The 106,919-nt window shown below is 41.4% G+C and overlaps 2 protein-coding genes and 2 long non-coding RNA genes across 6 annotated transcripts; 1 reads left to right on the forward strand and 3 right to left on the reverse strand.

The window, feature by feature from the left end:
* Positions 1 to 28,987: 28,987 nt before the first annotated feature.
* Positions 28,988 to 65,754, forward strand: Sppl3 (signal peptide peptidase like 3). The gene is made up of 10 exons (XM_015505196.2): positions 28,988 to 29,092; positions 44,850 to 44,938; positions 52,443 to 52,562; positions 53,251 to 53,329; positions 54,622 to 54,734; positions 60,078 to 60,184; positions 60,618 to 60,781; positions 61,735 to 61,934; positions 62,829 to 62,938; positions 64,035 to 65,754. Exons 2-10 carry the CDS (start codon positions 44,860 to 44,862, stop codon positions 64,104 to 64,106), a joined length of 1,044 nt encoding a protein of 347 aa, XP_015360682.1. The 5' UTR covers positions 28,988 to 29,092; positions 44,850 to 44,859; the 3' UTR covers positions 64,107 to 65,754.
* LOC125611279 lies at positions 61,652 to 63,179 on the reverse strand. The gene is made up of 2 exons (XR_007341422.1): positions 63,072 to 63,179; positions 61,652 to 62,441 (listed from the first exon to the last, which is right to left on the reverse strand). It is a non-coding gene; the product is annotated as an uncharacterized LOC125611279 (long non-coding RNA).
* Positions 65,558 to 69,718, reverse strand: LOC107158702. The gene is made up of 3 exons (XR_001505645.2): positions 66,181 to 69,718; positions 65,876 to 66,043; positions 65,558 to 65,695 (listed from the first exon to the last, which is right to left on the reverse strand). It is a non-coding gene; the product is annotated as an uncharacterized LOC107158702 (long non-coding RNA).
* A 21,864-nt stretch (positions 69,719 to 91,582) lies between these two features.
* Positions 91,583 to 104,465, reverse strand: Acads (acyl-CoA dehydrogenase short chain). Of its 3 annotated transcripts, none has more exons than XR_007341423.1 (10): positions 104,312 to 104,465; positions 103,020 to 103,183; positions 94,171 to 94,320; positions 93,850 to 94,045; positions 93,450 to 93,601; positions 93,074 to 93,244; positions 92,854 to 92,991; positions 92,613 to 92,708; positions 92,357 to 92,473; positions 91,583 to 92,275 (listed from the first exon to the last, which is right to left on the reverse strand). XR_007341423.1 is itself a non-coding variant. In XM_015505189.2 (10 exons), the coding sequence occupies exons 1-10, from the start codon at positions 104,355 to 104,357 to the stop codon at positions 92,123 to 92,125; spliced, it is 1,239 nt and encodes a 412-aa protein (XP_015360675.1). In that variant the 5' UTR covers positions 104,358 to 104,464; the 3' UTR covers positions 91,583 to 92,122. The 3 variants fall into 3 exon arrangements, 2 of the variants coding, with proteins under 2 accessions (XP_015360675.1, XP_048641640.1); XM_015505189.2 differs by having other exon boundaries at positions 92,357 to 92,413; positions 93,850 to 93,961; positions 104,312 to 104,464; XM_048785683.1 differs by having other exon boundaries at positions 92,357 to 92,413; positions 104,312 to 104,464.
* Positions 104,466 to 106,919: the final 2,454 nt, after the last annotated feature.

Consider the following 106,919-nt stretch of genomic DNA (forward strand, 5'->3'; position numbering starts at 1 on the left):
CTTTCTGTTTCAAATACTGTTCCATTAAACCAATGAGTACATACACTCGTATAGTATCTCAATTCTTATCTCATATATTACTTGAAAAGTGACTGATTACCTGGGCATAATGATACATGACTGTATTTTGGGTACGTGGGAGGCTGAGGCAGGAAGATTACAAATTGGAAGTCAGCCCTGCACTGCAAGACCATATTTAAAAATATATATATTTTAAAAGGGCTGGGGATGTAGCTCTAGTAATAAAGTATCCCTGGGGGCTGGGGATGTGGCTCAAGTGGTAGCGCGCTCGTCTGGCATGCGTGCGGCCCGGGTTCGATCCTCAGCACCACATACAAACAAAGATGTTGTGTCTGCCAAAAACTGAAAAATAAATATTGAAATTCATTCCCCCCTCCTCTCTTAAAAAAGTAAAATAAAATAAAAAATAAAGTATCCCTGGGTTCAATCCCCAGTTCTAGGAAGGAAAGAAAAGAAACAATTTATGTGGATTTGGCAATCTTTACCTTGTTTAGGAATGTTAACACTTCTTTCTTTTTAAAAAAAATTTTTTTTAGTTGTATATGAATACAATACCTTTACTTCTTTTTCTTTTTTTTGTTGTTGTAGATGAACACAATTTCTTTATTTTATTTATTTATTTATTTTTATGTGGTACTAAGGATCAAACCCAGTGCCTCACATATGCCTCACACTGAGCCACAACCCCAGCCCCTTAACACTTATTTCTATATTTCACTTACAGCACACTATAAATTATCTTTGTATATAAAATCTCTCCACAGAAAACTTTTTTACTGTGCCTCCAACAACATGATGAGACAATAAAAAATGAAAACTGCTTATTAAAAAGACCCCAAGTAGAGTAAAAGAAACACTAACAGGTTAGATAAAGACACAGATTCTTCAAAAGTTAAGCAAATTACCACTTGACCCTGTAGTTTCCCTCCTGATTTGGTTCCCTGTAACTTCTTGGTTTACATTTGTGTCGCCTTCTTCCATTATGTGCTGGCAAAGACTAAAAATGAAAAAATGAGAGTTTTTCCATTCATTACAAGTAATTTGGGTTTTTTTGTTTTGTTTTGCCTAGATACTAGAACTTTTTGCTTTTCTCTTTACCCCCTTTAAAAAAAAAAAAAAAAAAAAACTTCTAGCACTTTTACTAGAATTTTTCAGAATTGATCATTAGATTGATTGAATATGTAACTTCAGTTTATTTACTTTTTTCACTTTAAATATGGTTTATATTATGCTTTTTAGTATTTATGTCCCATTGCTTTGATGTTCTTCTTTAGTGACTCCTATTATACACAGGTTGGCTCTTCCTTTCCTGTCTTTATAGATTGCAACGCTTTTTATCCTTTTTTAAAAAAAGATCTTTTTATTTATTTCTTTTTGATGTTAAGTTTTTAAGTCTTCTTAAGACATTGTGTTACATGTTACATTCTTTTTTTTTTTTTAGTTTTTATTTCCAAATTAGTTTTTATTTCTAATTGTTTCCTGAGTTCTGTCACCCCTTTTGAGTTTTTCTAATTCATGTTCTGATTATGCTGCCCCTTCATATTATGTCATATTCTTAAAATTTTTAGCTAATTTTGAGATAATATTTCGTTATAGTTTTCTTCTAATTTTAAGGTTTGACTTTCATTAGGGATTCTGTATTCCTCTTAATCTTTCTCTTTAAAAACTTTTAGTGACTTTGTGATATAACGACAGTGTTTTCCTGTTAATTATTTTAAGTGGAATTAATTTTCCTGAACTATTAGAAGAGTGAGGTGAATCAGGAAAAGCTTTTCTAGCTTCCTGTTTCTAGAGCTCCTTTTGAATTCTGGTGGGAATGGTGGGCACCCTTGGACTTTCAGACGTCTTCTGATCATTTCTTCTCTCCATCCTTGATCTGGGCCTTCTCCATTTCATCTGTCTGTTCTATATCATTTAGATTCTGTTCTCAATAGTTTCTCCTCAGTTGTATGACTTTGTCCTGGAAAGGAGCTTCAGGTGGTTAGCTTTGAATGTACAGGGTCAGATTACTCCCTCCCTTTGGATAGCTACAGTCCATAAATTGGAATATGCAAAACTTCTTTCAGTCTCAGCTGGGGAGGCTGAGGCAGGAGGATTACAAGTTCAAAGCCAGCCTAAGCAATTTAGCAAGGCCCTAAACAATTCAGTGAGATTCTGACTCAAAATAAAAAATAATTAAAGGGCCGAGGATGTGGCTCCGTGGTTAAGTGCCCCTGAGTTCATTCCCCAGTACCAAAAAAAAAAAAAAAAAAAAAAAAAGGCAGAAACATGGTAAAAATTGAGCATGATAGTGTTTTTATTTTTATTTTATTTCAAATGTGCACACAATATAATGGAAAAGTTCTTGTGTAATATACTCTTTCAGTCCATTAGGAGTAGTAGACAGGTTTGAATTATTTTTACTTTAGTAACATGATTTAGTCTGTGTATATAATTTAAAAAAGTTCATAATGTAAAGGAGGTAAATAGACAAGAAATTAGGGGGAAAATGTGTGTGGGTATCTAAACCTTAATGACAATTTTTTTAATGAGTTCTTGGATGACAGTACAGATGGTCAGTTTACTATAAACCGTACTTATTTATCTTAGTAGTCTGGCTTACTATGTGTTAATAAATGATTTTTACCTAAGTCCTTATGACCCCTTATTAGGTTATATTTGTTCCACAAGTACTTCCTTTGGGATTGTCATCAATATCTGATCTGTAAATGCCTAGGTTTATTTCACTTCCATTCCAAGGAAAATTTATTACTTCGTCCACTTCTGTTTCGCTTACTATTTCACCTTCAGCTGCAGGTAATAAAAAACTCCTGACTTAAACAATAAGAACTTGTTTAATTTGTGAAATTTGTTTGTTGTTTGTTGTTGTATTCCCAGTCAGTGCTTAGGAACTATTTGAATAAAAATATCTGCTGGGTGCATGGCTGCACGCCTGTAATGTCAGCAACTTGGGAGGCTGAGGCAGGAGGATCTCTTTCAAAGCCAGCCTCAGCAGATTGTGGAGGCACTTAGCATCTCAGTGAGACCCTGCCTCTAAATAAAATACCAAAAAAGGGTGGGGATGTGGCTCAGTGGTAAAGCATCCCTGTGTTCCATCACTGGTTAAAAAAAAAAAAAAAGGCTGAATAATCAAAACTATCTAAATACCAACCTTCCTGCAAGGGAGGCTGAGGCAGGAGGATCCTTAAGTTTGAGAATAACCTGGGCAATTAAGACCCATCTTTAAAAAAAAATCTGATGAAAATAAAAGACATTGAGGGCATCCCGGGTCCTGTTCTTTCCATTCTCCTTCTCTGCTTTCTGTAGCATACTGGCTCCATCTGTAGAGTCCCTGTCCTGCTATTTGCAGGATGGCTGCAACACATCCTAGACATCATATCCTAAAGATCACATCCAAAAGCAGAGAAATGAACCTTTTCTTCCTTGCTGGTGTCTTTTTTTTCAAATCATAGGAAACCATTTCCTCCTATCTCATTGGCCAGAATTATTGCATCATAAGCTTGTACAAATCACTACCGAGCAGACTAGAATCTCCAGGATTGGTTTAGATCTGTGCTGTCCAGTAAGGTAACCTCAGCCACATGAGGCTACTTAAATTTAAATTCATTAAAATTAAATACAACTACAGATTCATTTCCTTAGCCACACTCAACCACATTTCAAGTGCTCAATAGCCACAGAAAGTTCTCTTGGATAGTGTTGGCTTACATTAATCATGGTTCATCCCTGGGCCTTCTCAGAATTACAGTCTCACTTTAGGGCTGGATTCTTGCAGGCGCCATGGCACATGCCTATAATCCTTGCAACTCAGGAGGCTGAAGCAGGAGGATCACGAGTTCAGAGCCAGCCCCAGCAACTTAGTGAGGCACTTAGCAACTCAGTGAAACCTTGTCTCTAAATAGAATATAAAAAGGGGGGCGGCTGGGGATGTGGCCCAGTGGTTAAGCGCCCCTGGTTATCAGTTATCCCTGATTCCCCCCCCCCCCAAAGTGGATTCTTTTGGTTAATTTATAGTTTCCGGAGACATCCACATGGTGAACAGGCACAGTATCTGACAATGAGATTGCTTTTGTATGGCTTTTGGGCTTTGAATCACACTGCCATTCCTTTGCATGAGCTACATATTTCGCTACCCAAAAAGAATACCTAAAGCAAAGCATTTGTGAAGCAAGACCAGTAGATTCATTTAGAAATTAAACTTTAAAGTCATAATGCTAAATAACAGGGGCTGTGATTTACTTGACAAAAATTGTTTTGTATACATTTGTCAGTATCTAAATGGGTCGTTGAAAAGTGTCAGTAAGTATGTTATTTCTGTTTATTGTTGTGCTATCTGGAAGCCCCTATACTGGGTGGTCTACTTCATAAATTATTAGTGCTATGAATATGGATATGGGTAGAACTGTTCTAGGGCTTTCCATGAACTAATTATTGTTTTTTCCTTTTCTGTTGTTCTTCATGTGGCAGGAAAAAAAAGGGTAATAATCATCTATAGTTCTATTTATTTCTTTCGTTATACTTGCACTCTGGGGTCTTATGAACCTAGAAGTAATAGTGGCTGGAAGGGTAATGATTTCCTCTCATCTTTCCTTTATAGTAGCAGCAAGTTCAGGCAAGTTCTGCATTCTTCTTTCTGCCCTCTCCCTTCCCATCCCCTTGCAGAGTTATCACCAAGTAACTTGCATATATTGCAAATACTGGCTTGCCATAAGCTCTAGTAAATATCCTGAATATCATAAATATAAGAATGTTCTTACTATTGAACCTTTTCTCTCAATTGATTGTACTAAAAACAAAACGCCCTGCTTTTCAAACACATGATAATGGCTATTATTTGAAAGAAATAACAGGAAGTCCAGCTCTTTATTATTAACCTTTTTGCAAAGTTCTGTAATGTAATGATGCCTTGACGTGGTGGCATTGAGACTGACTAAATTTTAGATGGATTCAACAGCTATTATGAGACCTTCAGGAAATATTTTTAGTACATTTAGAATTTTCTTTGCCTTTATAAAACATACAGAATGAAATTAAAAATTTGTTTGTTAGAGCTTTGATAGCACTTCAGACTCCTGTCCACCAGTTACTGGTTGACTGCTGGAGATGTTGGCTTTGAAAAGGGAAGTGACCACAGCACATAGTTCCGGATTTAAAAAGAAAACAAAAGGTGATGTTTGCTTCTCCATTTTATATCAGCAAGACTAGATTAACTTACATCTAACTGTTAGAGTATACAATTTGTCAACATCACCAAAATTTCCTAGTTTCTTCAGCATCCTAAAACAGTTTACAAACCATTTTACAGAGCATGTTTCCAAATTTTACACCCTCCCACTGAATATTTAGAATTTTTCAGGCACTTCATGGTGAACCCTGGACTTTTCTGAGTTTTTGTTTTCTCTGCCCACCTATCTCACAGTGGCATATTACCACATTTAATCCTCACAGAGCAGTAAATGAGGGGTAAGTTGATAAGTTGCACAAACCATGAGTAGTTCATTTCTATTCTGAGTGAAGGACTTTTGCTGTGTTTTCTTTGGGGTTTTCCCCCTTGTTTATTGTTTTGATTTCACTTTTCTTTTTGTATTTTGTTTTGCTATTTCAGGTATAAGGTCTTCTCACCAGCTTTCATAATACATTGAGTAGTTTTTCTGAATTGCTATGAAAATGTAAATTTTATGGTCCTGGGAGATATCTTCATTGCCTGGGAACTTTTTAGAAATGCTCTGCCCCCAGATAGCTGAGCCAGAAACTCTGGGGTGGAGCCAGCAATTTGTTTTAATGAAACCTGCAGGTGATTCTGATGTCTTTGAGAACCACTGATCTAGAAGACCCATGAATTTCCATCATTTTGGACAAACTCTGAAACTTTTTTATTTTAAACTCTGAAATTTTTTACATACTTTGGTTTGCATCATATTTTCCTTGCTAACCTTAACCTTAAAATGAAGAGTTTCTTCCTTTTGAAAGTTAGTGGAATTTATATATATATATATATATATATATAATATTTGGTGTCAGAGGTTTGTCATTAAAATGAATAAATTTGACTTTTTGTTTTTAGTTGTAGATACCTTTATTTTGTTTTTTAATTTTTAATTTTTATTTTTTGTTTTTTATTTTTGTTTATTTTTATGTGGTGCTGAAGATTGAACCCAGTGCCTCACACATGTGAGGCAAGCACTTGACCCCTGAGCCACAACCCCAGCCCAGTGAATGTGACTTTTAAAAAGTAAATGCACTCCCTTTGTGCAGATAAAAATGTCAATGTGTTTTATTTGTCCAGCATACAAATTCTCTGCTTACAGATGTAATATGGTCCTAGACTTAATAAATGAAACACTATGGACAGACATTTTCCTTCATCTCTTTGCCTTCCTCAGGAGAAAATAGTGGATGACTAAACAAGTGGTGGTAAAGAATATATTGTCACTAGAAAATATAAAATAGGCAGGCAGTAACAAACTGGGATTTCTCTATATGAAATTCATTTGTCTTAGCTTTTTGTTTAGATGCACAGCTATGCACTTTGCATTCAAAGAGCACACTTTTATTAGAATTGGAGTGTATAGGTCATAATGAAAACAGTAAGCCCATAGGTTCAAGTAACTGGCTGGGTGCACTAGCAAACTCACTTGGGCACAGGGGATATCATATAAGTGGGCCAGAAAAAATCAGAAGACCCATAGAGGAAGTAGGCAGGAAATCAAAGTTAGTAGATTTGACAATGGCAGTTGAAGTGATGTTTCAATGTGCACGTGAGCCATGGCCCTCTAGAAGTTGAAAAAGACAAGGAGATGGGTTCTTCCTTCAGAATCTCTTGGTAGAACCAGCTCTGTAAGACTCTTACAGACTCATGACCTCCAGGACTGGAAGAGAATAAACTGGTGTTGTTTTAGGTCTCTGTGTGTATGTGTGCACATGCGTGTGCTTATAGCAACAATAAGAAAGTAATATAGGGTGTTCTTCAAATTGAAATAGGAAAGTTTCCTTGAGAAACTATTAATCTGTTGTCAAGACCCAACATTGTTTTTTGTAGTGTGAAGTCTGGGTTAGCAGCATTTGGATTTTTAGACTTCCCTGCAGTGAGGCATAAACTTCTGTGGTGTGGACATGTTGAACTTTCCTTTGGCTTTAACTCTCAGATGGCTCTAGAGACTTTGAGATAGTAATTAGATTAGAAAGGGGCATTGAAAAGGACTCATAAACCTTTGGAACATCTAAGATGAGTGTCTGGGGGCTTAATTTTTGGGAAGAGTTCCTGGAACTGAATCCCCATGGTAGAGCTGTCCTTCACTGATTATCCATCATATTTCCAAATGTGGCTTTGCCAGGCAAGTTGTTTTAAAAGTTTCTTGAAACCTAATGTGCTTTATATTTTCACACCAGAGGGCAGTAGTTAAAACCCCTCTGAGGTGCAAACTTGGGGTTCTCTGTGGCCTGGTGATTCTGTGGAGGAAAGCATCAGACCCACGTCTACAGGTATTTATCTGTGTATTCTCTGAGGCATCCTTGTCATGGGCCTTCCAGTCCTAGATTTTCAACTAAAAATATTTCACAGTTAAATACAGATTTATAAAGCTGCACCTGTCCTCAAGAAGTACGGTCATGTAAACTTTAGAATAGTTACATTAAGAACAAGAACCTATAACCCAGAGTGATTTTCTGGAATCTCAGCTAAATAGGATTTTCCTAATCCCCAAAGTAGAGATGACGTGTATCATTCACTAGTCAAGCTAGTTCGCTTGTATGAGCTAACTGGTATGCCTCATGCAAGCTAGACATTTTCTTGGATATGATTCTCCGGTGCCTTATGCAAAAATCACAAGATCAGGTTGATCTTGGGGTTTTGTTGTTTTTATTGAGCTATTTGGATTTTAAGTAAAATTCATGATTTTACCTGTTTTTGCTTTTATTGGTTACCTAACTCTCCAGGATTTTTTCATCTGTTTCTAGTGTAGACAGATCATTCTATTTCACCTGCCTTTGTGAGGGCTCCTTAGTTCATTAATAACTACTTAATAGTTTAGCAAACTGTCCTACCAATTTGCTACAACTTTGTATATACCAGTTTGCAATACCAATTAAATTATTTTTTACCTTTAGAAAGCTTTAATGTACAGTTATGTTTTTTAGAGTTAATGATCCAATCTCTGGTAACTGTTAGAGGGAAAGAATCTATATGTGTGTTTAGTTTTAGTACTACCAGAACAGTTACACATTAATCAAGTTCCTTTTATGTCCCAGACCCTGAAAGGTAGTTAGAAACAACAGTTGAATGTCACACAAATCACCTGTCTCCCTCATTGATCATTGTTATTACTCATAGTAGTGATAAAGAGTAGTTTATTCACACATTTTTTCAAAAATATTTTTCTTTATTGTTCACATACTTTCCTTATACTTCTGATACTTTTCCTGTAATAGGTCCTGACTGCTTAGCTTATCAGGAGTAGTAGTTTAGGTCAGGATCTGTTCTCATTTGTGTATGTACACCATTTTTTCATCTCAAAACTAGTTGTTTAAATTTTGCTTAATGCCATACTTCTCTTTTTTTCTGTCACTATTTAACTGCTTGCAAAAATCACTTCCTACCTAAGCCAGTGATCATCCTTTTTATCTCAGTAGTGAAGATGAACACAGCTCATATTCACTGCAGCATTTTAAAAGTAAGGGGACATCCCTAAGGTAGTTATGGTACCCAGGTCCAAGAGAACAGAAAGACAGTGCTCTATTGGGGAATATTAATTATGAATGTCAGCACTGTTTCTTATTAAATTAAAAGTCAGTTCAATGATTACCTTAAAAACCAACCTAATTCATATTTCCAGGCTCCCCAGAGAGACCTATTCTTTTCCCTCTTTCCCTACCTCCCTCTCTAGTTAGTGTTGAAGTCAATGTTACATCTTCCTTTCCGTTTATTTTGTTTGAATCTGCTTATGTTTGGTTCTGTATATGATGAAGCTTGAGACTATTAGTGCAGAAATTTAGTAACATAAAACTTCACTTATTTGTGTTTATTGAGTCAGAGTGCTAGTTTTCTTCTTCTTGAGCCTTAGAGGAAATCTTAAAAGTCTGTGGAGGTTTAAGTTATAATAAACACACTATTTAATTACAGCACAAGCTTAACCACAGAGTTTCTGTCACAAAATCATACCCAAGTTGAGGGCCTGAAAGAAGCCTCCACCCCCACCTCCACAAACTCCCTGTCTGGCAAACAGAAACACGAATCTGTTCCAAGAGCTTCTGTGAAACTAGTTTAGAAATTTTGTGAATGTCTACAAAAAATGCTCCAAACTCTACTGTTTCCATTCCATTTTGCCACTTTCTCCAAGCTACTTATTTAAAAAAGGAAAAAGAAAAACTGGTTGTTTTCTTGAGTACTTTGTTACTATATAAGAAATTTTATCTAATTTGTTGTAAGTTTTAAAAACTCCAACTTTAAGACTTCTCTTTCCAGCTTTAAGTAACCTACACTAAAAAAAAGAAAAACAACAACATCCCTATCTCTTGATTTTACTCTCCATAGCCACTATGGAACAAAACATGTTCAGGCTTTAGAATCTGAAGACAACTATTTTAAATTGAAATAGCTATCAGCTGTGTAAGCAAATATTACTCCATTGTTTTTTTTCCTTGGCAGGCATTCATTAAAATAATTAAAGATGTATTTGAAGATTCAGCATATGTCTTTGATAAAATTAAGTATACACTAAACAAATGTGCCATCCTGTGCATGTATTTGAAATAAATTTATAAAATTAGAAATTTATTTTATTTATCTCCTTACAGTGTCTCTACATTTCTTTATCAGTCATTTAAAATATTTACTGGACTCTTGTTATGTGTCAGACACTGTTCTAGCTGCCGAGGATATGGCAGTGAACAAGGCTTCAGACCACCTACTCCTGTGGAGTTTACCTGTTGATGTTGTAGGGAAAAGTAGAAAATAATCAGGGCTGGGGTTGTGGCTCAATGGTAGAGTGCTCGCCTAGCACATGTGAGGCCCTGGGCTAGATCCTTAGCACCACATAAAAATAAACAAATAAAATAAATGTATTGTGTCCAACTACAACTAAAAAATAAACAATAATAATAATAATAATGAATTCTAAGGAGAGAATTCAAATAGGTGATACAGTGGAGTGGCTCTGAGATTGGCTAGGCAGGAAACATCTTAGGTGACATTTATGCTGATATCTGTGTAACAAGAAATCTTGAGTCATCCATACAAAGAGGAAAATCAGGAGTTGCATTTGTCCATTTTTAAAATATATTTTTAAATTGTAGGTGGACACAATACCTTTATTTGATTTTTTTTTTAATGTAGTGCCGAGGATTGAACCCAGTGCCCTCACACATGCTAAGCGAATACTCTACCACCCCACCCAGCCACAACCCCAGCCCTGTATTTGTCCATTTTAAGTTTAAGATAACCGTTATTAGAAAACTGATTAGAGAAGTCAGAGTAGCAATTGAACATGTAATTCTGGAGTTCCAGAGAGAGGTTAGGGCTATAGATAGATTTTAAGGTTAAGCAGCAGAGGGGCCAAGGATGTGGCTCAGTGCTAGATTGTTTGCCTAGTGTGCATGAGGCTATGGGTTCAACCCCCACCACTGCAAATAAATAAGCCAAGTTTCTCTGGTTAAAAGAAGAAGAAGAAGCCAGACGCTGTGTTGAACACCTATAATTCCAGCAGCTGGGGTGAATGGAACGTAGACAGGGAGTGTTTTTCGTGTATCTGCCTTCCTGGGAGTGTGGTAAGAGACTCACTCTACTACTTTGAGGCTATAATTTAATCTATTTCAAGCTAGAAATGATGTAAAATGTGTAAGTTTGTGAGAAAGAGATGGAGATGGTGTAGCTTCCAAGTAATAGATCAGCAGGTTTTTCTGCATTTAAAAAATTGTCTTCTTGGTATTTTCCCTATCAGCTGTAGTGTTTAAGGGTTCTTTCTAATACTCTGTGCTATGACCTGAATATTTGTGGTCTACCTCCTCTTCCCAGATTCATATGTTGGAATCTAATCCCCTGTGTGGTGGTATTAAGATGAAGGGCCTTGCTCAGATTTGTGGTACACTGTAATCCCAGCGGCTTGGGAAGCTGAGGCAGGAAGGATTCAAAGTTTAGCAACTTAGTGAGGCCCTAAGCAACTTAGCAAGACCCTGTCTCAAAATGAAATATAAAAAAGGCTGGGGGGTGTGGTTCAGTGGCTAAGTGCCCCTGGATTCAAACCCTGGTGCAAATAAATAAGTAAAAGAAGTAGGACCTTTGGGGAGGTGATTAAATAAGGAAGGCAGAGTCCTGATGAATGGGTTTAGTGCCTTTATGAGAGAGTCCCCAAAGAGCCAGTGAGCTGCTTCTACCAGGTGAGGAAGACAGACTAAGAAGGTACTGCCTCCAGAACTACAAGAAGTAAATTTCTATTGTTCATGAATTATCCAGTTCTAAGTTGTTTTTTCAGTCTAAACAGTCTAAGACACTGTTTTCCCTTTTCACTATTTTGAAAATAATTCCTTCAGAACATTATTTTATAGTAACTTAAGCTTTCAGTATACCTTTATTCCTCTTACCTGTAGCTTCTTGGTATATAGTATAATATTCTACCATTATCTTAGATTGATGATCAAAGTTTCTAGCATTTGTGGGTTTCTTTCACTTCATAATGCCTATTGACCTTAGTACTTTCATTAATCAAGTAGAGTATCAAGGGACTTTTATAACTGTTTTTCTCTCTTCATACTCTACCTTAACAGTATCAGTTTCTTGTATGCTTCTGGACCATAGATGCAAAAATCAAACCCCTTTTTTATTCTTGCCATCATGATTTTTAACTGTGCTTTATTTTCTCTGAACTGCTGTATGAAGACCATCTATGTTGGTGATCAAAATTAGTTCAGCCTGCTGATCCTCAGATATACTAGTTCCAGATAATAAGAATGAACTGTGGTATGATAGAAGCTTTGAACATAAGTTGTTAAATACTACTTTCCTAAATGCAATGGTGCACATTTAAGTGTACGAGCCATTAATTCTGTGATTCAGGCTGTTGATCAGAAAAAACAGAAAACCACGTTATAGTGATACTTAATTTTACTTTATAGGAGAACATTAGCTAACTAGTCAGATACTGAGCTTCTGTAACCAGAAGAAAATTCAGTTATCACTTTGTGTCTGACCTTTTCACTTCCCAAACTCAGAAACTGAATAGATTTGGATAACAAGGGATACTTGTTTTTATAACATTGGGCTGATTGTGTAAAGCACAGACTGAGTCTTGCCCAATTAATACATTTTGTTTCATACTCCAGAGTTTCTAACTTACACAGTCAAGCAATTTAACCTAGTTTACATGAAGGAACAAACTAGAGTTGTTTCTCTTTTCACTCTTTTAGGGAAAATGTGTAACTTGGCCTTGAATGTCTCATCCCCCTACAAAATAAGGGTTTTAAGAATCCATAATAAAAATTGAGTAGAGATGGGAACAACCCAAATATTTTGCATATGAACTATTCCTTCCACTTAAAAGTACACTAACAAAACCAGTGAATAAACTGGGGCAGGTGGTATAGATAGGTCTGTGCTCCCAGGGACTAGGGGAGGCTGAGGCAGGAAGATTACAAATTCAAGGCTAGCCCCAGCAATTTAGCAAGGCCCTGTCTCAAAATTTAAAAAGGGCTGGGGAATGTAGCTTAGCGGGAAAGCACCCCTGAGTTCAAAACCCAGTAGTCTACCCCCCACTCCCCCAAAAAGTGAATAATGAAGATTTGAATAGTTTAAAACTTTGATTATTGTTTCTTCTTATAACAACAGCTTTCCACATGCCCTAAGATTCTCTTTTATCGTATACAATTTCTTTGCTTTTAGTTGTACGACCATCATCGTTATCTGATTAATCCCTGTAAATGCTAATAGTCATTTTGCATTCCCCCATCCTTCCACCCCTGTCCTAAGCAACAGCTAATCTACTTTCTTTCTCTTCATTTGCCTATTCTGGACATTTCATATAAATGAATAATATGCAGCCTTTTGTATCTGACTTCTTTCACTTAGCATAATGTTTTCAGAGTATATTCTTGTTGTATTACACGTCAGTACTTCATTCCTTTTAATGGTCCAGAATATTCTTATCAAATGAATATACCATAATGTGTTTATCCATTCTTCATTGGTAGACATTTGGGTTGTTCTCACCTTTGGGTTATTATGAATATTGCTGTTTTACAAATATGTGTATGTGTGTGTGTGTGAGAGCATAGGTTTTCAGGTTTTTTTTTTTCCTTTTCCTTTTTTAACTATACATAGGAGTAGAATTGCTGGGGTCATATGTAACTCTGTTTATTTTTTAAAAAATATTTTTAGTTGTAGATGGACATGATACCATTGTTTTCCTTATTTATATGTGGTGCTGAGAATTGAACCCAGTGCCTTACAGGTGCCAGGCAAGTACTCTTCCTCTGAGCCACAACCCTAGTCCTGTGTTTTCATGTTTTAAGGAACTGCCAGACTGTTTTCCAAAACAGCTATCATTGTACAGTCCATCTTACTGTTTCTTGAGTAATATAATTGTTGACTAGTTCACCAAACAGGACATATCACATACTGAAAAAATCACTTAGCCACATAACTAGAGATTTTAATGTTCTTTTCCCACCTTTGGTTATTTAAAGAGACTCTTAAGCCCGGCATGGTAGCACATACCTGTAATTCTAGCAGCTCAGGAGGGTAAAGCAGGAGGATCACACCAGCAGGAGTTCAAAGTCAGTCTCAGCAATTGAGTGAGTCCCCAAGCAACTTAGACTCTGTCTTAAAATAAAAAATAAAAAGGGCTGGGGATGTGACTCAAGGGTTAAGTGCCCCTGTGTTCAATCCCTGGTACCACAAAAACAAACAAACTTTGATTTCATATGAGTTAAGAAAACTTACTAGGTTCCCAACCCTAGCACTGGGTATTGAACCTGGGGATGCCTTCTCACTGAGCCATACCCTAGCCCTATCTTTTTTATGTATTTTATCTTTTCTATTCTGTTTTTTGAGACTAAATCTCACTAAGTTGACCAAGCTGACCTTGGTTAGGCGAGACTGATCTTCACTTATAGGACAGGGTTCCTTGATGTCTTAAATAGAAACCCCCAAATCAAATATTACTGGACCTGATTGATCTGCCATAGGATGTGTGCTTATCTTTGTCAAGGTCTGAGATAAGCTAGTGCTGCTGAGAACAGATGCAATCCAAGTTAGGGTACTGCTAGCAGAAGAAGGAGAAGTGTATGCTGGAGAGAGAAATCCAACAACAGTCTACTCCAGAGTCACCCCTCTCCTTCTGTAGAGCTGATAAAGGAAAATAATACTCACTGTACTTAAGTCTGAATCTGATAACCTAGTGATTTCCTCTAGATATCAACCCTTTCTTTTTCTAACTTTTCCTCAGGATCCTTTATATGTCTGTGCCTTTTTATACTGAAGTTCTTGTTTTGGCAAAGTATTTTATAACTTGGTTAAAAATGTTTCCTTTGTTTCAAGTGATAAGGATAGGCTGTGTTTATAATCACTAATACTAAAAAGAAGACTGTCACAGTTAAGAATGTTTTATTTTTGCTCAGTGATAGTCCCTTGCTCGATGAATAAAAGGGTTGGGTTTTTAGTACAACCTGGATTTTGTCTGAAGCGGCATCTGTATGTGACTCTTCTAATTCATTCTAACAAGTAACAGGGCAAAGGAGTAAACAAAAGGGGGTTTAAATATTCTTTGGGCATTAATAAGAAGAATGTAGATAAGCATTAAGTGAATTTCTACATATCATATGCACTGTCTGAATTGTCCACTCTAGTGACTTTTTCTGTATATCTGTTTGCTAAAATGCATTCTAATTTAAGTTATTTCTTGTTTTTTTTTTTTTGTTTCATGCTGCACAAGAGACAATCTCAAAATCTCAGTGAATCACAAGCCAACAATTTCATATGAGCCTGCAGGTTGGTGCAGTTCTATTGAGCTAGGCCAGGCAAGACTTTAAACTTTTGGACTAGGTCAACTCTATTTCATAATTTTTTACTGGAGCTTAGGTTGAAAGGCTGTGGCTACCTGGGCATGTGGACACATGGTCTTCTCATATAGGATCACAGGATTATAAGAAGAATGAGTGGAAACATACAGTGTCTCTTATGACTTTAGCTTGCAACTTGCACACTGAATTTCCTCCCAGTTTTATTAGTGAAAGTCAGTAATATCACCAAGTCACATAACCAGGGAATACATTGCTCCCACAGTGGGAGGCATTGCAAAATCACACAACAGTGAACATTTGTGCATATTTCTAATAAGGCAGGTAGTAAAGAATTAGGAATATTACTTAGCTATGTGTATTGTTGTAAGAATAAAGGTACATAAGACTGTGTGACAAAACAGTTTTCTCCTTAGACTGAATAAATTAAGATTATGGAAGAGTATAATTGGTCACACTTTAATAACCTGATTAAGAGGCTGGGGATGTGACTCAAGTGGTAGCGCGCTGGCCTAGCATGTGCAAGGCACTGGGTTCGATCCTCAGCACCACATAAAAATAAATAAAGATATTGTGTCCACCTAAAACAAAAAAATAAATATTAAAAAAAACCTGATTAAAACCATTAATGTTCACTGGGCACGTTGGCACATGCCTGTAATCCCAGCTGCTCCAGAGGATGAGGCCAGAAGATGGTGAGTTCAAAGCCAGCCTCAGCAACATATCAAGGCCATAAGCGACTCAGTGAGACCCTGTCTTTAAATAAAATATGAAAAAGGGCTGGGGATAGTTGAATCATATGAGTGATGGCACATGTGTCTGCTTGGATCAGTTGTAAATGTTACCTTCAGTTTTTAAATCTGTAGTAGTTTGAATTCCATACAAAACACAAAGGATGGCACATTTCTGTAGTCTCAGCATTGGGAAAGCTGAGGAGGGGAAGATTCTTGAGTCCAGGAGTTCAAGACCCAGTTTCAAAAAAAAAAGAGGGGACCAAGTCGAACAGTGGCTCAGTGGTTAAGCACCTCCTAGTACAAAAATAAAGTTCAGGGGCTGGGGATGTGGCTCAAGTGGTAGCGCGCTCGCCTGGCGTGCGTGCGGCCCGGGTTCGATCCTCAGCACCACATACAAACAAAGATGTTGTGTCCGCCTAAAACTAAAATAAATAAATAAGTAAATATTTTTTAAAAAAATAAATAAAGTTCAGATAAAATTAATAAATGATATTTATTGCTACCACTGAGTAATACTGTGTTCAGCTCCTCTTAGTATCTGAAGACATTTGCTGAATTGCATGGTAATTCTTAATACTAGCCTTTTGTGTAAAGTTATCTTACTCTGATCACCTAAAACTTAACAAACTAATTAGTTTACATATCCACTTTTACAAGGATTTTATAATATCTAGAAAGCAGAATTAGTGAAAACGTTGGGCATTTAACATTTTATTTAGAAACATTTAGGTAACCTAAAAAATATTTTCAGCAGTGTGCTAGAAAGATTTTTTTTTTTTGTCTTGCATTTCCAAAGGTTGTAGGATATTGATTTTGTAGACTTTAAGGAATCTAGGTTTAAATGTGTTAGTGGTTTTTTTCCCACTGATTTAATGATGGAAGTCTTTTCCCCAAGAAAAGGGACATTTGAAAAAATAAGATTCCATGGTATACATTTTAGTCACTGTTGTAGGCCCTATATGTTAGTAACCTGGAATAGGTTTAATTTTATATAATGAGGAAAATCCAGGACAACGGCCACTTAAAGTAGTTCATTTGTCTTATATAAAATGTGGCTAGAAGTAGGCAACATGGTATGGTGCCTCATTACCATTAATGCCATTAGTGACCCAGGATCCTATCCTGCTAATCCACTATCCTTACTGTATTCCCTCATCCTCAAGGGGCCAAGTTCAGTGCATTGTTTGTATATTCTGTGCAGAAGGAAAGGAAAAAGAAGGGCATGCTTTCTTTTGAGGAGACTTCCTATTAAGTCTCATACAGTACAGTTTCTACTGGACTGTCTTCATATTGTCAAAACTTCGTCACCTTGTGACATATAGCTGCAAGAAAAGTTGGGAGATACATTAAAAAAAAATCAGTGGAGCTGGGATATAGCTGTATGGTTGAGTGCTTGCCTAGCATGCACAAGATCTTAGAATCAATACCCAACATGCACATGGGTGCACACAAACACTCACAAATCAAGAGTTTGTTACCAAGTATAATATATTTTGGAAGGAAGTTTGCAATCTCCTTCATATTATAGTTTTTATTCTTCCTTTGTAAAACAAGGATATTATATCGTTATGTACTAGGTATTTGGCAAATGATAAATAGGCAGGTTGTTTAATAGATCGTGATAATTTGAGTTTTCTGTTGACTTGCAGGAATCTCATTCCCTCTTGGCAGTAAATGGAAAATTACTGTATAAATTAAAGCGTGAGTGCAAATATGAGCTGATTCTCACTTTTAGTGTTATATAGCAAAGAATTCCCCCTCAAAATTAAAAATCTTTCTTTTTTAATGTTTATTTATTTTAGTTGTACACAATGCCTTTATTTTTATGTGGTGCTGAGAATCGAACCCAGGGCCTTGCACGCACCAGGCAAGCGCTCTACCGCTGAGCCACAACCCCAGCCCCAAAAAATCTTTCTTGAAATGCAGCTAAATACATATTTGGACTAAAAAAGAACTGAGATTTTAATATGTATTTCTACTAATTGATTTCAATTTGAATGAACAATAATTTTTGAGCCACTAAATAAAGATGCTGCCAGTTGTAAAATGCATTCTAATTTCAGAGTTGTTACAATGTGGGGGAAGGCATGTCTTTCATAGTAGGTGACAAAAGCCAACCCATTCCATGATTGGCTTTTGTCTCCTGCTTCTCCAACCAGTTGAAGGAATAACTACTGGAAAATGGAGAATTGATACTGATCAATATCAGTTATCTATTGTGTATAACAGACTGTTTCAAAACCTAGTAATTTTTATTATATTTAATTTAAATTTTTAAATAATTGTAGTTTACACACCCTTTGCTTAGTTCCCCCCACTGGTGAGTAACATTTTGCAAAACTATATTATCACTACCAGGATGTTGGCGTTGATACAAACTACTGATTTTATTAAGATTTCCCCAGTTACTTGCCACTTGTGTGTGCACATGTGCTAAGGTATATATATTTTTATTGCCTATGTGTGTGTATATCCAGTACCACAGTGGAGATATAAACAGAACTAGCATTGAAAGTATCCTTTGAGTTGCCCTTTTGTAAGCCCACCCACCTCCCTCCTGGTACTGACCTCCATCCATTCTCACTCTGGTCTCTAACCCCTGGCAAATGCAAATCTTTCTGCCATTTCTAATGTTTTCTTCTTTCAGAAATGTAACATATATACATGCACACACAATGTTATTTTTTCTTTTCCCCGTGAGTTTGTGGATCTGCAGTTGGGGCAGGCCTCAGTTGGGATGGTTTATCTTTGTTCTGCATGATATCTGCTGGTCTCTCCTGGGATTGGAGGATCCAAGATAGTCTTGTTGACATGACTGAGCCTTTGTACTTGCTTTTGGCTTGGGCATCTTAAATGTCTCTCGTGGCTCCTCTCATGTAAAGGGCTTCTCTCTTTCGTGTTGCCACTTCAGACAAGATAGTTGAATATGTGAGTGATGGCATATGTGTCTTGCTTGGATCTGTTATAAATGTTACCTTCAGTTTTTAAATCTGTAGTAGTTTGAATTCCATACAAAACACAAAGTATGGCACATTTCTGTAGTCCCAGCATGGGAAGGCCGAGGAGGGGAAGATTTCTTGAGTCTAAGAGTTCAAGACTAACCTGGGCAACATAGCAAGACCCAGTTTCAAAAAAAAAAAAGAGGAGACCAAGTTGAACATGATAAAGTGATATCTTTTTCCTCACTAATGCCAGTTTCAAATATAGCAGTTCTGCTGCAAGGCAAGTTGCCAGAGTTCAAGTTATCAGCCAAATCTAAGGATTCCCCAGGGGCCTGTGGTATTTACAGAACAAATGGTTGCTTGAAGTGGCTGTTAAGATGTTAGGAATGGTTCACCTCCTTTTCTTTTTCCCAGACTGGCCGTTTCTTGTGCTCTTAAAAGAGCAGGGGCCTTGTATACATAGTTCAAGATTTCTATAATACTAACTTTAAGTGACCACACAGATTTGCCTCTTGACATTCAGTGTTTTAGGTAAGGCATAAGGATATTGTTTTTCATGGTATTTTCAACTTCACAGAAGAGACTGTTTAAGAGAGAAAAGAAGAAAAGAAAGACTCTTTTCAGCTGAGGAATTGAAACTCAGAAAGCATTTTCTCTTACGATTTTTCTGCCTGTGAGCCCATTGTGATGGCACATGCTTGTAATCCCAGGGACTCCAGAAGCTGAGGCAGAAAAGCAAATTCAAGGCCAGCCTCAGCAATTTAGTAAGGCCCTGTCTCAAAAGTTTAAAAAATAAATAACAATGGCTAGGATGTGACTCAGTGGTTAAGTGCCCCTGGATTCAATCTACAATACCAAAAAGTGTGTGTGTGTGTGTGTGTGTGTGTGTGTGTGTGAGAGAGAGAGAGAGAGAGAGAGAGGGATTGATTTCTGCCTATGAAATGTTAAGCTTCATTTTATTGTGAGAGTGGCAGTAGAGTGAGTCAAAAGTTAGGTCCCAGATTTTTGGGGCAGAATTCTTGATAATCTATTACATTGTAACAAATAAGTTTGTACAGATTTCTGGAATGAGAAATAATTAAAAAGTTATTGTTCAGTGAGGAGCACATGCTTAGGGTATTTAATAAGTCAAGAGATGAGTGTTAAGTGTAGTTTCATATACAGAAATGAAAATTTCATCTGAGTTTAGAACAATATGTTATTTGGTTCTGCCTTCCTTTTTGATAACCAATTTCACGAACATTTTACAGTAGTGTCTCCTTATTGGAGCTTTTGATTTTGATTTTGGTAGTTTTACTTTCCCACAGTCAAATGGGTACCTACAATAAGATATTTTAAGAGATAACATCTGTATATCTTTTATTATAGTAATTGTTATATTTTATTATTAACTTGTTAATCTGCTGTGTCTAATTTAAAAATTGAACTTTATCATAGTCATGTATGTATTGAAAAATCATAGTACACTGTATAGGGTTTGATGCTATCTGTAACTTCCTTTTTCCAGAATGTCACACAAATGGGATATTTGTAATCTTTTGAATCTGCCTTCTTTTACTTAGATATATGCATTTGAGAGTCAGCTATTGTATTGTATCTTGGTAACCTGTTTTTTTTTTTTTTTTTTCCTAATGATACCACAATTTGTTTATTCATTCACTAGCTGATAGGCATTTGGATTGTTTTCAGTTCTAAAGCAGGTTTTGATAATGATAACGAAGATGTTTTTAAAAACTGTATTACATATATATCTAAATACATATCTATATATATCACACACACTTATACCCCTCATCCCCATACATAGTCCTTTGGCCATAAACTAGTTTATCCCAGCTCGTAGCTATCTGTCTACTTTGAGGAAAACAATTGACTAATATTTCCCTGTGCCTTGTAGATATGTCTCTTAATAGGGCTGTGTCTGGCTTCTGGTGTTTTAACACAGGAATTGCAGTTAACATTGCTGGATGAACATTCAAATCACAATAAAATGCACATGCTTTTGAAAAAATCTTGAGAGATGTGAATGTCATTCATGGGAAGGAGTTAAAGCATGTTGCCATGGAAACCTTTAAATATGGGGTCTTCTGTTTTTCCACCCTTTAAATTCACCCTGTCTTTCATAGGCAATAAAAAATGTGTGTATGTGTATATATGTAAATATAAAGTAATTATAGATCATCTTTACTGCCTTGGAGGCTAATACTGTTCTTTTATATGAATTTGCTCAGTCATCAGTATCACTGATAGAAATAATCATTTTTCACTATACTAGTCTTGGTAAAATGTAGCTATTAACATGTGGAGCATTTCATATTTGTTCTTTTCATAAAACATTATACTAATGAAGGAAAAATAAAATATTTGGATCTAATGAAGGGATATTAATATTTTGATGTTTGAAAAATTCACCCATCTTTATGGTGTGGCTCTTAAGATGCTGAAGACTATTGATAGCTTAAACGCACCACACACACACATACACACACCTTTGTGCACAGTAGGAAATGGGGTCCTCTGGCCAGGTGGACTCACAATTCATAAATGCCATCTTTATGAATGGAAAGTTACTCCTCCCTTCAGTTGACTATACCTATCTTCTAAGACATGACTCTGATCACCAAACATAGGCACACTGATAAATATGCATCCTCTGGGAGGAAGGAGGTGGACTGTACTTTAACACTCACTGGCCCTCTTAGCCAGGTACCGTACCGTTGTGCAGTAAGCAATAGTATATATGGAAATGGAGACCATCGTGCTAAGTGAAATAAGCCAGAACCAGAAAGTCAAAGATTAAATGTTTTCTCTCATATGCAAAAGCTAGAGCAAAATAGAGGGGAGAGATGGGAGAATCCCATGAAAAGAGAAGGGAGATCAATGGAGTGGAAGGAGGAAGGACTAGAAAAGGGAGTAATTGTGGAATGAAGTAGACAAAAATATTCTACTTATGCATATGAATATACCACAGTGAATTTCACCTTTATATCTATAAAGTACCAATTAAAAATAAGTAAACAGAAAAAAAGACCAGTTAGAATACAGGAAGGGGGGGGGGAATAGTGGATGGGGGAAGGAAAGAGGAAGTACTGGGAGACTAAAATGGAGCAAATTATATTCCATGCATGAATGATTATGTCAAAGTGAACCCCACTATCATGTATAACTATAATGTACTAATAAAACATTTTTTAGGCTGGGCACAGTTGTGCATATCTGTAATCCCAGCAGCTCAGGAGGCTGAGGTAGGAGGATTGTGAGTTCAGTGCCAACCTCAGCAAAAGCGAGGAGCTAAGCAATTCAATGAGACCATCTCTAAATAAAATACAAATTAGGGCTGGGGATGTGGCTCAGTGATTGAATGCCCCATGTTCAATCCCCAGTACCAAAAAAAAAAAACAAAAAACAAAAAAAACAAAATAAACAAACAAACAAAAAAACAATAGTATATAACAGGGTTGGCAAACTTCCTGTAGAGGTTCAGATAGTAGATATTTTGGCCTTTGAGAGCCATAGTTCTCTGTCACAAATACTTAAATGTTCATGTTCTAGAGCAGCCATAGATAATACCTAAAGAACTGAGTTTGGCTGTGTTTATTGGAATAGCAGTAGGCCATTGTTTGCTGGTTCCTGGTTTGTAGCAGTTCATGGTATTTCCCAGAGCACGTTATTTCCCTGGTAAAAACTTTATTCTGCCACCTTATATGTTGTGTCCTTCTTATAGAATTGTGACTTTTTTTGGTATCTTGCACATAAACAATTGAATTTAATTTCTTAAATTTTCATTTGATAAGGTACCTATTGTATTAAGATTAGAATATAGTCATGGTTGCTTAACAATAAGAGATGTGTTCCAAGAAATATGTTGTTAGGTAATTTTGGTATTTTGTGAACATTATAGATACTTACATAAACTGACTACAGTATCACTAGACTATATAATCTTATGGGACCACCCATATTTAGGCCATCATTGTTGACCAAAATATCTTTATGTGACACATCATGAGTCATATTTTATTTTTCTCCTTAAAATATGGAAAGATGTGGAAGAGAATTATTGTGCACATTCTGTTATACAAACTTTTTTAGTTAAAAATACAAATTGAATCCTGTTTCAGCATATTCCCATAGTGGGAAAACTAGCATTTCTTTAGGCCTGAAATACAAATTATTTTCTGCACTTAACATTTGAATCCAAAAATCTTGGATAGCAGAATAATTACAACTGCTTTTTGGTATTTTGTGATGTGTTTGTGTAAAGATTACATAGGAGAACATGCTAGAAGTTTTCCAGGGTTTATAGGTAAAGGTGTAAGGCAGCAATTCTCAAAGTGTGGCCTGTAGATCCCTGGGCATTCCTGGGATCCTTTTAGTGGGTACATGAGATCAAACTATTTTCATAATATTAATAAAGTTATTGTCTTTCTCATGTTGACTTCCATTTTGGTGCTAGGGACCAAACCCTGGGCCTTGTGAATGCTAAATAAGCACCCTACCACTGACCCACATCCCCAAACACCTCATCTTGGCATTTTTTTGCTCATGGTAAAAAGGCATTGGTTGTATAAACACTGATGTGTTATCAGTGAGTCATGGCAGTGTATCACTCTGTACTAGTGATCATGGTATTCATCATCAAGTACAGTTTTTTGTTTGTTTTAAGGCCAGTTTCAAGCCAGGTATGATGACACCTGTAATTCTAGCAACCTGGGAGGCTGAGGCAGGAGGATCATGAGTTTGAGGCCAGCCTTAGCAACTTAGGAAGGCCCTAAGCAACTTTGTGAAACCTTGTCTCAAAAAAACAAAAAGGGTTGGGATGTGGCTCAGTGGTAAAGCTCCTCTGGTTTCAGTCTCCAGTACAAATAAATAAATAGGCCGTCCAGTTTCACTGAGAATGTTCTTGATGAAGCAGTAAGTTTGTTTTATTAAAATTCTCAACTCTAAAGCACACATTTTTATGATAAAATGAAAAGTTTCCACAAAGATTTCTGTGTATGCCAAAGTACCTTTGGGTTACCTTGAGAACCTTGAGAAAAATACTTGTGTAGTCACTCGATGCTGACTGAGCTAGAAACAGTTGCGTCTATATATATAGGAGGCAGGGGTTGGAAACCATTTTCTCTGAAATGACGGGGGACAAGCTAGAGTTAGTCATACTGGGGTATTATGAGTAAAGTATGCCTATCACTTCAAGGGGGAAAAATTATTTTTTGCCAGTGGTAAAATTTGAGCTCAAATGAAAATTAAAATTTTGGAAAATTTAAATCTGCTCCCATGAACCAATGGAACGAGATTAACAAATGTGATTTTCCAGATATTGTATAGTGAAAAGTGACAACACCTAGAAGAGCTGAATGATTCAGTGAACCATTTGCTTCCAGATTACCAATGTACAATGATATGGAATCATTCCTGGGTGAAAGTATCATCTAAAGTACAGAATAGTCCAGTGGATTTTAATGTAATATGATTTTTAAAAATCCAATGATATGGTTTCAGATTCCACAGATTCCACCTTTAAGAAATTATCCCTTTTTGGATTTTAGTGTAGTATCAAAGAATATCCTTATTAGTTAGTTGAAAGGGTTATTAAAATACTCTGTTTTCCACTGTCCATATGTGTAAGGCCATATTTTACCTCATAAAGTTCCACCTGAGCAACATATGACAACAGGTTGAATATAGAATCAGACATTAAAGAAGTTTGCAGACCTGGGGGTGTAGCTCAGTGGTAGAACACTTGTGTAGCATGTATGAGGCACTAGGTTTGATTCTCAGCACAATAAATAAATAAATAAATGTATGTCCATGGATGACAAAAAAAATTTTTAAATAGTAAAAGTATTGTGTCTATACAACTAAAAATTTTAAAAAGTTTGCAGAGCTGTAAAAGAATTCTATGCTTATTTAATTTTTTAAGTGTGATTATTTTTCCTTTAGAAGTATTATGTTAACAGTAGTTTTATTGTAAATAAATAAGTCAACAAATATCTTTAAATTTTTTTAGTTTGAATTTTTTAAATGGTAAATATCACTGACTATAACTCACATGAACAAAAGCTCTTAGCGGGTCTCAGTTTTTCCACAGCCAAAAAGTTTGAGGAGTGCTGGTCAAGGGCAATATCTGTGCAGGGTTGGAATAGTAGTAGCTTGGTTTGTTGAGTGGACAATAATGCCTTCATTGTATAGCTGGAAGACTGACACATAGAACATGTTCTAAAACAGTACTTTGTTTGTCTCAGTTTGGCATGATTTTTAGCAGGATATGTTTTATAAGCACTTGCTAGTAAAACAGCTAGAAATAGATGTTTGACTGTAGAATTACTAAAATCCAGCCTGGTTCTAAAAATCGTAGGGTGTATAGTATAGTTTTGGATATGAGAGGACTTTCTGGTAGCTTTTTGAATTTGTCTATTAAGGTAAAGCTTGGGGGAATATAGTAAAAAAAATTGGTGGTTTTCATAATGACCACATAAAACACTTCAACATTCAACCTATACCGATACATCATTTGACAAAGTCTTCAAGTCGGTTTAAAGTACATTTGGCTAACTGGTTTTGGTATGTCTGTAATGCATGTATTTAGTTTCTTTTTACGTTTCAGTAAGGATTTTTTTTTTTTTTTCAGAAAATAGCATTTGTTCCTGTTTTTAATATGCATTCAGAGTTTCTGAGAATAGACAACCTCAGTAAGAGCATCTGAAGAATAGCACATTTCTGTTGATGCTCTGGTAGAGTCTAAAGTGTAGAATAAAGAAGGTGTGAAATACAATTATTAGGCTTTTCTTGAATCCTAGACTTGGACAGATTGCTCATCCTTTTCCTTAGACTACCTTCCTTTTCCTCCCCACCTACCCCATCTATCTTAGTCTTACCCCAGAGCTCAGACTCCAGACCCCAGATTTTGATTCCTGTAGTAAAAGTCCTAAAACCTGTGAGTACTTCTAAAGTGCTGATGACTCTTACTTCAATTATTTGTATGGATGAAAAGAATAGAGACAGGTAACAGAAGGAGTCCTTTTACTCCCCATTCTTACCAGCAAGAAAACCCTTAGACAGACAGAGGCTGGGGCTGGGGCTCAGCCGTAGAGTGCGCACCTAGCACGTGCAAGGTCCTGGGTTCAATCCTCAGCATCACGTAAAAATAAAGAAATAAAATAAAGCATTGTGTCCAACTACAACTAAAAATTAAATATTAAAAACAAAACCCTTATGGGGCTGGAGTTGTGGCTCAGCAGTAGAGCGCTCGCCTAGCACGGGCGAGGCCCTGGGTTCGATCCCCAACATTACATTAAAAAATAAATAAATAAAAATATTGTATCCAACTACAACTAAAAAATAAAAAATTGAAAAGAAAAACCCTTAGACATTTGAAACAGCTATTCTTTTTATGAGCCTGTAGAGTTAAAAAAAAAAAAAAAGAAAAAGCCTACTCCAGGAGACCCAAGGTTATATACAAATATCAAAGCAAACTATTTGGTACAGGGTGAGAAGCTTGTAGGTTAGACTATATAGCTGGCAAACAAACAAACAAACAAAAAACTCTCTTTTTAAAGGTGACCAAAGAGAAGAATTTCCCATGAGTTGACTAAACCAACCAAATACTTCATATTTTTCCCCCATATTCATCTCTCTCTGCTGGTATAATGTAGAATTTATATAAGCCGTTTTACATCTGTAAATATTGGATGGTTTTTAAAATGCCAATTTTTAATAGCATGGAAACAGTGTCATCTTTATTGGAGCTGATTTAATGAGTGACCAGAAAAATGAAAGAGAAGGTAAACCTGGTAACATTTTTGGGTTTTGGAAGAAAATCACAATGTAAAAACTTGGACCCTTGAAAATAAAAATTAATTGGGCCTTCGTTTCATTGGGGCCAGAAGATAATTTAGACCACGAGTTATGGTATAATTAAAGATAGAAACTCACACATTTTCTGACTCCAAATTTGATGGAAGTCAGTTTGGGAGACTCTGGAGTTAGGCTGCCTACATTCAGAACTGCATCCTGCTCCAGGTCTTCAGAAAACAGAAGGGTAATTCTCTAAACCCATAACTATGAAAACTCAAAAAGAGTTTTTTTGTAATTCATTTTCAACAAAACCTGACCTAAATTAATAAGGCTATTTATGATCTTTATTAATTATTATTTATTAATAATGTTATTACAGATTACTGCTCCAGCCACAACCTCAGCCCTTTTTCTTTATAAAATCAAAAAAATTATTATTTTAGTTCTTATACACATCAGTTCTCAAGGTTCTTTGTTTAGGTAAGGGATTGTAGCAGTGTAGTACTTCCCTTGTAGAATGGTGTAAGAATTAAATGCTCAGTAAAATGTTAAGTATTGGGGCTGGGGATGTGCCTCAAGTGGTAGTGCGCTCGCCTACCATGCGTGAGGCACTGGGTTCGATTCTCAGCACCATATAAAAATAAAATAAAGATATTGTGTCCACCTAAAACTAAAAATAAAAAAAAAAGATTTCCTTAAAAGAAAAATAATTTAAAAAAATGTTAAGTATTTTTGGTGTTACCACCAGTAAAGCTCCAGAACCTCAGTTTTGAAATATAACATGTCTGTCTTCCTGTGTATGTCAGTGCTGTCCACTAGAAATTTTTGCAGTGATGGAAATGTTCTTTCCCTGGCTGTCCAGTATAGTAGCCACTAGCTTTTGAACAGCTGAAATTTATCTATTGCAACTGCCAGACTGAATTTTTCATTTTATTTAATTTAAATAGCTATGTAGGCTGGTGACTACAGTGTTGGACAATATAGCTCTGTGTAATTCACTTGAGTTCATATTCCACTCAGAATCCAGTTTTGCTATTTTTGTAATTATCTCCCCTACTATAAAAATGACTGAAAAAATTACTACTAGCTAAGAAAGTTAATGTGAAGGGAACAACTTGTGTTTCTAAGTACCTCCTAACTATTAGCTTAGCATCAGCTAATAGGTTCTTTGTCTCCAGAACTTTTAAAAGACCCAATAGGAAAGTATATATATTTCTACTTGAACTTATGAGCAACCTCTAAAGAAATCAGCTTGGGTGATTCAGAAAATGTAATGCATCGATGCCAAGAAGCCCCTAAACTTAGAGAATTTAAGTGTTTAACAGTTCCCTGGTAAATAGGGGGAAAGAAACATAAAAAGTTGTTGCAGGATAGCAGAATGTTTTTGCTAACGTATTCACATTTGCCAAGCAGATGTTATTTTCTAGGAATGATTTCTGTGCACACTTAAAATGTAAAATATCAATGTTTTTATGATTCCTTTAGGCTAGATAGAAGTTATTAAAGTGTATCTCCCAAAATTGCAAAATGCATTTCTTCCTAATGCTGTTTTCAGAGAAGACTTGAACATTCAATGGCATGGCATGTGTGATATTTACCTGTGAGATCCCATGGTTTACCTGTGATAAAAGATTGTTTCAAATGTTCCTTTTTTCATTAAATCTTTAATCAACCAAAAAGAGAAGCAAGAGTAAAGGCATCCATTTATTTCTATTTCACTCCGAATTCAAAAAGTTCAAGTCAAATAAGATGAACAAGTATGAATCATTGGGAAATACTGCTGTAGTTAGTAACTCAGAAAATGAGAATATCAAGAATGAGGTTGAAAGTTGTGTTCATTAAAATTGGAAGTTTTAATTAAAACAAAGAAAGGAGTACTCTCTGTATCATGAAGTTTTCTGGGTCTGAATTTTGCAGCAAAGGGGCAGTAAGGCAAAGCACAAGGCAGCAGGAAAAATGCACGCCTGTAAGTGACTCAGGAGGCCAACTTACTGAGACCCTGGCACAAAATTTAAAAAGTGGGCCTAGGGGGCTAGGGCTAGGGCTAGGGTTCGGCAGAGCACTCTTGCCTGGCACATGTGAGGCACTGGGTCTGATTCTCAGCACTTCGCATAAATAAATAAAAGTCTATCAGCAATTTAAAAGAAAGAAAGAAAAAAAGGCTATGGTTTTAGCTACTAGTGATTCCAGTGTAAATGGAGTTTTCTGACGGCATATATTTGGTAGATATTTGGATACCTTTAAAATTGAGAATGGATGTTACAAATACATTATATATCATAAAGAGGTGGAATTTTTACTTAGATGTCTATCACTTAATATCCTGTGAATATTAACTATAATAACTATGAACTTACTGTTTATTCCTCATGTGGAACTAGCAAATCACACTTTAATTTTAATGTTATTTTGCTAGTTTTAATTTGCATATATTTGTCATCTTAAAGACCACAGATTGTAAGCTCCATGAGGATTTGCTGCATATAACATAATTTTTTTCCCTCTTTATTTCTCTAGGGCCTATTCCCTGGTGGATTCCAGTCAAGTGTCTACGTTTCTGATATCCATTCTTCTTATAGTCTATGGTAGTTTCAGGTAAGATGTTCTCAAAATGGGGCTGATTTCAATTGGATGTGGAAGGAGCATTGTTCTAGAAGTGTTGACACCAAAACTTAATTGTTTTATGAAGAGAAACAAGACTTCAGCAGAATTCGAGTTAGAACAGGGTGATGTTAATATTCTTTAGTTGGCCGATTTTAAACACTTGGTTTTGCTTATGACTTTAGCTTACTAATGCAAACAGGCAAAAACTAGTTGCTTAAAATTACGAAAACAACTGACTTAAGAGTACTCACTGTTGGGAAAGTTATGAAAAGAGTTCTTGAGTTCTAGAGTCTCGAAGGGGAAAAAAATACATAGAAAGACACTCCAGCGTACAAAAAAAATTACTAGATATTCCTGTAATAAAATATATGATAAAGAAAATTTCATGTTTTTCCCCCCTAACCTAAAAAGCATAGCCACAAAGCTTTAGAAGACTTAGAAGGGCCAGGGAAACCAAAATAAAACCGTATCTAAGAAGCTCATGAAATTTTTTATTTCACCATGAAATGCCTTTAAGCAAGTAAATTATATCCTTAGGAAATTTTCCTTATTTTTTTTTTTAATACAAAGATATTGACATAGGTTGAACCCTGTGAAATTGCTGATGAACTTTTTTGACCTGCAAACAATTTCATAGGGTCCAACCTACTTTTATTAGAGTTGTGCTCACTTCGTAAATACTAAGACTGGATCCTGGTGAAATTCTCATTTATCAGGCGGCCATAGGAATAAGAAGAAAAACCAAGAAACTAGACACACTCTTCGCACCACTATTCTTAATTGAGAGAAGCTTTAGTGGTTGTACAATTCAAATAGTAGTTTTGTGATTGACACACTTAAAAATAAAGGTTGAGAAATATTGAGAACCTCAAGGGGAATGAGGATGATCAATTAAATAGGCTTAAGGATTTTGACCTCTCTAATATTATATCTGGAATATCTACCCTTGGTATTTTGCATATTATTTTCCACACTGGGTAGGTGGGAATACATATGTATAATAATATGTATCAACATTTCAGAATAATACAGTTTAGATTCACAACCCTAATAGGACTTTCATTCATGCAAATTGCCTGTTTGACATATACTGATATAATGTGTACATATACTGATATAATGTGTAAATTAATTATATTCTGGTTCTTTCACCTAAGAAATATTTTCTGTAGTTATTTTCATATTAGCTTTTGTTAATTTTGAGGTTTCTTTGTATTAGTATCTCCCCTCCCACAAAAAAAAAAAATTTCCTCTTTATTGAAACATAAAAACACATTTACAGCATGCCTATTTACTTAAAAATTATATGGTAACTTCCCAAACCAGTATCTTTGCATGTTTTTCAAGTGCTGAAAATAAACCAACATATTCCACAGGTAGACTAAGACTCTCTTCTGTCAACTCATGTCAAATTCAGAGTCACAATACAAATTGAGAAAGAGTTATGCACAGTAGTCAGTTTTCTTAAGCAAATAATTTAATTGATCATTATGAATAAATATTACCAATAATTTCAAAGAATTTCTCTTCTGAGCCATTACTTAATACCATTCAGAATAATGTGGGTTGACATACCCAGTCCAAAAAAACATAAAGAGGACTGCAAGTTGAAATATGTCAATATTCTAAATGTTCAGACATTTCCATTTGTAAGAGTAAATGCTATGTTTAATGACTTACCATAGCAAAAAAGAATAATTCACTGAAAACAATTTTTTATGAAATTCCTGATATACTTTATGAAAGTTTGAAAATATAAATAGAAAAGATGTGTATGATATTTCGTTCTTGCTGGACATATGGGTTGTTAAAGTGACCATCTTCATACCTGTTTTTTTTTCACTTTGATTGGATGATATGCTTGAGATAAATATCCAAAAGTGGACATGATTCACCAGCGTATGGATGGACTCTTAGTATATATTGCTGTATTGTTTGCCAGATGATTATACCAATTTAGGATTTGTCAAATAAAATTTTGTGTAATAGTATAACATATAGATTAAAAAAAAAGATTTTTTTGATGTACGTTCCTGTTTACAAATGAGAAGACTGAAGCCCAAGAAGATGATGTAACTTGACAGAGAAGACACAACTAGTTGGTAACAAAGTCTGAATTGGAACAGTTCTCAAGGTCCTAGTACCTTATGTCTTCTATACTTAAATATAATGCATTTTCTGAAAATAATGATGCCTTTAAGTGCACATGTAAATTGAACTCATAGAATAAGTTGGTGTTTTCTCCTCTTCTGTTTTTCCAGAACAAATTATGTGAAATTGTTATTCTTTAAAGTTTTGATAGAATTTACTGGCAAAGCCATATAAAGCTAGGCTTTCTTTGTGAGACATATGTATGTGAGATATAGACATATATGTATATACACACTGAAATTTTATTTTCATATTCATGTATATATGTCTATAGTATGTGTGTGTATGTATATAAAATTTCAGTGTTGGAAATTGAATCTAGGTATGTTCTACCACTGAGCTACATCCCTAGCCATTTGTTATTTATTTATTATTTATTTATTTTTTAGTTGTAATTGGACACAGTACCTTTATTTATTTTTATGTGGTGCTGAGGATTGAACTCAGGGCCTCACACATGCTAGGCGAGCACTGTACCACTGAGTCACCACCCTAGCCCTGTTTGTTTATTTTTGAGAGAAGGTCCTGCTAAGTTGCTGAGATTGGACTCAAACTTTTCGATTCTCCTTTTTAAGCCTCCCAGGTTGCTGTCATTACAGGCATGTAACACTGTCCCTAGCTTTGTTTTTGCTTTTATAATTGTGGTAAACAAAATGTGATACATAAAATGTACCATTTAAACTTTTTAAATGTACAGTTCAGTGGCAGGTGAGGACTTTCTTTAGTGCCTGCTGTTGAACATCTTTTTATTGTAGCCATTCTAGTAGGGTGTGAAGTGGTATTTTTATAATGTTTTCACTGCATTTTCCTGAGGTAGTGATGTTAAAAAGAGTTTGAGAATCTTTTCCTTACTGACCATTTGTTTTCTTCTTTAGCGAAATGTTCATTCAAAAACTCTCCCAGGCCTATGATTTGCAAATATTTTCCTGTTCTCTGGCTTGCCTTTTCGTTTTCTTAATGGTGTTTCTTAAGGTCAAACGTTTTTAATTTTGGTCAAGTCCAACTTTTCCAATTTCTTGTTTTGTGGATCATGCTTTTGGTATTGATTGTACCAAAGAGCTCTTTGCCTAATCTCCATGAAAAGAGAGCTGACAAATAAAGGCCATCCCTCTGTAGACAGAGGAGAGAGGCCCTGAGATGTTTCGGGGTTCAGCTTTTGTGGGGTAGGGGTTTGGAGTTGTACTTGTAGCGCTATGGGATAGGCTCAAGGTGCTTGCATCAGAGCTAGGCTGATGGGAATAGCATGGGATTGGCTTGGCCGATGACACCATGGGGTAGGTGACTAATGGGAGTGGGGGAGTTCCAGTAAGAGGAAGTATAGGAAAGCAAAACTTAACTCATAAGATGGTGGTTAACATTTAAGATGGCTGCTCCAATGTTAAATCAATACCCTATACTCCAGGCACAAAGATTTTCTACTAAGAAATTTTCTCATTTTTCTCATTATTATATTTAAGACTATGATTCATTTTGAATTAATATTTATGTATATTGTTACCTACAAATCTAAATTCAGTTTCATGAATATAGCTATCTAGTTGTTGCAGCACCATTTGTTAAAAATGACTATCCTTTGCTCCCATTGAATTGATTTGCCACAGTTGTCAAAAATCATTAATTGTAAAAGTAAGGGTTAGTCACCAGACTTCCCATTCCTGTTGTTAGTCTGTATATCTCTTCTTATGCTAGTACCATAGTGTCTTGATTACTATAGCTTTTATGGTAAGTGTTGAAATTGAGTAGTTTAAGACTGACTACTGTGAATCTTTTTTTTTTTTTTTTTTAACACGAATTGTAGGTTTATCTGGTCAGTTTCTACCAGAACAAACAAACCCTGCTGGGATTTTACTAGGAGCAGTGGGTCTGTAGACCAGTAATTAGGGCAAAATTGTTTTCTTAATAATACTCTTTAGAATCCACGGGCTTGAATTTATTAAGATCTTTAATTTCTCTTTGTAGTTTTGTAATGTTCATTGTATAAGGCTTGTACCTCTTTTGTTAAATTTATTCCCAAGTATTTTATTCTTTTTTGTTTGGGTTTTTATGTGGTACTGGTGATAGAACCAGGGCCTTGTGAATGTTAGGCTACCATTAAGCTATATCCTGCCACTGAGCTACATCCCTAGCCCCTTGATCTTATTTTTGATGGAATTTTTTCCTAGATTTAATTTTTGGGTTGTTTATTGCTGAGAATATAGAAATGCAATTGGTTTTTGTATATTAATGTTGTATACTGTTGCTTTGAAGAACTTATTGGTGCTGGTAAGTTTTTTGTTTGTATGTTGGATTCCTTAGGAGTTTTTACATGCAGGATTATGTGGTCTGCAAATAAAGACAGCTCCGCTTTTTCCTTTCAATCTGAAAGCGTTTAATTCTTCCCACCACACCCTTATTGTACAGGCTAGCTTTTCCAGTTGTGTTGACTAGAAGTGACAAGAACACATATCTTCACTTGCCTTGTTCGTAATGTTAGGGGAAAGCATTTATCATTAAGTGTGATGTTAGCAGATTGTTTTTCATAAATGTTCTTTACCAAGTTGAGGAAGTTTCCTCGTTAGGTTTTGGAGAATTGTTTTCATAAATGTGTGTTGGATTTTGTTACATGTTTTTTATTCATCTTTTGAGATGATCATATGGGTTATGTCCTTACTCAATTAGTATGGCACATTAACAGATTATTGGATGGTAAGTCCACCTTGCCTTCCTGCAATAAATGCTATTTGGTCAAGGTAAGTAATCTTTACTTTTACATGGTGCTGCATTTGGTTTTCTGGCATTTTGTTAAAGATTTTGTGTGTCTGTAGTGATGAGGAATATTAATATACAGCTTTATTGTTAGGTCTTAAAGTTTTAGTATCATGGAATAAGTTAGGAAATAGAGTAAATCTATTTTCTGGAAAATATTGTAGAGAATTGCATTGTTGTTTTTTGTTGTTGTTGTTTGTTTGTTTCTTTAACTAATTGATAGAATTCACTAGTGAAACTGTGTAATGCTAGCCTTTTCTTTGTGGGACATTTTTTGGTTTGGCTTGATTTTCCTTCTTGGCTCACTGTTTTGTTCCTTTTTTAATGATTTTATTGAGATATGCAATACATATCATAAAGTTCACCTGTTTAAACTAATACAGTTCAGTTTTTAGTATATTTACAAAGTTGTGCAGACGTAGTGCATAATCCAATTTTAGACATTAGCATCATCCCATTAGCCGCAATTCCTCATTCCTTTTACCCCAGCAGCCACTAGTCTACTTTGTCTCTGTAGACTTGCCTATCTTGGACATTTCATAAGTGGAATATTACATATTGTAACTTTTTTGTGACTGGTGCTTTGACTTGACATAATGCTTACTTGACATTATGTCAAGAATATGTCATTTATGGTTATTTCATTTCTTTTTATTGCTGAGTAATACGCTCTTTGTTTGGGTTATTCCTACTTTGGGGCTATTTTTAATAATTCTGTGAATTTATGAATATATATTATATGTAATTTATCTACATAAATTCTGTGAGTTTATGTACAATTTTTCATTTCTTTTTGGAAAATTGCTAGGTCATATGGTAACTCCCATGTTTAACATTTTAAGAAGTTCTACTGTTTGCCAAAGTAGCTACATCATTTCACATCCCCAGCAGTGATGTATGAAGATTCCAGTTTCTCCAAATCCACACCAACACTTGATATTATGTCTTTTTGACTGTAACTATTCTGTTATAGTGGGTATGAAGTAGTATCTCATTATGGCTTTGATTTGCATTTCCCCTAATGACTAACAGTGTCAAAGCACCTTTACAAGTGTTTATTTACTATCTGTGTACTTTGTTTGGTTAAGTGTCTATTCAGATATTTTGCCCATTTGTAAATTTGGTTCTCTTCTTTATTGTTGAATTTTAAAGAGTTCTTTATACTTTGAAGACAAGTTCTTTACCAGATAAATGCTTGCAAAACATTTCTTTCAATCTTTAGGTTTGTTTTTTCACTTTCTTTATATTTATAATTGTTATACGTTTACTGATGGACTGGCCTTTAAAAATATTTCTGTTTACCTCTAGTAAAAATATCTGTCTTACTATCTGATGTTACTATGATCATTCCAAGTCTCTTTTTTTTTTTTGAGAGAGAGAGAGAATTTTTTAATATTTTCAGTTTTCCATGGACACAACATCTTTATTTTATTTTATGTGGTGCTGAGGATCGAACCCAGCGTCCCGTGCATGCCAAGCAAGCACGTTACTGCTTGAGCCATATCCCCAGCCTCCATTCCAAGTCTCTTATGGTTGCATATGGGAAGATTTTTAACTACTAATTCCGTTTCTTCTTGAAAGGCTAGATTTCCAATTTGCTAATTTGTGTCTTTATCAAATTTGTTCAATTCCCCTGAAGTGTCTTAAATTGTTGGCATTGTGTGTTCTTTATAATTTCCCCCTCAAATACTGGGTCTTGAACCCAGAAGCACTATCACTGAGCTATATCCCCAGCCCTTCTTATTTTGAAACCTTGATACAGGGTTTCACTAAGTGGCCCAGGATCTTCGTCAAACTTGTGATCCTACTGTTTCAGCTTCCCAAGCAGCTAGTACAATAGGTGTGCACCATCATGTCCAGCTATAATTCGTTTAATTTCTAATGTAGGGTAGGTAGCGATGTTTCTTCTTTCATTTTTTTTTTTAATTTTAGTCATTTATGTCTTTGGTGTAAAAAGGTTTATCAGTTTTGTTGATCACTTCTAAAAAGCAGCTTTTGTTTTCACTGATTTTTTTTTTCTGTTTTGTTTTCATTGATTAATCTTTTTATTCCCTTCTGCTTGTTTTGGATTTTATTTCTACTTGTTTTTCTAATTCCTTAAGGTAGAAATTCAAGTTATTGATTTTTGAAACCTTTTCCTTTTTATGTATGCATTTAAAACTAGTATAAATTTCCCTCTGTTAACTTAGCTGTATCAGATTTTGATACATTTGCCATCCCTTGGCTGAGCTTTGCAAGGCTTCCTGTATTACTTGAAGCTCACTTCTGCCTCTTAATCTTTCCAGTTGATGGGGTGGATATATATGTGGAATAATTTATCATAATCAGCATGTTCTTGAAGAGTATGACAAATCTACAGGAGACTGTTAACAGAAAGAAAAACAAAAAACTAACCAAACAGAAAAATAAAAGTAATAGAATAGGACGAACTGTTACAATCAGGTTGGCCAAAGAATTACAAGGTGAATCTGGTTTGGAATTTCTTACCTTGTAACTGCCAAGACACTTGACATTCTGTTCCATTTAGAGTCTCAGACAAAGAAACGACAAAGCTTGAAATAAATCCAAAAGAAAATTAAAAGAAAAATATACTTCATGCAGATATGAAGGTGGTTTGGTGTTTCTTAGCTTGTAACTAACTTAAGACTTGATATTCTGTCCCAGCAGGAGTCTCTGACAAGAAATAACAGGTTTGAAATAAATCCAAAAGAAAGGTGTACTTCATGCTTCCTCCCTTTCTTTTCCCTCTCCCTCATACCTTGTCTCCCTTAAAACCCTCTGTGTTTTTATTTTTAAGCTGCTGTGTTACAGAATGATAAGACTTTTATAACTTCAGTATAAATACACTTTTTTTTAAAGGAAAGTATCTTCTACCTTTACATTCTTTAATGGTGAGGAAATTTTATTTGCTTATACTCAAAAACTCTGTGGGATATGGTGTCATCAGATTAATAAGACTTCAGAGATAATTAAAGCTGTACTTTATCTGCTTTTACTTCCCTCCATACTAAATGCATGTAATCATAGTAGGCTAGGTTATTCAAAGGAAGTCACTGTTGTTCATTAATGTCATGATGTTCTAATGGTGTGCAATGTGTTTACTGTCTTTGGAGCTGCTCTTTGTCATTTCATAATCTGTCATGCATAAAAAAATATCATTTAATTTGTTAGATGATGTAGGGAATGATTATATTCATTATGATGTATATGAACAAGTTCTTTATATACTTAACAATATATTTTCAATTTATTTTCAAAATGTTTAAAAACCTACTGTAAGTCTTCTGGGAACACATATTTAACTTAAAACTAAGTTCAGCCTTGTAATGTTTACTTTGGCCAGTGAATTCTCCCCTTCATGATGTTCACTTTCAGTATTGTACTCAGTTATCAGAATTAAAATGGATGAACAAGTATAACTTGGAACAAATTAATGTGTTTTCACCTCCATTTTGCTTCCTGCAATTGTTCATTTTTTTTCTACCCTGTTAAAAAGGATTTCAGACCTTTTACCAAGTTTTATTAAGTGAGAGGATAAGCTAAATTAACGTGGAGCTAAAGAAAAGTATAGGTAGAGACAAAATAGAGCCAAAAATGACCCAAAAATCACATGCCCACACTATTAATACTGGTGTTTCACAAATACCATGGTAAACTTTAGCAGCCAACTTTAAGAAAGAAATTTAAAACTTTCAGTGTCCTTCAGTAAATAGAACCTGAACCCAGTTGTGCAGGTGAACCATAACTAATAATCTAATCTTAACTCGGTTTTAAGATTAGATAAACATTTATCTCAAACACCCACATGAAGAGGCCACATATAGTAGGCATTCAAGTAAATGTCTGTTGAATGAATTGTAATATCCTTTAATATAAGCTGGTAGTATTGAACAAAAATGTATCTCAGCAAAATCAGTTTCACCAAAATTGGAGGTGTACAGCAGGTAGCAGGAAGTTGTAGTCCAGATGGTCAGCTCACTGCTAAGTATGTCCTGAGGTTATATTTTACAATATCTGGAGAAGTGAATGAGTTGTTAATTCTTCAACTGGCTATTCTTGAATGTTGACCTCTTGATAAATATGAATGGCAAGCACTCTGGACATGGACTCTGTGCTCATAGCACAATATTTAAAGCGTATGTTTCAGGGTTAACCAGCTTCATAAAAGGACAGCTACATCCACAGATTTCAACTACTTGATTACTTTTTACCCATTCTCCTTTATTTTCTTTTCTGAATAATCTTTTTCAGATGTGATTCAAGGCAGAATTGATCCTTCTGTTTTTGTTTTGTCCACTGGTCTTCAGACCTCATGGTCAGGCCCAGTACTCTCTCAAATGTGAAACACCCTGTCATTATGAAGGTTCTCAAGAAGTCTTCTTAATGCCTTATTTTACATCTTCATTCTTATATATTTTTTGTATTATCTTGCATGAACCCCAGTTGAATCCTGCAACATTAAAATACTATTTTTGAATAGTATGCAGCCACTGGCCTAATGCTACAACAGGAAGCCTACTCACCATTTTTTGACCAGTAGCTAATTCTCATTGGAGGTTTTATATACATGTATCAATAATTGGAAATTTGTTTATGTTCTGTAACTTGACCCACAACTACTTCCATTCAGTCATAGTAAATGACAGGAAAAACAAGTACGCTGTAATTGGATGGATCTTTTTTTTTCTTAACAGTGTTAAATGGTTATCTGTAATGAAACAGCCATAGCTCAAGTCCTACTTTTTTTTTTTTTTTTTGTCATTTAATCATTCATGTTAGTAACCCAGACTTGTTTACTAAGCAGATACCAGGGTGTAATTTGGGTAGAATGTGTAGTAATAACATTGTGATGTATCGTCATATTATATGTCATTGTATAGCAGTAATAAAAAAACTATGATGGTGAGGTTGGCAGGGAGGATGATGGGTAATCATCTATGAAGATAGAACAGATTGTTCCAGGTCCAGCCAAGCAGTTTGATGTTTGTAGAGTTAATAAATTACCAAGTAAGTTGGGATAAAGACCTGTAATAAAATTGGTCCTGAAGACAGAATCTTCTGCAAAGATATTTAAACAACTTCAGTTGGCTATTAGCTGTCAGTGTAGGTAACAGTAGCCAGGGATCTTCTAAACCTACTCCCACTGATATTATTTTGTAGAGCTGGAAGATTTGACTCTTCCCAGCTTCAACTAATATGTGGAACCCCACTTTATCATTTAGCCAGATGTTAGTTTTTGGTAATGGTGACCCATGTTTACTTCTCATGATCAGACGAAGCTTAGTTTAAGCTTGTTCAAGTGATGAGAAATTCAGAATCAGCTTTCAGTTACTGAAAGACCAGTAATAAAAAGAATGCTCTCTTGCCCCGTAGAACCTCATTGTCCTGCATAAGGCTTTCCTGTCTCTGTAGCAGTTCTTACCAACTAGGTTTTAAGAAAGTGGACCAGCTAAAACAGGTTTTAGGTTAAGCACAACTACCTAGTATTTGAAAAGGGGGAAACCCTTGCCTCAAAATAACCAAGGTAGAGTTTTTAGTAGTCGTCAGGTAATAAATTGAATTGGAGTTGTATGACCCTTCAGCCTAGGCTGCCTTGCCATTTCCACTCAGCCTCACTCAGCCAGTCTTATGAAGGAGAGTGTATAAAAGCTGTGCCTTGGGTAAAAGCAGAGAGGACTGACAACTTTCTAGTCCAGAATATCAACATAATGCCAACAAGAAGAATAGGGGAAGTTGGGCTAGGGATGTGGCTCAAGCGATAGCGCGCTCGCCTGGCATGCGTGCGGCCTGGGTTCGATCCTCAGCACCACATACAAACAAAGATGTTGTGTCCGCCGATAACTAAAAAATAAATATTAAAAAAAAAATTCTAGAATAGGGGAAGTTAATGATCTGTAGTAGGTCGCCCCCAGAGTAGAGCTGTGCATAAAGAATCTTTTAAATTTACCAAGCTGTCACCAGATTCTGAGAAGCAGAGTAGGCATAACAAGTATAGTTGTTATTGTTGTTGTTGTTATTATTTCCATTCATAAGTGAATTTGGAAAACTCAATATAAATTAATACTTATCTTTCCAAAGGGAAGAAGCAATCTTCATGTCCATTGACTTCAGACATGTTCTAATTAAATGAATCACCAGTCCTAGCCTTTAGTTTCCACAGATGTTGAGCTCTGCCATGAGAACACATGAAGTAAAGTTTAAAAGGCCATAGAAATGAAACCACGCACTGAAACCCCACAGGTGTCTTGGCATGGGAAATATATACAAAATCTGTATCTGGAACTAATCAAAATTGACAAGAGAAAATTTTTTTTCTCCATTGCCAGTCACTATAACAATTGCTCTAGGACTGAATGAGGTAGAAGCAATTAGTATGTTTTTATTCCCTGCCAAAGTGTCTTCCTCTGATGGGTAGAGAAATAATCCAAAACTGTTTTTTATCCTCGTCGTTTTAAAACCCCAGGGAAGCTAACACACCAGAGTCCGGACCATATTCTAGTAGAGTTGTCTTACCCATATTTCTGCCATGGTTTAGGAAGTTGACCACATCTACCAAAATTTCTCCTTCAGTCCTTTTGAGGAATTGTCATCCATGGGGACTGCCCTCTAGTGGGTCAGTTTGCCAAATAACTGATTAGTCAGATTTATTGAGGGATCAGTGTGAAGCATACCTAACCAATCTGTATTCTATACACTTTTTGAGACAAGTTCTTCCCAAGTTGCCCAGGCTGACCTCAAGCTGAAACTCATGATTCTCCTGTCTCGGCCTCCCAAGTACCTGGGGGTACCACCATGCCTGGCTCAGGTTACCCTCTAATTACAGGCATGTCAACGGGGGCTTCTTCAATACCTATAACAAATAAAAGAGTTTTACCGTGTACATGAAACCAAGTGGCAGGTGAAGTCAGGCTATGAGAGTAATGGGACAGATCTCTTGAATTCATCAAAAGATTTGGGGTGAGAGGGGTGGCACACTGTAGAGTCGAGCACATTATCAGTGTAGCCTTAGCCCAGTAGTTTGGCTAAAAGTCCCAGGACAGACTGTGACCTCTTCAGGATAACATTCTTTACTTTTCTGAAGAGAAGGATACAACTCATCAGTGTTCCAGTATCCCGGAGACTGTTAAAGGCATGAACAAGAAGTGAAAAGAGGCCTCTCCTTCACTCAAAGTCAGCTCAGTTTGTATCATGTTTAAAAGATTAACTACCTAATGGCACGTCTGCTTCCAGCCAAGATGTAGTATCAGGAACTGGATTATCATGCCACCTGCAACAACCTCCCCTCACAAAAAATTACCATATATAATACTTGAAACAATAATTTCCCAGTTTGCTATCTCAAGACAGTTTCTAGATCATGGAGGCAGGCAGATTCTGTAAGTCAAGGAGTTGAGAGTCGAGAATGACCAAAGCAACTAGAGCTAATAAAAGTGCAGAGTACAAAAGAAAGAAAGAAAATCCCAGAGGTCTGCCGACATATCCTTTGAGCACTTATAGTATTGATCAGTGTGTGCATGTGAGCAGATTACCTATAGTGAAAGAAAAATAATTTGAGAAGATGAGAGGGAAGAATGCCTATTCCCATTAGCTACATTGGAAAAACTTATGATTTACATGGCATTGATTTGATTCAGACCTTGCCTCATTGATAGAGATTAATTACCCTTTACTAAGCACTTCTTTGGAATCACTTAAATCATAAAAGCGAAACCTGAACAAATAAAGCTATTTCCTAATAACAGCATCCCAGATGATAGCTCAGAATTTACAGGAGTATTAAAATATTAAGCAGCCAATATAAACATAAAAATATTGAGGCAAGGTAAAATGCACAATGTCTGGTGTATAACCAGACATTGTCAGACAAGCAAAGAGGAAGGAAGATGTGATCCATAATGAGAATAGACAGATAGATAGATAGATAGATAGATAAATGGTGTTGTATCCAACTACAACTAAAAAATAAATATTTTTTAAAAACATATAACTATATTCCACATGTACAGTAGAAGTTAGTTATATGGATGATAGTTTAAAAGATCTAAATGAAATCTATAGAAATGAAGATGAAAATATCTGAGTTTTTTTAAATACACTGGATGGAATTAATAATTAATAACTAATTAAAAAAAATTTTTTGCAATTAGACATTACAGAAAAAAGATTGGTGAATTTGAAAACCTAGCAATAGAAACTATCCAAAAAGAAATAAAGAGAATGAAACAGAAAAGAGAAATTATCAGTGGCCTAATACATGGGTTATTATAATTCCTGAAAGTGGAGAGAAAAGGGAGAGACAGGAAAATATTCAAAGAAATAATAGCCAACTTTTTCTAAATTTATTGAAAACTAACCCACATATCCAAAAAACTCAATAAACCCCAGGCACAAGAAACCTGAAGAAAATTACACCAAGGTATATGATTATCAGTAGCTCAAAACCAGTGATAAAAGAAAAATCCTGGGGCTGGAGTTGTGGCTCAGTGATAGAGCGCTTAACTGGCATGGCACTATATAAAAATAAATAAAATAAAGGTACTGTGTTCATCTACACCTAAAAAATATTTGAAAAAAGAGAAAAATCTGAAAGCAGCGGTGACTGGAGGGTAAATAGATAAGGATGACATCAGATCTATCATTAAAAACAAACAATACAAGTGAGCCAGGCATGGTGGTTCACAAATCCCAGTGCCTCAGGAGACTGGGCCAGGAAGATCACGAGTTTGAGGCCAGCCTTAGCAAGGTCCTAAGCAACTTAGTGAGACCATGTCTTGAATTTTTTAAAAAATTAAATTCTAATTTACATAAGAAGGGCTGACTGAATATGTGGCTCAGTGGTTCAGCGCCTCTGGGTTCAATCCCCTGTCTTCCCTACACTTCCCCCCACCAAAAATAGGTAAATAAGTGAAAAGACAGTGGAACAACAGCTTCAAAATGTATATTACTATAGGATTCTGTGGCAAAAATGTCTTTCAGAAGATGAAAGCTAAAATAAAGATGTTTGCAGACATACACAATCTGGATGAATTCATCACCAGCCAGAGTTTGCACTATAAGAAATATTAACGGAAGTCCTTCCAGCAAAATTAAAGTGGTGTTGGTTGGAAATCAGTTATCTACACAAAGGAACATAGATCACTAGAAACAAGCACATTAATAAATATGACTTTTTCTTATTTAAACGAAAATTGATTATATAAACAAAAACAATTTAAGGTTCATAATATGTAAAAGTAATAAAAAATGCTTTGCAAAATAGTAGAAAGTTTGCATGGGGAAAATGTGAACTATTGTAAGGTTTGTTATACATGAAGTCGTATAACTCAAAGACCATGTTAAAGGTGGATGCCATAAACCTCTCATTAGCCCCTAAAATAAGAAGCAAAGACACAGAACTAATATAATAACAAGGAAAGTCAAATGAAAATTTAAAAATATTGTATTAATCCTAAAAACTGGTAAAGGGAAACAAAAAAAAAAGGACAGGTAGAAAACAAATAATAGATCATAGTCTTAAAACCTAATCATATCAGTAATCACATTAAATGAAATTGGTTTAAACAACCAAATGAAAAGACAGCAGTTGTTGAGATTGAATAAAAACAAAAAACCCAATTACATGCTGCTTATAAGAAGCATACTACAAATATAAAGCCGAAACAAAAGGTTAGGAGAAAATATATTGCTTGTACTTATCAATAGAAAGCTGGAGTGGTTATATTAATATCAGACAAAGCTTTTTTAAAGTTTTAGGTGGACACAATATATCTTTATTTTACATTTATGTGGTGCTGAGGATCGAACCCAGTGCCTCGTGCATGCTAAGTGAGCACTCTACCACTGAGCCACAGCCCCAGCCTCTCCAACAATATTCTTAATCAGTGTGACCTAAATGACATTTATAAAACACTCCAACAGAACTCATTATTCTTAAGTGTTCATGGAATATTTACTAATATAGAACACATTTGGGAGCATAAAACAAGTCTCCATATATGAAGTATGATCTCTAATCTCTATTAGCTTAGGCTGCCATAACAAAATACCATAGAATGGATAGCTTAAACAGCAGAAATTTACTTTCTCAGAGTTTTGGTGGCTAGAAATCAGATCTGTCTTCCAAAGTGACTACATTAATTTATGTTACCACAAGCAGTGTATGAAGGTCCCAGTTGTATATCCTTGGCCATACCGGGTTATTGTCTGACTTTATTTCAAATTCTTTGTTTCTTCCTTTTTTCTCCTTAACACATGCTATTAATTTCTCATAGATGTAATTTATTTTTCTTACATGTCATCTTTTTCCTCCTTTGAATGTACAAATTGTTTTGTTAAAAATTTAATAGTGCTATCCTATGTATAAGTACTAGAACAGTTTCAGATAATAGAAAAAATTCAGTCTTTGTTGTTGAATCCACACTGACAAGGTAGAGACAGAAAAAGAAGTGTTCTCATATGCTGCTGTGGAGTGTCCGTTGGGTGCACCCTTTCTGGAAGCATTTGTGTGATATGTTAAAAGTCTCAAAATGTGCTTGCCCTTTGACCTAACATTCTCTTTCCAGGTTTTTATCATAAGGAAATAATTAAGGATGTGAACAAAAACATTGCTAGGAGATTCACCCACTTGGGAATGCTTTTGTGTGCAGTCAGGAAAACTCTTGAGCTGACATTGGAAGGAATGAAGGTTATTTTTTTAAGCGTGGCAACAAGAACTAGTTGCCACATTTAAAAGAAGAGATCTTTCTTTTCTTTTCTGATGCCTAAGCATTTTAAAATATTGTCTCTGCTGATTTTCTGACCTGCTACTTTGTAAATCAAAACTAAAACTTACCTATAAAAATTTTTTCCACAGGTCCCTTAATATGGACTTTGAAAATCAAGATAAGGAGAAAGACAATAACAGTTCTTCTGGGTCTTTCAATGGCAACAGCACCAATAATAGTAAGACATTTTATATCAGTTAATTTTCATCCATGTAATTACCTTGATTCTTTCTAAACCCTCAGTTAATCATTCACTGGTCAGGATTTGGTACTATAATAAAATCTAAACTCTGTGCTATAATCTGTTAAATTTTTATGTTCTCAGTCTGAACTACTGATTTCTTGCATACAAGAAACTCATTCCTTAAAGCTTGTTGCTGAGAGTCTTTGTTAAAAATAAGCAGGAGAGATTAGTGCAGGGTAGATTTTTTTGGCCAGGCATGGGTGGGGGGTACTAGGGATAGATCCAGGACCGCTTTACCACTGAACTACATCCCATTTTTATTTTGAGAAATGGTGTTGCTAAATTGCTGAGGGTCTCACTAAGTTGCCCAGGCTGGCCTCCTGCCTCAGCCTCTCCAGTCAGTGGGATTACAAGGATGCACCACTACACGCAGCATATGACTACATTTAGATCCTTTGATGAGATTGACAATTTTGTGTTAATCATAAGTTCATTCAGTTACTCTTAAAACATGTCTGCCTTTAAAATACATTGCACTGTCATGTATACCTAAAAAAAACAAACAAAGATGTTTGCTTGAAGTACGTAATGAGCTGAAAAAAGTCACCAAATGCTTATTTTACAAATTAATCGATATTTTATAATATCCACAGTTTAAGGCAAACAAATACACAATGATTAAGATAAATAAGACAATAAGTATGTTATTTTTGAAGGCTTTATCATTTAACTCTTTTGTAACTTACAAAGTTACAAAAAGAAAATAAGCATGATTTTGTGTATCTCTCCTGATATTTAAGATCTTAAGAGAATATTTGCTTTTAAAAAAAAGTGGGCTGTATGACAAATGATAAGCAGCATATATTTATTTATTTATTTATTTATTTGTGTGTTTGTCTGTCTCTCAATGGATCTTTATTTTATTTATTAATATGTGGTGCTGAGAATTGAACCCAGTGCCTCACACATGCCAGGCAAGCTCTTTACCACTGAGCCACTACTCCAGCCCAATTAGTGTTATTAGTAACCCCAAAATACAACAACCCAGAGGTCCATAAACCAATGAATTTATGAACAAAATATGATCTATCCATACAGTGTAATGTTATGTAGCATTTTTTTTAGAAAAGAGTGAGGTGCTAATACTTGCTACAGTGGAGATGAACTTCAAAATCTCTAGTCCCAGTGATTTGCCTGGGACCAGAGATAGGAAGGAGAAGTAACTGTAAACTGAGGGGTCTTATTGGGGTGATGAAAATATTCAAAAACTAGATTGTGGTGATGGGTTCGCTGTTGAAAAGTTTACCCCACCCCTCAAAAATTGAATTATACACTTAAATCGGGTGAATTTTATGGTATATAAATTATACCTTGAGCTAAGGCTATGGTTCAGCGTGCACTTGCCTTACATGGATGAGGCACTGGGTTCAGTTCTCAGCACCATGTATAAATAAATAAAGGTCTATCAACAACTAAAAAAATTTTTTTCAATAAATAAAATGAATTATACCTCAATAGATATAGAAAGGTATGATGTTTATTATGGAAAGAATTAAATTAGAAATAAGGAGACTTGGGGTTGGGGGTGGAGCTCCTTGGATAGACGACTTGCCCACCATGTGTGAGGTCCTGGGTTTGATCCCAAGGGAAGGAAACAGGGAGAGCACCTGATTTGATAATGACAGGTTTGTATTGAGTACTCAATATTCTATTAAATATTTTGAAAGATGCAAAAGTATAAGAGCAGCTCTTTTCAAAATGTTTTTTAAAGTGCTAAGAGGGCAAATACCACTTCACCTTCCATACCCGGGACAGGTGTTTTGTGGTTTTCTTTTTCATTGATCCTCAGAATTCTTCTGAACAAGCCACTTACTGGGTCAGAGTAAGCTCTAGAGGTGAAATCATTTCAACATCCATGTACGAAGAGTAAAGGGCCAAGTCAGGAGAGCAACACTGGCTCAGGTGAGGTCTCTTTCCAGGAGAAGGATGAGCTTGATTTGAAACAATGAACTTGGCTTGCTGGAGACAGGAGCATATAATTACAGGCACAGAGAAGAAAGTGAGCATGACAGGTTAAAGTCACCACCTAATGGGGAAGAAACACTGTAAGTCTACTAAAATTCAGATAGAATATAAATGGAAGACCATGGATGTTAAGTTGAAAAAGATCACTTAATATCCACATGAGTTTCTTTAGTTACTGTATTACCCTGTCAACAAATTATACTTGTTTAGTTTTAACTCGGTTGAACGTGTTTCATTGTCCCAAGCAGTATAGAGTGGGTGTGATAAAGACAGTCAGTAGAATTATTTAAATATAGCGAGTCTTTTCTTTTGACCCAAATCATTATATAACAATAACTTAACTTGGAACAAGGTTAAACCCATTGTGGAATCTAATTAAATTACTACCTAGTAGCATATCTTCTGTCAACATTTCAGGCCAAATCACTTTATGCTCATGAAACTATTCTTAAAAGACCTATGTTATATAGCGTATATGCAGATATGTAGTTAAGCCAGAGTATAGATCTGTTGTACATTGCATCATAGAAACCTGAGAGATAAGTGGTATATATCTAAGTACAATTTTATTTTCAGCGTGCATTGGAAAGAAGTTACCTGGGTATCATTGCCTTTTTTTTTTTTTTGCTTTTTTTTCTTTTTCTTTATTAATCAGAGTCTAAATAGAATAGGACACTTCTTTCTTAAATAGTCATTTTCTTAGATCTTCCTTCTGTATTATACTAAATTATCCCTGATGACACAGATTTCCTCAGTACCTACTCCAAGCCACTTATACCTTCATAAGGGATAAGGACAGATTAGGATAAAAATGCCATCTACTTCCGCATAATCAGTAACATTATGAAAGAATTAGCCCTTGCAAAGAATGTCAATACTTGATTATGGAATATAACATTCCAGATTGAAGGGATAGCATGGAAAACTGGTCATATTTATCAAGAATCAAAGAAATAAGATATCAACCAGAAAATGAAGAGAGAAACACAAGAGATTGCTAAGGAAATTGGAATCCAAAATGATTGACCACACAGAAGAATTGGTGGGAAGTTTCTAAAAAAAGGAAAGTGTGTTAGTGTTAAGATTTTTCTAAGAGTTGAGCATGGTGGCACATGCCTGTAATCTCAGCAACTCCAGAGGCTGAGGCAGCAGTGATTGCAAGTTCAAGGCCAGCCTCAGCAATTTTTTTTTTTCCTGAGAGTATTTCAGACTTGTTGGAGGACAAAATGACCACATAGAGAGTTTTCTTTAAAACATTGCAGTTGCCCACTCAAGAGTGAAAAAAGCTTGAGAGTAGGGAAAAGTAGAAGTGTAGGACGGCATCATTGGTGGAGAGTCGAGGTTGAAGGTTTATGTGTAGGTCACATGCTATGGTTATATCAGAAATGATTCAATTGGCCTTGATTATAAAACAAGCTAGAAGAAGAAGTGTTAATGATGACTTGATGGATTAGATGGACCTTGTGATTCATATCAGAACTAACAAAATGGAGGTCATATTACTTCATATTGATCCCTGCAGAGTTCCCTAGAGTGCAGGACCAGACTGGGGAATTACTACTTCATGTTATAGTAATACGCCACCTGTCTAGGCAGCTCAACAGGGAAGTCAGGGAGAGAGGAGAACAAGGCACCACTCAGCTCCTTAAAAAACCTGAAATTACACCCATAATGAAATAGTGTTACACACAAACCAGAATATCTAAAATTAAACCCTGATCTCACCAAATGTTAGGATATAGAATGAGAACCCTCTTCAACTACTAATGAGAATATACATTGGCTCAATCTCTTTGAAAAAACATTTTGGCATTATCTACTAAAGGAAAAAATATAAGCATCCAGGGGTGCTTGGGGATTTAGCTCAATGGAAGAGCACTTGTCTAGCATGCATGAGGCCCTGGATTCAATCCCTAGCACCAAAAGCCCTTTGTCCTCCCTTTAAAAATTAAAAAATAAATAAATACACTTGGACATAGCAGTGTTGCTCCTAAATTTTTTGTTTGTTTGTTTTTGTAGTTACAGATGGACAGAATTCCTTGATTTTATTTGTTTATTTTTATGTGGTGCTAAGGATCAAACCCAGTGCCTCACACACGCTGCTAGGCAAGCACTCTACCACTGAGCTACAGCCCCAGCCCCATTTTTAATTATATACCTGCAAATATAAGCACATATGCACCAAAACCATAACCAGAACACTCAAAAGCAGCACAGTTTATAGTAGGCCAAAAAATTAGAAACAACTCAAATGTTAAACATTTATGGATAAATTTTAACATTCATACAATGAAATTGAGCTGATACAACAGCATGGATGATTGTCAGAAATAATGTTGCATGAAATAAGCCAGACACAAAAATACATACTACAAATCTAGTATATATGAAGCTTAAAAAACAGGCAAAATAAACATGAGTATATTTAAGTGTTCCTGCTTGGGTGGAAAACAAAGCAAGAAGAGATTATCAAAAGTCAGTACAGCAGTTCCCTTTGGGGGAAAGAGAGAGGGTGGTGACAGGAGGGATACAACAAGGCGCCCAGGGTTGGTATTAGGTATGTGATGATCCACTCAGGTCCCTGGTTTTTTTTTTTTACTTATCTGTGAGTGTTAAAATAAAAAAAGAAAGTTGCAGCAGGGAGGGACTTCCCTCCAGGTCCTTCCTGATTTCCACTGACTTGTTCTAACTCCTGCATCTGCCCCAAGAGGCCTGTATAGTTTTCCCCCGGCATGTCATTCCTTCATTTAAGAAAAGGCCACGTACCCCACATTATGTGACATCTTAAAGTCCTTTACTTCACTTACATTTGAACTATGAAGATTGATGGAAATGTACAATTGAAATTCTCTTCATGAGTAGGCATACATCTATTTAATTTTTCCACTTAGACTGTAAATTCCATAAGATCTAGAAAGTTTTTTTTTTTATCCCTCCTGTTGCTTAATGTATAAGAAGTGTTTGGTAAAAGGTATAAAATTAGTAATTTAGTCCATTGGATACTAAAAATAATGTTGCCACATATAATTTTTTAAAAATACTTTTTTAGTTGTCAGTGGACTTTTATTTTATTTATTTATATGTGGTGCTGAGAATCAAACCCAGAGCCTCACACATGCTAGGCAAGTGCTCTACCACTGAGCCACAACCCCAGCCCGCCATATATAATTTTTAATTCCATCACCACACCCACTTAAGTTGATTTTGGACTTTAAAAATAACATAGTTGGACTTTGGAAGTCTTCCCAGTGATGGTTGCTCTGTTTAACTTTGCTCAGTTTTGTTTGTTTTTAAGTCAATGGAGTGTGGCTAGAATTTTTGATTAATTCACTCCTTCCCTTTCGGTACCATTGTCTCCTGTACTTTATGAAGTTCAGTATTGAAGTCATGTATATTATTTTAAGTGGCATATTGTCAGCAATTAAAGGAGCTTTATTTGCTTTGTAACATTGCCTCCTGGTTTAAATCTGTTTTCAGAAATGAAAATCTGCATTTTTTTAACATTCTAGAAAGGATCTTTGTATTTAGTTTTACATATTGATTATAGACTAAAATTTAGATTGTAAGCATACCTTATATACCCTAGTCACTATAATCTTTATATTCTACCAGGAAATTAATTTTTCTGTTTATATTTTGAACTAATATAGTTTATCTGTAGATTATAAGATGCTTTGTTTTACAAAAGAGAGGCAGATATGGGTATGTGTTTTAAAATGTATGGATTCTTATAAAACAGTTTGTTTCTTGTAGTAAATGATCTTTTGTGGAACATTATTTTCTGTTGTGAAAGGCATCTGAAAATCTGTAGTTTTCTCTAGTTCCTCTTTGAACTACTATTAAGAGCACCCCCATCCCAGCCCAAGTGTGGCACACAAGTCAAACTTGTGCTCAGGACAAACCATTTCCCAGATCAGTTCTGTTTGTCATGACACCTAGATCACTTTTCCTAAATTGAACTGCCTCATCCCTAAATGAATTGTTTGACTCATTTACCTAACTGCCAAGAAGCAATTTTGTTTTGAAGAAATATTTAATATTTTATTTCACAAAAATCCCTAAATAGCTTTTGGGGAACAGACAAGTTTAAATGCTTCAGAATAGTTTGTTTGTTTGTTTGTTTTTAATATTTATTTTTAGTTGTAGTTGGATACAATATCTTTAAGTAATTAATATATTTTTATGTGGTGCTGAGGATTGAACCTAGGGCCTCACTTGCTAGGCAAGTTTACTGCTGAGCCATAACCCCAGTCCCAGAATAGTTTTTAAACGTTGGTTCATCATTGCAACCTTTCATACCTAGTTATGTTCATCCCTGTTGCATATTTTATTTGTAGCCTTAATTTATTGAAGAGAAACTGCTATTTCTAATATTTCTATTGTAATAGTCATATGACTATTTCTTAGGTCCCTATCATACACTTTTCTTGATGACATCTCAGGACAGTTCATTTGGAAGTAGGCAGCATATAAGACAAAACCCATAGTTTTTCCTCTTCGTTCAGTGATTATCATATTTTCCCGTGTTTTCCTTCTCTACCAAGTACTTTATTAGTGGTTCTTAAGCCTGGATAAAATTAAAGTTTTCTGGGGAGTGTTTTCAGCTGGGTGTAATCCCCAGAGGTTTCAGTTTAATTGGTCTGAGGTTGAACCTGGGCATTTTGATTTAAAAAATAAAAATAAAAAAAACACCTCTCCAAGTTATTTCAGGGAGCAGCCAAAATTTGAGAACCACTGTGCTAAATCCTGTTCTATCCCAAGACATTGTCCCCCATTAATCCCCATTCTAGTACCTTAAAGTGTTCTCAGAAAATAATTTTTCTGATTCACTGTTTACAGCTAAGTCTTTTTCATCATCCTCCCCACCAGAGTAAATATAAGTATATTAAATCCACAGATTACTTTAGTCACTGGGTTAAAATCACCTCTTTTAACCAAACCTGTACGCAGGACCACAAATACACTCAAATGGACTAAACTGGATTTTTACTACCTCTTAATGGTACCTCCTTCTCCCCTTGGGGATTGAACCAGGAACTTCACCTGAGCTCTATCCCCAGGTATTTTCATTTTGAGACAGAGTCTTTCTTATTTGTAATCCACCTACCTCAGTCTCAGTAACAGGGATCACACATATATACCACTGTTCCCAGCACTGCCTGTTAATGTTCTTGATTCTGGGATTTTTGTTTGGTTTTGTTTTTGCATCCTGTTATTCACATGGTCGGCACCAGAAGGTAATGCTGTGTAATTCAACAAGTGTTTCCTGGGCATCCGTACAGGGAAGGTGCCGAGGAGAGCAGAGAGCTCCTAATCTCACTGGGGCCTCGGTAGTCCATAATGAGGTAGTTATCCCAAGAACCATACTTTAATGAGTTAATGTATATAATGCAAGGGCATAGTGCGTGTTACACATAAAATGCAAGAGCCTAGTATAGTAAGTGGTTAACGTGTCCTATTTTCTGTCTTTCAGGTATCCAAACAATTGACTCTACCCAGGCTCTGTTTCTTCCAATTGGAGCATCCGTCTCTCTCCTAGTAATGTTCTTCTTCTTTGACTCAGTTCAAGTAGTTTTTACAATATGTACAGCAGGTAAATGAGTTTCTCTGTTCTTAGCACACTGAAAGGAAAAAAAATTCACCTTTTTTAAGATAATTGTTCAAAAATTATGCAAGTTTTTCTTCATTATATTTCAGTTTTTTACACCCTTTAGACCTCCTTCATGAACCACCTGATATTCAGACCTGTCAACACAGTCTGAAAAAAATGCTAGGGATTTGAATATTCATGAGCTTTATGACACCAGAACAGTATTGGTTTGGTTACCAGAAGGTCCCGTTTGGTGTAGCGGTCATTGGCAGCCTCTACAAATGCTTCTGTAGATAAAAACATTGCTAGCTAATTAAAGTAATTAAAGGGTCAACTCTCTGATCTGTTTTCAAGCTAAGAGATAATGGAAATACCAAAAAAAAAAAAAAAAAAACCCAAAATTAAAAAAATTTAAAAAACCAAAATTATTAGGAGGTCATCCCCCAAACCATTATTTATCTTTTCTTACTGAGTTAGGAGAGAATGAGAAAATCTTGTCATATTATCCCTAATTCAAACCAGGTATTTTTGTTTTAAGGAAGTTATTTGTTCAATAGTAAAGAAAGACTATTCTCTGGTCAATTAAATCATTTCCACTTGTTTTGGAAAATGACTGTTTCTAAAAATGCCATTTTTTAAATAATAGATTTCTTTAAAAAAAAAAAATTAACCATACCCTTTCTTTCTCTAGTTCTTGCAACGATAGCTTTTGCTTTTCTTCTTCTCCCGATGTGCCAGTATTTAACAAGACCCTGTTCACCTCAGAACAAGTAAGGACTTGGAACTTTGCTCTTAGTTATAAATTTGTGTTTTTCTTTCATGCTTGGTAGCACTATTAAGAGTTTTAAATTTCTAGTGTTGACCAAAGCACAATAATACCAAGAGATTGAGAAGCCAGATGTTTGATCTTTTAAAACTAGAATATAGTACTTCCTTTTGTACCTTTTCATGGCAGAGAAAATAAAAACAAATCTTAGAAATTAGGAATCCTTGCAATTATGCCCCTGCTTAGATTTTGAAAGAGGAGCAGTTTTCTTTTGGTGAACACTTCCATTCCTTTACTGGTGACCTAACGGGTGTGAGCATAGTGGTTCAATTCAGATATTCTTTGCCTTTCTTTTGGGGTGCCCTTTGGCATAATGATAGCATTCACACCTCAGCTCCTAAAATCATTGCTTGTGGGAACTAAGTTTATGCTAATGGGGATGTGGTGTATTATGTATGCATGTGGAAATGTTCACTGGGAGCAGCTGATTTTCCCAGGATAACCAGATGATAACCAAATATATTTATTTTAGTGATCTATTTATTTTTAGTGATAACCAAATATATGTATCATCATACAGATGTTCATTTGCCTTTATTAAATGAATTGAACTGTTGGCATTCTTCAGTTTGTTTTCCACTTAAGAACAGAATTTTCCCTCTTAGCTTCTCCAGAGTTCTTGTTTATTATAGTACTGAAGATTAAACCCAGATGTGCTCTACCACTGACTCCATCCCCAGTCAGTATTCATTTATATTTTGAGTTGCTGAGGTTGGCCTTGAACTCAAGATCTTTCTGCCTCAGCCTCTCAAGTCATTGAGTCATTGAAATTACAGGCATGTGCCACTATGCCTAGCTTGTCACAACTCTTAAACACCCATGTTGATAATTTGGTCTCAAAAGTACATTATTGCCGGGCACAGTGGTGCACACGCCTGTCATCCCAGCAGCTCAGGAGGCTGAGTCAGGAGGATCACAGGTTCAAAACCAGCCTCAGCAGTGGCGAGGCACTAAGCAAGTCAGTGAGACCCTGCCCCTAAATACAAAATAGGACTGGGGATGTGGCTCAGTGATTGAGTTCAGTCAATCCCAGTACCAAATAATAATAATATTATCAAATTGGAAAAGTACAGTTCCTCTGGAGTTTTCATAGTTCACCCTTGGGTCTTTTAGATTTCCAGGTATCGAGGTGTTGCCTACTATTCTCATCCAGCCATCCCGACTTCTGATCATGAAGCGCCAGGGTGCTGAATGCAGTGCGCCTGCCCCTCTAGTAAAATGCTGTGTGTTTTCCAGGATTTCCTTTGGTTGCTGCGGGCGTTTCACTGCTGCTGAGTTACTGTCCTTCTCTTTGTCTGTCATGCTTGTCCTCATCTGGGTTCTCACTGGCCACTGGCTTCTCATGGATGGTAAGTAACGAAATGTAAACAGACTGATTTTACTTAACATGATTTTGTGGATAACTTAAGTTTGTGCAGTTGCAGAACCATCATTGCAGTCAGTTGTGGAGCATTTTTATTCCTCACACCCTAAAACCTGTACTGAGCTGTCAGACTCCACCCCACTGTAGCCCCAGGCATCTTATGTTCTATCTGGATTTCTCTATTTTGGACACTTACATGGCCTTTTTTGTCTGACTTCTTCCACTTAGCAATATGTTTTCTAAGTTGTAAACATGTCATAACCTGTATGGGTGCTCTTTTTTTATGACTGAATATTATTCCATTACCAAAGTTTTTTAATTCATTCATCAGTTATTTCCCCTGTTTTGTGCTATTAATGAATAATGTGTGAATTATTTTATTATTGCTGTATCTTTAGATTGTTTTTTAATCTTTTTCTGTTATAAATAATCCTGAGGTAAAAATACTTGTTCTACCTCTTGGTATATTTCAGATCACTTAGATTCTCCCCCGCTTCCCCTGCTCTACTGGGTATTAAACTGAGGACCTCATACATGATCTGCCACTGAACTATATCCCCACCCCCAACCTAGCTAATTTTTTAAAGATGAATTCCTAGACGTGGAGTTCCTATAACATATGGGTTTTGAAAAGCCATAGCAGTTTATGCTCCTGTGCACAGCATATGAGAATTCCCCTTCATTGATGATGATGATGATGATGAAATAATGACAATAACAACTAAAATTCATCGAGTGCTTTTTATGCACTGGGTGCTCCACTGAATTACCTCATGTAATCCTTAATATAACTCTTGGAAGTTGGAACTGTTATGGTTCCCAGTTTGCAAATGAAGTAACTGTGTTCAGACAAGTGACTTAGACTCTAAGTTACAGAGCTTCTGTGTATATTTCTTACTTAACTACCAAACCACCTTGAAAATACCTTTCCAAAAATCTCTTATCCTTCTTCAAGTCATTCTGGAAACATTAGAAAACTTTAAGACCCTGCTGTCATTTTTCTCAAAAAAGTTTACTTTCCTAATCTCAAGAAACTTCTAATGACTCTTGTCTGTCTCATAAAATCTGCTCACCTTTTCCTTTCCTTTGGTGGTTGAGAAGGGAAGCAGGTTAAATATAATCAGTTTTATACTTACTATTTAAAGAATTTTTAATGAAGGAATTTGAAAATCAGAAAACTACAGGTATGGATGGCATCTACTCCTGTTACCATTCCAAGCAATTGCGAGGTTAATCCAGCTGCCAAGCCTGTACTCTGCCAGTTACCATGAGTTGTCATTCAGGGTCTCTAAGCACAGAACCACCCAAAGTGATACCTGCTGTCCAGGCCTCAAGTTCAGGAGTGACTAAGTTAGGCTGATAGGATCTGTCTGCTTTCCATGACGGACCTTACGTGTGCTGAGTAGAATATTGGGGGTTAGGTGTTTGTTTTTATATTTATGATTTGTTTAAAACACTTGCATCAACTATCAGAATTTATTCAAAACCAAGGATGTTCTGTTCATGATCAAATTTGGACAGAACCTGATAAAAGGGATTATAAATTTATTTTTTAGGCCCTAATTGGCCTACGCAGTAGATTTTTCACTGCATTTTCAATTGTTGCTGTAATTTCCCTCTATTTGTACAAGAACCTTTTTTTTTTAAACCAGTTTACACTAAGCTGCTTTTGTGAATAGAATTTTTAAGAAAGCCTTTGAGGTTTTTCTTTCTCAGATTAGTATTTGATACGTGTTTGTCTTGTTTTCTGCTACTACAAGAGTGTAGCTTTCTTGCCCTAATCTGTAACATCCTGAAATAGGTTGCTCTCAGCATGGAAATTAAATTTCCAAGGCTCCTCTGCAGAATCAGTTCATCTTGTGGACAAGTGAGATTTGGGAGTGAGGTTTTTTTAAATGAGCATTTTTAGTTAACAGCTATCCTTTGAAGTTAATGTGTGGTGGAAACAGGCTGATAGATGTTTTGCAGTGCTATAGGAAGTTTTCATACTAAAAGTGGACTTGAGTATTTTCTTAAACTGAAACCTAGAGCTGTTTCATCTACTCTCAGTTTCATGTGGCAAATTAACCTTTTAAATTTGGGAAAGCTTGGAATTATTTGACCAGTCCATGGTGGTCTGTTGGCTAAAAGCTGATAGGTTGTCTGTTGAGGTGCTAGGAATCAAACCCAGGGCCTGGAATGCACCAGGCAAGCGCTGTACCACTGAACTACACCCCCAGCCCAAGCTGATGTTTTGTTTGTTTGTTTTGGTACTGGGGTTTGAAACCAGGGGCACTTAACCACTGAGCCACGTCCCCAACCTTTTTTGTATATTTTATTTAGAGACAGGGTCTCATTGAGTTGCTTAGGTCCTCACTAAGTTGCATAGACTGGCTTTGAACTCAAAATCCTCCTGCCTCAGCCTCTTGAGCTACTGGGATTACAGACGTGTAGCTGATGAATCTCGAGTACACACAACTTAGTGTTTCAAGGATCGTTGAACCAGGTTCACTGTGTGCATCCCTGATCAGTTTAGGGACTAACAGAGTCTTGATACATATCTAATCCAGCCCCTCATTTTAAAGCAGTTGCTACTACCCTATCACCAAGAAATGTTTAGTGCTAGGAATCAAAAAGTTGATATTTTTATTTATTTTATTTTAAAATGCTAGACTCTGGTGCTTAGTCTGCATAGGTATGGATATCTCAAGGTCCTCTAAGAACAGGGGCACTGCTTAAGACCCTACAGGTTGTATATTCCTTGTTGAGAACACTTGTAGCTCAGTTTAACATATTATTGTCTTTACCCCTGACCTTCCTCGTTGTGGAAGACAAGGTGATACAGAGATGTCAATAATTAATTTAAAATGACTACCTAAATAACTACGATTTATAATTTACTTCCCTAACACTTTTGGTTAATTTACACTTAGCTTTACAAATAAACTTAACTTTCAGCTATCAGGGAGTCTTGGGAAGTTTTCAAACAATATGGAGCTTCTTTATTATATCTGGAAAAGCCAGTGCTGCGGTTGTTGAAAAACTATAGATATATGTGTGCAGTGAACCTTGTCCCCTAGGAGCTTCTCTTGATGCTCAAGTTTAAGAACCTCTGCTGTGTGAAGAGACTATATAGGACCAGGTAGAGGCAGAGAGACCAGGTGGTTACTGTAGCAGTCCAGGCTAGAGACAGTGTAGCTTGTACCAAGAGTTATAAGAGAGTATTCCAAAAATGAGCCACAGATTTTGGTCTGCACAACTAAGAGAATAAATATAGACACTCTACTCTGGTGGGAACCAATTTAGAGAAGAACTTGTGATCGATTAAATGTGAGAGGCCTGTTGGACATTCAAGGAAATATTTCACTTAGCCCTAGTCTGTATGAATCAGAAGTTGAACGTTGAGATACAGACTGGATATAAAAATGTGTGATAGACTGAGATTGGAGGAGATCATCAAGGAAGTGAAGCAGAGATAAGAGCAAAATTGAGAGGGCAGGTTCAGGGTCTAGGGAACTGAGGAAGAGCTACGGCAAAACCTAAAAAGGAGCAGCAGATACAGGAGAGGAACCAGGAGTGTGCACTTTCCTGAAAGCCACGTGAGAAGGGAGCTGGAAGCCATCGATGGTGTGTACAGATCAGCTGAGATGAGCACAAGGGTTCCTTGCTGCGCTTAACAACAGGAGGGTCCTTGGCAGCCCCAAGAAACTCTGAAGTAGCAGAGATGAAGCCTTTGAGGAACGGGTGAAAGACGTGAATGTGATCTAGTCAGTCTTCAGGTAATAATGTCTGACTTTCAGAAAGCGAGTGGAAGAGAGGAAAAAAACCAACCACCACAATAAGGGAAAAACCAGGAAAGTAAGACATTCTGTAGGACAAAGGGGTTGTGGTTGTGGCTCAGCGGTAGAGCACTCGCCTAGCACATGGAAGGCCCTGGGTTCAATCCTCAGCACCACATAAAAATTAATAAAGGCATCATGTTCAACTACAACTAAAAAAATATTTTTTAAAAAACCCTGCTGATTGAAAAAGATTTAAAAGACAAAACAATCCTGGACTGGATACTGGCTTTGATAAACTGTATATGAGAGACACTCTGGAGTCTATTAGAGACATTTGATTGAGATGAAAATTCATTGAAATGGAAACTCACAATTGTTGGCTTTAAAGCAGATTTTAGCTGGATTTGGTGGCAGGTGCTCGAAATTCCAGTAACTTGAGAGGCTGAGACAGGAGGATTGCAAGTTTTAAGGCCGCCTCAGCAACTTAGCAAGACCCTAAAAATATATAGAAGGCTAGAGAATATAACACCCCTGGACTAATCCCCAGTATAAAAAAAAAAAAAAAAAAAAAATTTTAGCCAGGAGCAGTGATGCACCTCTGTAGTCCCAGCTACTCAGGAGACTGAAGCAGGAGGATCGAAAGTTTGAAGCTGGCCTTGGCCACTACATCTTCTCTCAAAATAAAAAGGTCTGGGGGTGTAGCTATGTGATAGGCAGGGCACCCTGGGTTTAATCCACAGTACCAAAAAAAAAAAAAAAAAGATTTTGTGATCTTGTATTTTAAAAATACACATGGCTTGCTCACCATGTAATGCCCTCCATGTTACAACACAGCAAGATAGTCCTTGACAGATGACAGCACATTGTACTTTTCAGTCTCCCTACAGAGAAATAAAATTTATTTTCTGTATAAAAATACATGTGTAAAAAAAATCTGGGAAGATGTTTTACACCGTTTATCTCTGGAGAGTGGCAATGTAGGTTTTGAAACCTTAACGGTGTTCTCTAGTTTTCTATATTTCTATAATGTAGTTACTGCTTTTGTAGTAAGTATTAAGGAAAATAGAAGGAATTGGAGACAGCTCACACCCACAGCTCTTCAGAGGACCTTTTTGTTGAGGAGGGATCTTTATGTGAGTGTTAAAATACAATGCAAATGTGTAATATTTCTAATAAAAGAAAATCCTGTAAAGAGAGAGGAGTGACTGGCTGGAAGGACATCCTGAGCGGAGGAAAGGGGATGTGATCTAGGGCACAGTTGACTCTAGAGCAAGGACAGTGCAGCCACAGCAACAGGGGATGGCCAGGAATGAAAGCAAGGAGGTCTCAACTGAGCCTGACCTGCTGCTGTATGGTCCAGCACCATATCTAGCGGGAGACAGGATGCTTCTCGGGGCCCAGCAGATCCAAACCAGCAGAAGTGGACACTTCACAACAGTGTGGGTATAAGTGCCTAAAATTATAGTTCAGAGCCCCCAGACTTCGGAAGGAACCACAGACTGTTGGGTGGATAAGCCGAAGAGCTTGTGGGAAAAGTCACAAACCTGACTGCTCTCTCTTCTCCCCAGCTCTGGCCATGGGTCTCTGTGTCGCCATGATCGCCTTTGTTCGGCTGCCTAGCCTCAAGGTTTCCTGCCTGCTCCTCTCAGGGCTTCTCATCTACGATGTCTTTTGGGTAAGCATCTGTTTCCTGAAAGCCCCTGCTCTCTTCATGTGCAGTTGAAGCATTCACTGCTGAAAGCCGTCCACTCCAAGTACCCAGAGCCTGCTCCCGGGCCATTCCCTGCAGTCCTGCACTGCGCAGGTCACAGTGTGCTGACAGCTGGTTGAGCCTTCTCCCTGTAGAGCTGTGGTGCAGTAGCTCAGGGTGGAGGAGGCAGCCAGCAAACGAGCTTCCCTGTGTGGGAGCACCCAGTTCCACTGTTGGGGAGTCTCCGGGCACGAGAGACATTGAAGAAAATCTTTGCTCTTCAAGAGTGCCTCCAGGTTTCCCAAAGCATGCAGTCAAAGAAAGCATTGATGAGCTCTGCTCTAAGAACAGAAAGGATGATGCTGAAAGCGAGTTGCTTGCAGCCCCCTTCACTAAAGGTACCTCTCCACCCTGGCAGGTATTTTTCTCAGCCTACATCTTCAATAGCAACGTCATGGTGAAGGTGGCCACACAGCCGGCCGACAACCCCCTTGACGTTCTATCCCGGAAGCTCCACCTGGGGCCAAATGTTGGGCGTGATGTTCCTCGCCTGTCTCTGCCTGGAAAATTGGTCTTCCCAAGGTAGGAATGGCCTGTTGGGCCTCATCCCGTTTCCTGCCTTGGTTGTATGTCTTGTCTTCAGCATTCTGACCCTAAACTGGAAAGGGCTAGGAGGCTACCGTCTCTTAAGTGAAAAAGTGAGGTTGAGAATACCGACTTGACTTTCCAAGATGCATCAGTGATATGGGTGTTGTGTTTTATTTATTTTTTAGTCCTGGGAATTGAACCCAGGGACCCTTAACAACTGAGCCACATCCCCAGTCCTTTTTGAGACAGTTTCTGAAGCTAGCTTTGAACTTGGCGATCCTCCTGCCTCAGCCTCCCAAGTCACTGCAATTACAGGCATGTGCCACTGTGCCCAGCTTGTTCCCATTTTCTAAAGTTGGCTAAAATTAATAGAATCAGGATCATTTTTACTTTTAAGACACTCATATAAATGTTCCAATAGTAAAATTGAACATTTCCTGGAAATATAATCATGGCAAAATTAATGTGCTGCTTTTATCTCCTGTGTCTGGGAGTAGTCAGTCACTATTGACACTGCAAATAAGCATCTATCTCAAATCATGCTTTGCCCGACATTCCAGAGGAGGTAGTGCTTGGGCACATCACTTCAGCAGTCACTGACAAGCTGCTGTCCTGAAACACTGAGGGCCTGGATTGGAGACCTCTGCTGCCAGTTCCTAAGGGGCTTTTAATCTCTAAACCGTAAAACTAGTGTCCACCAGTAGAGATTGCTCTCTGCCCTCTGGATGAGTTCTTTGACTACTTAAAAGCTGACAGACTGGGGCTGGAGCTCAGTGGCAGAGCACTTGCCAAGCATGCGTGAGGCACTGGGTTCAATCCTCAGCACTGCATAGAAATAAACAAAATAAAGGCATTCTGTCCACCTACAACCACAAAAAAAAAGACTTTATACAGTAGTAGAAATTGGATTGAGAGTGGCATTCCTAACATGTGACTCCACATTTCAGCTCCACGGGCAGTCACTTCTCTATGTTGGGCATTGGAGACATTGTGATGCCCGGTCTGCTGTTGTGCTTTGTCCTTCGCTATGACAACTATAAAAAACAAGCCAGCGGTGACTCCTGTGGTGCCTCTGGACCCGCCAACATCTCTGGGCGCATGCAGAAGGTCTCCTACTTCCACTGCACCCTCATTGGATACTTTGTAGGTAAGAGTGCTGGGAGCTGCTGCTCCTCTCACTGGCTGGCCTCCAATCTTTGGGATCACGTCAGGTCTTCCAAGTGCTGACCTAGAGAGCAGGAACTCTGTTATCTGTTCAGATAACTAAAAAGGACCCGCCCAGCCTGTGAGATGATGCACACCATCTCTGCTGTGGGACCAGCTCCCCACTGAACAGCACAGCTGAGAGCCACAGACACAGCACACAAGATCACACCCTGGGCTCAGCATAAATCTTCCACAGAAGTTAGTGAATGGCAGAGATTTACCTTGATTTGGTCAATATTTCTGTCACCCCTGACCTCAGACTCTCCCCAGGCTCAGTGTTTCTCCAGCCAGCTCCCCTACAGACAGACAGACCGACTGACTGGGCTGTTCCATGCCCATGACCGTTACAGTAGAGTGGATAGGGAAGAGCACCTCTCCGAAGCCTCCCATCAGCACTGTGCTCACCTGCAGCACTGCGTGCACATGGGTTCACTTCCAGGCAGAAACCCTGACAGGGACAAGGCAAGTGGCATTACCCCCGTGAGGCAGTATAGGAGGCTCAGAGAGGGGGAATTCCTCCCCCAGGGTTACACGGCTCGTGTAAGTATAGCAAAGTTGGAACCTGAACCCAGGGCTCTGCCTTTAAGTCCAGCGTCACACACCACAGGAGGCAGAGGGAGAGCAGCCCCAGTCAGGGTGGAAGAGAGGGTTGAACCAGGCACCGAGCGAGGAGTGGGACTTGGGCCAGTCACATGTCCTTGGAGTTGCTCCACATTTAACTGCTGGAGCTGGGCATTTCATACCCTCTCTGTGGACTGGACTATGTCACATCCTGTTTCCCAGGTGACAGGGCCTCCCTTCTTTCAGGATCACTCACCAATGTCTTTCCTTCCAGGTCTGCTCACTGCTACTGTGGCGTCTCGCATCCACCGAGCTGCCCAGCCCGCCCTCCTTTACCTGGTGCCATTTACCTTATTGCCACTCCTCACCATGGCTTATTTAAAGGTGAGAGGAGGGCTGAGACTGTAGCTCAGTGTAGAGGGTCTGCCCAGCACGTGCCTGGGTTTTGATCCCCGGGACAGGGCATGAGGTGAGAGAAGTGGGTGTAAACCTGCAAAAGCAGTAACTTGGCACTGACCTTGGGTTTGTGCACATACTCTCCTCACTGGAGGGGGCTCTGCTTGAGCCCCTGATCTCGACTGTCATGTGCGCTGGCCTGGCATTGGTGAACTTCTCTGGATTCTTAGAGCCACTAGTAGAAAATGGGATTAATTAGACCATTATACCAGCTGGTCATGGATTAATTGACTGAAATTCCAAGAGCCCAACTAGAGGGACTTCCTACTTCTTAAAGCAGTACCTAGGGCTGGGAGTGTAGCCCAGTGAGGCTCTGGGTTTGATCCCCAGAACCAGAAGGAAAAGAAGAACAGTCCCCTAGTACTCTAACATCTTTTTAAAATCATCTTGCATCAAGGCTTGGGAAGAATTAAAAAGGATTTAATAGAATTGAAGCAGTATATGGTAAAAACTAAATTCAGAGAGCACATTACCTCATTTTCCAAATTTGAATCACCATCTCATTTTTATAGCTAGGAAACAGGCCAAGGTTCCTTAACCTGCCTAAGGCCGTTACTATCAGGGCTAGAACCTGTATCGGTCTAGAGTTGGAACAGAGTTCTTAAAAATCTTTCTTGCTCAAGGAGCCTGAGATCATCTCTTCTAGCAGGTTCTCCTTGAAATCAAGTTATGTTTGGTTTAATGCTCTTTGAGAGCCTGTTTGGAGGTTCGGGGGGGGCGGGGAATGCAGCTACTTGGATGCCCTTGATGGAAGAACGGTCCTCCTTTATCAAGGAGGGTCGTCCTCTAGGACTGAATGTGCAGCTTCAGGGGGGACACCCGCCTAGCCATACAGATCAGCCAAATCAACCCTGGCAATCAGTAAGGTGACAGATGTCACAGCCAGATTGCCCTCACAGCTATTGACTGCTCTCTGGCCCCCACAGAAGCAGTTTAATCTGAGATTGAGAATCAGAAAGGACTTGTGGCTTTGTGTGCCTCTGTCTAAATCCAACTCAGATTGAATTTGTCCCTTCGTTCCCAGGGTGACCTACGGCGGATGTGGTCTGAGCCGTTCCACTCCAAGTCCAGCAGCTCCCGGTTCCTGGAAGTATGATGGATCCCACGGGAAGTGACCAGGATGTCCGGTGTCGTCCTTTTCTCTCACCGCGTGGTTTTGTTTCCTCTTCTTAGAGCTGGCCTGGTACTCAGAAGTCACCTGTTTAAGGAACAGGCATGTGACTGGAATCTGCACCTGAGGAAGCCGGTTGGCAGGGAAGGGTGCTGACCCTGCTGGTCCTCCTGCAGTGGTAGGGTGGAGCCTTTCAGAGTGATAGGCCCTCCCTCCCATTTTTTGGGACCTGCACCGGACTGTTACGTGCGGGGAGATGGAGATTTGACTATTTAAAAACTGCAAACGGCAAGGAGTCGTTTTAGAACTTTTTGAACACTAAAAGGATTAAAAAAATTTAGCAAACCGAAGTTTCTTCAGTGAACCCTCCAGAACTTTGGGACCAGTTTCCTATGGGGGACTCAGTTTCAGAGAACTGAGACAGAAGCTCTTCTGTCATTATTTTCTTCTTTCCTTTTTTTGGATTTATTAAATATTTTCTGTGGTGTGAAGTGACTTATTAAATCCACAGACATTGAGTGACTTCTTACAACATACACATAAGGATTTGTTGTAATGAGTTCATGTCCACCCAGATGTCGTGTTGGCGGTGAACAAGGGCACGGTTTTTATACATACGTACATATATATATATATACACACATGCGCACATAGATATATACAAATAAACAAAATTAAAACCTGCTAAGATCATGCTGTGTAGCAGACAGGGGCTTGCTGTGATTTTGAGCATGTAGAGCAGTTTACTGTGGCTTCCTTGTATAAGCTGCCGTCTCCCCGTCACAACTGACCCTGCAGTTACCAACCAGGATAGCATTCGGACTGACAGACTGTGGGCTTTGGGGGACTCTTAACTTGGTTTGATCAGTGTAGCAAATTAGGGATGAAAAGTTAAAACAAAGTCCTTTTCTTTTTACAGGCTTCTCCCTGCAGGGTTTTTAGTAGTTTCTTCCTGAACCAGTGCATGTAATATAGCAGCAGGTGTCTTTGTGCTTTCTGATCATAGTAATGTACTACCTGTAAATACATTTTTCTATTTTGTATTTTTTTGTATTTTTTTCTTTTTTTGGCATTTTGTTTCATTGGTGTGCTGTATTTTCCATGCCCTCACTCCCTTAAGAAAAAAAAAAAAAAAAAAAAGGAAAAAAAGCAACATAATCCTGTCCTTGCTGTTGTGATTATAGTCTTGACTTACCTGTGGTGACAACTGGGTGCTGGGAACAAATGTCAAATGCCGTCTGAGACGGACCCAAAATTCCAGGAACCAGAGAAAGAACAGGACGTCCTTGCCTTCAGGAGCCAGCCCTGCGCGGGGTCTTCGCTCTGGTGGTACCTGGTGCGACATGTGCTTACCTTTACCTCGGTGGCCCTCGGCCTGGCATTGTCCTGAAAAGACCCGACGACAGAGGCTGGAGAAGGGCCCACACGCCCCAGTTCCTTCCGTAGAGTGTCCCCCCTGTGGCCTGCCTGTCCTCCCTGTGCACTGAACTGGCGTGCCGTCGTCTCCGTGGCATGCAGTTACTGGGTGGGACTCCCGTAGTAAGGGCGCTGGGTTCTTCTGTTGCCTTCAAATCCTGCTGAGGGGTTTGGGGTGTTTTGTTTTGTTTTGTTTTTAATAAACGACTCCTTTCTAGCCTTTGTCACATCATCTTCACTTTTGGTGGCTGGTACCAAGCAGATGCGTCCCATCACCTCCTACTGCTCCGCCTCTTTCAAAACGCCAGTGGGAAGACCCTTTCTCCAGAATTGCTCACCTGGGGCTCTGGTTCGGTCATAGGGATTGTCCACAGCACTCAAGTCACTCGTGGACATGAAGAATAGACAGACGTGCTGTGTGTTCATCAGCTGCAGCGTCCTGGGCCCTCGAGGATCCATGTGGCTCCACAGGGCGGGCAGCCCTCTAAGGATTCAGAGGCACCAGCCTATAAGGGGTAGAAATATCCTGGCCGTCACTTTGACTTTTCAAACTTTGTTGTCATTAAAAAAATCAAATTCTAGACAGAAGGAATGTAACTTTTTGGCCATCCTCGCTTCTCTGCGGGTTTGGGGTAAGGGATACCTGCATGGCACTCAGGACTGGCACTTGGATTCCACTTGCTAGTCTTCAAAGTCCTTAAGACTGTGGCAGAGGCCAGGCGCAGTGGCACATGCCTAGCTCCAGAGGCTGAGGCAGGAGGATCCTGAGTTCAAAGCCAGACTCAGCAACAGTGAGGCCCTGAGCAGCTCAGTGAGACCCTGTCTCTAAATACAGAATAGGGATGGGGATGTGGCTCCGCGGTCAAGTGCCCCCCAAGTTCAATCCCCAGCACCCTCAAAAAAGAATTCAGAGAAACTGCAAATACTTGTTCTAAATAATCATGGTAGACGATAGTTTCCTCTAGTTCTCAGTCTTGCCTTTTGATGGAGATGGCTGTGGGCTGTACGCGAAGCTGGTCCCTTAGCATTCTCTGCTGGTCTTCCGTCCTCCCTCTCCTGATCTGTCCTTGTTCTGTTCTTGGTGGTTTCTGAAATGCTGTGGGAGTGAGGGGTCCGAGAAGTCCTCACGGCATGTCTGCGGTTCCCGCACAGACCCCGTCCCCTTCCTTCTACAAGAGTCCCGAGGTTCCCCTGGCCCCAAGGAAAGGGCCACATGGGAACGAACTCACAGTGATGACGGTTTTCCCATTTGAGCTGGTGAAGACGCGACAGGGTTTGCCCACATTCCTGTTGTCACAGCACGTGCCTTTGCTGAGCGCCCCTGTGGGAACACGGGAAGTGGGGCCCCCGGTCGGGGGACAGGGGTGGGGGCGCTACCAGGAAGAGGTGAAGGACTGGCCCTCTGTAAGGCGGCGGGGGAGAAAGTCCTGTCTTGGCGCTGAGGCACTCCTCCACAGCAACTCTCGCCTCCGACCACGTCCTACAGCGCTGTGCAGGGACATTGCCATCTTATAAGCGCCCCCTCCCCGCCCCGCCCTCCCCGCAGCCTGGGGAGCAGTTCCGTGTGCGCATGCGTTTGCTCCTCAGGACGCCCTGGCAGCAGTCCTCCTTCCCCACAGAACCTCCTACTGGTGGTTGGGACAGCCTCATCACTGAGCCCATTCTGGCACTTTCCCAGCAGGGACAGCACTTCAGGAACAGTGGCTTCTCCCAGGAGTTGGCCTCATTGCAGCGAATCCCTGTGAGAGCGCTCAGTCCTCCGCCGTCTGCTGGACGGGATGCGCCAGGTAAGACTGATCGGGGGTCACTTCCACACCTGGCAATGTCCAGAGCCTCCTCTACTTGCAGCTCTCCACAGTTCCCACCCCACCTCCCGAGGGGAGCTGCGCACTCTCCTCGACTCATTTCAGCCACACTTTGTTTCTTCCTCATCTTCTCTTGGAAGCCCAAAGCCCTTTCCTGTCATTAGAGGACGTTCAGTCACGTGCAGTGCCAGGGCCATGACAGGCCCTGGATGCTTGAGTGAACCAAGCTCCACACCCTGGTCCCCCTGCTTTCGTAGGTTATGTGTCTCACTTTGATTGATCTGTGGGCAGAATGATCTGTGGGCAGCTGTCCCCATGCACGAGATCACACATTGGTACCACATTGAGCTCAGGAGTGGGTGCCACAGTTCTCTGCTGTGACCTGGGCCTTGTGTAACAGTGAGGCCTGGGCGGGACTCCCTCACTGCAGGACTGGCCAAGAGAAGGCTGAAAACAGGTGAGTGTGGGAGCCCGGGGCTCCTGATGGCACAGACCAGCTAGTGCCCAGTGTATAAATGGCCACAGGAAGAGCCAAGCCCTGTGTAGCACCCGGCGTGCTGGTCTTGAGTCATAACAGGGTTTGGAGGTCACCACTTAGCAACAGCTCCATCTAACCACCTGCAAGGAGCTCGTGGCCATTGTGACCATGCAGTGCTTACTAAGGGTCACATGGATGCGCCGTGGGGTCTCTGATGTTTGGGTGATTGCGAACTCAGGTGCCACTCAGGCCTCATCTGTGGTTCCTTTCGTTTGTGTTCTGGCTGTGAGTTTCCTCCCTGTCGAGTGGAACTTGTACAATCTGCCATTGGTTTGCAGGCAAGAGCGTCGCCAAGGGGCCTGAAATAGATCAGCCCAAGGGTTTGTGCAGCCCACGCTGAGACTCAGGAGAAGGTGACAGGAACTGCTAGGGACTCTGCCAGTTCTCTGCCTCGCCAGTAAACGACCATCAGCTTCCAAATGAGAGATTTGCTCTGCCCACCTGAGTCTTGGGGCTGGCACGAGCCTCACCTTCCAGCTTTAGTAAATGAACCTCTGCCATTGGAGGCAGCGAGTCCTCACCCCCCACTGGTGCCTCGATGCACCTTGATTTCCCTCCTGGGTAGCCATCCCACGGCAGGGAGAGGACAGGAACCCAGTTTCAGAAAAGGAGGTTGAAGATTGGCCAGAACCTGGGGAGCAGCCCTGGCAAGGTGCTAGTGATAGAGCCTTCTGTGGGTGTCCCTGGCAGGTGGCCTCATGGTCAGCAGGCTGAACCAGGACTGAGGTGGCCGTGCCACGCCTGCCTGGAGTCCCAGACCCACATGCCTTGGCCCTGGCCTCTCCACAGCCCCTGCACCCTGCTGCCAGCTTCTCAGAGTCTGTCCTGGACACCCTGTGGTCCCCATGCCGCCCTCCCAGGGTTCTGTTGCCAACAGGCCCTCCCTTGGCAGCCCAGACACGCGACCTGGGTGGTCCTGGAGAGATGGCGGTGGACTGGGGCGACTGGAAACACCAACAGGACTTGCTGCTAAGTTGGAGGCAGAAGGTGGGAATTCAGGTGGCTCCACTGTTTTCGTTTGTTTGTTTGTTTTGGTTTGGTTTTTTACTTGAACAATTAGTTGTCAAAACTGAGATTAAGAAAAAAGTGGGGCTAAAAGCATTCTGTTTTAGCCAGTAGAACAGATGAAACTTAAGAACTGCGAGTTGCAGGCATGGAAACGGCATCTGGAGCCCTAGGGAACCTGCAGGGTACCTCCAGTGACAGGCAGGAGGGACCACATGATGGAGGTGCCCATCAGCGCTCGCCCCTCGTCCAGTCCCCTGAGGCCCTGGGTTAGTGACAGAGCCCCCTGTGTGGTCGTTCCGTAATCTGAAGAGGGATGACGGTGCCTTAATTGAAGCATTCCTCAGCCCCTGCTCTGGTCCCGGGTCTCACGCCCTCCACACACAGTTCGCAGTCCTCGGAGAGTCAGAGACAATTAAAGTGACCACATTCAAGCAGATCGATACGCTGATTCTTCAAGTGCCATGGCTCCCTGTAACGCTTCCATTCATGAAAGCTGGTTCCTCTCCGTGGCTGAGGGCTGAGGGCAGAGCTGGCTCGAGTCCTAATCCAGGTTTCCAATCGTGAATCCTGAACAGATCATATGCCTGGACCCGAGCCTGGGCTGGTGGAGGGCCAAGGCTTCCTGCCGCCACAGGACCTGACGGGAGAGGTAACGGGTGAGCCTGTCATGGAACCATGTCCTGGATGTCCAAGCAGCCCTCCTCTGCCACAGTCCCTCGGGGAACATTAGATGGTGGCCTTCACCCTGTCATGCTTAAGGAACAGGCTAGATGAGGCTGTGTGTGTGTTTTGCAACTAGCACAGAGAAGAATGTTCACAGCAGAGGCCTAACCTGCCTGGTACAGAGCTAGGGCTGCAAAAGGCCTCCAGCTGACTCCCGAAGTGACTCAAATGGGATGGGACCTGCCTCATGGACCCTTCGCATTTTGGCTGCAGACACCCAGGTATCATCCTGGAATCAGAGTGGCAAACAAACTAATGCTTTTAGTTTTCCATACTTTTAAAAATTTTCTTTCACAGTAAACGCTCTTTGGGGCTTCATCTACTTCAGCGGATCTTAAAACCCTGATGTTGTTTCTGAGGAAGAGAAAGAGCCGCCGGACTGTGGAGCTACCTCCCTGCCAGTCATTTGTGTTAGAATTCAGAACTTCCAAGAGGTTTGTTCTGTTCTGTTCTGTTGTTTGGTTAACACCTTGGAAGAGAAGACTCAATGAGCCGCACTCCAGGCCTGTGTTAAGATAAAAGCTGTGCCATCCCAGCCACTTGGCTCAAGCTGGTCCAGCCACAGAAGAGGAAAGGAGCAGACTTCGTGGAAGGCAAGGGTAAGTCAACAGAGCTCCTGGAGGGCCCTCCACCTCTGGGACAAAGGAAAGACGTCGGGCCAAGGGATCCTTCAATGAAGTAGATTAAAAACCGGCTGAAAGAGGGGGCTGGGGTGGTGGCTCAGTGGCTCACCTGGCATGTGTGAGGCACTGGGTTCAGTTCTTAGCACCACATATCAATAAATAAAGTTCTATCAACAACTAAAAAATAAAAATAATGAAATAAAGTTAAAAAGAAAAACTGGCTGAATGAACCTCTCCAAAACCTGATGTTAACCTGGACAGATGTCCCTGGGCTTTGTCCTCAGCCTGGCCCGTCCAACACTCAATAATTTAGCTGAAAACAACTGTGAGCACACAAGAAGAAGATCTGAAGAAAGGAGGGAGGACACAGCCATGATCCAGAGAAAGCTTTGGGGCTGGGCGCATGGCTCAGTGGTTCTGTCCCCAGCACCAAAGATATTTTTAAAGAGAAGCCGGCAGCCTAGGAGCTAGGACAGAATTACACCTGGAGAAATTTGGCGGAGAGCCTGGGCAAATGGTAGCCACCGACCAGATACTAGTAACACCTCTAAGAGTCCTTTGAGGTAGGTGCTATTTCTGTCACCAATATACAGAGGACTCACCAACCTTCCAGGTCACCAGTGGAAAGTGGCAGAATAAACTCTGATCACCAGCCTGTGTCCTTAACCACTGTATTACTTCATCACAGAATTACAAATGACCTCCACCCCCCAAAGCACAGGTTAGTCACTAAACACTGTAATGGCTCTGTGGCCTACACCCAGCTCCAAATTTTTCATTTTTTTTTTTTTTTTGAAACCAAAATATGTCAATTTTAATCATCCACAATATGTACTAACCACTCATCAGAACTACCTGGAAACATACAGAGTTCTTACAAGCTACAGGGTAAGGCCGTCGGCTTCAAAAACTTTAAATCCATCCACAGCCTACAGTAAATGGAGGCATCGACCAAAAAAACTGGGTTTCAACATCAGCTCCTTTGTCCCTGTTCTTCCTGCCTCCAGTGAGCCTCCTGGCCACACTAGGAGAAGGTGGTCACATGCCTTGATCAGCATCCCCAGGTGGCCGTGGGGGTCTCTGTCAACAGGGAAGGTCTGTGCAAGCAGCGCCTTGCTGAGGTGGGACACCACCCACCCTGTTAGAAGGGGCAGAGAAGAGCTGGGGTTTGGGCCACCCGAACCCTGTGCCAACTAAGCTGTTGTCCAGAGAGGCCATGCCGAGACCTTCCTCCCCAGGATTTCTGCAACACAGTTGACCACTACCTACTAATGGGAGCCCCAAGGGGGAGGGACCTGGATACATGCCTCCTGCCAAGCCAGGACCAGACAAGCAGAATCTGTGAGGTTTTCAAAGCAAATTTCAGTGTCCGAATTGCAGACGTGAAAGCCACTGTCAATAGCGGTTCTATCTCCAATCCTCCTGCTAACCTTGGCAGAATATGGGTGAAATGCAGAGCACATATTCTGAATGGCAGCAAAGAGGGATCTGCCTCTGGTGATAACGGAGGAGCTCCTGTCCGTCCAAACCTTCTGCAAATGACAACTATAAATTCTCAACAAAATAAACAGACCACTACCTGAGGTGGTGAAGAATGACCAGACAGGAGGCACTGGGGGAGGAAGCTGCAGTTGGAAGGAATGGCTCTGGCAGAGTTTCCCATTTGTGTGGCTTTTTGCCTGAGGACAGGCCTTGGTGGCACCTGGTGGTGTGATTAAAACTTGCATACAAAACCATAGTATCCGGCTGGGGCTTGGGCTCAGTGGCAGAGCGCTTGCCTAGCATAGGTGAGGCCCTGGGTTCCATCCTCAGCACCACATACAAAAACAAGCAAATAAAATAAAGGCGTGCTGTCTATCTACAGCTACCAAAAGAAAAAAATCTAAAAAACAACAAAAAAGAAAGAAAGAAAAGAAAAAACACACAGTATCACTGGCTTCAAGTACCAAAAGAAAGCACCTAAAATGTAAGGGGATAAATCCCAGAAAGGAAAGAAGCCTCACATTCTGTGTAAGCTGGGCCCAAATCCCTGATACCCAGAATGCCCAGACTCCAAGCAGCCCAGAAAAGAATGAAAGAATGAGAGAAATTTCAGCTGCTGCCCATAACAGAGGAATCAGTTTTCAGGCAAGTTACATGCATACTTAAAAAACAAAAAACACTTTCCTGGGCTGGGGACATAGCTCACTTGGTAGAGTGCTTGTCTCGCATGCACAAGGCCCTGGGTTCAATCCTCAGCACAAAACAAACAAACAAAAAAAAAAACACCACACACTTCTCCATAATTTCTACACAGTATTATTCATGAGACCTAAAATTCAATTCATAATTATACATATATGTGAGCAAAAAAACAAAATCCCAGCCAGGCACAGTGGGGCACACCTGTAATCCCAGCAGCTCAGGAGGCTGAGGCAGGAGGACCACAAGTTCAAAGCCAGCCTCAGCAACTTAGTGAGAACCTGTCTCTAAAAAATAAAAAAGGTTTGGATACATTGCTCAGTGGTTAGGCACCCCTGGATTGAATCCCTTGTTTGTTTTTTGTTGTTGTTGTTTTTTATAAAGAGTGAACGCCAGCCAGGACAATTTAGCAAGATCCTTTCTCAAAATTAAAAGTCCTGGGATGTAGCTTGGTGTTAGAACTAGAGGACCCCTGGATTCAATCCACTGTACCAAGAGGAAGACATGAAATCTGTGCTCAAGAGAAAAGGCAATTAATGGAAACCGACTTTGAAATGTTAGAACTGACATTCAAGATTTTTTTACATGAGTTAATCTCACTGTGGTGCCCAGGTGGTTTCAAACTCCTGTGCTCAAGTGATTCTCCTGCCTCAGCCTCCTGAGTAGCTATGACCACAGGCATACACCACTGTGTAGTAGCATTCAAGACTTGTAAAGTAACTATTATAACTACACCCAAAGATATAAAGGAATATATGAATGAACATGGTGAATGAACAAGTAGGAATTGCTAGCAGAAATTTTACAGAGAATCAAATGTAGAATTTATTCTAGAACTGAAAAGTACCATATTTGAAGTAAATTCAGATGGGTATATAAAAATCTAGAAGAGAGAAGCTCAAAGATTCCCAGTACAAAGAAATGATAGATGTTTAAAGAGATGCTAAAGCCAGGCACCCTGATTTGATCGTCACGCATTGAATACACGTATTAAATCACCACTCCATACCCCGCAAAATTACAATTATCACATGTCAATTCTAAACAAATTCACTGGATGAGGTTAACAGCACATTGAAGATCACAGACTTTAAAATCAGCAACCTCTTCTCTAAAGGATCAGAGAGTAAATAGTTTCAGTTTCGTGGGTCAAAATTTTCTCCAGCTACTCCTTTCTGCCACTTCAAACCGACAGAGAGGGATACAAAGAGCCGGCCTGGGGAGGGCCGTTTCCCAAGCCCTGAAATACACCCACAGACATTGTCAAAGCTGCAGAACTGAGATGACAGAGATGGGGCCAATGACCAGAGCCTCAGTTACCTGTGGGACGGTGTTAAGCAGTGTAACCCAGAAACGGCTGGAGATGCAAAATGAAGAAAGAATGGGGCAGAAAATGTCTTGAAATAAACGAGGGCTGGGCTGGAGCTCAGTGGAGGAGTACTTGCCCAGCACATGGGAGGCCCTGGGTTCGAAACGTATCACCACATAAATAAATAAATACATAAAGGCACTGTGTCCATCTACAACTAGAAATATTTTTTAAAAATAATAATAATGACCAGTAGAAATTGCTAGCAGAAATATTACAAAGAGAACCAAATATAGAATTTACTCTAGAACTGAGAAGTTCTAAACAGTAGAATAGAGAAAGGGGAATAGGACGAGGGAGGTGGGGAGGGAAGGGGGGGAAGGGCAGGGAGGGCACCTGGACTGAAGTGGAGTAAATCTAATTCCATGCAGATAGGATTTTATCGAAATGAAGCCAACTAACTGGGTGCAGTGGTGCACACCTGTCATCCCAGCAACTTGGGAGGCTGAGGCAGGAGGAGCTCAAGTTCAAAGCCAGCCTCAGCAAAAATGAGGCACTAAGCAACTCAGTGAGACCCTGTCTCTAAATAAAATACAAAACAGGGCTGGGGGGTGTGGCTCAGGGGTCGAGTGCCCCAAGTTCAATCCCTGGTACCAAAGAAAAAGAAAAAATATGGACCCAACTATTATGTATAACTATGATGCACCAATAAAAGTATAAAGGCAAATACACACGTCCACAGGTGATAACAACAAATGGTTGGGAAGAAGGGAATTTGAGACAGAACTGGAAACCATTGATTTCATAACCAAAATGATGGGAAGAGGCCAGTCCAGGAAGAGGTACTTAGCAGGGGGTTCTTAACTGGGGGTTCTTCTTCCTGCCGAGGAGGGTGTAAGCCACCAGAAAACTTAAAATCTCAAATAATTAGTGAAGAACCAAACACAAATAGTTAGAAATATATTTACAAAAGCAAAGCCCCTGACAGATCTAGTCTGCCTGGGGGCTGGACTAGACAAAGGAAAGATGGCTCCAGTGGCTTATTTAAGGGCTACATGGAAGGCGGGGATAAGGTTTCCAGGGCAGAGTCCTGCCTGTGATGTCCTGCAGTCAGAAGGTCGAGTGACATCTTGGCAGGACACGCCCATCTCAGGTACTGTGTGGGATCTTTGGCAGAGCCTGAGGGGCAAGTTCACCTGCATCCCTGGGGTGACGGTCAACGGAGGGTCCCAGTGCCAGACCTAGCCCCTCATTAGACTGCAAAGCACAACACAGTCCACCATGGACCATGACGGCTCTCAACAGGGACTAATTTTAAATATGATGATGATGAGGAGGAGGAGGAGGAGGAGGAGGAGGAGGAGGAGGAGGGAGGACAATCTGGAGAAAGTTTTAAAGCACAGCAAGCCCCAAGCAGAATCAAGAGAAGAAAACACCACTTGGAAAATTCTTAGTACTCCAAACATAAAAACAGAAAAATTTGCAAAAAGAACAAGAAAAAAAATGGTACACATTGCACAGGGGGAACACAAATGCAGTTATACGACTCTCTACACATTCAAAATCTCCGAGCAGAAGACAATGGGATGGTACCTTTAAAACTACAAGAAATAAACAATCGTCCCACATCTGGATATGGAGCAAAAATTATCCTTCAAAAAATGAAAAGCGAAAATATTACCATTTTCAGAAAAACTAAAACTAAGAGGACTTACTGGGAGCAGATCTGCATGACAAGAACCACTGGAGATAAGTTCTTTAGACTCAAGGAAAATGACCCCAAATAAGAATTCAGAGTCACAAAAAGAAATAAAACAGCCAGGCTTATTTGGGCTTATTTCCCAACCACCCGGGAGGCTGAGGCAGGAAGATCGAAAGTGCAAGGCCATCTTAGTGAGATCCTGTCTCAAAATTAAAAATTAAAAAAATAAAAAAGGCTGGGAGACCATCAGTCTAGTAATATCAAAACACTCCCTGGTGATCATCTTCCAGGGGAAGGCAGTACAAGACACAGTTGCTTCCCATTTCATTATCAGGCTGGCCTGTGTGACCACTAGCATGTGACAAAACAATATGGTACTCAAGAGGCTAAGGCAGGAGGATTGTAAGCTCAAGGCCAGTCTGGAAAACTTATCAGACCCTTCCTCAAAATAAAATTTAAAAGAATAAAAGGGCTGGGGACGTAGCTCAGTGGTAGAGCGCTTGCCTAGCATTTGTAAGGTCCTTGGTTGGAGGAGGAGGAGTAATAACAGCAGCAGCAGCAATGTGGGATGATTTCCAGGACCAGGTCATAAAAGAAACTGCCGCAAGTAGACCAAAAAATGGGAGAAAACATTTGTAAACTATATTGATAAGGATTTAGTATCCAGAATGAAGAACTCTTAAAACAATTTAAAAATCCAGTTAGGGCTGGGTTGTGGCTCAGTGGCAGAACGCTTTCCTAGCATGCGTGAGGCCCTGGGTGGGATTCTCAGCACCACAAACAAATAAAATAAAGGTCCATCAATAACTAAAAAATATTTTTTTTTAATTGTTTAAAAATCCAATTAGGGGGCTGGGGCTCAGTGGTAGTACACATGCCTGGTATTTGTGAGGCACTGGGTTCGATTCTCAGCACCACATATTAAAAAAATAAAGATCTATCAGCAACTAAAAATTATTTTTTAAAAAATCCAATTAGTGAAGTAGGCAGAAGATCTGAATGGAAATTTCTCCAAAGATAACATACAAATATCCAAGCAGGAAACAGAAAAGATGGCTCAATACCATCACTCTCCAGGGAGATGCAAATCAAAACCACAACGAGGTACCACGTCACACCCACTTGCATGACATTAATTTTTTTCAAAAAGACAATAAGGAGTCAGAAGGATGTGGAGAGATTAGAACCTCGTGGCATTGCCTGTGGGATTATAAAATGGTGCAGTTATTTTAGAAAACAAGTTGGCAATTGCACAAAAAGTAACATGGTTACTTCCAAAGCCAGCAAGTCCACTCACAGTTACTTATGTGTCCAAGAGACAATATGAGTAAAAGGAGCCCCTAAGTCAATTACATGAAATGTCCAGGAAACACAAATCCCCTAGAGACAGAAAAGAAACAGAGCTGCAAGGTGGGGGAGGGGAGGGGAGTAGCTGCTCACAGGTTCTCTCTCTGGGGTAACTAAAATATTCCAGAATTAGCTGGGCTGGGGATGCCCTTCAGTGGTAGGGGGCTTACCTAGCATGTGCAAAGCCCTTGGTTTGACCCCTTGCACCTCAAAAAAAAAATCAATTTAGTCAATAGTGATTATAACTTGTGAACATACTAAAAAAAAATCCACTGAATTGTACACTTTAATAGGGTGAATTTTGTGATATGTGAATTACGTCTTGATTTACCAAGAAAAAAGAATGACACGTCTTCCTGTCTTAGATGATGGTGGGAGGTCAGATGCCAGGTCATGAGGACACTCAGCAGCTGTCTGGGGGTCCACATGTAGACACTGGAGCCAGCAAGACAGGCCCTCAAGCCAGAGTCAAGCCTTCAAGTGACCACCGCCCCAGCCATCAGTGACTCCAATTTCACAAAAACCATGAGCCAGGGTCACCCAGCAAGGTCAATTCTGAATTCCTGGCCCAAAGAAACTGTGCAAGACAATACATGTGGTTTGTTGATTTAAGTCACTAAATTACAGAGTAATGTGTTTTACAACAACAGATAACCAGTGCACCTGCAATCGGGAACATGTGGATTAAATGTAAAAGACCTTTCCCTCAACTTCCTTAACATCACTGAGCAGAAAATTCACATTGTAGAGCAACAGGTGAGCGCAAGGACCCTAACCACCACTGCCGAGCAGGGCACAGGGAGAGACGTCTACCACGGGATGGGCCTCAGCACCAGGTGGCAGGAAGTCCCCACAGGTGCCACCCTGCCCTGGCAAAAGGCCTCCGTGAACAGCATGGTCATCATGGCCCTGAACCCCACTAATGTGTAAAATATGTGTTAATTAAAAAAAAAGAAAAAAAAAAGCAGAAAAGGAACCGAGTGCTCTCTGGGGCAGTACAATTACTAAAATTGGAACAAACCCAGAGTGATCACCAGGGTCTCTGCACAGAGTGAACACAAATCACGAAGCATGTGTTATATGAATACACAGGTATTCACATATATGTATTCATATGTACATATGGACACAAATTTTTATTTGGTGCTAGTCATGGGTGAGGTTTTTTAAAAAATATATTTCTAGCTGTAGATGGACACAATTCCTTTACTTTATGTATTTATTTTTACGTGGTGCGGAGGGCCCAACCCAGGGCCTCACGGTGCTAGACAAGCGCTCCACCACTGGGCCACGAACCTGCCCCCAGCTTGCGTTTCTTATGCCACAAGTCTGAGCGCCAGGGGTTGGACATCCTGATCAGCAAAGGGACCAGCAAGAATCCTCGGAAGCTCGAGTGCCAGCGGCCCAAGGACCAGCCAGAGGAAAGGAGGAATCGCAGTTGGTGGAAGCAATTGATCAGGAGGAGACAGGACCGTTCCTACAGGTAGGATCCCAGGTCATCTGCCTGGATACCTCCTTTGTGACCGAGGGTGGACATGTGCAGCAACCACAGACAGGGGGTGTCGATCAGTAGCGTTCAGACCCTTCCAAAACGAGAGTTTGGGTCACTCCACCAAGTGAGGTGCTGGGCACAAGAGGAATTTAGAACAGAGAAGAAAAATGCCTGAAGATAGCCGGCAATCCCAAGGTCAAGGGCGGAGAAAGAAGCTGGAGTCCACCCTCTAGCCACCTCCCAGCTTCCCAGGGAAGAAGGGCTGGCCCCAAACTGTGGAGAGAACATCTGAAAACGTGACTCTCAGACGCCCTGCAGGGAGCAGGACCGGCAGGAGTCCCCGCAGCAGTCTATCCTAGCCAAGGTGCCCCACCACAAGTCACCTCCTGAGAAACCCAGGGTCCAGCCTGCTCCAGGGACTCCCTACAGTGCAGCAGTCAGGACTGTCCCTCCACCCTCCCCTCCTCATGCTCTCCCATTTGGTGTCCTCGCATCCCAGTCTGATGGCTCTCCCCTGCCGGCCCAGCTCTCCCCTAGTTTCCCCTCACACAGAGATTTCCCTAACGGCTCCCCATTCACTGAATCCTGGAATCATTTCTGAAAGGCCTAGGAGGCCTCCTGTGGGATGGCACCAAGAAAAACATGGAGCTCATGGGACGTGGGATGTCTGTGCACATGGAGAAAACAATCAGAGCAGGGCACGGCGCACACACCTGCAACCCTGTTCACTCGGGAGGCTGGGGCAGGAGGATCCCAAGTCCAAGACCAGCCTCAACAATTTAGGAAGGCCCTGTCTAAAAGAGCTAGGGATGTGGCTCAATGGCAAAGCACCTCTGGGGTCCATCCTCAGTACCAAAGATAGAGAGATGATCAAAAGGGTTTTATCCACTCGGAGGAAATTAGAAAAATCCATGACAAGTACATAGAACTCGGCAAACAAATTAACTCCAGGAAAAAACAACATTGTTAAAAAAGAAAGAAAAAAAATATCTACTACATGGCTCAGCTATGATGTCATTGACATGGTCATAGTAAAGTCAACACTGAACACACACATATGTGTGTGTATATGTGTATGTATGTGTGTGTGTGTGTGTCTGTGTGTGTGTGTGTATATATAATTTTTTTTTGGCAGTAGTGAGGATTGAACCCAGGGCCTCATACATGCTAGACAAGAACTCTACCACTGAACTACCTCCCAGTTCTATTTAATCTTTGTACGTTTGAAGAAAAAATATAAAATTAAATGCTACAGCATAAAATTTATACAATGCTTGTGCTAGTGAAGTATAATAGCTATGTAAGTGGCCTCTTCTTTAGAAAAATAAATTAGAAAAATTGATCCGACAGAAGGTATTTTTAAAAACCAGTCTAGAACAGATTGAGAAAACAGCTAAAAAATCTGCCCTCCATAAAAGGAAACTCAGCCAGGTGTGGTGGCACTCACCTTCAATCCCAGTATCTCGGGAGGCTGAGACAGGAGGATCACAAGTTCAAGGCCAGCTTCAGCAACTTAGCGAAGCCCTAAGCAATTTAGTGAGGCTGTGTCTCAAAATGAAAAATTAAAAGGTCTGGGATGTGGCTCAGAAGTTAAGCACCCTGGGTTAAAAAAAAAAAAAAGGAACCTCAAAAAAAGTGTCAGAAGTGGGGCAAGTGTAATTCTCTCTCATAGGATAAGTGGGTACGACCACTATGGAAATCTTGGGTGCTGTATACCCTATGAACAGCAGCAAGTCCATCCCTAGAAATATGTTCATCAAAATGGAGAGCCTTGTGTCCACCAGAAGACAAGAACAAGAGTGTAGCTTCACCTGTATTGAGAGAAGCTGGAAAAAATCCTGGATCCCTCAAAAGAACAAGTAAAACAGTACATTCAGGGCTGGGACTGGGGCTCAGCAGTAGAGAGCTTGCCTAGCACGAGTGAGGCACTGGGTTCGATTCTCAGCACCGCATAAACATGAATAAATAAAATAATGGTATTGTATCCATCAACAAATAAAAAACATGAAATTTTAAAAAATAGTACATTTGTACAATGAATATACAGCTATGAAAAAATGAACTAGTGGGCTGGGGATGTAGCTCAAGCGGTAGCAGGCTCGCCTGGCATGCGTGCAGCCCAGGTTCGATCCTCAGCACCACATACAAACAAAGATGTTGTGTCCACCAAAAACTAAAAAATAAATATTAAAATTCTCTCTCACACACACTCTGTCTTTAAAAAAAAAGAAAAAATGAACTAGTGACCATATTTTGATACGTGAATAAATCTAACAATATCAAGCAAAAAATTTGAGACTCACAAAAGTCTCACACAAGTTCATATCCTTGTATTACGTGAGGTTCAAATGCAGACAAAACATGTCTATGGCCATAGAAATCAGAATAGAGGTGCGGCTCCAGGGGACTGCACTTGCTTAGCACGTGCAAGGGCTTGGGTTCAATCCTAGCATCAGAAAAAAAAAAAAAATTAGTGGTTACTTTGGGGGCTACTGGCCGACAGGAGGCACCAGGGATTTTATATTCTGATCTGGATGATTCTTATTCAAGCACAGTCGTGTGGGGGAAATCACTAAAGCAGCACACTTAAAATGTGTGTATCTTGCTGGTGATAGCTCAATTTCTTTTTAAATTAAAAAAAGGCTTCTGGCACAGATGGTTTTATAAACAGTTTTAAGAGAGAAATTAAAGCAAAGCCCAAAGTTCTTCCTCGGGGTTTCTGTTGCAAGCAACCTGGTTACTCCCTCTCAGCTGATGTCCAGGGGTCCTGAAGCCAGGGTTCTGACCATAACAAGCATTAAGAACCCAACCCCCGGAATACTCACAGTTACTGCTCAGACGATATTAGGCTGTGGGCCTTGGACATCAGGACATGCCACAGGGTGTCGGGTATCAGAGGCTTAATGTAAAGATTAGGAATCACGTGCATCTGCTGTTCCAAGGTCCTACAGTGGGCCGGGGCCGGGGCCGGGGCCAGGGCCGGGGATGGGGCTGAGCAGTAGAGTGCTTGCCTGGCATGTGTGAGGCACTGGGTTCAATTCTCAGCACCACATACAAATAATAAAAATAAAGATCCATTGACAATAAATAAATAAAGTCCTATAGTTAATTTATCAGGGCTGGTTACACAGAAGGAACACGCCTACTGAAACATCTTCTTAAACTGGTTTCCAAACCTGAGTGGGTTCCTCTGGCCAGAGACGTCTCACAACTCTGTGGGTCACAGTTGGAAAGAAAACACATTTTTGTGGAGCCCTTGAAGAGGTCCTGCCCTTGACCCCCTGGATTCTGCCTTTGCACATCCTTCCCAGCTGGTCCTGGGTTCCGACGTGTCCTGCAAACAGGCGACAACCGTCTCCTAGTGGGTTGCTGAAGAGGATGAGCACAGGACCCTGGGGCACCTACTGGTGCCCTGACCCGCCCGCCCTGGCTGCCGTGCTTGATCCTCCACGTTTGGTCACCATCGCCTTCTCCTCTAGAATTTTTCTTAACAATCTTCACCTGAGAGATTTTTTGTTTTGTTTTGTTTTCTGATACTGGGGCTTGAACCCGGGAGTGCTTGACCACTGAACCACACCCTGTCCCATCCCCCCCACCTTTTTTGGCACAGGCCAAGCTGCCAGGCTGCCTGGACTTGCCATCCTGCCTCGCCCTCCCAAGCAGCTGGGGTTATAGGATGGCTCCACAGGCCCAGCCTCGCCTCCCTTTAAATCCATATAGTCTCCTGTAATTTCTGCTGCATTCGAGGCTTGGCTGAGAGAGGGCATCGCCCGTACTATTTGCTGGCATCTTGGGGGGAATCCGAGATCACCCATTTGATAAAAATTGCCTCTTGTTGATAACATTGTGTGTTTGTGTTTTTATTCCTGTGTGCGCACCTTATTCCTGTGGTGAAGAGCTTTCTGGTTTTTCAATAGGTTGTCCACTTGGAAAAGCTACGACACTTGAGGCAAGTAATTTTCTTATCTCCTGGTCACACTGCTGTAGGTGGCTGATGAGCTGCCCCTTCACCACCAGAGCACCAGGAAACAGCAAGCCAAGCCAAACCGCAGGGCGTTGCCAGGAAACGCCCAGGTGACCAGTAGATAAGAGTGGCATGTGAGGCCCTGGGCTCCCCCCTCGCACCATCAGGAAAAAAAAAAAAACCAACTATATAGTAATACAAAAAAAAAATGCTGAACTTTGTGGCACACACCTGTAATACAGGAGCTGAAGCAGAAAGAGTGAGAGTTCAAGGTCAGCCTGGACAACTCAGCAAGACTCTATTAAAATAAAAACAGGGGCTGGGGCTGGGGCTCAGCAGTAGAGCGCTTGCCTCACACATGCGAGACCCTGGGTTCGATCCTCAGCACCACATAAAAATAAATAATAATAAACAAGTGAAATAAAGGTATTAAAAAAAATAAAAATAAAAAAATTTTAAAAATAAAAACAAAAAGAGCTAGGATGTAGGTCAGTGGTAGAGCACCCCTGGGTTCAATCCCCAGTTAAAAAAAAAAATCATGAAATATCACTTGACATCCATTAGGATGGCTATTCTTAAAACAAAGACAACAAAGAAAATAACAAGTCTTAGCCAGACACAGTGGTGCACACCTATAATCTCAGCAACTCAGGAAGGTCCCAAGTTCAAGGCCAGCCTGGACAACTTATAAGACCCTGTCTCAAAAATTTATTTTATTTTTTTAGTTGTTGACAGACATTTATTTTATTTATTTATATGTGATGCTGAGAATCGAACCCAGTGCCTCACACGTCAGGCAAGTGCGCTACCACTGAGCCGCTGAGCCATAGCCCCAGCCCTCAAAAAATGTTTTTTTAATATTTATTTTTAGTTTTAGGTGGATACTGTATCTTATTTTTATATGGCGCTGAGGATCAGAACACAGTGCCCCATGCATTCTAGACAAGCACTCTACCACTGAGCCACAACCCCAGCCCAAATTTTTTTTTTTAAATGCACTTTATTTTTTTTTTTAAGAGAGAGAGAGAGAGAGAGAGAATTTTTTTAATATTTATTTTTTAGTTTTCGGCGGACACAACATCTCTGTTTGTATGTGGTGCTGAGGATCGAACCCGGGCCGCACGCATGCCAGGCGAGCCTGCTACCGCTTGAGCCACATCCCCAGCCCCCAGCCCAAATTTTTAAAAAAAAATTGTTTTTAAAGAAAGAAAATAGCGGGGCCGAGGCTGGGGCTCAGCGGTAAAGCACCTGCCTGGCACGTGAGAGGCTCTGGGTTTGATCCTCAGCACCACATAAAAATAAATAAAGGTATTGTGTCCAGCTAAAAAATAAATATTAAAAGAAAGAAAATAGCAAGCATTAGCAAGGATGTGGAGACATTTGGAACACTTGTGTGCTGCCAGTGGCAACTAGATAAACAAAATGTGGTGTGTCTATACAATAGAATATTACTCAGCCCTAAAAAGGAAGGAACTTCTGACCTGCTACAACATAGATGAAATGTTATAACATTAAGTAGCTGATGGTAGAGCACTTGCCTAGCATGGGTGAGGCTCTGGGTTTGATTCCCAGACTGCCCTCCCCTCCCCTCCAAAGAGTGTTAAGTGAAATAAGCCGGTCACACACACACAGTCACACACACACACACACACACAAACAACATGATCATTATTGCGGTACCTAGAGTCACTGAATCCACAGAGACTGAAAGCAGAATGGTGGAGGCCAGGAAGGAGGAGGAGGAGGATGGGGAGTTAGTTTATGGACACAGAGTTTCTGTCTGGGGAAATGAGAACGTTCTGGAGGGAGAAGGCAGCAGCGCCACAGTGTGTACTTCATACCACGGAAAGTCGCACTTAAAAAATGGCCGAAACAGGACATTTTAAGTTATATAAATTTTACCACAATTTAAAAAGAACAGGTGCAGACTGTGGGCCCACACTCCCCCTTCTGCACTGGCCAACTCCTGGGGTTGCCTGTAGGGGGGGTCGTTCATCTGAAAGGGGTGCGCAGAGGGCGCTCAGTGAGGGGCAGACGCGGGGGGCCTCCAGCCTGAGACACGCCTCCCCCTGTGGCTGGGGCTCCTCAAGGCTCGCTACACTGCTCCTGAGCCCACCCCCCACCCTGGGGGCGAACCTCCCCCCTTTAAGCCTGGCAGAGACAACGTGCACTGTACCATCGAGGACACCACCAGGAAAGGTGATTGACTTGAGCAGGAGCAGAGACGACCCCCTGAAGTGAACCAGGGTGACAGGGACAGATCAAGGGCTCGCCGTACCCACTGTTACAGGGAAGAACTGAGTGAAAACACTGAACTGGAAATAGAAGAGTTGAAAATAAAGAGCACACCAGACGGGATCAACAGTGTCACAGGACAGCCAGAGGACAGCCAGAGGAAAACCAGTGACCCAAACCAGTGACCTAGGAGGCCCGGGTAGAACCAGTCTCCCCGGAGGCACCATAAACCAAAGAGCTAGAAATGGAGCAGAAAAAAATTCAAATCTACAGAAGCCAGAATTTGAATGTCAACATCCATACAATAGTGTCTACAAAGGGAAATGGAAAAAAGAGAAAATATTGAAAGAAGTGAAACCCAAGAATATAACAAACTAAAGACAGATAAAGACAAAGGTGCATGTCTATCACCCCAGCAACTTGGGAGGTTGAGGCAGGAGGATCACAAGTTCAAGGGCAGCCTCAGCAGCTTAGTGAGACCCTACCTCAAAATGAAAAATAAGGCCTGGGGGGCTGGGCTGGGGCTCAGCAGTAGAGTACTCGCCTAGCACGTGTGAGGCGCAGGGTTCCATCCTCAGCACCACATAAAAATAAATAAAGGTCCAACAACAACTAATAAAATGTATATAAATAAGTAAATAATATAAAGGAGCAGCTGGGGATGTGGCTCAGTGGTTAAGCACCCCGGGTTCAATCCACTGTGCCTCCCTCAAAAGAAAAAAAAAAGACCAAACAATGAAAACTCCAACTCCAGGCACCAAAACCATCAAAGATAAAACTCGGGCTGAAAAAAACTAGGATGATATCAGCCTTCCCAATAATGAAACCAGAAGACAATCAGATATTCTGAATCAGCGTCTCCAAGGCAATCAATGCTAGGCTGAGTCCCTGTGGCCTCCTGAGTAAAAGTAGCCCTGTTTGATAAATATCTGCATATACACCATATACAAATATATCTGTTGATGGAACATAAATTTAAAATAATATATATATGATTATATATAAAATATAAAATAATTTCTATATGCATATAGAAACCTGGTCACATACATGTCTTTTTTTTTTTTAAATAGTACTAGGGATTAAACCCACGGGTGCTCACCATGGAGCTACCTCTTCAGTCTTTTTCTATTTTATTTTGACGTAGTCTCATTGAGTTGCCCAGGCTGGCCTTGAATTTACAATCTTCCTGCCCCAGCCTCCCAAGTGGTGGAGATTATAGGCAAGCACCACTGTGCCTGGCCTACAAGGATATCTCTGGGAGTCTGGGGGGTTTCACCACATTAAGGAAAACCATTAATATAATTTAAAAAAAATTTTTTTTTTCATTGTAAATGGACACAATACCTTTATTTTTTTGTGGTGCTGAGGATCGAACCTAGTGTCTCACTGGTGCCAGGCAAGGGCTCTATTACTGAGCCACCACCCAGCCCAATATAATTTTTATATAATTGAGTATATACACAAATACAATTATGTATTTTAATAAATCCATACAGCTACCTCAGGAAAATCTATTGATTTACTGATGTTCATAAATATCCAAAAAATGTGAATGCATCAATAAGTATGGACTTTTAAAAAAAGATTCTGAGCCTTTAGAATATTACTGTACAAAAGACCTCCATGAAACAATCATGAATAAAGTACTTGAGTAAGAATGTAAATAAGTTCAGGAAATATAGAGATATGTGAGAAATAAAGATAAGAAGGTATCTTAGTAGTTTATTGGGATTGAGAGGGAGAAGAAACACCCACCCACCCTGAACCAGACCCTGGCTCTGAACGTGGCTGGAGACGGGGAGACCAACAGAAGATGGGGGCATGGTGGGTTTCTTTTCTGCCTTTAAGACACAGACATAATTCAAATAAACTGATAGGAAAAAACAAACACAAGTACTGGTTTAAGACACAATCACCAGAAGAGTACAATTAGAGTGCATACCTTTAAAAAATAAGAAAATCCAACGTCTCTAACCAATGGCCCAAAGGAAGAAAAAGCAAAACAAAGGAAAATGGGGAGTGGAGAAGAGAAGATCATATGACAAAAGAAGCCCAAATATAATAGCTGGGCGCTGGCCCGTGTCTGTGATCCTGGCAACTAGAGGGGCCAAGGCGGGCCGGCAGCATGGGGAGACCCTCTGTCAAATTAAAAGGGCCACGGATGGGGCTCAGTGCTAAAGTGCCCTCGGGTTCAGTCCCTGGTACCAAAACAAAAAACAAAACAAAAAAGGCTTATTTTGGCTCACAGAATTTCAGAGATTTCGGTTCCTGGCTTTATAGATGCCATTGCTTCTGGGCCTGTGGCGAGGCAGGGGCCTATGGTCACCTTGTGCCAGAGAGCAGAAAAGAGAGGGGTGGGGCCCAGTCCCCCGTGAAGCACACCTCCAGTGACCCCAGACCTCTCACTGGGCCCCCTCACCTCCCAAGAGCACCAACCTGGGGACCAAGCCTTTAACATGTGGGCCCTTGGGGGACACTCAAGAGCCAAACCACAGCACCTGATAACGTCTGGTGTTGGAGAAGATGTGGGACTGGGGTGTCCCTGCAGCTGGTGGGAGTGGACACTGGAGAGCAAGTTGGCAGAACTGAAGGCGCAGCCATACCACTGAGGGTTTCGAGACAGTTAAAAAGAACCTGTTATTAGAACATACTGATGCAGAAAAATGTAAAGTAGAAAAAAAGAAGCCGAGTAATATCGTACTGGTCCTGTTGCAGGGGGCTCATAAATGAGATGCTCGTAGATCCACAGGAAAGGTCTGGAAGGATGCCCCCAGACCACCCCCAATAAGGTGACTGACCTTTTTAACCATGAAACGTGTATTTGAAACATTTGCAGCGCACAGAAAAACTTGTGAAACAATTTTTTAAAAAGTTAACATTCACATATAAAAAGACATTTTAAAAAGGGAAAGCCACACTCTAGGTCTTTTTGCAACTCTACAGCTGATAAACGAGTTCAGGTCTACCCATGGACACTTGCCAATCAGTAAGGAAGAAACACGAGACACGGGTGGCAATTCCCGCAGAATGGTCAATCAACACTGAGACAATGTGCAGTCATACCAGACTGCAGAAAACCTGTAAGGGACAGTCTTGAACACTGTCAGAGGGACCCCTCCTGGTCTAATCAGCCCGGAGGGCACTTCAGTGATATCTGGTAAAGAAGCCAGATGCCTATGGCACAGTGAGCTCACTTCTACTTAAATGCTGAGAAGTTCATGAGCAAGGAGACACATTCCAGAATATTCATGGTTTAGAACAGTGAAAAACTGGGAATAACCTCAATATGGTATGTTTACACGAGGGGACTTCATGCAGCAATCAAAGCAAATGAACTAAGCTACATGTACCAACATGGGGAAAAAAAATCTTTGAAACATGTTCACTTTTCATAGAAAAGTAACTTGGGCTCCTGAAGCAAATTTCAATGAATTTTGAAGAATTTAGATACTGCAGAAAATGTTTTGAGTCCATAATACAATCGAGGTAGACATCAGTAACCATGGGTATAGAATTTCCTTTTGACAAATTAGACATTGTAAATGTCCTAAATTCCACTAAATTGCACTTTGAAATAGTTAAACTTGAGGGCTGGGGTTGTGGTACGTGCAGGGCACTGATTTCCATCTTCAGCACCACATAAATATAAATAAATAAAAATAAAGGTGTTGTGTCCAACTACAACTAAAAATATATATATTTAAAAAAAAAGAAATAAATATTTTTTGTGGGGGACGGTTACCAGGGATTGAACTCAGGGGCACTTGACCACTGGGCCACATCCCCAGCCCTATTGTGTATTTTATTTAGAGACAGGGCCTCTAAACTGCTTAGTGCCTATATTGCTTAGGGCCTCGCCATTGCTGAGGCCGACTTTGAACTTGATCCTCCTGCTTCAGCCACCCGAGCTGCTGGGATGACAGGTGTGTGTGATCAATTTCATCATAATTTTTTTTAAAATCAGTAACAAAAAATACCTCAAGTCCTCTAAATAACTAATACAGGAGAAAGTATATGGAACCTAGAAAACCAAGTCATAAAGAATATATGACATTCGAAATTTGTGAGATGAAGGGAAAGTCACACTTAGAAAGAAATGTGGAACTTTTAACTCATTTATTAGAAAAGAGAACAAAAGCAATCAACAGCAGCCAGCCTAGGAAGGTGGAAAGGAAAAGCAAATCAGGGCTGGCGACAGCTTAGTGACAGAGCCAGCACTTGCCTAGCGTATCCAAGGCCCTGGTTTTAACCCGGGCACCACCAAAAACCAAAACAAAAATCATGAAAAAAAAAAAAATCGAATTACAAAAAGGGCTGTGGCTGTGGCTCAGTGGTAGAGTGCTTGCCTAGCATGTGCAAGGCACTGGGCTCAATTCCAGGCACCACATAAAAATAAACAAATAAAGGTAAATATATATATATATATATATATATATATATATATAATAAAAAAATAAAGGCATGCAACCCATCTACAACCACAAAAAAATTTTTAAAAAATCCACAAAAACAAAACATAGAAGGAAGCATTAGAACTATTGAATACAATTTAAAAAACAAATATTGAATTTTTAAAAAAGATTTTATTAGTTGTTGATGGACCTTTATTTATTTATTTACATGTGGTGCTGAGGATCGAACCCAGTGCCTCACACATGCTAGGCAAGTGCTCTACCACTGAGCCCCAGCCCCAAAACCAAATATTAAGTGTTAATAAAGCCAACAATTAGACTGCCTTTACAAAGATGAATATAATTTATAAGACTAATAAAACTGTCAGCTCTCAGGAGATTAAGGATAAAATCCAAATGCTCTGTCAGGCGTCAAAGAGTCACAGCTATAGGATTTTTGCCAGTGATACACACCGTGCAGCTAATCGTGAGGACATCATCGGCCTAATCTAGATTGACAGTCTACAAACCACCAGCCTGGCCATTTCTAAAATGCCAAAGTCGTGAACACGGGTCGAAGTCTGGGGAGCTGCCCTAGAGCGAAGGAGACAGGTGACCTCTCAACTTCAGGCAATGCCTGGGCCTGACCTTGAAAAACATCACCTGGAAGACATTGAGACAATTGGTAAAATCTGATCGTATGTCTGCAGCTTGGACAGCTTGGGTGATTGTCCCGTTGCTACACAGGTGAGCGTCCTTGCTCTTGGAAACACATGCCAAGGCGCATGTCTCAACTGACTCTCCAATAGTTAGGTTCAAACAGGCTCAGGGGTGCAGTCTAGAACTTAGTTTTAATTAAGCGGGAGCTTCAGCAAACAGGCCAGTACCTGGCGGAAGTCACAGGTTCGTGTGTTGATTCTTTCCCAGAAGAGAGGGGACAGACCGGGGACTCAGGACGGCTCCTTGGGGCACACAACTGGATCTTGGCTTTGAAGCTTCAATTCCTTCATCCACAAATGGACAACACTTGACTTCCAAAGCCAGCCCTTTGCTCTGAGGTCCACACAGGCCTGGAAGTAGGAACCTGCGACCACCTCTTGGACAATGCCCTCTCCCTGCTGGGCACAGCCTGGTTCAGGCTGGCTGTCACCACCTTCAACACTCAAGATACTTTTCAGAGGGTAGAGCTGGTGACCCTGAGGACCCTCAGGGCCTGAGCACCAATCAGGTATGGCCAGAGTCCTGAGAGAGGTCAGCTGGGCCTCCAGACCAGCTGCCTCTGCCTAGGGCCCAGGTTCAGTCTGGGCACCCCCTGCTCCTCTCTGAGCCTCACACCTCCCCCTCCCCTGCCACCTAGAGGACCATCCCCCAAACTGCTTCCCTCAAGGCCGTGTCCTCTACCACTCCTGGGCCAAGAACCAGCACCACCCACTAGAGACCAAGGAGCCTTCTCTGACCACCCTATCTCCACCGTTCCCAGGTCACAGGGCCCCCACCCAGGGAGTGACAGATTGTCATCTGCCCCTAGGGCGGGAGAGTCAAATGCGGCTTCTGGGAGACACCCTGAAGCCCCCTCTGCTCCACACCTGTAGAGCCCAGTGGAAAAAAGCACAGGAGACCCATGGGTGTGGGCACTCACCTGGAACCAGGAGGAGGACAGATCCCCAAACTTCTGCAAGCCCCCAGGAGGCTGCCTGCCCTCAACGCATGAGAGGAAGCACCTCGCAGGAGCCAAGGTGCACGCCCTGCCCACAGAGCCCACCTGAGCAGTGCGGGAAATCAGGACCTAAATCTGCACAAGAAGCTCCTCCTCCCCGGGCCTGGCCCACAGGCCTTCTCCTGCCTGCTGCTGGGCTGCAGGTGTGCAGCGCAGGCCTTGCACGTGGGAGCCACGGGCCCAGGTGGCCAAGGGCAGGAACTGTAGGCAGGCCCCTTGCCGTCCATAAGCAGTGAGGGCTTTGGAGTGCTCAGCAGCCCGTGGACAAAGGCTTCAAAAGGGTCATCATTCTCCCTCTGTGTGCCCTCCAGAGAACCCCCTGCAGTGACAGCTGGCCTCCCTGCCCTTCCCACAGCAGAGCTGGCCCGCCTCCTTTGAGAGCTTTGTTGCGTTTCTCTCTCCAGATTCTCAGTCACATACAACATTGTCCCAAGCAGCTAAATCAGGCACCCATGCCCAGATCCTGCCCAGCAGGGCACTGGGACCCTGGCAAGTCCCTCTTCTAGGCTGGCTCAGTGGGGGCAGTGCCTGGAGCATTCAAACACTAAGCAAAAAGAGTTGCCTTTTTAAAAAAAAAAAAAAAAAAGATATTTTTAGTTGTCGATGACCTTTACTGTGGTGCTGAGGATCAAACCCAATGTCTCACATGTGCTAGGCAAGTGCTCTGCCACTGAGCCACCACCCCAGTCCCCAAAAGTTGCCTTTCCAGTCTGATTCCACCCACCTGGGTCCCCCACCCTCAAGAGTCTTGCTCCTCCCTCATCTGTGGTTGTGGACAGGGGTTGCCTAGGGACCCCCCCAACAATCCCTGGGAGGCCTCCCTGCTGGCACTGGATGTGACGTCAGAGAGGCTCCTGGTTCTCCTGAGCCTTCTTGAGCAGCCCGACCCCCCCAAGCCTGGGGCTTTCCAAGACCAGTGGCCTACCACATGCAGGGTGGGGTCTGCTGACGACAGCAGGGACCACACGGACAAAAGACTCACCGGGGAGGACAAGGACACAGGCGGGGAAGGCACAGGTAGGCTTTATTAGCAGTCAGTCCCCACACGACCAGAAGGCCACACACTGTACCCACCCGGACCTGAGGCGGCTCCATAACCCAGCCCTGCAGTCCTTCCCAGCCAGGGACCCCAGGGCCTGACCACAGCTGCTAAGGCACCCACCTGCTCCTCCTGGGCCCTGACCCTGGGGAGAGCCTGTCCCTCCTGAGTCTCCATGCCCAGGTACAGGGTCCACAGGACGGCACTGGGGTGCCACTGTGTCATTTAGCCCTCCCCAAGGTCCTGCCTGCAGGAGGCCATGGCCACTCAGGGTTATAAAATGAGGCACAGTCGGTCAGAAGGGGCATCAGGACCCAGGATCCATGCTGATGATGGACGTGTCCTCAGACACAGGCCACGGCAGCTGGCCTGTCCTCTCCCTGAGATTTACTTTGATCTGTGGAGCAGGGAGCCGGGGAGCCTGCAGAGGCAGGTGCCCGCCCACGGTCTGCCTGGAGTCAAGGTGAGGCACGTGGCGCTGCCAGCTGGGCACTGGTCCCTCAGAGGCTCAACTCCGGTAGCTGCGGAGCAGGTGCCCAGCAATTACCAGCCTCTGGATCTCACTGGTGCCTTCATAGATCTCAGTGATGCGGGCGTCACGGTAGTGGCGCTCAGCGGGCATCTCTGTCACGTACCCCATGCCGCCCAAGATCTGGATGGCCTAAGACAGAAAGCAGGGGCTCAGGAGGTGAAGATGGGGAGGGCCCTGCACCCAGGAGGAGGGGAGCACCTGGACGCTCACCTGGTGGCTGATGGCTGTAGCGGCCTCCGATGCAGCCAGCTTGGCCATGGCCGCCTCCTAACCAGCGGGATGTCAGTCAGCAACCTCCCCTAAAGGGGAGCCCCCCACTCCACAGCCCTGCAGCAGGGGTGAACCTGTGGGAGACCCTTTGCACAATACCCCACAGGCCCACCCCTCTGACCACAGGGGGCCAAGGAACAGAGACCCACCCGACACCTCCCTCAGAGGGTACCCTGTGTCCCCACCCCACACGCACCTTGGTGAAGGGCTTCTTATTATCTTTCAACATGGCAGCGCGCCAGGTCAGCAGCCGGGCACTCTCCAGGGCCATGGCCATGTCTGCCAGCTTGAACTGCAACAACCCAGCCCCCTCCATCAGCAAGTACATCTCTTCCCTCCAAGGACAGGGACGAGGGGGAGGAAGACGCAGGACCAGAAAGAGGCCCCTGGCTCCAGACCCAGCTGCGAAAGACACCGCCCTGGCCCCATACCTATACCTGAATGCCCTGGAGCTTGGTGAGGGGCGCCCCGAAGGCCTGGCGGTTCTCAGCATAGTTCACAGCACAGTCGAGGGCGGCCTGGGCAATGCCTAGGGCCTGGGAGGCAATTCCAATGCGGCCCATGTCCAGGGTTTGCTGTGGGGACCGCCTGCCTGTCAGTGGCTGTGCAGCGGGGCCCAGGGCCTGGCCCCAGGGCACTGCCCACTGCCAGGCTCACCATGGCTATCTTGAAGCCCATCCCTGGCTCCCCCAATAGGTTCTCTTTGGGGATGCGACAGTCCTCAAAGATGAGGTTGGCCGTGGATGAGGCCCGGATGCCCAGCTTGTCCTCCTTCTTCCCCAATGTGAGTCCAGGAGTTGGCATGGGAACCAGGAAGGCACTGATGCCCTGGAAGGCCCCAAGAGGCTTCGTGAGGCTGCCAGGCTGGATGCACCAAGACAGCCAACGCAGCCTGGGGCTCCCACCCCCTCTGCTGGCCTGGTGGGAGGAGGTGCGGATTCCAGGGGGAGGGAAGGCCCCACCAGAGCAGGCACAGGCCAGGAGGGTCTCAAACGAAAGGACAATAGCCCAGGGCCCTGCCAGCCTGGCCCACCTTGTTCTTCAGTGATCTGTCTGTGCTGGCAAAGACCACGGTGGCTGCGGCCTCCCAGGAATTGGTGATCCAGGCTTTGGTGCCATTCAGGACCCACGAGTCGCCCTCGGCCCGGGCTGTGGTGGAGGCGGCTCCGGCATCGCTGCCGTTCCCTGCACCACACACAGACTCAGGCCCAGCCTCCAAGCCGGAAGGACCCCAAGCCAAGTCCTCCCTGCACACCAGGGGCAGCAGCATTCCCTTCCCCGGCAAATGGCCTCCGCTGCCCACAGGGCCTTCCCTCTGGCCATGGGACAGGGAGCTGCACCTGGTCCAGCAGCACAGGCTCTGTCCCTGCCTCTCCCAGGGGCCCCCAGCTCCCATCCAGGTGTCACCTGATTCTGAAGTGAGCCCACAGTACCTGGTTCGCTGAGGGCAAAGCAGCCAACTTTGTCACCACTGGTGAAAGGTGTGACCCACTGCCGCTTCTGCTCCGCAGAGCCAAACTTCATGATGGGCCCCAAGTAGAGAGACTGGGAGGACAGCAGGCAGCGGTCAGAGGCCTCCCAGTGGCCTGCGGTCTCCAGAGGTCCACTCCACAGGACAAAGTCCAGAGGCTACTCCAGGGAGGCGAGGGTTGGGAGCCTAGGCTGGCCGCTGGCCGCTGCTCCCTGGCAGGGTCCTGCCCACCCACGGGAGCCTCCCGCAACCTGCAGGTCCCGGGAGCCCAGGAGGGCCTCACATTGTTGACGCTCATGATGACTCCGGTGGAGGCACAGCCGCGGCTGATCTCCTCCATGGCGATGGAATAGGCCAGGTAGTCGAGGCCGGCACCACCCAGCTCCTCGGGCACGTCCATGGCCAGAAGTCCCAGCTCACCCATCTTCTTCACCTGGCCCAGGGCAAGGAGGAGAGAGTGAGGCCAGCCCCCAGCCCCCACTCCACCTGCCCGGGGGCAAACACTTGGCCAGGTCCCTGAGTCCAGGGAGGGGCCTCCCCCGCCAGGCACAGAAAGTTTTTAGGGGACTCCAAGGTGAGGAGCAGGGCAGCACTGTGCCCACCCAACCTTCCCTCACTCCCAGAGGTGCGCAGCGCACACCTGTGCTCCTCTCCCCGCCATCCGCCTTGGCATGTGCTGTTTCCCGTCACACGTCAGCAACGCCCTCGACAGACTAGTTCTTTTCTCCTCCTCGCCTTCTGTTCTTTTCTTCCTTTTTTTTTTTTTTTTTTTTGGTACCAGGGGTTGAACCCAGCAGCACCTAACCACTGAGCACATTCCCAGCCTTTTTTTTTTTAATATATTTTATTCAGAGACAGGGTCTCGTTGAGTTGCTTTGCACTTCGCTAAGTTGCTGAGGCTGGCCTTGAACTTGTGATCCTCCTGTCTCAGCCTCCCAAACCGCTGGTATGACAGGCGTGCGCCACCGTGTCAGGCTTCTCCTCTCCTGATCTCAGCTCAAGCCCCACCCCTCTGGGCCACCACTCTGTTGCACTGAGTGAAATCACGCTCTTGCAACACCCTCACAATAGCTCTGCAGCCAGAATTTCAGGTCTATCAATGTGCTCGTTCTGACTAAGGCCTCTCTCTTTGATCATGAGGGGCAGGGACTTTGTTTTTCCTCACTGCTACATACCCAATGCCAGTAAAAGGAAAGAAGGGATGATAAGAGTTTAGGATTTTTTTATTTGGAATAATCACAACAATAATAATAGTAATTATTAATATCAAGTGCCTATTGTATGCCAAATTCTGTACCTAAGTGATTTATGTGTACTGCTTCATTTGAGTCTCTCAGAAGTTATGTGAAACAATGCTCATGTTAGCCTTTTAGTACAACTAAAAAAACTGGGTTCAGAGAGGTTAAGGAATCTGCTCCAGGCCACAGAGTATGTAAGTTATGGTTGGGACTGAAACCTGGGCAAGGCACAGAATCTTAACTAGCTTATCATACTGCCCAGCTCTGCCCCTGCTAACCTATGACAAATCCCTTAACCTTTCCAAAGGCTGCTGTGCACCTGAGATGCGGACCACAAACAAACCTACCTAACTTCAGGGAGAAACAACCAAAACCAGGTGCCTCTGAGACGCAGGGAGCGGGAGGAAGGGGAAGTGCTTTGATGAACCCTCTCCTATGGTCACCCTCTGGCATCCAAAGGGGACTGGTTCCAGGACGCCCTGCAGATATCAAACCCGCAGAAGCACAAGTCTCTCGTATAAAATGGTGTCTTATCTCTACAGCATGGAGGAAATGGGTTGATTGATAAACTGACGGGTTGACTAACAGATGCTAGGCCTTGTGTAGGCCAGGTCACACACCACCCTGAGCCACATCCCCAGCTCTCTCCCAGAAACTTTCAACCATGTCTAGATGACTCTGAACCCCTACTATAATGTAAATGCTCTGTACCCAGTTGTTATATTGTATCATTTAGGGAATAATGACAAGAAAACAGGTGGACATGTTCAGAAAGAGGCGGAGTTCTTTTTTGGAATATTTTTGATCCTAGGTTGGCTGAATCCACGGGTGCAGACTCCAGGGATACTGACGCATTCTTATAACCATTTTCTTACCATTTCACTTAAAGGAATAAACTAAGAACAAGGCCTGTGGGTCTTTTCTTCTTTTTCTATAATTAATCTTAGTTCTGGATTCTGAAAGTTTTCATTCCTCTTCCCCCAAAAAAACAGTACTTACTGCACAGGTTTGTTCTGAGATTGATGAGCATTTAGTGTCACCAGGGGGCTGAGAGTTCTTATTTACCATGACACAAGGAGAAGGGGTACCTCTCAACCTGCTGGGATTGACTTCTGTGACAATCTTTGTCCTCTATGAAACTGCCTGCTTGATTCTTCCTTGGACTGTTCCCTGGGAAACTCTCTTGCAAGACTCAAAACTTGGGGTGGGGTGAGGCTTCCACACCTCAGGTCTACCCTGCATAATATGAGTGGGGCATAAACTTGTCTGCACTGTGCTGACCCCAGGTGCTGATCAAGCTCTGCAGTCCCCAAAGTGGACACATGCAAGGAAGAAGATGGCCAGGGTGCAGGTGGCACAAGGGCAGCCTCCACAGATATTCACATCCTAATCCCTGGTCATTCTGTGACCACCAAACACTTGGGGGAGGGGGTATGATCCTACTCAGAAATATTTATTTGAGGAGAGCCTGAAGAGTTAACCCAGAGTCCTTTGCCACTAAACTATATCCCCAGCCTTTTTTAAAATTTTGAGACACTGTCTAAGTTGCTGAGGCTGGCCTCAAACTTGCAATCCTCCTGCCTCAGCCTCCTGAGTCACTGGGATGACAAAAGCACACTACTGTGCCTGGCCAGAAATGAACATCATTTCAACAGGCAGGAATCAACTGGGGAGCAGGCAAGTTCAAAGTCAAGGATGGTTTCTGCAGTTTTTTTTACTGTGCAGAGAATGTGGAGACGGCACAGTGCTGACACAAATGTGGCTCGGGACACAGCACCTCTCTAGCCCACACTCGAGGCACCCAGCAAACCTCTTTTCAGGTGACAAAAGAGGTTTGTTATGGAATGCCTCTGCTGCTGGACCCTGCATTCTAGGTTCTAGAATGTGCAAGGCTCTTAAGACTCCCGTCCAACCCTCACAGGAACCTTGTTGAAAGGCTCTCTCTCCTGCCTCCCAGCAAGAGACTGAGGCTAAAATAGCTCATGATGTTTAGAAGGGCTGGGGACATAGCTCAGTTGGTAGAGTGCTTGCCTTGCATGCACAAGGCCCTGGGTTTCATCCCCTGCACCAGAAAAAAGAGAGAGAGAGAGAGAGAGACTGCCCTAGAACAAACAAACATCGACTCCCTTGGCCAAAGGGAGAACGCTCCACCCCCGAGCCTGTGTCCACCCAGCCACCCCACTTCATCAGGGAGCGCGGGTTGCCTGGCCTCTCGCCGTCTGACATGGATCTCTACATCTCAGGCAGCGTGCTGCGGCCAGCCCCAGGAACATTCTAGAAAAAAAGATGGGGATGGAAACCATACAGCTGACAATATGCTCTCATTAAAGGGCATCCTGAAAAAGGGACAGGAGACCAGCAGTGAGGGAAAGAGAGGGTGACAGAGAGGAGACAACATGAACGAAAAGAAGAAACCAAAACAAAAGAGTGCGGTGGGGGGACGCGGGGTCAGCGGGTGAGTGGGGTGACTGCTGGCGGGCCAGGCAGCCCTGGTTTCAGCATTTCTCACAGAGAGACCTGACCCTCAGGGCCCTCTCAAGGACAACCTCCCAGAGCGGCCACAGTCAGAGAACCAGCAACTGGACCTGCACCTTAGAGAGAGGCTATTGCCCCCGAGGGTGCCCAGTGTGGCGGATTCCACACTCCCCAAAGAAACCAGGGGAGGCCCTCCTCCAGCAGCCCACATACCACTCAGCCTCCAGCACCTGCTGCCGCGAGTTTGGGAGTGTTTAAAGGGCACTTCACCCTCGACCTTCCTGTTTGGGCACATCTTTGCCAGAAGCCAAACAACACTACCCGATCTTGGACTTTGAATCTCCAGGACTGTGAGCTAAACAAACCTCTTTTCTTTATAAAGTGAAAAGAAGAAGAAGAAAGAAAAAAAAAAAAGAAAGGAAGGAAGGAAGGAAGGAAGGAAGGACTTCTATCAAAACAATGCTTCAAGGCACTTCTCATCTAAACTGGCATTTTAAAAATACTGAATTAATTCTAGGCACACCTTATTCATTAAACTAATTATCTTTTTTTTTTTTTTTGGATGGGGGGGTACCAAGGATTGAACTCAGGGGCACTCGACCCCTGAGCCCCATCCCCAGCCCTATTTTGTATTTTATTTAGAGACAGGGCCTCACTGAGTTGCTTAGGGCCTCACTGTTGCTGAGGCTGGCTTTGGACTACCAATTTCCTGTGTCAGCCTCGAGAGCTGCTGGGATGACAGGATGTGCGACCGTGCCTGGCAAAAACTAATTTCCTTTAAAAAATAACATATCCTACCTTGCTGAAGAGTTGCCACTAATTCAAGATAAAACCCAGGGGCTGGGATGCAGCTTGTTGGTGGAACTCTTGCCTAGCAGTTCAGAGGCCCGGGTTCCACCCCCAGCCCCTCCTCCAGATGCTGCTCTGTGTGTGGATTACAGGCCGGGATGATGAGGAGGCCAGGAGCTGGCGCTTATCCAACAGGTGCCCAATTTGGCTTAATTCAACAAAACCCTATAGGCATCTGTTGACTGCTGAGCACTTACTACCGACAAGGTGTCACAGTGACAGAGGACAAGAGTAAGAACAAGTGCCGGACTCTGCCCTCGGGAAGCTGCCTGAAATAACTGATGTGGGACACACAGCACAGAAGGATCAGGTAACTATGGTTGACGACAACAATAATTAAATATCTCAAAACAGCCACCAGAGTGGACCTTGAGTGTTCCCAACACAAAGAAATAACAAATGTCTGAGGGGACAGATGGGGCAATTATCCTGATGTGATCATGGTACATTGCATATATGCATAGAAATGTTACATTGTGTCCCACAACTATGTACAATTACTATGTGTCAATTAAAAATAAGAATATATTCTTTAAAAGACCTATGCAGGGCTGGGGTTGTAGCTCAGTAGTACAGCGCTTGCCTCACATGCATGAGGCCCTGGGTTCGATTCTCAGCACCACATAAATATAAATAAATAAAGATATTGAGTCTATCTACAAAAAAAAAAAAAAAAAAAGACATATGCAAGCTGGGCATGGTGACACATGCCTGTAATCCAGCAAATTGGGAGGCTGAGGCAGGAGGATGACGACTATGGCCAGCCTCAGCAACTTAGTGAGACTCTGTCTCAAAATACAAAATAAAAATGGCTAGCGATTTGCCTCAATGATAGAGACTGATGCATTTGATTGATCCTTGGGACTTAAAAAACAAAAAAAATACATGTAATGTGATGAACACAGAGGATTATGAATTACAAATGAAATGCCCTTGGGACAGAGAAATAAGTTCTGGTTGGAAGAAATGAGAGAAGGTGGCAGGACAACATTTCCAGGTGGAATTAATAAGAGTCAGTGGGCAGGAGGGAGAAGAAAAATGGAGTGTGATCTAGAAGTTTCTATGTGGCTTTACCATTATATGAGACAAAGCAAGAGGAGGAAAAGCAGGTTTTGCTTTATTCAATCATAATTCACCAAATGAATGAGACGAAAGTGGCTTCAGTTTTATACACATAAATACATATTCAAGGTTAAGAAGTCAAAAATTTGTTGGGGATACCATTCTGTTTCCTAATCCCCTTTATAGCAAAATGGCATTATGAATTCATAATTGTTTCTTTCACTTGTTGGTTTGCACATAAAAAGACTAAAGATCAATTAAGGTTACAAAACTAGCCACACTGATCACCAATTGGCCCTAGCCTTTCTCCTAATTCTTGGACTAACCTCCTCGCAATTCCTTTCCCCTTGACCCTTCCCTCATAAGTCTCCTTTTCTGGGGGAACAAAAATTCTTTAGGAAAAAATACCAGAAATCACTAAGGAAATTGTAGGCAGGGGGTGGTTCCGAAGCCAGTCGCTGGCTTCTCACCGACCAACGGTGCCACTATTGAGTAAGAAACTTACCCTCTGGCTCCAGTTTCCTCATCTGAAAACTGGAGATAATTAAGTGCTTACTTATCCTGTAGTCTTAAAGATTAAATAAGTTAATATATGGATATACACCTGGAATATACAAGCCTCCAAATGTTGGCTACCGATGTTATTACTATTATGATTTTGGGTTTTTGTATGATTTTTTTGGTTTTTATGTGTCTGTGATGCTGGGGATGGAACCCGGGGCCTTGCATAAGCTAGGCAAGTGCTCTACCACTGAGCCACACTACCAGCTGCTTCTATTATGATTTTGAAGCATTCATGTGTAATATAGAATTCTGCAGATATGCCATATGATTTTTGTGTGTCTAGTTGTTTGAGTCTTCTGCCTGCCTTATCCTGAATTACCTTCTATTACTGGGTGCTTGGCACCATACACAGTAACAGGGATAAAAGCAAAAAGTGTTAGGCCATAGATGAGAGAAGCAAACATTGAGGAATAACCCATGCATCCATCAGCCACCAAACAAGTGCCTAGCTCATGTGGTACACTGGCCAGATCAGAAGGCCTGGCACTCCTCCTCCCTAGCTCTACAACCAGAGAGAATACACATATCACCTGCAAACAGAGGCAAAGGAGAGCAAAGAGGTCACAGATATGCAAACACCTTGTACATAATAAAACCAAACAGGGATGTTATCACCCACTCAGCTACCCTCATGCCCTGAGGAAATCTTTCCCGAGTCCCCTCCCACATGCCAGAAGGAAGAGAGGCTGTGGTCCCTTATCTCCTCCAAGCCCCATTACTGCCACAATTTGGAAGGATGAATTTGCAATGTCCCCATCCCCACAGAGCAAGCATGAGAGCACAAAGCCAGAGAACTAGTTAAGAATAGGCTCGTAAAAGGTTTTGCTTCTCTCAGTTGTTTTGCACAGAGCAAATATCTACATTTGTGATACTGGTAATAATTTGAGAGAGCACAATATAGGAAAAATAAACCAGGCCATCTGTCACTTGGCAGGAAGATTCCAACACACAGCTAGGACTTGAAGGCCTAAATTGCTGCTGTTGCACCAGGCCCGTCTGTATCTCCCCTTTCTCTCCTCACCAAGAATCTGCCTTTTTGCACATCTCCACAAAGGCACTAAAAGTCGAGGTCACTGAGAGTATGTGTGTGGTGAGTATGGCAGGGCAGGGACCAGGCAGTCTAGATGGCACTATTCCCAACTAGCATGGGGCTTCCCTGCCTGCCAGCTGGGCCTCTGGGACAACCACACGGATGGTGAAGGAAGGATTTTGGAGCCAGCCAGACTTGGGTTGTGAAGCCTAGCAACACCAGCAAACCTTGGAAGGAAAGTCACTTCCCTTCTCTAGGCTTCAGTTTTCTCAACGGTAATGTGTAGGAGGTCATCCTCGCATGTGAACTGAGTTACCTCCCTGGCTGAGTGAGAGGCACTTAGCTTTGTCAGAGCTATTCCCCACCCTTTCCCAGGTCCAAGGGCTTGTGCAGAGGCGTGCCTGGCCACTGCCCTGAAGACCCAATCGTCGCCCCTGACCTTGGGATGCTGCCCCCCTTAACCTTCATTGGATGGGATTTTCCCTGGAATTTTTTGTTCCCCAATAAAAGCCCACTCCCTGGCGTGTTCTCTCTCTCTCTCTCACTAGTCTCTTCTGTAAACCTTGCCACCGCATTAGGTGGCTGGAGGTGGGAGCTAGGAGAAGCCATCCTGGAGCTGGTATTAAAGGTAATGAGAGTCTTGTCTCTTTAATTTAAAACTCCGTAGCAATTACTTATGAACTGAACCTTCTTTCATGAAGCCAGCGCTGGCTGCATGGCAGAGTAATGAAAATAACAACTATCATATTAATAACTACCATTGTTCAAGTACCAGGTACCAGGCATCCGTGAAACGTGATCTCACTTCATCATGGCAATCATTCCAGAAAGCAACATGGAGACTAGATTAAGTAGGGATTTCCTCAGGATTAAAGGAGTTGACATGTCTAATACCTACAAAATGCCCAGCTGATTTTGGTACCCAGAATGCCACTTGTGTATTCACAAGGAGCTTGGAGCTCCTTGGGTCTTCCCACCGTCCGGGCACAGTGCCCAATATAATGACCACATTCATTAAGCTGGAAGAGCAGCTCCAGCACCTGCAGGACATGTACATGGGGACCACAACTCTGAAATTACTCTGACTGAAAAACAGGCAAGAAACATTTGTTTGGGGTTTTTTTTTTGGGGGGGGGGTGGTCCTAGGGATTGAACCCAGGGGTGCTTTACCACTGAGCCACATTCCCAGCCCTTTATATTTCTATGTTGAGACAAGGTCTCACTAAGTTGCTTAGGGTCTCACTAAATGGCTGAGGCTGGCCTTAAATTTGTGATCCCACTATCTCAGCCTCCACAGGTTGCTGGGATTACAGGCATGTGATTAGCGCCCAACACTTGTACTTTCACAAACCACTGATTCAACAAGTACCTATTAAGTGTTTATACCATTTTCCTGCCATCTTGCTAGGTCAAGGGATGCACTGGTAACAGCTTAAACATTTCATTGCATATGGACTGAGCATAAATAGAACATGGGAAGGCACTTATTGGTGGGGTTCTCAAGGCTTGAGAGAAGTGAGACCTGGGACAAAGACCTAACTCTGCAGCTGATTAGTTTCATGACCTTGGGTACATTATCTAACCTGCTCATAAACTTGAGCCTCATTCAGCTCTACGATGGGGATATAATAATAACACCTTTGCCCCACAGGACCCTTGTGAGGAAGGCACATGGCCACCATCCTGTGAGCATTAAAGCATACTGACCACCTGTTATCGATTAGTATTGTTCTAGAAGTAGAATCCTGGTTAAAGGCCTCATGGTGAACTCAGAGCATTTCTGGGGTCCCATGCCTTCCTTTGAGGTTCCCTGACTCTTAGAGACTCTGGCTGTCACTGTCACCTCTCCCCCCATTGTAACCAGTCATCTGAGGGCAGATGGCCAAAATGGGCTGCTATGGTTGGTGCACTCACCTGAGCAGCCGGAAAAAGGTGTTCCTTGTCCACCTGGGCTGCAATGGGAAACAGCTCCTTCTCAGCAAAGTCCCGGCACGTCTGCCGCAACATCTGGTGTGTCTCAGGCAGTTCCACAGACTGGTAGATAGTGTGCAACCTCCGCCAGACCCGAGTATGGAGAGCTGCCAGCAGGCATAGCAGGAGTCAGTAGAAAGAGAATGAAAGAGATCTTGAATAATAATAATAGCAACAATAATTGTTAATAACAATAATCATGATCCACTCACTAAGAGCTTCTCCATCAGGGAAAATTTTGATCCCCAAGGGACATCTGGCAACGTCTGGATATATTTTGGGTTGTTACAACTAAAGGAGAAATGCTATTGGTATCCAGTGGGCAGAGGCCAGAGTTCCTACCATGCACATGACAACCCCCACAAGAAAGAATTATGGAGCTAGGGAGGGGGGCACATGCCTGTAATTCCAGCTAATTAGGAGGCTGAGGCAGGAGGATCACAAGCTCAAGACCAGTCTAGGCAACTTAGCAAGACTCTGTCTCAAGACAAAAAAATAAAAAGGCTAGAGATGTACCTCTGTTTAGAACACTTGCCTAGTATGTGCCAGCCTCAAGTTTAATCCCAGTACATAAAAAAAGAAGAAGAAAAGAAAGAAAGAAAGAAACAAACATGCTTGTGTGGNTTATTGTTATTAGGGAGAGATCTATTAGATCTGTGGATCAGTTCAAATCTGATTCAGCCAAATGTGTGTCACTGCTGCTACACCTGGAGACAAATGATATGATGGGAAAGGTACTATATTAAATAGTTAACAATTAACATTACATAGGAACACCGGCTATGTGCCAGACACTGTACTAAGTAATTTATAAACCCTGTGACTTAATCCTTCCAACAATTCTGAGAATAGTAGTAATACACTGTGGCCATTTCATACTTAGGCCAACTGAGGCTGCAAGGAACTAAGTGTTTTGTCCAAGGTCACTGATGAAGTAGTTCTCAGGCCTGGCACTAGAGGAAGGGTGGACCTGGGACTCTGCAGGAGTGTAGGCGCAAGCTGTGCGAAATGGGTTGAAAGTAGGGGCTACCAGGGGTTGGGGGTTGGACAGCAGCAGGGGAAGGGTTAGGCCAGGCGGGCGCCAGGGTCAGCTGAACTGGGGCAAAGGTCGCGGGCCTTCTTGAGCGGGTGTGGCCAGCCCGTCCACCCGTGCTGGGCAGGACACGCTGACTGAACCTACGCCGGCTCGGCGGGCCGGGGCCACGGCCTGGCGAGCGCAGCCCAGGCACACTCACCTCCGCGGACGGGGCCGCAGGCCCGGGCGAGCAGCGCGGCGGCCATGGACGCGCACAGAAGCCGGCGAATCTCCGCCACCTCCGGCAGTGAGCGCGCGGGTTCCGGACTGCGGGGGACGGGGCCGCCACCGCCGATGCCACGCCCCTCGGATGGCAGGGGAGGGGCCGAGGCGCCCGGAGATTGGATGATCATTTCCTGCGCAGGCTAAGTGTTCTCGAGTCTGTCAGCTTGCTGTCCCTTTGGCCGTTGATAACAGGGCAGAACCAAGGATGCATCTCTCAAAAAGGCCGCAGTAGTCTTTTAAGCATACTAGGAAAGCAACCCTCAAAAGCGGGGTGCAGAGGCGGCCCGGGTAGTTTCAGCTAGTGGGGTGGAGGGGGATTGCTTAAGCCCAGGAGTTAGGGGCCAACCTAGGCAACGTCGGAGATCCCACCTCCAAACAGACAAAATGAGAGCAGCCATCGGCTGAAAACCCCATATATATAATACCTTTATTTTATTTATTTTTACGTGGTGCTGAGGATCCAACCCAGGGCCTCAAACGTGCTAGGCGAGCGCTCTACCGCTGAGCTCCAGCCCCAGCCCCTGAAAACCCCTTTTCAAAGGACCCATCTCTCCTAAAATCCAGTCCCATGACCTTACGCGCTAAGCCCTAACCCTACCCACTCACCTCTGAGGCGCAGCCCCACAGTTCCCTGGCCGTCTTTGCTTCAGCCACAGAAGGCAGGTAGGCAGCTTTTCTCTTAAGACTCCAGTTTGTTCTTTCGTTGGGCTTTTGCAATCACTGTCCCCCTGCCTTTCACCCAAGCTGCCCTGTCCACAGCAGGCCAGATTTTCTCCCGAGCATATTCTCCATCTATCCGTTTATTTTTGATGCTTTACATCTGAAATTATCTTTTCATCTCCTCCACTAGTTCCTTGGGCCTCAAGAGGAGCAAAGGTTTGTCTTTCTCTGGTGGTTAGTATTTAGGCCCATGAAACGTAGTGGATACGCAGGGAGAGTTCTTTCCCCCAGAGGTGGTGAAGGTGGGGTGTAACTTCTCTGTTCCACTGTCCAATGTCCCACCTGGGGGGCAGAGGTATGAATCTGATCCCTAGGATCCTTATCAGGACACCTACACTCTGCTCCAGAAACAATAAAGGTGTCACTTGTCCAAGACCGACTGCCCTTGGCACAGTCAACCTGACTTTCACAGCCTCCCTGGAGGAAACCACACATCCCCCCCAGCTGCCTTTCTTCCCATAACTCAGCCAGGCATCTGACCCCTGTACTGACCCAACATGCCAAAAACCCTGTGCTCCACTTCCTAGAGAATAATCAAGCAAAGTCCTTAGTATTTAACATTTTGTTTTAAAAAATGAATTTAAAAAATGCAAGTCTCCCACTGGGCACTGTGGCACACACCTGTAATCCCAGTGACTCTGGAGGCTGAAGCAGAAGGAAGATCACAAATTCAAAGCCAGCTTCAGCAACTTAGTGAGGCCCTAACACACTTAGGGAGTGTTAGGGCCTGTCTCAAAATAAAAAGTGTGGGACTGGGGTTGTGGCTCAGTAGTAGAGCCCTTGACTAGCACTCATGAGGCACTGGGTTCAAACCTCAACACCACATAAAAATGAAATAAAGATATTGTGTGCACCTAAATTTTTTTTAATATTTATTTTTTAGTTGTAATTGGATACAATACCTTTAATTTTATTGATTTGTATCGAACCCAGGGCCCTGCATGTGCCAGACAAGTGCTCCACTGCTGAGCCACAACCCCAGCCCCCTAATTTTTTTTTTAATACAAAGTGCTGGGGATATGGCTCAGTGGTTGACAGCCTCTGGGTTCAGTCCCCAGTGCAAACAAAACAAAACAAAAAAAGTCTCTCAATCCACGGTGCTTTAAAATCAAATGACTGTCATTGACAAACATTGAGGTTTTCTTTATCTTCCAGTCATCCTACCCACCTAGGCACAAGCCTCAGGGTAGAAGACAAAAAAAAAAAAAAAAAGAAGAAAAAAAGAAAAGAAAACAAGCAGGAGAAAAAGGAAAAAAGAAGAATTATGTTTGTGAGCAGAGGGCAACAATTGCTTCAGGTGTCCCTGACCATCTAAACCAAACCCTTAATTATTTATTGTTGATGGGAACTGAACCCAGGGTCTTGTGCTGCACATTCTACCCCTGAGCTATGCCCCCAGCCTCTTATTTTAAAATTATATTGGCTATGACAATAAATATAGGTGAGCTTTATATTATAATATACGAGGGCTGGGGTTGTAGCTCAGTGGTAGAACACTTGCCTAGCACATCTGAGGCACTGGGTTCGAGCCTCAGCACCACATAAAAATAAATAAATAAAATAAAAGGCATTATGTCCATCTACAAAAAAAAAAAAAGAAAAGAAATTTTAAGAGTACACAAGTTTTCTGCTGGGAGTGGTGGCACAAATCTGTAATCCCAATGACTTGGGAAGCTGAGTCAGGAGGACTGCAAGCTTGACACCAGCCTACACAACTTAGCAAGACCCTGTCTCAAAATTTAAAAAGACTAGGACTGAAGTTCAGTGGTATAGTTCCCATCTTTAAACTCCTAGTAGCAAAAATACCCCCCCCACACACACAC

The sequence above is a fragment of the Marmota marmota genome, unplaced genomic scaffold (genome assembly GCF_001458135.2).
Source record: "Marmota marmota marmota unplaced genomic scaffold, marMar, whole genome shotgun sequence".
Lineage (NCBI taxonomy): Eukaryota > Metazoa > Chordata > Mammalia > Rodentia > Sciuridae > Marmota > Marmota marmota.

Excerpts from the sequence above, each read along its gene's own strand:
- Sppl3 (XM_015505196.2), top strand. The coding sequence starts at position 44,860 with ATGGACTTTGAAAATCAAGATAAGGAGAAAGACAATAACAGTTCTTCT. Across the intron at positions 54,735-60,077 it reads CCACTGGCTTCTCATGGATG|CTCTGGCCATGGGTCTCTGT; the intron begins GTAAGTAACGAA and ends TCTTCTCCCCAG. Across the intron at positions 61,935-62,828 it reads CCTCATTGGATACTTTGTAG|GTCTGCTCACTGCTACTGTG; the intron begins GTAAGAGTGCTG and ends CTTTCCTTCCAG.
- Acads (XM_048785683.1), bottom strand. The coding sequence starts at position 104,357 with ATGGCCGCCGCGCTGCTCGCCCGGGCCTGCGGCCCCGTCCGCGGAG. Across the intron at positions 92,992-93,073 it reads TGGGCTTCAAGATAGCCATG|CAAACCCTGGACATGGGCCG; the intron begins GTGAGCCTGGCA and ends CGGTCCCCACAG. Across the intron at positions 92,709-92,853 it reads CCAAGCTCCAGGGCATTCAG|TTCAAGCTGGCAGACATGGC; the intron begins GTATAGGTATGG and ends GGGTTGTTGCAG.